At 40.4% G+C, this 124327-nt stretch overlaps 3 protein-coding genes across 7 annotated transcripts; 1 reads left to right on the top strand and 2 right to left on the bottom strand.

Annotated features, from left to right (window-relative positions):
• Positions 1-3314: 3314 nt before the first annotated feature.
• Positions 3315-31401, bottom strand: agps (alkylglycerone phosphate synthase). The gene is made up of 20 exons (XM_080902118.1): positions 31154-31401; positions 25927-26016; positions 24686-24776; positions 24478-24598; positions 24281-24355; positions 23155-23226; positions 22515-22594; positions 21258-21338; positions 20005-20130; positions 19771-19879; positions 16145-16272; positions 15741-15792; positions 14242-14318; positions 14044-14156; positions 12238-12307; positions 11227-11288; positions 10396-10485; positions 8865-8964; positions 8629-8686; positions 3315-4965 (listed from the first exon to the last, which is right to left on the bottom strand). Exons 1-20 carry the CDS (start codon positions 31339-31341, stop codon positions 4844-4846), a joined length of 1905 nt encoding a protein of 634 aa, XP_080758244.1. The 5' UTR covers positions 31342-31401; the 3' UTR covers positions 3315-4843.
• A 4420-nt stretch (positions 31402-35821) lies between these two features.
• nfe2l2a (nfe2 like bZIP transcription factor 2a) lies at positions 35822-42886 on the top strand. Its single transcript, XM_080902119.1, has 5 exons — positions 35822-36117; positions 39099-39344; positions 39625-39714; positions 39813-40004; positions 40988-42886. Exons 1-5 carry the CDS (start codon positions 36082-36084, stop codon positions 42206-42208), a joined length of 1785 nt encoding a protein of 594 aa, XP_080758245.1. The 5' UTR covers positions 35822-36081; the 3' UTR covers positions 42209-42886.
• On the bottom strand, positions 39918-50195 carry hnrnpa3 (heterogeneous nuclear ribonucleoprotein A3). Of its 5 annotated transcripts, none has more exons than XR_013974009.1 (12): positions 50004-50194; positions 48481-48603; positions 48221-48367; positions 47912-48122; positions 47729-47818; positions 47550-47621; positions 46858-46905; positions 46482-46619; positions 46248-46364; positions 46101-46168; positions 44571-44640; positions 39918-39998 (listed from the first exon to the last, which is right to left on the bottom strand). XR_013974009.1 is itself a non-coding variant. In XM_080902121.1 (11 exons), exons 1-10 carry the CDS (start codon positions 50007-50009, stop codon positions 46116-46118), a joined length of 1005 nt encoding a protein of 334 aa, XP_080758247.1. In that variant the 5' UTR covers positions 50010-50194; the 3' UTR covers positions 43236-44640; positions 46101-46115. The 5 variants fall into 5 exon arrangements, 3 of the variants coding, with proteins under 3 accessions (XP_080758247.1, XP_080758248.1, XP_080758246.1); XR_013974010.1 differs by lacking the exon at positions 39918-39998 and adding an exon at positions 43244-43426; XM_080902121.1 differs by lacking the exon at positions 39918-39998 and having other exon boundaries at positions 43236-44640.
• Positions 50196-124327: the final 74132 nt, after the last annotated feature.

The raw sequence follows: 124327 nt of genomic DNA, 5'->3' as shown, positions 1-124327 counted from the left end.
GAGCAACACGGACTTTCAACTCCCGCCACAGATTTTCTATGGGGTTGAGGTCTGGAGACTGGCTAGGCCACTCCAGGACTTTCAAATGCTTCTTACGGAGCCACTCCTTTGTTGCCCGGGCGGTGTGTTTTGGATCATTGTCATGTTGGAAGACCCAGCCTCGTTTCATCTTCAGAGTTCTCACTGATGGAAGGAGGTTTTGGCTCAAAATCTCACGATACATGGCCCCATTCATTCTGTCCTTAACAAGGATCAGTCGTCCTGTCCCCTTGGCAGAAAAACAGCCCCATAGCATGATGTTTCCACCCCCATGCTTCACAGTAGGTATGGTGTTCTTGGGATGCAACTCAGTATTCTTCTTCCTCCAAACACGACGAGTTGAGTTTATACCAAAAAGTTCTACTTTGGTTTCATCTGACCACATGACATTCTTCCAATCCTCTGCTGTATCATCCATGTGCTCTCTGGCAAACTTCAGACGGGCCTGGACATGCACTGGCTTCAGCAGCGGAACACGTCTGGCACTGCGGGATTTGATTCCCTGGTGTTGTAGTGTGTTACTGATGGTGACCTTTGTTACTTTGGTCCCAGCTCTCTGCAGGTCATTCACCAGGTCCCCCCGTGTGGTTCTGGGATCTTTGCTCACCGTTCTCATGATCATTTTGACCCCACGGGATGAGATCTTGCGTGGAGCCCCAGATCGAGGGAGATTATCAGTGGTCTTGTATGTCTTCCATTTTCTGATGATTGCTCCCACAGTTGATTTTTTCACACCAAGCTGCTTGCCTATTGTAGATTCACTCTTCCCAGTCTGGTGCAGGTCTACAATACTTTTCCTGGTGTCCTTCGAAAGCTCTTTGGTCTTGGCCATGGCGGAGTTTGGAGTCTGACTGTTTGAGGCTGTGGACAGGTGTCTTTTATACAGATGATGAGTTCAAACAGGTGCCATTCATACAGGTAACGAGTGGGGGACAGAAAAGCTTCTTACAGAAGACGTTACAGGTCTGTGAGAGCCAGAGATTTTCCATGTTTGAGGTGACCAAATACTTATTTTCCACCCTGATTTACGAATAAATTCTTTACAAATCCTACCATGTGGATTCATGGATTTTTTTTTCACATTCTGTCTCTCACAGTTGAAGTGTACCTCTGGTGCAAATTACTGACCTCTGTCATCATTTTAAGTGGGGGAACTTGCACAATCGGTGGCTGACTAAATACTTTTTTGCCCCACTGTAAATCTGACCTATGAATCATCTAAGTGTAAAAGAAGCACCTAACTCGAGGGATGAACAAGTGTTGTGTCTACAGATAGCAGACAACTTAGCAAAGAACTCATTTTAAATTGTATCTTTAGGCACAAAAACACATAATTTGCTCCCACTTCTTTAGTAAATCTAAAAAAAATGTCAACGATAACAGTCTGACAGACACAACACTGTATTTTTGCCTCAACAAGGTGATTCTCAAAGAGCTATTAGCTGAAAAGTTTGCATATCTCAGCATGGTGTGGAGTGTGCCCTTAAAAAAAAAACAAGTGGAGGACAAAAGAGGAAATGACAGGCCTTAAAAAACATCTACAGAAAATGAACAGTGTCTGAAAGTCATATCCTTAAGAAATACAAAGAAATCATGACCTGAAACATGATCTGTATCTGGCCCATTAGTTGAGCTTTAATGTTGATTAAAGCATCAACAGAAATGGTGTAAATGGAAAGGTGGGAGTCTCTGTCATGGTTTGTGGCTTTATTTCAGCCAGTGACCTTGGCGTCTTTTGATGAAATTATGAACACACACAAAAAAAGGTTTTGATCCATTATGCAATAACATCAGAAAAGCATCTGATTGGCCTGTATTGATAGATGCTCACTCGTACAGATACTGTTGATACTGTTTATCTGGATGCTGCATTTTCAGATGAAAACGCAGAGACTTGGATGGTTGATCAAAAGTTTCTCCCACTGAAAACGCAATGTCCAGATAAACAGAATCAACTTTCTGGAGCTTCTGATGGGCAGTGGCGTCATTTTTCAGTTTGACAACAATCCCAAAGACTCTTCCAATACCTAGATAGAAAAACACTATCAGTGGTAGTCTAAGAAGCTTGGAAAGAAAAAAGCGTCTGGACTTCTTTATGTTGCTTGAAGACGTTACTGAATATTGACTTTCAAAAGAATTCAAGAAAACAAGAGGCAGCCCAAGACTTTTGCACAGTACCAAATAGTCCATCAGAGATGCTTATTAAAATTTTCCTCACCATGGACACTGTCTCCCGTTTTACATCTGATTTCTTCAGTGCAGTACTGACCTCATGTGGACAAATGCATCCTTGCACACAAACTGTATCTCTCAATGAAATTCAGTAGATAGGGCGTTTCATTGAGAAATCTTTGAATTTGTAAAGAGTGGAAATTGCACAACAAACATTAGACTGGTCAGGTTACAAAGATGTAAAGATATTAGTGAAAAGATAGTAATTACCTGCAAAATATATCAATCTAATCATATCGGGAAATATGACCGTCAGTCCTAAATTTAATTATGGATCCCTTGTGTCTTTTATCTGATATATCTATTCACACATAATTCTGAGCATTAGACTGTTAGACTGTGAAAGCTGCAGCGCATTTCACAGTTCAAGTCTGAGCTCGATTGCTGTTGATCTTGGTGGTGCTGACGTCAGCCAGCAGTGTGTGTGGGTGGCTGTGTGGGTGAAGATGACTCCCAAATGAGCCTGTGCGTAGAAAAAAAAATAATAAAAAAATAAAAGCCTGCCAGGAAGCAAAAGACAGGCTCTGTTAAGCTCTGCTGTTTTACCTTGAGCTCCGCATGGTGCAGGTAAAGGCTGAGCAAACAAAAAAAAGCTGCTCTCAGGCTCTCGTTGACCTTCCTAACAGCCTGACAGTATAAATAAAGACAAGAACTGAAGGGCTAAATTTAAGATGATGTATGAGGAAAAAGTTTTCTGCTCTCGCAACAATGTGGAGTGCATACAAAAAGCCAAAGAAAATAATAAAGAATTCACAACTGGGAAGTTTTACTTTAATTTATTGCACAAACAGCATTGACAAAACATACTTAGAAGTTACTATGTTGTTAAGAGAAGTGGAAAAATTGACCAAAAAGGGTACAGCCATAACATTCAAAAACAAGCTCTCGCATATTTTTGACACAAGAGGGTAGAAGGTCAGATAAGAGTTTGGGGGCGGGGTCCTGAACAAATCTTTTTACTTTTGGGGGATTTCTTTTGACCTTAAAGCACACAGGGATCCTGGAAAACATGACACATAGTTAACAATGGAAAGGTAGACCTTCAACATGAGAGCAAAAAGTCCAGTATCAAAATGTAGTACATTACAGGGTCCGATCCAAAAAACCTTTCATACAATACACTATTCAACTGTTTGACGAGCTGAAGAATTTTGGGGTGAACACAAATGATCCAACTACATGGCAGGAAGAAAAAAAAAAAGTGAAACATGGACTTGTGTTTTAATACAAAGTTTTAGCAGGTGTAACAGTCACACATATTTACATTTTAGAGCTCTTCAGATGGTTATCTTTGCATATGCTAATTAAAAAATACAGTTTAACTTTGCAGTAAGTTGCCATAACATTAAACACATGTACAGTATGCTCGCATGATCTGATGAGTTGAGTCTTTGGTACAACGTGAGCACCAGAATCCAGAGGCCCTACACTGCAAACGTGGTCATAATGGAAATGGCTTTTTCCCCTCCCCCCACTCTCTCAACAAACCATGCAAGGTTGATGCCTTCAGTGCAAACGCTAAACACACTGGGAATCATCAGTCTTTATCCTCATACTGTTCATCTAAGGGTGGGGAAATTTTGGTTGTGCAGAACAAAGACTCGAAGGGACCCATTATGTTTTTTCATCATTTTCTATTATGGTTTTATTATTGTAGTTAATGTTGCCATAACATCAACCCCACCCACCTGCTGCTGAACACTACTGTTTGTGACTGGCAGCCAATTAGAAGAGAGCTAGCTGAGATGAGATACGCAAAGGTCCAGCAGAAGATAAATAACGATTATTGTGACCTGTGAATCGTGCCAAGCTACTCGAGCAGAGTCCAAGAATAGAAAGGTGGGGCTAGATATGAACATAATAGGTCCCATTTAACTCGAAAAAGTTCATCACCAGTGGTACACACACACACGCATACACAAGAAACAAGTCTCTTGGCAATTGGTCAGTACAACAGAAGGCAGGAGGGCATGAAAAGATGAACAGAAGACACTGATGACCTTCACAAAGGGACTTCAATGTACACACGTGTAGTAGAAGGGTAGGCAGACAAAAGCTTTAGAAAGGCACAGAGCTTCAGAAAGCGCATTGAGCTGAAAGTTACCACTAAAGAAATGCCAATCACTCAATTGCATACACTCATACACTCACACACACACACACACACACACACACACACACACACACACACACACACAGGATCATGTAGACAAATTGTTTCTGCTAATGTTGGCAAGGATTTTTAGCAGTTTAACAAAAGAAAATGTGATGAAAAATGAAGGTTTTTGTTGCATCACAGTTGTGGCTTAGGAGGATGAGACCGTGACACGAGTAAAAATGAGCTTCAACATGGACGACAATGATTGTTACAGCAGATTAAGTGCAATACAAAGTCAAAGCAAGAAAAAGCCTGGGTGAATCGTTAAATGGCACCGGATGACACTTTTGATGTAGATGACAAAGATCTGTGTCCGTTTTGAATTCACATTTAGTATCTATTAATCAAAAATGCACAAGATGCTTTCAGAAAACAAAACAAAAAGGTTAGCTAAAGATGGACAGAATTATTTAATTAGAGGAGGTTTCTGTTGCCGAAGATGTTATTTGGGTCCACGTAGTCCTTGACAGACCTGAGCATCCCCATGCCGACGCTGGAGATGGTCTCTCTCATCCACTCCTTCCGAAGTTTCCCCACTGAATGACAGAGGAGAGAAATAAATAAAAAAACCAAGGAAGACGACTGAGGGGGAGAAATAGAGGAATCGGCACGGCTGATTGCTCAGCAGGCTGCTGGGAGCCAATCAATCTTGTGAGAGTGAGTGAATAAACAGAGGGTGATAAATGCTTTTATTCAGAGAGGAGAAATGTTTTGCATGGCATGATTTATGGAGCTCAGCAGACTATCAAACTCATTAGGCTCTGTGTGTTCCCAGAGGAGGGGCCGGCTGGCGGCTGGAGCGGGCCGTCCCCGGCTCCCTCACTTTTTGAGCCACCGCTCCCCTCCAATCCCCCCCCTGTCCACAGTCACAGGAGCGTTTTCTGTCTCATTGTGCCAACGGCCGCACTCCTCCAGCTGACCCGCGAGGGTTTTGTGCTCCGTTGTCCCGAACGTCACTCTATGCCCCAACACTGGCCCGATCATCATTAGGGTGCCACAGCCAGCCGTGGAGCACCAACACAATGGCACTCTGTCAGCGGGAGTTTGGCTTTCAGCCGCTCCTCGCGGCCTCTCATCATCGTCGTCCAAACCCCCCAACCTGAGGAGTGAGACTGCCTTCGGCATGAAGCCCAGTGAGAGCGCCCATTACTTTACCAGCTGTCCAGTTCGACATTCTCCAAAGCATTTGGACCTGACAGGGTCCCGCAGAGTGGAGCCGGCAACTTTTCAAACAGAAGAATTTAACAGCAAATGTAACCAAATTAAAGCACTAATTTATATTTTTGTATTTGGCAATAAGAGGAGGAAAAGAGTGGTGCTACTGGGGACTAACAACACTGACTTACTCAACTGGTCAGTAGACCCAAGAAACCCCAAATATGTAGATTTAGGTTCATGTCAAATGTTTTTCGGCACAGTCACGAAAATTGATCTAATTTCAAGTTTAACGTTGCCTTTTATGGCCTAACCAAGTACTTAAATAATAAATGATACATGAGAAGCTTTCACCTTCTCTCTGTTTTCTATCAGTGCAACTTTTTGGGGGGATAATGTGGGATTTGGGAAGCTGACAGGCAACTTTCACATTTTTCAGTGTAAAACACTGAAAAATGTGAGATAATAGCAGTGAGAATGATCATTTCGGTCACTGTTTTAGCTTTAATCCCTGCAAAATCAGTTCAAAAAGAGCAAGTAGTCATTATCAGAGTGTGATACTAATAACTAAAAATCCGGGAAAGGAAAGCTGCTTCATTCTTGGAAAAAGTCATCTTTTAATAACAGTCCAGCAAAGAGGAAGTAAGTAAATTTTAACTTTTGACGTCGTGTCACTTTAAAAGAAATACTCGATATCTACAACCCACCCACGCAAAAAAAAGATAGACTTGAGAACAGAGCAGCTCAGAACAGGTGCTGCTCTCTGTGTAAACATGTGAAACCAGCAGTGTAATCAGTTTAGATAAGATTATAAAGGCCAAAAGGAAAAAAAACGAAATGAAAAACCCAAAAAAAAAAACCCAAAAACGTGTCTTCACATGCCTTCCTTTCCCAATCCACACGATTCTCTCCAGCCTCTACCCCCCCCCGTGCTCCCAGGGCAAGATGAGAAAAAGGGGCCACCCTGACATGTTACAACGCTATGTTATCAGAGTTTGGCCAGGAAACCCAGATGGGGATAAGCCATGAGGCTAGTGAGGCCCGTCTCCTGACAAAACAGGGCAGAGAGCGGGGTCACTGGGGACTCTGATACCACACAAACCTCCAGATGGGGACAAGGGGACCAATCAGCTGCTACCCAATAACTAAGAAAGTACCAAGCTCTCTACCACCACCACCTCCTCCCCACTTCTTTCCCCTCGTTCCACCTCCATCCCACCCTCCTCTCAGGAATAGGAGAGAAAACAGAAGGTGCTGGGACTGCATCATTGCCTCCATCACTGTGATAATTTACACATCTATCTTGTCATATTCTCTCTTTTTTGCTTGCTATTGCAATCAATCTCACCAGGCTTGGTGTGTGCAGCTGAGACATGCAAAGAAGTGCAGGTAGCTATTTTAGAAAATCCCCCCCTCCTTCTCAAAAATCAAACAACTGACATTTCTCCCATGTGGAAAAGCCCGGGGAAGTTCAGGGCGAATGGCAAACGCGGAACTTCACCAAATCAGGTCATTCTTTTTACCTCCTGAGAGCAGTGACCTGAGTGGAAGTGCAGTGTGGGGAGCAGGTGAGAGAGAATCTCCGCAAAAAAAAGAAAAGAAAAAGAAAGCCGCAAGGTGAGGTGAAGACGCTGGGCACCCTCGAATGGCCTTCATTTGGAGAAGAAGAGAGAAGCTGGGTTGAGGCTCATCCGCTTCCACACCCCGCTCTCGCTCTCCTGGGGTTTCTCTAACAAATGGGGGTCAGGACATGACAGACAGGGTAAGGCAGTGGCCATGCATTCCTCTGATATGACCAAGCTGGAGTATTGGTTGAGGAGTTGCGGTGCAGGGTTGATAGATGGATGATTCTCCTGGTGATGGATGTTCCGACAACTCTTCACTGCTGCGACACTGGTGACCTAGTTAAAGAGGACATTTCTCCTGGTGTTCTGTCTTTAAGCACTGGCCAATATTTAAACATTTAACATGTTTGTTTTGGGGTTTTTTAAAGCCAGTTTGTTAAAACTGACTCCTTTTTCATGAAAAATGGTTTTCCCCTGGACAGCAGCTGACACACAGTGCTGTTAGGTGAGTATTACGTCCTGTAGTGAAAGGGGTCGAAGCGCTCTGCATGCAGAGATTCCCTTTCGTTTGCCCACGCAGCACCGTGCTGACCTGCTGTAAATACAGGGCCACAAAAATGTATATTTTCTCCACTGGCCTCCCACCTCACCATCCTTGACTACATCTGTTTTGTTTGATACACAAAACCCAGGGAAACTAGCTCCATTTGTCAAGCGCTGATTGTGGGCAGACAAACCGTCCTGTCTGCACCCAGATAGCGAGCCCCGCTGTTATTAATCACAATTACAGAATGGGCCTCGCACACGGTAGCTGCATCAATATCCCACCCCCCTCTCCCCAGCGTCACCTCCCCGTGCCGCTCGGGGTGGCCGGGCCACCGTTTGGAGGTCAGTGTACAGCCGGCGATAACGGCGGCATCATTTACCCCGGCCCGCTGCCTCCTTTTTATTAGCAATCTTTTAATTTTGAACCCGTCCCCGCCTTCAGGAAAAATTGTGATTTAATATCGCAGCTGATTCACTACATACTGTTTTTGACAGGTGTGATGAATAGCCTCAAGTGATGTATGAAAACAGTGAGGCGGATGGCAATATAGATAAGGCAGCCGTTTCGGTTAGCCCTGATGGGGCCAGGAGAGTTGTTTCGCCGCCCTCCCCTGCTCACGTTTCATTTGGTCACTGCTGAAATGAACAAATAGCCGAGTCAGAGTCATTCATCTGAGCTGTGGGAACAGATTTTGGAAATGTGAAGGAAGCGATGAAAGATCCACGACCAAATGCACATTTACAGCACGACTGGCTGCCAGCATGGAAGAGCACGCCAGGTAGGCTCGCCATGCTGTCATCGCAATTCAGTACAAAACTGAATCTCCAAATATAACATCACTGTGCTTTTTTGGTGATTTATATGCACTTGCTTTCTGCAGTTTGTGAAAACAGGCTCTACATTTTAAGCACAAAATTCTCAGCTCTGGGTACCTCCATGGTGATGTGACAAGCTCCCTCCATTGGCAAGGATCTCCTCTCTAGCTGCATGCTGTGAAGAGGGGAAAAAAACAAAACAACACTCAGTTTATACATTATATAATGTTATATTCTGACATCTGTTCTGATGGGTGTTGGCGTTTCAACATGTTATCACATCAGATGCAATTTGCTCTAATTTTATTTAACAGTTTTTGGCATAATGTGCAGAAAAATAAAACTGGATCTACCTCCACTTGTTCATACACATGCACTGGATCACTGAGTCCTCTGTAGTTGAAGGCAAAGTAAAAGTAGACACAGGCACCGGCATCATACGTCTGAGTCACCCTGCACGAAAAAGAAACACGTTCAAACGAGCGGAAAAAACCTTAATCTTTCTCTTTCCACCGTCTCTCAGAAAATCCAATTTACATGCATGTGAAGGAGGAGTTTTTTGACAAGTTGCTCCATTTTACATACAATAAATGATTCTTTTCTATTGGAATCGGAAGACAAAGTGCAGTGGGAGGTTTGGTTTTCCCCAGCGAACCTCTGACCTCAATTCCATTCATGGTTAGCAGAAAGCGGAGGCAGCGTGGAAGCACTATCGCCTTTAATAACACAACATTATCACATAATAAATGGCGATCAAATCCTTTTACTGAATCATCTGAGCCACATTTACTCCTCAGGTATGATGCAGGCAGGGTGATTCAACTGACATCATAATATTTGTGTTTTCCCCACACCACTAAATGCAGCTTACGCTCAGGTTTTCGAACATATTGTGTAACAACCTTTGTGTTGAGAATATAATGCTGCTTTTCCCGTTTACATGTTCTCTCTCTGGCCTTGCTCCCTCTGGAGGAGCAGGGTGCTGGGCCCTTGTTCATTTGACATGGCCCATCACCTGGCACACTCACTGTTCTGGAGGTTAAATGGACAAATCAATCATGTGACAGACTGCAGCCGGGAAATGAATGGCTGTAGCATAATCAGGCTGAGGCCTAATCTGTCCGCAATCTGTGAGCAGCAGCCTGGTGCTCCTCAACCAGCTCGCCGTCTGTCTGTCACAACGTCCGACCGCATTGTCTCCGTGGCTCTTGCAAACTCAACAGGGGTCACACTTGGTATGCACCTCAGTACTTCCAAGGTTATAACTGAAATGTATCTTTAGGATTGAATGCCATTTGCTGTCAAACAATAAAAGTTAGCAACTGATAGTCATTCTATTTTTTCTTTGCTTTTCATTTGTTTCTAATTTTGACCGACTTCTTCAAAATATTTCATTTGGGGAATGCTCTTGATTATTTGTGTATAGATGTCATTTAAAGGATTGATGTGATGATATTTTATCACAGCATGATGTTTATTATTTTTTTCAGAAGCATTTATATTTGTAAAATTTAAACAATTCAAAAACTGTTACAAACTGTGACAAACAACTACATCTTATTCCTCAGTTTAAAATAGCATCCAACAAGAAAACCATTTAATCCTTGAGTATCATTTGCTAAAAACTACACTGCCCTGCTTGTTTAATAAGTTACCTGAGCTCGTTACATATGTGTGACCTGATTGAGAGTGTCATATTTTTAATAGCCTTTGGACAAATTAGAACACACAGTGCATTGTTGTGTTCTTTTCATGGGAAGAACAATATGAAATCTATACTGTAGGTGTCGTTTCTGCACTAGTGTTAAACATTAAAATATGGTGAGGAGACTGGCAGAGCGCTTGTACAGGCTCAGTCTTTTGGAAACTGTTTTTAAATATTACCTGCATGTGGATAATGGTGGAAACTGAACTCCTTTGTCTTTACACTCTCGCACAATGCGCGCTTTTACATTTCTGCAAATGTCCAAAACCCTAAAAAAAAGAAAGAAAGAAAAGACAAGAAAATTAATAGGAGTTTAAGCTGATATTTGTGTGTTTAAAACATGACAACAATGTGTATTTAAAACCAAGCACTGCAAAAATATAAATAATAAAAGAAAGACAGACCAAAAACATTAAAGAAAGGCAAGAGACCAGGCAGGAGGTAGAGACCAGACTGACTAACATGAAGACCATTGTGGGAGAGATTCCCACTGGTGTGGAAATGGCCGCCAGTCCTAAGCATCTGCAGTCGTGCGTGGAGTGTGGAGGATGGGGAGGAGGCTGGGTAATGAGCCAGGCACATATGCTCGCCTCACTGCCTGATCTCTTGGTCTCTCCCCATCAGGCATGTTACACAACAAGGAGCCTGCATGTGCTCCTGTTTGTTGTGTGAGAAAGCAGGACAATGAAAACATGTAGAAAATGCAGATCACAGTACATGGGTGTGAGATGAGCCTGTGACTCATAGTACATGGTACACATACAGAGGACACTCACACACCTCTCCCCTCTATGTATGTGTGTGGGTGTGTGAGTATGTCAGTAGTGGTACGTTTGTATGCTGAGGAGGAAAAGCTCCACCAACGCAGGGTCATTTAATGAGGGGAGAAGGCAGGCATGAAGGTGAATGTGAAAGACAGAGGCAAGGAGAAATAAACGAAAGGAAGGGAAAAACAGGATTAGGACGCTCAGGGCAGACTCTGCAGGAGGCGAGTGAATCAATGTATTTACCTGTCCCAAGGCACAGAGGTTTCAAAGGACTCGCCAATCACATAGTAGTCCATTCCCAAGTCCTGGTTGGAATGAAATGCACATATATAAGCAGGCTTATATGTTAATGTGATTCAGCACATTTTATGAGAACTGTGGTAACCCTGTAAATCAAGCGTATGCAGAAATCCTCCAAGCTTGTGATCTTATTTTGAAACCACAGCTTCTTATTTTTATGAGCTGGGTGACATTCGATCGATTTTTTTTTTTTTTAAAGGCAATGCACAACTTTCTTTTTTAAAGGAAAAAAAGAGAAATGAAAGCAGCTTCTCTTCTCTGTACCGATAAAACAAAGACATTATCTTGGGCTTTTTTGTGATGTTTTACCACCGGCTTACATTCAACAGAACAAACCACTATCATAAAACTAGAATATAAAGAATGACTACATAAATAACTAGTAGTACTAGTAGACATCTCAACGAGACATTTTCAGACCTGTATTGCAAAAAGGCATTTTTGAATAGAAGCTGTTGCTTTATTGAAAAGGGCTTTAAATTCTGGATGCCCTTTCCGATGCAACCCCAAAAGGGTTTGTGGCTCCTCCTGGGATTGAAATCGGGATTATTGCTTGTTGGGCGAATGTGTAAACATCTACAATATGGAGCCACTGAGGAAGGACTTTTGACAACTGAGATAAAAAAAAACAAAAAACTAAAAAGCAGAAAGCTGTTGATGACCTGCTTAAGTATATTTAAACACCCTGCTTGTTGATGATTATCAGAAAGGTTTCTAACAGGGATGACCTGAGTCAACTTTCTATTGTCATTCTGTCTGCATTTACTGTGCTCTTCTACTGCTGTTCAATGCCTTGACAACAACTGCGACCAGATCAAATCAAAGCCCTCCCGAGGTCATATTCCGCTGCTTTCATTGCTGCTCGCTATCCTCTCCGCTGTCAAATTGCAATCTCCCTGCCTGCCCCACCTGCCCATCAGCTCAGGCAGGGAAAAAGCCAGAGAAGTGACCCACCCGGAGGTAAGCGATGACAAAGGTCAACATGTAGCCCCTCTGCCCATTGTCCTCTCCAGCTGCCAGGCCCCTGCGAGGAGACATCAGGGTTAATATTTAACAGATCTTTTCTTCAGCTTTGTTGCTCCGGCTGCTCCCTCTCACAACCGCTGTCTTGGAGGCTGTCAGTGCAACAATGTACAGATCAATGGCGCTATGCTCCTTGCATCGCCATAGGTCAGCCACACATCTATCACCTGCGGTGGGTAATCACATTTTCATCTACCATCCAAACTAATCAGGCCAAGCTCATTAGAAAATCACTATATTGATTTTCACCCTTCTTCCTGTTTCCCATCACTGCAGGAAACGTTCCTCACCACACCTAAGCAATCCATCACCGGCACTTGAGCTGATGGGTGATGGCCATTTAATGAAAATAATGCAATTATTAAGACTATGTTGCATCTGACAGGTTTTGGCTGGTATGGCTTAACCCCTTTCTATCACAAAACCATTGTTTGAACCTCAGCAAGATCCTAAAATAGAAGCAAACATGAAATGCTACAATGGTGTCAAATAAGACTTAATGAATATAATGTATGGCATGTATAATCAAATACTGATCAAACATTTGGCAAAACAGGGAATGCCTTGCACAAGATATTAATTACAATGAAACACTGGACTTTTTTATTGTTTCTCTTAACTAAAAAAAATATTAAAAATCCAGAGTCCGTTTTGGTAGCAACTGTATGAACACTTGAGATCTATAGATTTACAAACGCTTCACATAGATGTGAAATATCTGCAAACGTAAAGGTTACTGCCACAACCACTTTAATGAATGACTAACACATTTATGCATTGGCTATGTCATGACTCATGATGGTGCAAATCTTGTACAAATCCTTGCAGCCAGTTTTCAGACCAAACATATCACATTTGTGGTCTACCTGAGATGAAAGGTTGATATCTTTATCCATTCATATGTTTCTGCAGTTTTTTAAATGTCCAGTTTACCATAAAAATCCATCTTTGAACTTTAAAGCTTTCTTTCTTTCTTTTGTTGTGTGTGGAAGATTTTGGATCTGAGTAAATTAGGACCGAGGTTTTGTGTTCTTATGTGGCTGTGCAAAATAATGGGAACAGACAAAAATGTCTGAGGAAACTGTGCATCAGGATTATTTGGAGTTAGTTATAGATGAGAAATGTTTATATGAGATTTCTACACAGATATATTCATATTAGGTTTCCAAAAACCTTTTACTGTTTACCAATTACAATTCACCAATAAATAAAAGTAATTATTTTCATAACAATTACACAGATGGCAAATGAACTGAATATTCTTTTTTGAGGGCTTAAAAATGGTTCTGGATGAAGGAGGTTTCCTCTCTGGCTGGCTGGTAACAGATTTCCAAGAAAGTCCTTATTGATGTGTTTCATGATCAATCACAAGAGCCAAACACTCCCCAGCTGTGTTTTGTGGCCCTGTGCTGTCCTAAGGGGAGCTGTGCCCTACTATCTCTGCCCACCTCACACCTACTTTAACATTAAAGCTAGCCTGACAGGAGGACATCCAGAGGTGATCCATCAATCCACATCGAGACAAGCTACTGAGTCGAAGAACAAATCTTAAGTGTGTAACTGTGCTTCTCAATTCTTATCACTGCTACTCCAAGGCTGCTTGAAAGCAGCGCCACCACTGTGTATAAAGCCTCACCTTATGGCACATTTCTAACCTTTCTGATCTTTAAATGATCCAACAATATAGAGATATAGAAGAAAGATGTAAAAATACCAAACTCAGCAGCCACTACTCACCCAAATTTTGCAGCGATGTCATAAACCTGCTTTTCATGCTGCAGGACCTTCTCGCGGTCTCCCTCAAACAGCAGGGTGGCCACACACAGGCGGTTGGGGTCAAACCCTTTGAACTGAGAATTAAAGAGGTAGGCTCATTTTTCATGTAAAACACCTGCAGCAAGAACCTTACAGTGTTCACCCCTGGTTATTTTTTACCTTGGTGATGTAAAATTTCTTCAACCCGTCCAAAAAGGAAGTGAAAATTGAAGATACTTGAGGCTTCAGGGCATGACCTGTTAAATATCAGATTAAAATCAGTTCAGTTAATTCACCTAAAAGAAGCCCTAAAGTAAATAAAACAAAATTTCCCACAAATTAGGCAAACTCTGCTTCTGCTTGCATCCTCCAGTGTTCTGAGAGAGCAAAGCAACTCTGATATATTTGGAATTGCAAACAAAAGAAGAAGAAATAAATGGTAACATTTGAATAACTTCACAACTGGCCAGTGGCTGCGAGCGACAGCGACTATAAATCAGAGAGTTTCCGAAGGGAAGTGGGGTTGACACAGTGATATCCGTCTTCCTCAGCCACCCTTTTTGATTTATTCCTGATCGGACGCACAAAAGCGCCTGTGGACAAGGGAAAATGAGGGGCTGGGGCCAATGGGATGGTTATCAATCACAGCAGGGAAGTCATGGGTGATGTCGCCGAGACTTAACAGTTCATTTATTTCCCCCTATGCTCAAGTCTCTTCATCACTTAGTGTCCTAATTGTTTCCATTCCAAACTGTGATTGTGGGTCTTAAGGTCCCTCACAGCCATCATACTCGTTAATTAAATACTCAAAATCCAGAGAGAAAAAATTGCTAATACAATGAACAAAATCCTTATTTTTATATATTAATACAGGTAGAGCTAAATTGTTTGTGTAGTCTCAAACTAAAAAAAACCCCCCAACCCTTTTATACAGTACACAAACTTTCTCCACAGTAATCATTATTAAAAAGTAAGGACAAGTTACTAAATCCATGAATGCATCATAGTGCCATGAGTTTTAGTTTTTATCCCCCCTCCCAAAAGAAAAAGAAAAAGAAAAAGAAAAAAAGATCCTGGTCACTTTGTCTTCCCTGTGTAAGGCTAGGAAGTGCCTACTCTGTGAAAAGTGGAAATACAGGGAAGATAATGAGATCCCACGAGACTGGGGAACTTTGCAGCGATCTCTGGGAATGCCAGATGCATTCCACTGGACCCGAAGAAACAACATCATAAAACTTCAGTGCAATAATGACTTAATTCTGGTCGGGTTTATTTTTCATCGTGCTTCAAACTGTGTGTTTGTGTGTGTGTGCGCGCAGATATTCGGTTGCAAAAATAATAATCAATTTAACGATTCAGTGGCATGGACCGTTGTGACATCATTGACTGCTGCACAAGTGCCGTTCATGGTTAGGTGGAACACCAAACAAAATAAAATGGGAGAAACTAAAGAAATGATTAAACCACATCATGTGGCTCATGTTGCAAAGCTCTCTGATCAAAGCCAAAGGTTTTATTGGGGCCTGGAAAAACAAAAAATAAAAATCTAGCCAAATTAAGTCCTACTTGTAACGGGAAAAGCTAATGTTGAGAATTTGTAGATTAAATGAAAGTCATATAGACACATAAAGAGGTGATAACTGAGATGGGCTTAAATGTGAACTCCAAATAAAACTTACCAAATTTAAATTGTTCATTATCCATGAGTCGTATAGAAGCTGGGGCACACCTCTGCAGGGAAAAGAAGTTGGCCCGAATTAGTCGAATGAACAACAATAAAGAGCTTTGACTTTATAGCTTTTGGTTATTTGTCCTAAATGTACAGTATACAGACTCTCTGAGACAGCACTTCAGGCCAAATGAGGTCTGACGACGTCAGATGCCTTTGCAAGTTGGTCTATAAATCAGTTTTTCCCTGCTTTCTTCTGCCAGGTTAGCTTTAAAGGAGGTAAAACGAAGACCTGAAAGTGCTTATTTTGTGCATACCTCAAACACAGTAACTTTCTAGCCTCCATCTCATGTTGAGACATGGCTTTATGAAGCAACAGAGCACAACATGCTGAAGGGGAGATTAACCTGTTACCTGTCTGGCAACCTCTCGAAGACAGGCAACTCCCATCTCGAAATTAGGGAACACCACAGAGCCGTATTTTTGGTACTCCGGCATGGGACGAATCTTCATTGTAACCTCAGTAACCACGCCCAGGGTTCCTGTGGAAAATCACAGTGAGAGATTTTGAGCAGAACAAAAGTACGTACATCAGTTCCCAGAGTTTATATGACCTAACCCGCTTTAAGCGGAACTCAAGACTGTTTTACAGGGCTCTGGTACATGTCCCAGGGGTTGTTCTGGTGACCTTTGTCTCACATTTCACTTAGCAGATCTGGTTTTCTACCACACACTGGGGGATAACTGAGATTTATCAGCTTAAGAACACCAGGAAGTAAAGCAGGGGTATATCAAAGGCACCAAGACCAACAACAGCAACACGCACACAAGGTAGAAGGAAACCTGTGGCTGACCTCATGACCTGGAAGCTTTCAACAATTACCTGCTGCTGCTGCTGAAATCCTCACACCACTTGGTTCAAATATACCCAATGTTTATTTGAAAGTAAACTATGGGTAGCAAAGGATGTTTGCCATCTCTTCTCATAAAAAAAATTGAATTAAGCTCAATCTTTGAGCACTTGCTTTCAGATGACTTTTCTGAAAAAGATGTGGCTAATCAAAATGCTTTCTTTTGTTATCAGATGAAAAATGAAAACTACAATGAGTGAAAAAAAATTAAAACATTGCTTTTTCTACAAGAACACAAGCACAGTTTAAAAACATCTATTCTTAAAGTGAACTGTACAAACATTTTAAGGGTTTTGGACAACAAAAGAGAATATCTGATGGGTTTGCACAACACGTAATTGCCATTTTTACACTTTCTCCACACACTCAACAATGAACAACAGCTATTAGAGCTAGTTTGTGAATTTTATTGCTATGATCCAAATTGCTTTCTTGCACCCTGTGCACTCTGTATCATTATAGATCACGTTCATTTATAAATGTATCCCCCATGAACACAGTCCATCAGGAGGCTTCATCAGCCTGTTATGGTTGTTAATGAGGCCTCTAATGTGACACTGTATGCCACATGCTGCTCCCTAGTGGCACACTGGAAAACGTGACTGCATTGGGCCTCACCCCAAGAAGGGTTTTTTCTCCCCCCCCCCCCCTCCTGATAGCATGCAGGAGAAGCCACTTAATGAGAGAGGGGTGGGGATCTAGAGAAGGAGAGAAAGAAAGACTGTAGGAGGAGCCAGGGTGAGGGCTAAATGGAGGCAATAAGAACAGCAATGCTGGAAAAACTCTCTCGGGACAGATGCAATGAAATACTGAGTGCAGCTTAAGCTAACTTTACTGGAACTCTTGCTATTAGACTAACCTCATCTTAAAGGCTACGTATTTGCGGAAAGGGAATATTCACAATGAAGAGCGTTTTTAGCAGCAAATATTTTGACCAAAAAAGCCACTGACCATTGTGCAACCACTGCTTTAAATCAATCATTTAACTCTCAACATTAGGTTAGCGTTAGTTGGTTTCATATCGTATTTTCTGCATGGTTGAGGGGAGTTTAAAAGAGAAAAGGATTAGCATTGATCATTCCAATCATTGTTTACACTGGCTGTAGCAAGGGGGAAGAACTACTTTGCATTCAGGTTACTTCAAGGTCAGAGAGATACACAGACCCGTTGTTGTGCAGAGAATAAGAAGTCTGAGGTTTCACAGTAATTTCTAATGAAATGGATGCGTTCCACTTAACATGCAGAGCATAGTTGAGGGTTTTAGCGTGGCGCTTTGCTGTTGTTGTGGCCTACTGTCAGACACCAGGATGGGATTCTTTCGGTGAGGAGGTAGATAATTTTAATGAGACTGTGTGCTGGTGTGACCTCTTAGCAAAAGAGTTAGGCCTCCCAGAACAACATGCTCTACCACTGAGGTGTGGTCCTGTCCTATCTCTGCTCAGTGTAGCAACCACAGAAGCAAGAGCATCTTCAATTTCACTCACCTTAATTGCAAAAAAGCTCCTTCTCTAAGCTTGGGTTTTGAAGATATGAAGCATGTTAGAAAAAATGTGCTACTGTGATATTAGATTATTCAATATTTAAATTTCCAATATTTTACAAATCAGCTGAGGTTTTCTTTCAGATACATGAAATATAACTGATGTTATGGAAATCTGCTTATGTGTAGTTGTTCACTTAGTTGGATCAGCTCGATGTGTTTGTGATGTTCCAACACGTTGCAGGGAAGTTGCAGAATGCCCTTTAGTGGACAAAAGATGTAACACTCATTACATGGTTGAACTGTGTTCCTACCAACTCTTCTTTACTTTTTAAATTTAAATTTATTGGATGATGTAAATGCAGATATGGACAGATCAACAAATAGCTATTGTAAGCCAATAGTATTTGCAGATAAAACAGTCTGGCTCTAAGGGTTCATAGTGCATAAATAATAGGGAACCCATTGCAAGTATCTTTTAGAAATTCATCCTTTGGGAAAGGAATTCTTGGATTTGGTCATTGTGTACTTCTGTAGGTATTTGCCCACGGAGAGCTTATGAGGAGATGGGTTTTCAGCCTATGCAAAAATGCTCCCATGCATCCAACAACCCAACAGTGCAGAGCTCAGCTATGCGTAGGTCGAATGCTGATTGGCTGACAAGTGGGCTGGAACAGGGAAGGGAGCCACAGGCTTTTCACAGGAGTTCACCAGGAATGGGAGAAGCATAACCAAACATCCAAGATCTGCTCGGTTTCACTTCAGCTCTTTGTATGTTGTAACTTATGTGTATTAGTATGTTATAACTACTCTGCATCTGGCTGAAGGACCATCAACAACCTAACTGAGAGCCCACAGATCATTTGTACCAGATACTTTGGACACTGCAGTCATCTCACAACAAAAGTTTTTCTGCAGGGCTGTCCCGAGCACCCTACAGTCTACTAGTGCAGAATCATGTTCAAGCCATGAAGTGTAAAGTGCCAAACGTATTTAAGGCAGAGCAAAATTCTTTGGAGAAGATCTTTAATTCTGTGGTGGCTGAGTCATAAAGAGTAAAAATACATGTGGCTAGCTTAATTTGAAACTACCCATATATGGCAACTGTCAGTCAAAACATGACCTCTCACAGTTAATCTGCGCGGTCAGGACACAACTTCCAACCTTCAAACCCTGTTTCTTGGTATGATACTGTTGCTGAGATCAGTTTCGCTGAACGCAAATAGAGACTTCTGTAGCAGTCCCAGCCCAGTCGAGGAGCAGATTGCTGAGCTTTGTAGGGCAAATAAAAAGTTTGTATCCACAGCTGTTTAACATAACGATGCCAAGAGTCTCTGAACCTCTTCATTATGCAGGGGAAACCTGACATATGGCAGTATTCTCTGTGGGCATTCACAAGGACAGGACAGTGCAGATGGGGAGCAGAGGACACTTGCTGGTTCCTAACTAACACCTCTCCAGATCACATTTCCACCAATGCTAGTAAATGTGTAAGAAGCGGAGAGCATGAGAATCATCCTGATGTTACCGTTTTATCACAGAGGTTTCAAAGACACGCACACAAACCCACATTGACATGCATGTTTACACAACTGCACACACGCCCACATGCACTCCTGAACTGGAATAACGTGAGAAAGTCATCTAACCTTCCGAGCCCATGATGAAGTGGTGAACATCCGGCCCCGTGGACATGCGAGGTCCCTGACAGCTCTTTTCAATCACACCTTGTGGGGTAACCATCTTTATGTGGACAACCTATTCAGTGAGAACACAGCGATAAAGCAGCTTTAGAACCAAACAACACCTGCCCAAACTTAAAGACGTGAAGCCCACAAAACCTAATGTAATAATTTTCTTTCTACAGGTTTCTGCGCACTCACCAGGTCCTCAATGTTGCCATAGATGTTCTTCTTCATACCTGATGCTCTGGTTGCTACCCAGCCCCCCAGGGAGCTGAACTCCATGGAGTCAGGCTCGTGTCCTGTACAGTAGCCACTCTCATTAAGCTGCAATAAAATGGAAAAATATAAAAAAAACATGTTTGTTTTTAACTTAAAAGGGAGCCAGAAATGTGTGGTAAACAATGATGTCGTAAACCCACGAGAATGTTTTAATAACAAGCGAAGAGAATGCGCAAGCAAAGGGAAAATATAATTGCACCTCTGCTGCTGCATGTCACTGCTCTAGTTATACCGCAATGTAAAAACGGCGGTTTTATGGCATTGGTGGTTTTATAATGGCCCAAAATAAACCAAGTGGAAAGACTGAATAAATAATGCACTGATCTCTCTCTCTTTAGTCTGACAGCAGCTCTGCTGTCATGTGCAAAATAATGCCTGTAAACTTGATACATCCAGCACACACAAGCCTTTGTTAGTAAAACTAAAATAATAGTAAGTTTTACATATTTATTTAAGTGTATGAGTTATGCAGGCAAGACTGCTTACACATTCCTCTTCCACAAAGAAAAAAAGAACAGAAAACACACTGTATGGCTTTGTTCCTTGCCATGCAGTAATAACAATGTACTTCTGAGAAATCTATTCATCAGATTCACTATCCCCAAGGCTTTGAGGAGAATGTGTAGGTCATTGGGAGCCCACACATTCTCCTTAAGGCAGACGTAGCACTGAAAGATTGCATCTTTAGGCGGAACATTCAACAGTAATAATAATTAAGATCTTAAAGTACAACAACAATGCTCCCCAGAAGCACAAGGGTAAAGTCAAGCCTTGTTTTATCACAGCATTCCTCTGGAAGGCAGTTTATAATGCAGACCCATCTGCTCTATGAAATCGGCCCAGTCTAAATGCAGAGGTGGAGTCTGCTTTAAATGCAGCTCACGCATTCCTCTACATCAAACGCCTGCTCCTTCTCCATTTTTCTGAATTAGCTTGATGGTGCCATCTGCTCATGACCACCGTCTCAGACTCTAATCTCTCCCCTTCAGCGCTCTGCTCCTACCGCAAACTCCTTCCTGCACCCTGTTAGATCTACTGAGCAAAGAGTACCAAGGTGAATGAGCACAGACAGCCTCCTAGGGAACAGGCGCACAGCTTGATTGTTGGCACAACGCTTTATATTAACATAAGCTCTTTCGGTGAATTAAAATGGATGGGCGAGCAGTACTTACCAATCTCTCTAGATCCTGACCGACAATGCCAGCTTCCACATGGGCAGTTAAATTTTTCTCGTCAATCCACAGAATGCGGTTCTGTGACAAACAAACAACATGTCTGAGGACGTCATAAACATACATTTTATATTTCACAAAGTTTTTTGGGAGAAATGTTTTTTTAAAGCTGTTTCCTTTGTGTAAAACGGCTGCTTTCAAACACATATTGTATATCGCCATGTCTGTCATCTGAGCTCTGCCTACATCTGTTATGTTGACTTAAAATATCTCAGACTCAGACATAAACATTGCACTCAAGAGCAGGCTGTGGAGACAGTCTCTTCACAGTTTGCTTACAACACGGTATGTTTTTCATCAAAACGTCTGAGGACGAATGTGTGCAGACAAGGATGGGAGACAACTGTCAGTTTCCCAAAGGCTTAGCCCTACCTATAGGAGGTCATAAATTAGTCCCCAGAGCTAATAAACGTTACGTTCCTACTACATTGCTCCTTTCATGTGGTTCAGCTGGAGACACCTGACCTCTGATCCCTGACACAGAACGCTGGTCACTGATGTCAGTGGCAGCAAACTCAATGAGTGGTGAGCTAGGAGCTTGTAGACAGCTTGCATATCACCTCTGGGTGAGCATGGATCAAAGGGCTTTACTGTACAGTGACAGTTTTCACCACTTTATATTGTATCCGATAAAAGATTATCATGTTTATGGGGACTTGTTTGGGATTGTATTGAGATTAATGGCTGGTGCATCACTTGGGTTTTGTCCCTATCCACACAACTAATTTACCAATTCTAACTCTGGCTGCACTCATGTTACTGAAAAAAAAAGATGTATATGGGAAAAAAGAACACTGGAAACACTCAGTCTCATAATGCAATAGCTTGTAGCACACACTAACAGTTTCCACTATTACTTGGCTGTTATCAGCTGATAAAAAGAAGGAATTCCTGAGCCCAAATAATGTACATGTACTATTACTACAATCATGTTTTGCCAAAAACACAATTTTACTTGACACATTTTTTTAGTAATCCAAACCTGAAGAGATATCAACAATAGACACAGAAAACAACACGTTGAATATTAATCTTAATATCCATTTCAGCTTATGGCCTGGTGTCTATGAATAAGTATACTGATCCAGCCTGACTCTCTCTCAGTCTCTTTTCAGATTATTGTTCTAACTTTAAAGATCAGATAGATTGATTTTAGTTTAGTTGTCCTTAACGCTGATCGCGCAGGTGTTTACGTACCATCTGTGAGGTATCCAACGACACGATGGAACGAGTTTCCTCTGGGGGGCACTCGAGGGCACTAGAGACACTAGTCCCTCCTAAGAGATAATAAAAACCACTGTTACAATAAAACTCCTTTTCACAGCAGTCATTTTGACACGTTACAGGAGGAAAAGCACCATCTGAATAGCTCATCCTTGAGGTGCAATATATAATTTTTTCTTATGGCACGTCTGCACACTTCAGGATTTCACTGCAGTAATGAATGACTGACTTTTATTGATATGATTGTCACGAACCTGTTCGCAAACTGCAATAAAACTAACAATACGTAAGATTTATTTCTCCCATATTATTAGCATGACATTTTTTAGTAGTGACTGACAGAAGAAAACAAACAAAAAAGTTACAATCATTTCCTATGGTTGTAACCACCACAATTAGTGCAGTGTCCACTGCTCTACTTTTAACAGCAGCATCTATAATATAGATAATAAAGCTTTCACTAAGCCCTCACCCACCCACATAAAAAACAGATAACTGATGGATGAAATTACACTATATGTTACAAGTTGCGAAATGCAAATAAACTAGAGCCCCATAGTAATTTACATAAAAGCTAATTATGTAGATTAACGCCTTTGATTTCATAGCTCACCTCCATATGGCATCAAACAAACGTTGTGTTTGCATGCGAGCTCCACAATTTTCACTACATCATTGTGACAGTCTGCAAAAAACATAGAAGATTGTTTTGTCTTTTTGAAACATAACTCTTTTACCATCTGCTACAATGTTTATATATTAAATATTCATAAAATAATATTTTTAAAAAAGCATGCACACACTGGAAAGGGAAAAAATGATGGCACATAACACTATCTGCATACCACTGACAACGTAAAAATGTATATTTCGTGAACCTTTAGAGCGGGGGGGGGGGGGGGGGGGCAGCGGGGAGACAGGGCATCCTTTGATTTGCCTCGGGCTTTCTTCAGGCTGAGTCAAACTGCATGAAGCTACACTCTCTTGGGTGGGACATGCTAGATCAATACAGATGTATTTTAACCAATCAGAGCCCATATACATTCACACTGGGGCAGTGAGTGAGTGGGATGAACAGCAATACCAAAGTACATGGATGTGCTTGACTGGCCTCGAGAGCTTTTAAGAGGCAGTGAGAAATGCTTACATTCTACTGCATTTGGGCATCCAATTAAACACATAGCGTAGGCCAAAGGATTACAGCTCCACAAACTAAACATCCACTTAAAATTCACTTGTAGAGGCTACCGAGGAATGGCAATTATAGCTCAAAACATCTACTGCACATTTAGTAGATGAGAGTGCATTTGTACGGTTGGAAAAGTTAAAACTTGGGATTAGCCACTGTGGATGAGAATGTGCCTACAGTTGCCTGGTGATTCGCTTCCCATTTGGGAGGCTGCTAATCAAGTTTCAACCATCAGTCAACATTTATTTGCATGATAAAATAGTGCTAGCCATAACAAGAGAAAACCAATCTCAGAATCATAATTCATGAGTGTACTATGCAGGGCCAGACTGTGGAGTATTGGGTGTCAACCGTCCTCCCCCTGACGCTTCTTATTAAGCTTCTACTCATACATATTAATATCCCTGCCGCTGCAGAGATTAACCCTTTAAATCACCTAAGCCAGTAGGAGGGATCAGTTATGCTATGTAGGAGGAGAAAAGCAGACACACAGTGGAAAGAAATTATATATACACATGTTTAACAGTGACAGCATAGCTTCTGAACTCACTTGGCCATACAACCAAATCTGGAACACGGCCAATTTTCCCCTCTCTCAAAGCAAAGATCTCGTGTAAGCAATGGCCTGGAAAAAAATTTAAAAATGAAATTACGTCACCATTTTAAAAATATTTTCATAACAAATGAAAAAAATGTTGCAAATTAAATTACAATTCACAGACATTAAAAGACTTTTTTCTGCCTTACCATGAGAGCGAAAAACCCGGTCTTCAGCGTCATGAGAGAAGGGAATGCCTGTGGACTTTAGCTCCTTCAAGAAGGCCTCGTTTAGAGTGGGAGGCTGGACAGCACTGCTATTCAGAATTGGCTTAAACAAAACAAACCACAGCGGTTATGGCTTCTGCACAATGCCATTCATCGAAGTCGCAACAAATAAACAGGAGCTGTTACTCACTGCTGCTGGAGTTTTGTGCTGCAGATTGGCACCGAACGTGCTTTCCATCCACTCTCTGAGGCCGGGGATGATCATACCGCTCAGCCTATACCTGGATTGTGTAAAAGAGGAAAGAAAGTTTGAATTACCAATTAAAAATAATCAACCGAGTCTCATGTATTAGCTTCAATGCAGCAGAAGTGAAACTCTGAAACTGAAAATATCTCCATGCTTGACTGGGCAAATTCATTTGGAGAACCAGACCTGTGGCTAATAAGAATACAGTATGAGATCTGAGTCCAGTGAGGTTATTAGACAAGCAGAGCAGCAGTGACAGTGCTGTTATTGCTTTTCCTTTACCATCACTTTCATAATTGTGCTGGTGTCACAGATTGGGCCCATCCGGGGACTATGGTGTACCTTTGTAAAATATATGCAGTATTTAAGTGAGGAAAAAAAAAACCCTCCTGCAGCAAGCGAGCCAAGGAGGACGTCACCCTTGCTTCAGCTGATATACAACACCCAGATAGCTTTTTTTGTTGGTAGGGCACGGAAAGCCCTGAGGGCTTTATGGTAAGTGCTTACACAGGAGGAAACAATTTGCTTGATAATACGTGCTCGTACATACTGTGCCAGTTCTCTGTTTTGATTGTCTCACAAGCACAGCTACCTCTCCCAGAGCTGTCTGTGATGATTACGGAAACAAGACCCACCTACACCTTTGCTCTTGTCGTGGCAGGCATGGATAAAGGATATGCAGAGGAACTGAGTAACAGTTGTTTCTGGGAATCTGCAGCAATTAAAAGTACGTTTTTTCTTACACCTACATTTGCATTTACCATCAGACACATGACTGCCAGCATAATATTCATCTTATATTTTTAAGAAATTGGTGAGTTGTTTCTGCTAATGGGCACCTGAGTGCTGAAAATCACAACCAGTGACCTTCTCAGATGACAATAAACAGTTTAAATGCCAACCACTAGGTGGCAGTAGCACCACATTGTTGTGAGCACACAGCAAGCACAGAGACAGCGACTGATTTTCAAAGGCTGGGTTCAAGTAGTGGGCTGTAAAAAAAAAAAAAAAGATCAATGCAAAGCTGCAGCCTCAAGTTACACAAACAGAATGAATGCTAAAGCTCAACACAGTGGCTAACACTAGATTAGAGGGAGTGGATGAGACCAAGTAATGACTGATTTTTCACCAACAGATAAGAATAAGCTTTACCTAAGAGTGCTGGCTGCTTTCTCATACTTTACCTTTTTCCAGTAAATTCTGCTTGGCCTTTCTTGTTGTACAGGAATTTTGAATCGCTGTATCCCCAGCCATTCCATTTCATAATCTCCTGTCTGTGAAAAAAATGAATTTAGGTACAAGTTAGGACTTGGGCAGATTATCACTCAAAATTACAATAGAACATGTGGGGATTATTCCAGGGTGTGGTGCCCTGGTTAATTTGCCATCCCAGTCCCTCTGGGCTGGATACTGGCTCAGCATCCTTCCTGACAATCTCATGATGTTATCTGAAAAGCCAGACATATAGAATATCCCTTAATCTTATTAAGCCATTCCCAGCTTTTCCATTAACCTGAGGTGGCTATGAAGTGGCAAATTTACAAAATGGGAGGCTGCAGACAGGCACACCCAAATGCTTTGCCCACAGGTTAGCAAACACATGGCTCTTTTAGTATTGCAAAGGCAACACATTCAAACAACTTGTCCATCCACAGAAGAAGTGAGCATACAGTCCTTGAGCTCCATTTAATACATTAGATATTTTACATTTATGGCACCAATCAGACATTTTTCAACGGCTACTTTTAACACTCCTCAGCTTTTTAGGATTAGACTTAAATGTGTGTGCTGAACTTCCAGGCTACACTTAACAAAAATGGCACGTAGACACCAACTACGCTTTGTGTTTTCCACTGTACAAACAGGAACCAAGTTGGGAACTAGCCAACAGATACTACGTGGCTGTGCTTGCTTTGCAAAGATGTAAATTTCAACAACTGTCACTATTCTGTTACTGTTCTGAGATATCAAAATACAAATGCTGGCTTTACCGCCTTATGACTGTACTGTACAATGCTAGTGTGCTGTACTTCTTAAAGAAAGACAGCTGTACAACCATGTACAGATCAATAATCACGGGTCACTTGGGATGGCATGCTACTGTTGGCATAAAAGCCATTATTAAGATTAACACATGCCAAAATGGGGTTTTCTCTAAATTACGAGCAGGAGTGACACACTAAGTCATACTTTATTGAATCCTCACCACCACTGATGGAGTGTAATAGCTGCTGTACATGCGAAATAAAACTGTCTCCATAGCTGGGCATTGTGTTTGGCAGTAAGCCAGTAAGTACAGACTACTAACTTTCATAGGGGCGACCTTGGCTCATGGGATTGGGAAGCTCATCTGTAACCGGAAGGTTGCCGGTTCGATCCCCCTGCTCTCTCTGTCCTGGTCGTTGTGTCCTTGGGCAAGACACTCTACCCTACCGCCTACTGGTGTTGACCAGAGGGGCCGATGGCGCGATATGGCAGCCTCGCTTCTGTCAGTCTGCCCCAGGGCAGCTGTGGCTACAAAGTGTGTGAATGTGAGAGTGAATGAATAGTGGGTGCCTAGAAAAACGCTATATAAATGCAATCCATTCTTATTATCATTATTATTAAAGTACAGGTACCAAAAAACAGAAACTCTCTTTCCGGCTATTAAGGATTCCTAAATTGTGGGGCAGGGTTGCTTGGGTGGACATAGTCTGTGTGCACCCCAACTCTGTCTCCACACAACATCTGTTACATTCCTGTCCATCCTGGAAGCTGTACTTCTAAAAGTTTCTTCTTTTATCCTCCCTTAAAGATTTTTTCCAAGTGTTTCTTTCTAATCAAAACCTGGTCTAAAGATAGATGACGCCATTTGTTGTACAGATAGAGAAGCAAATCCGTGCAAACATTTCTGATCCATAAAAAGTAAAGTTGCCTTAAAATGATGCAATCTAGTTAATGTGATGGTCGTAGTGAATGAGGCATGCTTTGACTGAAAAATGCCTTCCACAAGTAAAAGCTGTTTGCTCAGCCCGTTTCCTGCATGACTTTTGCTCTTCGTACTACTTTCTAGTACCTAGCAAACAAAGCCCAAAGGCGTGACAGAAATCTACTTCACTCTCACGGAAAGATTACTACATGTGTGATGACACAACATCTTGTCAACTTCCACTTTAGGAGAACACACAACCTGTACATCAAGATTCTTGCTTAAACATGCTTTTTAAAACAGAAGCTAAAATGCTTCCCATCACACACAAAGCCCCGAATGAACAGGATATAATCACATCTTTCAATGAATCTTACATTTCGTTTTTAATAAAACTTACAATTATGATTGGATCAGGTGACCCTAACAACCCCACCAGTTATGCTGGTATGTGCTCAGGCTGCTGGATTCCTGCCGTGAGGCATTAGGTACCTTTCCCTACTCTCCTCTTTCGCTTTCATTTTCCATTCATTTATAGGTTACTATTAGATGCCATCAACATTACTGTGCAAAAAGTCTTGAGTTGCCAATTATTTCTTTATATTTAGCATCCAAAGAGCAAGACCTTTGTATTTTTAACTGATTTTAAGCAATAGTTCTTCAGACTTCTAAAAGTCTTTTAAAGTTTTCTTTGGGTATTGGCTGTTTTTCACTCATTTTCAGCCCAGTTCTTGAACCTGAGCATATTCAGAGGAATTTTTTTCTGTTTGTTAATCCACTTAACATTGGGGGAGGGAGGAAAAAAATGATACTGCAGGTAATTGCTTAACCCGATTCAAAGACTGACTCAATCTTGTGGCAACATTTAGAGCAGGTTTTACTGTTGGTATGCCTGACAATCTTATTTTGTAACAAAAGAAAGTGAGATAACGTTATCTTACACGATAAATCTGACCTATGAATCATTTAAGGATAAAAGGCTGCCTAATCAACTAAGTTAACAATCAATTTTGAAATTCTATTATTAAAAACTTTTAATAATAAAAAATAAGCATACTAATAATAACAACTTGTATTTATATAGGTCCTTAAAAAACTTACCAAAAAACTTAGTAGCAGCCTCTCACAGAAACACATAATTATTTAAAAATTTAAATTGTATTTTTTGCAGCAACACAGTGATTCCCAACCAGCTATTACACAAAAACTTGGCACCTAACCTTAAAAAGTAAACTGGAGGAAAAAGTCGAGGACAAAAAAAGATATCTTTACCAGATAAACAGTATAAAAAAGTGATGTCCTTGAGAAACTGGGGGAAAAAAATCCAGAAAGGACCTAGCAAAGGACCTGAGAGATGTACCTGGCCCTTCAGTTCATCCATCTATTGTTCACTGAAGCCTCATTTGAAAGGGTCTCAGTGGAAGTGTGGCTGTCAAGAAGCCATTCTTAAAGAAGGGAAAGTGTGAAAAAAAAGACTGAGGTATGCCAAAATACACCAGAACTGGGCTGAAAATCAAGGGCTACAGGTCTCAGTGAGTGATGGTTACAAATGTGAGGTTTTTGGTTTAAATTGTTATCAATAGTACAGAGAAGGTCGGGAGAGGTGTATAACAATATACAGCTATCTGTAAAGCATGGTTAAGATTCTGTCATGTTTGGAACTACATTTAAGCCAGTGGTGTTGTCAAAACTGTGATCTACCAAGAAATACCATCTGGAAAGCATCTGATTGACAACAACTTTATTTTTCAGCATGACAATCATTCTAAACACACTGCCAAAGCAGTAAAAGCACACCTTATATATCTGGATAGAACAAATACACAATGCAAAACTATCAGGCATGGATTGGGCCCCCCAGAGCACAACATTACTGAAGCGTTGTGGGAACAACTTGATAGAAAATAGATGATGGCTGAACAAAAGGTAGCCATCATCAAAAAAAACCAAACAAAAAGCTCTAAATTTCCTTCAAGAAGCCTGAAGAACTATTCCCAAAGACTACTAAAAGAAATTACAAGAAGTGCTAAATAAGAGAGGTTAAGGTCTGTTGAAGAATAAAGGTGGTCATACCAAATATTGATTTTCAAGCTGTTAGAAATGTACAAACTGTTTTTGACTTATATACTGTATTTGCATGTATGTTTGTACATGTCTCGATAAATTCCTTTACCAATTTCATATTTGCCTAGCAAAATATAGCAAAAAGGGGTGATGCAAAACATTTTCAAATACCATATCCGCCACAGTTTGTACTTCATCATCTTTAAGCACCTCTGGCTCTGGAACTGTATGTTTCCAGTCTATGGGGACTAACCAACCTTCCAAGTGTTTCTTGTATTACGTGTTTGGCATCTCGCTTTGGTTTCCTCTCACCACAAGGAAATTCTTTCCCTAGTCTTACCAAGTAATTGCTGATAAGAGAGTCCCTGCGGCTTCCATTTGTAATGCTGTAGTGTCTTTAAATTACAAGATAAGCTGCCTCACTCTAAATGAGACACTAACAGGACTGAATGAAAGAAGTGTAGTTATACCACTGAAACAGAAATTCTCTAACACCATATAACTAGTTTAGTCTCACATTGTCAATTGATTCTTTGAATTATAAGTTTGGCAGATAGCTAGTGGCTGTGTAACTGTTTTTGCTTTGCATTTCCTCAACTATCAAACTATCACAAGTATAGCAGACAGGGGTATAAGACATAATATTTAGCCGCATTATCACTGTGTCATACTGGCCTGAAAGGGGCACGCATTACAAGGCCAGATGCACATACTTTTGCCGATTGTGTTAGCTGTTGTTATCTGCCACAGACACTAGATGTCAGTGCTCTGGTGGGGGTTCCTCAAAAGGCACTAGGCTGCTAATAGGTTGAAAGTCAGACCACCACTTGTCCTGACCAATCAGAGAAACGGAAGAGACAGAAGTTTCTCTGTCTCCTCTGACTGTTGTTACACTTTAGCTACAGGCTGCTTTACTATTTTACCCAAGATGTCTTCTCACAAGAGACAAAATTTTGGTGAACCTGCTAACGGGTCAACTCCAAAAAAAGGAGAACCGCTTATCAACCCCACTAAATCGGACAGCTCAGTAACAGTTAATGAATATCAAATCGGATTAATCAAACACTAAGGACTTCACTGAAAGGAAACATAGTTACATAACAAATAAAAGAATGTACTTCGAGAGTGGATGAAAGTTACAACTGGCAAACTTTAAGAAAGTCGACTTCTTCCTCCTACACTTAGCCGCACCCACCCCTTAGCAAATGAATGGCTGCTCTGTAGCCTAGAAACGTTAGCTATGAAGCTAACCAAACTCCGCTTCAGCTACGTTTCTAACAGACATCTATGTCTAGTGGGGAGACAGCAACCAGCCTACCGCTGCACGCCACCCAAATGTCTCATGTTTAGCTGGTAATGCACTTAAGTTTGACTTAAGAAGTAGCCAAAACCACAGCGGATAAGCCCCCCTCGTCCACCGCTCCATCACAGCCTCGTACCTCCTCCTCGGCACAGTCCTCCGCTCGCTGGAGACATCTAGCTTGTCTCCCTGGGCTTTGCACTCCGCGGCTAGGATGCCCGAGTTACCCTCCACCGGTCTCTGTAAATGTCCGGCAATTACACTCAGTCTTTGCTGTGCAATGCGTTGCCTGTCAGAGCTATCGCTGCCGCTGCTGTTGGACGCCATGCTGCTTCCGTGTTTGTACAGGAGGGAGCAGATCCGCGAGCTCCTGTCAGAGGTCAGAGCAGGGAAAGTGTGGCACATTCAATGCCTGTAGGAAATAACAAACCCCACACGCGAGTGTTAAATGTAAAAATTAGGATTTTAAAGCATACAATACAAAATAAATGTTGTTATTTTGGGTAAATTAATTTGTTATTAGACACAGGGCTAGTTTATGCATGAAAACGGTAAGTCGATTAAGAAAAGCATAGGTCAGCGCATTCTTTAAGGTTATTTTGAAGTTATTTAAACATGGACTGGTTCTAGCTTCCCAAGTATAAGCATTTTGCGTTTTTATAGATTTTAATAACACGTTTAGCTTTTGGAACTTGGATTAAGGATTTTCCACATCTTAGGACCCAAGAAAAGAAAACTGTTCACGATTCTAGGCGATAAGCATTGCACTTGTGCCTAACAATCTCCATAAGGTTCATACTATAAATAAATGAATAAAACATTTGATTTATTTATTTTATCCATCAACCTTTAAACGAACCGTTGACATCAATGCAAAGCTCCCACCTCATTCTGAAAGGAGTTACCGAGAAGTGTTTGAATGCACCATTTAACTCGTTTCCCAGCATGCATTGCAACATTAGCGTAGACTGTAAAGGGCTGGTTCCATATGTTACACTTACTGCTGAGGCATCTTTTATATGGCTGAGTATACAGTTTGTGGCTGAGATAGTAAATGCAATTAGTTAATTATATAAAACAACTGTAACCCTTCTGTTTGGAATATTAAAGAGTTTATCGGGTTTATGAAGAAGCACTTATACCCTACATTAAACACCATTTTCAAACAAATGCATGAAAGTGAACAGTGGAAACATGCAATTCAGCAAACCTGTAAGTTAAGTATCAGAATTTTTTTAATTGTCTTAGTTTTAGCCAGGTATATGTAAGACGAATCCAAATCTAAAGATTTAAACTAATCCTAGAACATCTGTACATCTGTAATGATTTCCCTTTACTGTGGCTGCATCATCACCTGTCTCATGTGTGCACTTTTTTTTGATGTGGTTGTAAAAACAGAGTAACTTGAAACAGTCAACGCTGTTTACCTTTCTGCTTCACCTCCACTCGATCACCTGACCAGCGTGACTAGCGCTTCCATATGGTCCACATGGCTGCTTTTAAACTAATGATTTGACACGAAACGAATACACCACAAGCAACATTATTGTGAAGTACATATCAATTAGGATTAAAGTACTGAAGGAAAGAGACTGTAAAAAAAATCTTAAAATAGAAACTTTATTTTACACAACATTTGCCAACAGAAACAATAAGACGTTCTATAAACTAAAATGTCCAGATGTTTGAGGTTTTATTTCCAAAAGGTTAAAGTATTAGCTTCCAAAACAAAGTTCTGTAATGCACTGACTGCGGGCAGTTAGAGTCTAAGTGTATCACAGAACTTTATTTGGAAAGCCACAGTGCCACCTCATAGGTTTGTCCTTGTGTGGAACCTTATCCTCCTCATAACTGGGTGCTCCTTCAACCTGCAGCAAGGCACAAAAGCAAGGGAAAACAGGACAGCCATGTTGTATTATCTTTTTTATTTTCACTATACTGACTGCACTGAAAAATATATAACAGAAAACAGCTCAAAATAGCAGAGCTAAGATCTAAATGCGTTAAGGACGGGCCTAAAGAAAGGCGAGCTGTTTGGTGGTTCCTCCCTAGAGCCACACAGGTATATAGCAGGCCAGGTGGTGTCTTTTTACACGCTGTTAGCAATACAGAAATGATTAAAGACCTAAATAATATTTGGGTGTGTGCAAAAGTTGATCCTGCAGTGCAACCTCCTCAGAAATGGTTCTTGAGTGTATTTACTTACCTCTTTAGTCTTGCCCATCTGGTTGCTTGCAAAGGTTACATTTTGCATCTACGCTGGCTGGCATATTTTAAGTTTTACACTGTTGCTGATACCTTTTTGAAAGGATTACTCCACTTCAAGTACCACCGGGTATAAATGAGTCTACCTGTTGAGCTTTAACAACTTTCTGAATTAAACAGTCTCTTGAGAATAACCCATTTACTAAAGAGTGATATGATAGCAATGAGGGAAGTTCAGAAGGCCAGCTGAGCTCCAGGAGTATTGAGTTCTATCAGTTTGAATGTAGTTGGAAACTTGGCACTTCATCAGCAACCAAATGACAGCAACTTCAGAAGTGCAGAAATAACGTTCAAAATCAACACTGCAACGTGCCAACCGGAATCTTAACGATTATTTCTTTAAGAAGTACGATTTTAAAGGCAAAGTGAGCTTTGCAAGTCATACTGTACCTGATATAGGTAGACACAAGGGACCAGCTGCAATCCAACACGAGGGGAAAACAGTCTAGATCATAAAATGCAAAAGATGAAAGCGGGCTGAGGACTTTGCACGCCACGGATAGATTCACATTGCAAACGCCTGTTTTCACTGCAGTTGATGTCCATCGGCGAACTTGCAGCGCTCTAATCGTAAGGTGGCCGCCGCCGCTTTTACCTTTTCTTCCCCCAGTGCTGTGCAGTTCACTATATGCAGCTGGAAGAATGTCGACGTGGAGCTGCCAAACGTGAACGCGTATTCAGGAGCGCGCACGAGAGGCAAAAATAGGCTTTTTTAGTGTAATTTCACGTAGTGGCACAGCGAGCTGCACTTTAGTGCGAGACTCTTCACAGATGGGTGCTACAACCAGGAACAAGTCTGTCTTATTACGCGGGCATATCTGAAAAGCCACTTAATGGCACCTCGGTTTCGAATTCTTACTAACGCCGAGGTTTCAGAATGATTCAAATGTGATAATGAGGGTTTTTCTTTGGGTTATCTTCCTCTTAATGTTCTTAAATAGGCGAATCTTAGATCGACTGCTACAACGTTTATTGCATACCTGTGCTCTCCACCAGTGTGGATTGAAGATTTACATCCTTTAGCCTACTTAGTAAGTGGAAAAGTAATAATAAATTATAACCCACATTCCAATTTTTGGAAAGGTCCGAGGAATTACCAATAACATTTAGCTGAATGAAAAGTAGTGCTTATGGAGAATGTCCTCTTTCATACTCTTAACTTGTTAATGGATATGCTTTACTGTTAAAATAGCATTTTAATGTTCTAGTTTGTCAAGGTGGATCAATGTTTGATGTTGTTATTAATGTTAATTATTAATGTTAATAATCTACAGCACATGTGGTGAAAGAAATCATTAGACTGTACCTTAATAAAAAGCAGCTATAAAACACAGCTAGAGTGATCCAATATCCTTATGCTTTAGAATATTATATTATTACTACTATTGATTAACTAGTTTCTATCTATCTATCTATCTATCTATCTATCTATCTATCTATCTATCTATCTATCTATCTATCTATCTATCTATCTATCTATCTATCTATCTATCTATCTATCTATCTATCTATTGAATAAGTATTAAATAGCATAAAATGCATTAAAATTATTGCACTATATTCTATACATTTACTAACCATATGATAAGTGCCCCATAAATGGAGTAAAAAACTGCATATTTACTTACAAAATGTACTGAAATGTGCAGTATTTCGGTAAGCTTAGCAAATTTTGCCTAAACAATAAAACTATTAACATAACCTAAACAATTTTTCTACACCCTACACACTACAGTACCTTCATATATGTACCAGTTTCGAAGAATAGCCTTTTGTGCATTATAATGGTTAAAACTTTAATATATTTTTTCTACACTACGTAATACAAACATATATGTTGATAATGGAAAGGAATTACAGATCTGCAAATCTTTGAGATTCCTCACTTACACGTTTTAGATCATTACTTCAGTTTTGTTTAATTTTATGAGAAATAGTGTAACAGGGAATAATTTAGCTTGTAGCACATTTAGTTAACCCACTGTAATGATTCATTACTTGACAGATGAAGATTTTCCAATTAGAGCACCCAGTGAATTATGGCAGAGTCTGACTCCCACACCCCAACCTCCTCCCAAAAGATGTTAGTAACAGTTCCACCCATTTGAACTAGTATCTCTTATGCACCTACCTCCCCTCCAAAAACAAACAAGCCAATAAACAAACAAAAACATATAAACTAACAGGAATCATTCTGCATTGGGACTTTTACCACATATAGGTGGGTGTTCTGTTTCTCTCTTTATGATTTTGTGATGGTCTACCCAGCTGCACAAGGAACATCAGGGCCCCAGGGTCTCCAGCTCCACGCTGGTCACGGTCACCAGCAGGGGGAGTTATGCACCAAACAAAGTCTGGTCACATCAGTGACGAAGTTAAAATACAAGGTACACATTTCTTTTATGAGCTGGCATACATAAAGCTGTCTATAAACGAACGATATAACATGTTGCAAATTACGTAATGGTTAATGTATTATAAAATGTTTAACTTACACATAAATATGTTGTGTAATTTTTTTGCGTGGCAACTATTGTGTTCTCCATGCGCACGCACACACAGTCCTTATCTCCAGCCCTCATAGGCCGCTGCGAGGGGGACGATCCCGGTGGGGAGGGCCATCATTTCCGTAATGCTCATTAGGTTTGGAGGAAGCAGCACTTCTCGCCGCTCAGCTCCCGTGACGGACTATATCGCCTCCAGACCGCTCGCCATTTTTATATCCAATATAAGGAATAACTCACAAATTTTTCAATCATACGGAGTTTTTTTTCCCTCAAAACCTCACGACAGAGCTCCATAATGATGGAAATGGAGGTGATGCATTCCGGTCAACAGGTAAATAGAGTATTTCTCTCTAGAAAAGATTAGACAAACTATCTGACATTGACTGTCAACTTCCTTTTTAATGCGGGCTATTAGAGAGATAGACTTTATGTAAACTTTTATTTATCAGTTAAATTACAGCTAAATTACAGTACTAGTGTATTTACGCCGGTGTTACAGACGTTATAGCTTTAAAAGTGTGAGGTAGACTACGCCGACAGGCTGTCTTAGAGTTAGACATGTTAACTGTCTTTCAGTTCTGCAAGTCATCCACTTGTGACGCTTTTCCTGGACAGGAAAAAATCCCCATTAACAGAACAGGTTCAGATATTAGTGTTGTGATCGATTGCCCGAATAAAATAACAGGTTATTTTATCCTGGCAAGTTAGACAAACAGAACCTGGACTGTGTTGAAGCATTTGTCGTAACTGTGTCATCATCTCCCCCTGCCCACCCCGCCCTCCTCCTGCTCAAAGCATGTGATCCCATATCTGATAGCTTTTATAACCACCATGAATGATTTCTTTTACTGCTGCTTATGTCTTTGCTGTGTGTTTTACAGAGTTAATAAAAAAGGACCAAATATTACTAGACCTGTTCTTATACACTGAATGAAAATATTGAACTTGGTTGAAGTTTATTTTTTCCTGTGACATGGCCTCGCATCTTTAGTGTTTCGCTAAGCTTGTCATAGGTGAGGGTCAGTGGAAGTACAGTTGACTGATGAGGGCCCAAAGGGCTGTGCAGCTGTGTTTCATCATCCACAGTTGAGATTGGATGTCCACTGAATGGTGTTGAAAAAAGGTATGTTACAACAGCAGGTTCGGGTGCCTCTTTCGGGGCCTTGTGTTTAACTGTAGATAAGTAAATGAACAACCAACACTAAAGGCTTGTTAAGTTTAATATGTATCTCTGGTAACTGTCATTCTGAAGGCTCTGTGTGTAAAAGCTTTTTTGACTGGTTTTTGTGTGGCATCAAGGTGCAGGAAGTAGTTTTCTCAGCCTTTCCCCCCCCTTGTTCTGGTGCCGGTCCATGTCTTGTGGCAGTTGATTGTGACACCATTACTTAAGCACACCCATATTCACAGAGCCCAGTTGCCATTAATACAGAATGTGCTGTTTATAAAGCTGCATTATAACAACAGGCTAATTTAACAACCACACTGAAATCACTGACTGACAACAGTCAGTTTTTTGGCCTTGCGGTGGTTGTTTTTTCTAAAGGACTGGCGTGACTTGTCTGATGAGCTTATTAGGTGTGACCAACAGACAAGAGTGTTTTTTCTTTCTTTCTTTCTTTCTTTTCTTCTTTTTATTGTTGTTTGTTAGAAAACATCAGCAACCTCAAGAAGTGAGTTTAGACATCCCACACAGACATTTTAAGGGACTTCCTCATTCCTGTACAAACCATAATGTCTAGTTGTGTGCTCACCTTCCAACCAGCGAGCAGCCTTAGTAATGTGTAATCCTTCAGTGGTCATAGCTCTGATGCAACACAGAGGCAAAGAGGGTTAGTGGATTCTTTTTTTTTTTTCTTCAGCACCACAACTGTAGTCAGGAAAATGGTGTCAACAATGGCTTAAAGTATTTATAGGTGCTCATATGCCATTATTATTAGTTTGCGGAGGCTTGTGACTCATCCTGTTTTTATTAAAAAAGAAAATTGAAGAAAACATTATCTGACAGGGTTTTTCTAAACAGTCCCACATCCTCCTTATTGTACATTGTTCTGCTTTGTTCTTTATTCTCCCTGAGTTCCCTTTTGGTGTCCTCTAGGCTCTCTCTCTTTTTTTGTATTATAAACCCAAGCTCATAAGTAATGTTTACACCCAAATCTGAGGCACAAACAAGTCACATGCTCATTTTTTATTTTTTTTTGTGTAAACCAGTATTGCGGGTTTATGTAACATCCTTGGGCCTTGTGAAACACTTTCCTTCTGTAAATAAATTCTGCTAAAAGCCCAGAGAAGGGGCCAGCATAATTTATCTTTAGACATCCTTGTTTAAAAAGGCAAATAACAATCGGCAAGTTAGGGGAAATCTACAGGAAATGGTACTAAAATGTCATCGCATGCTCTGCCTAATGTGTAAATATATGTAGGACAAGACTATTATTGTGCTAAGATAATTTAGTAGTACTTGTAATAGTTGACTTAAATACCTAGTGAGGGTGAAATTGAGGAAATAAGCATTTTAATTTCACTCAGTATGACATTATGACCTCATAGTGTGATTAGGTACAAAGGTACATTGTAACACAAACCCTTCTGAGACCTTACGCTGTAGCGTAAGGTCTCAGAAGGGTTTGCCGTAACCTGCCGTAACGCCTTTGCCGTAACCTGAGCACCTTCAAAGAACTGTAGCTATAGGTTGGCATCAATGTAGCTGTTGCCAAATAGGCAAATGTAAATGCAACACTATTATACATTTACCGCATAATCATAATTGACGAATTACAGTGCCAATTCTACTTTGTTTATATGTTTATATGTTCTTCGCTCATATGTTCTTCACCAACCATAATACTGTATACTATGGCCACATTTTCTAAATGGTGTAATATGATTTAACTTCTAAACTAGTTTGGAACCATCCTTTAAATCTGAACTTTAAGTACTCGCTAAAAAACGATCCCTGGCTGTGTGGGAGTCTGAATACGCCAAACAAATTCACACTTCTGCGTAACTGGATAAGCAGTGACTACTTCCCTTCACTGGAAAAAGTATCAAATGAGGATATGTGTCTTTTGCTGGTGTGTGGTGACAACAGAGGAAGGAGAGAAATGCGTTCATTATTCATGCAGTTTCTGTCCCTTGACATTAGTGCCTGTGTTGTTGTCGGTGATCAGATACTGAGGGACAGGGTGTGGCAGGTGCAACAGTCACGCTTCGCAGCAGGGACGTTCTGTTTGGCTGCGATGCTCAGAACACTCCTATGCAGGACAGCATGGCTGCTTGCAAACTCTGTTAACCGATCTGCGGCTGTCTTTCTAGGACATGGACCTGATTGACATACTGTGGAAGCAAGACATTGATCTTGGTGCCAGGCGTGAAGTGTTTGACTACAACCACCGTCAGAAAGAGCATGAGCTCCAGAGGCAGCGGGAGCTGGAGGAGGAGAAGAAGCTGCATTTGCTCCGGGAGCAGGAGAAGGCCCTGCTGGCACAGCTACAGCTAGATGAGGAGACGGGAGAATACATACCTCGAGCCCCGCTGCAGCCTGCCGTCACACCTCTAGAGGTAGGTACACAGGTACATACACGCTCCATCATTACTCATGTCAAAGGTACACCCCTCCCACCTCATTTTATAGGCTCTGGCTGTGTTGTAGCTAGGTTACCACCTCATCCTGTGTAAATGCAGCAGCGCAGGTTGGACTTCAGTTTTGCATCAGTGCTCTGCAGGGACCTGAGCGCTATAAATACACAATCATGTGCTGCTGTTAAAACATGGTGTGCCAAAAAGCTGGTAGATGCTAGATGGTAAAAAGTAACACAAGGTATTTTAACTTCTGTTGCAGAATGCCAGTTTCACAGAAACAAGTGACGCCATGTCATTCGATGAATATTTGCAGCTACTGGCAGAGACGTTTCCTGTAGAAGAAACTGAGGTAAGAACATTGATCAGAAATTAACAGAAATGAACCGCGTGATTGTTGGGCATCGTTTTTAGCTGTATAAAAACTGTCATATCTCTTTTGTCTCCTAGAACACTTCAGTTTGTCTGGACACACCTGCTGTCTCAGCAGCCATCAGCAGCAACATGATGATGTCCCCCGAACAACCAGCTCCATCACCTGCCACCCTCTCCCCAGGACAGCTGCCACCACCAGCACCACAGGGAATGCCCCCAGATTTGGAGGAGGCCTGGATGGAGATTCTGTCCCTCCCCGAGCTGCAGGTATGACACAGAGATTCTACGAACTCAGCGACATGGCATTTCGTGTGGTGGAACAAATACAAAAAGAAAAAAAATGGATAAATGGCAGGAGCTTGACATTAGAAGACAAACAGTTGTTGTTTGCTTTAGGAATCCAGTGCACACTGCTAATTCCACTCCGACTAAATTTCATCATCTAGACATTTTACAGCATCAGAAGCATGGTTGCTCAGGGGTTATATAATTCATGTGATTAATAGCCACTAACATTTTTGCGCAGAGCCAAAAGATAGCTTGCTCAGATCAGGTGTGTCTTCAAATCTTTGCTTAGTAGCAGAAAGGTGAAGTCATTTTCATTAGCTGCTTTATCAGCTCTGTTTCAAGGCACCTCATATTTGCATTAGCTGGTGGGTGGAGCATTGCACCATTAGTTGCCTTGACCTTTGACTGAGTGGACTGGGCTGCGGTTGTAACCACAAAATAGAATTGGCAGGACTAATCTAGTTAGTTGGTGATGATACTAAAAGTGTAGACATGAAAGCTGAGTGGAATTGTGCTCAAACTTGTAAAAGCTGCTTCATGAAGATAAGATATTCTGTTTACAGCAGTAGGAAGTTCTGACATTTCAACAACTGGATAGTTTTGTTAATCACAGTAGGCAATCTTGTGCTAAAACCAGCTCTACCGGCATTCAGTGGAGCACAGGGAGCTGCAACAACTGAACAGCTCAATGGTTCAGACTTTGTTAGCTGAAACCCTGTTTAGTGATGATAACAGATTAAGAAGGAGAATTTAATAGAGTAAAATTATACTTATAAAACATACTAATCTTAGGTTTCAATATTTCAACAATGAAACCACTTAATAACAGTCATTCAGTTTTGAATGTGTGATAAGTCTTTTTTTGTAGGCTTTTTAATATCCTACCACATAAATGTTGAGATTTTTTTAAGCCGTACTTAAAATGAGTGCATTTATTTTAAAATTGTAATTTTTTTTTGTAGGAATGCCTCAACATGCAAATGGAGGACACACTGGAGACCACAACCTATCCCCTTCAAGACAGCCCTGAAATACAGAATCCAAACTACTCTTTTTACCCCATGACAGATGAGAAAGCAAACAGTTTAAATGTCGATCCCACAGAGTTTATGAACACATTTGACAGCTCCGTTCCCAGCATGGCTCCAGCTGATGGCCTCAGCCCGATAAAAGTAAAAACCTCTCAATTAAATGGCAATTTAGGCGCAGAAAGTTTCTGTAACATATTTTATCAGAACACTATATTGGAAGAGAGCAGTGGTCAGCATGAGCTCGAAGGAAACGAAAGTGCTGCCATGTCCGATGTCCCGAACGAGGCCCCCTTCACTCCCATGGATTTGTACAGCCTCTCACCCGGAGATGCCTTTGACAGAAGCAAGAAAAATCTAATAACAGAACAGCCAGACTCAGATTCGGGGATCTCTACAAATGCAAGTCCTGCAAAATCTGCATATGGAAGCGAGTCCTTTAGATGCAGCGACTCGGACATGGAGGAGATGGACCAGAACCCTGGCAGCGCAGAATCTGACTACTCTGAGATGTTTTCATTAAATTTCCAACCAGATGACGCACACGCAGCAATTTCCGTATCTATACCATCTCAGCAACCAAACGAGCACGAGAAGAATCCCAAACATAAGGTGGACCCAGGAGAAGAGAGCAGCCACAAGAACGCCCCCTTCACCAAAGATAAAGCGAAGAAACGCTCTAATGTGCGTCTCTCCAGAGACGAACAGAGAGCCAAGGCGCTAAAAATCCCCTTTACCGTTGACATGATTATCAACCTCCCCGTTGATGATTTTAATGAGATGATGTCAAAACACCAACTGAACGAGGCCCAGCTGGCCCTGGTCCGCGACATACGCCGCCGCGGAAAGAACAAGGTGGCAGCCCAGAACTGCCGTAAACGCAAGATGCAGAACATAGTGGGTTTGGAGAGTGAGCTGGACTCGCTGAAGGAAGAAAAAGAGCGCCTGCTGAGTGAGAAGAGCAAGAACATGACAGACCTGAAGGAAATGAAGTGGCAGCTCAACAACTTGTACCTGGAGGTCTTTGGCATGTTGAGAGATGAGAAGGGAAATTCCTACTCCCCATCAGAGTACTCCCTTCAGCAGTCAACGGATGGCAGCGTCTTTCTCGTTCCCCGCATTAAAAAGACTTTTAAAAGTGACAACAGACACTGATCTCCTTTGTAATATGGTACTTCATTATTATAGTATACTATACTATGCAATAACTTTGTAGTTGCTCAGCTTTAAGCGTTAATAGCTCAGCAGAACTATTGTATAGTTTTTGCTTTCTTGAATGTTCTACTATTTTTTTATATTTTACTTCTTTTGTACTCCGACACCTTCACAGATTCTTTAACCAATAGTTTGTAAATATAAGCACTGAGATTGATTAAAAAAAAAGTTACTGTGTTTGTACATATATATTGTATATATATTATATTTCTGTATGCTAATGACTATTTCAATCAGTTACTTATTTTATAACTTTATCCTTATGATTTGCTCCCCTTTTTTATTCTGATTTTTGTGCTTTGAAATAAACTATTCATATAGCTACTTAGCCTCCCGCTGACTGAAAACAATATTGCGTGCTATGCTGCAGCCACAGCCCACAACAGATTGGTGCCAGATGGATATGTAGTTTTAAGATACTATTGCATAACCTACTTCATGTTCAAGACCGTTCCTGACATGAATGCTTTGCTAAAGTGCTTACAGCGCAGCAAATGAATAGAATTTTGTAAAGACACAAAGACGTCACTGGATTGAAATGCTTTCACAATCTGCTCAACTTGTATAGGAGCGAGCTTGTTTGTACAGTAACCCAAATCTTTTTATTCTATTAAAACTCCTGGTAAAATAACTCACACCCACGGCATTCTTTATGACGCGGTACAAAGGGCACAATTGTCAAGGTACAGTCGAGTATGCTCAGCGCTAAACATGAATGACAAGTCCACAATACTCCAACGGGAAAGTGCATTCAAAGGCAAAGCCTGTTGCAATCAATGTGCCCCCACGCCATGCACTTTCACACACAGACTCTCCCCTTTGGTTGTCAAGCCTGTTTTCTGCACGTGGCAAACAAAACTGGAGGGTAGAGTTTAAAAAAAAAATTCCAAGGACACACGTTAATCAAATAATAAAATGCTCTGATAACATTTACTCTGAGGAATAAAGAAACAGTTTAAGAAATAAAACACTCATATCATGAAAAATCCCTTTATTCAAACACATAAGTCAAACGTTACATATTCTGCTTAGCAGACAAAATGGTTCACTGGTGTGCCCTTAACAAATAAGTTTTTCTTTTCTTTCCTTCGTTGACTCGCTCTTTGTCTCTCCTGACATGAGGCTGGTTATTTTACATGCCTTTGCAAAGATAATATCCTGGGAGAGACAGGATAACAGTGGGCACCGTTTTTGTTTTTTATACTGAGCAGTCTAGACATAAAGTATGTGGAATCAAAACATTTGACACCTAAACTTTGTCCACCTAGTCGCAACACGACCAAAGTATCACAAACATGAATACATATAAATCAGAAATAAGTTAAAAAAATAATTAAATGTCAAGTTTATTTTTATGCATTTGATGAAAGATCATTCATCACTTCTAAAAACTACACGGTATATGTGCCGTAGGAGGACTTGTCATGATTATGGAAACTTTACAAAAAGTCCCTCAATTTGCTGGCTTACTTGGCTACTCTGAGAACTGAAACAAATGGAAGCACTTTGTAAATGGCCTGTAATGGAAAAATACTATGCTTTCATCTATTACACCAATATTTGAGTATACTCACATTTAATGCTATACGTGCCTGTGACCCCTGCTGATAGTTTTTTTTTAAACAATTCTTTTAAAAAATTGGTTACATTTCTTTTTAAAAATGTTAGCTTTCTAGAGAGCCTCAGCCTCCAGTTTAAAGTGCTTATTTAATAAGTCACAGTTTATACTGTGTGAATTGATACTGTAATATTATAACTGTTGATTTTTCTGACTTTGCACCTTTTGGGATTAGGATTGTTTGATACATGATAAAACTAAAAATGGGAGCTCCTTGTGTAGTGGTTTACACATTTACTCAGTTTGATCCTGGAAGGAGATACAAATCCCTTGGAGGGTTGTGCCAAGAAGGGCATTGGGTGTAGGATTTGGTCAAATGAAATATGCAGACCTACCCTTTGAAGTAGGGGAGCAACTGAAAGTAGTTACTTATAAAACTTTCTTAACTTCCTTTCTTGGAATGGATGATAATCTTTCTGTTTCAAGTGTTCAATCACCACCACCTTTATTTGAGCTTTAAAATATACTGATGATAAGCATAAAGAGTATTTGGCTTCAAAGCGTACCGAGCAGTGGGGTGAAGGGCACATGCTGATTCTGCTCAAAGTAGACAAATACTGAAGGTCAACCTGCTTTGTTTATCTTAAAACACCCTGTGTTTTGCACCTTGTGTAATCAGCATTAGATTGAAATAGGAGCAGGCTTGGACAATATTTAAAAAAAAAAAAAAAAAAAAAGTCTTACCCATCCAGAACCTTCCATGTTATCAGGTCTTTACAGATTTTCAGCAAGAAGAGAATTCCTCTTTCCACATCTGTAAATCAAGCAAAATGGTTACTCTTACCTGTTCCATCTTCTCAAGTCAGCTTTGTGAAATACTCATTCCCTTTTCTTCTTAATGTCTGAGTTCTAGTATTTGCGGGTAAAACTGCGGTATCTCTGACTCAACAGGACCTCCAGTGTGTCCTAGTCTTTCTTCACTAGCACGGGCTGCTGGAGAGTTTAGCTAGTCTTGAAAAAAAGATAGATGCTCACTATCAGGCACGACACTGCAAGCTTCCTCCATGGGCGTTGTGCTCGATGCTGCCTTCTCCCTTCTCTCTCAAACTGCTGACTGGTCCACTGTGCTGGGGCTGAAGACGTCCTGTCTGACAGTCATCTGCAAATCTTCCACACTAGTGACGCTGAAGCCCAAAATGCTGGTGCTTGTAGCTGTTATCCTACTTGCGTAAGTGGTGTCTGGGCCCTTCACTAGGACTACCCAAAACTCCCTTTATATTGACCCTGGTACAAGTACATGAATGCAACACGCATACACTATTTTCACGTCACAGAGCTCCTAAATAATACTCCAGCAGATGGGAAAGTTGTGGACCAGCTGATTTGCTACACTTCAGTCACAATAAGCAAGCAACAGATATATTAATAACTCATTTCATCTTTTTCTGAACCAAAGATGCACTGAACCTCATGTTACTTTACTACACAATTTTATTCGGTCTTTTTCAACTAATCAAAATATTTGAACAATCTATAATTCGGTTTGCTGGGAACAAGAAGAGTGAGGGATTCCCTTAATTCTACTCCAGACTGCTTGTAATTGTTGACACTGGTACTACGAGGGATTTACACACTGAGCTTTACATACAAAATCAAAAAATACACTTGACACTTGCAATTGTGAAATCATAATAACTTTAGAATGAATGTATAAAGCTATCTTATCTAAGGACCTAAAATTATTATTCTATGTGACAAAAACCAGGTTAAAAGACAAAGGTTAATTGGCCAGCAGAAAACTTACCCATATAAAAAAGAAAAATAAAGATATTTAGAACTGACTTCAGATTAAAAAAAACAAAAAAAACATAGCAACCCCAAAACACTTTACTCTTTATCCCTGATACCACAGGCACAATACACACACACACTTCAGACGCACAGAAGGAAAAATTGCTCAGTAGGGAAACATCTATCACAATTAGGGTAGAGTATCATCTGCACTCATGTCTTGTATACAGTCCTTCTTCCATAAACTTCTCCGATTTAGCTGCAGTAATTTCTGACTTGTGTGTTCCTCTAATGCTTTCAGATGACTGCCTCAAAGTAACCTGCAGCTTTCCTGACAATTCCTTTGCTCACCTCCTCGCCTCTGCTGCTAAGAACTGAAGCCTGTTGAATGGATACAGGATAGAACAAATAGTTATTCTGCACTTTTTATGGGCTCACTCTGTACTGTGCTACGAGGGCGGTGTGAAGCTGAATGCAACTTACCACAACATTAAATAATTAATATCGCCGAGAGCCGTAGCCGCCGCTGCCACCACCGGAGCCGTATCCACCTGCAGTCGCAAAATTACGATGCTGTTACTCAGACTTGAAGTCTGAAGGTACTACGAGAAACTGCAGGGTGAAACTTACCGCCATAGGGTCCACCTGAGTTCCTGCCTCCAAAGCTGTTTCCCTTCATGGGCCCATAGTTTGACTGCTGACCACCATAGTTTCCAAAGTCATTGTAATTTCCACCACCTCCATATCCTGAAGATGCAGGTCAATTTTAAGGAAAGCTTTGGTTTCAACTATCTCGCACACACCTTCGCTATTCACATCCCGCGGGCAATTCAATCAAAATTCTGTAGGAAATAAAACTTTTACCTCCACCATTACCTCCATAGCCTCCGTCACAGTTGCCACCAAATCCTCCACCCTGGTTGCCATACCCAGGACCTCCACCTCCGTAGCCCCCTCGGCCACCTCCATAACCTGGTCCGCCATCATAATTTCCTCCTGGACCTATTATTTAATTAAGAAACAAAATAAAAATTAAAAATAAATGATTTTTTTTCTATAACACAGACAAACTGTTATAACATGGCACTACTGCAAAGAGTATTCTACAGACACACCAGTTGTGTAAGCATGACTTTTAAACCCATTAAAATAACCACCTTAGTGACTTTTGACCCCTAAATCAGTGCACCTGCTATAGTTTAAACTCATTAAAAGGCAAAACCTTTGAAAAACGGCTCACCATTGTCAAAATCATCCCCATATCCACCCCGTCCTCCACCATAGCCACCTAAAAAACAAGATAAAGAGATTACCAAGAAGAATCACATATTATAATGATCCCAATCAACATCACAGACCCCTCACACCCTGGACACCGACCCTGACCTGCTGCCAAATGTATAGAAGCCTGCAGACCAGGACCACCCGACACAGAAACTGTTTTTTCCCCTTGCCATCTCCCTCCCAAACAGTTGAACTGTCACAATGCTAGACACAATGCATATACTTGGCCAATAAACGCGATTCTGATTCTAAACATAGTTTTAGACTCCTATTATCTAAAACCGAATGCCTTAATTAAAAGAAATTATATTACTTCTGCTCACATAGCAAACCTTAATTTGAAACTGTCTTTTTACATGCAGTATGGTAATCTACTGAAGACTACTGATGGTAGGTTTATATTAGCATAGGCACCAGAATTTGAGAGCAAATGGTCTTTTATATTGATCAATTCATAAATACACAGTACACTTTGATATAGACATCCACACAAAGACACTCGTACTGACACATAGAACACACGTATATGCAATATTTGCAAGTACTGTGAAGTTTTGATGTTATTTCTGTGCTTCCATCCCAAATTTAAACTTCAAATTAATGTGCTTAAGGCCAGAAGTGCTTTGACTTGACATGCAAACTACCCACCTCTGCCAAAGTTGCCGCCGCCTCCAAAATTACCACCTCTGCCCATGAAATTTCCCGATCCCCCGCTCCTGCCTATTTAAAGAAAGGTATAATTTTAAAGATTTTTATGACATGAACTGCATACTGTACATGCCAAATCAGTAAGTCTAATTTTAATCTTTCTTTGATTGCATGCTTACCCCTGTTATTGGACATAGCACTCATTTCCTGTTTTGACAGAGCTTTCCTGACTTCACAATTGTGGAAGTTGATTGTGTGGAATTTCTGGGCTTCAAGGAAAATAGGAAAAACATTACATGTTTATTCACTGCTTTCTGTTTACTAACAGTTTGGCTAACTCTGAAATCTGAATGAGCCCATACCAACAATTTTGTCTACAGTATCATGGTCATCAAAAGTGACAAAGCAGAATCCTCTCTTCTTCCCTGTGGAGCGTTCCTCCATGATGTCAATGCATTCGATCTTTCCATATTTCTCAAAATACTCGCGAATGTGGTACTCCTCAGTATCTTCCTTGATGCCACCAACAAAGATCTTCTTCACTGTCAGATGGGCGCCTGGTTTATTGGAGTCCTAAAGTGGAGTGCATTAGTAAGTACACACCAAACAATAACATATCTATAGTAACTGTGCTCTGGTCTGGGATTTATTAATTTCTTCCTTTATTTTACCTCTCGGGACACAGCCCTCTTGGGCTCTACAACTCGGCCATCTACTTTATGAGGTCTTGCTTTCATGGCATCATCGACTTCCCTTACAGACGAGTATGTTACAAAGCCAAACCCTCTTGATCGTTTGCTGTTAGGATCTCTCATTACCTAGGGACAAAACAGGTTTAACAGGTACAGTTCAAGTGGTGTGCTATTACATTTACACGTTGTCACCTGTATTTGAAATCATTTTAAAACTAGCCCATGAGAAAAATACAAACCACACAATCTGTAAGGGTACCCCATTGTTCAAAATGGGCCCGTAAACTCTCCTCCGTAGTTTCAAAGCTCAGACCTCCAATGAACAGCTTTCTGAGCTGCTCAGGCTCTTTAGCGCCACGGTCCTATAAAAAAAAAAAAAAAAGCAAACACACCACCTGGTTAAAGATGCATCACAAAACTAACTGTGAAATGACCCTACACGTAAGAAGTTGCTACTACGCTGTACTAATAACCCTAAAGTAAGACATTACACACAAGAATTGTGTTTCAGACACTTTCTCTTTCTTTCTTTTTTAAATCAGCAAAATGTCCGTCTTTGTTTAAACAACGTTGTGTCTTGGAAAAAACATACAAATTTATTAAAAAAGACATCAAATATAACAATTCAGTAAAACAGAGATACATAAAAAACTATATTGATGTATGTAACGGATTAAGGAAATTTCCTATGGTTATTTTTATTATCTTAACTCATTCACTGCCAGCCATTGGCAGTGAATGAGTTAAACCCATTGACTCATTCACTGCCATTGACGGCTATAGACGTCAATGGCAGTGAATGAGTTAAGCATAAATGGCCAGATGAAATGTATGGGATTCTGCAATCAATATTTTTATATGGCAGCTTTTCACAACAGGTGGTTTCTTCGTACTCTGAGCCTGAAATTTCAACTTCAGCATTAATTAAAGTGTTTTACTGAAGGTTTCTTCAGACATCAATTATTGTTCTTGTTAATAAAATGTAATTCGTGTTTTAAACCAACACCTACAGACTAACAAATCGGTTGTGGTGGAAAATATACACAAATATATACAAATTTACCTCCACAGTGAGACTAAAAATATCATTTATAGAAAAGATAAAAACAAAAACAAAGAGAAAACAATATTTGAATATTTATCAGTTATGAAATTAGGCTGTTCAGCTGTAGTGTCAGCCCTTAATACCAGACTGTGACCTTAACTCTTAGGCGACACACTCAGTTAAAAAAACAACAACCCCACAACACTTAAAAAACCAAAACACACGGAATTATATTACGTGACATGCTGCATATACCATCTAACGTGTCCGTGTCCATAGTACAGTCTGGGTTAGCCTGAGCTGCATTAGCTTTAGCAGCTAGCATTAGCTCGCTTCAAGACAGACGCAGGTACTCTAGCAACACTAACAATATACACATAAACAAGCAAAACGCACTTGCTCTAATAACTACCTTTGGTTTATAAACTCCAGCGAGATTGTTTATTTATTTATTTGGGAAAGCGCCAACCCCAACACAATATACTGCTCTCCAGCTCCATAGCCGGAGAGCTGAATGTTTAGTCTTGTTGGACCACCATTAGCTTAGCTACAGTCTTAGCTAAAACGACCAGCTTTACAGTAACAGAGCAGCCACATGTTATGATGCAACACAATACGCCCTCTGAGCACTGTCGCGTAAGTGTTACAGAATAGCCACTGTCTCCATGCATGTCTCACACAACCGTAATTAATTTGCAACATTTGCCAGAACCTCACCTCCATTTTGCAGATGTCCACGGACGCAGATCTGAGCGGATCACGTGACCCAATCGGCGTGGCTGCTGATGCTAGTCGTAAGACAATCGTGAACTACAGTGGTCAAAATTTAAAACACAGCACTCTATAGCCTCCATGACTCATGAGCACAGACTGCCATATAAAGCTTCTTGTATAATATTAATTCTGATTAAAGTTATCTTAGTACACTCTGTCTTTTACTGCTCGCCTCGTTTCCTGCAACAAATCAATGTTACTTTGCGCCATCTGCTGGTTGACTTGGAGTACCAACCATCAACCCTTCCATCCATCAAGCCCTCCATAGTCAATGCTTCATGTTTGTGCTGCTGATGTTAGTCTGCAGCACAAGCAGCATTTATAACCGACATATCTCTGACCAGTGTCTACTGGACTCCCAGGTACATTTCTTTTCACACAAACCTGCCTTTGATTCATTTCAGTGAAATAACTGCTGATGCAATCTAGGCTGTAAATCGTTGCTTCAATGTCAGTAAAAAAAAAAAGAAATAACTCCAATGCAAGCCAAACCCTAAAAACAGGCATCTTCCAAATTTTGTGTTGCATTTGCAGCAAAATAAATAAATACATAAAAACAAAAAAGGATTAGAATTCAGATTATTATCACATACAGTAAAACAAGCAAAGTAATTTCAGTAAGAGGACCAAAGTGTGATTGGGCTACTTCTTATATAGCGCTTTTTACTCTAGCTTAGCACTCAGCCCCTCCTCCCCCCACCCCGACCAGTAAACACAACAAACTTAAAACCCTACAAAGTTGTTTTTATCAGATATTTTAGTATTTTAATGGCAGAATGTTTACAACTTTCTATTTTCTGTTTTTTTAAAGTACACCTTTAAAGAAGTTTTAGAAATGTCTGCATGAAAATAATTAATAACAATTATGTTCAGTTGAAAGTGTGGAAATGAGACATAAAGCCATCTTTTCAGTTCAAGTTTCCTCTGTGTTACGAGAACACTTGATTGGACAGGCATGATCTATGAGCCAGATGCTACTAAGCCTTGGTGAAGCTGACCAGCATCTCCAAATATATGACGGTTTTATGGTTTAGACAATGTCTGTCATTAACTTTACTGTAGTATGTGAGGAAAATACAGCCCCAATAAAAAAGGGTAATGTTTTACTGACACTATTAATGATGAGTTTTTATGAGCGGTCCATAGTTCAAATTCAAGAGCCAGTCCATGTTTGGCTTCTTCTGTCCTGCTGCAGCCTATGTATGCTTTCAGACACTTGATCAGTTATTTTGTGCATTACAACACAGATCTTTTTCTATGGTGGAAAATCAGTCTACAATAAATTATGGAAAAAAAAAATCAGACGTTAGTGAGAGTGGTCCTGCTTTTTTTGGAACTACATAAATAAAGGTTGTCTATGCTGGAACCTCTATTGCAAAGGTCTTGCTGTGTGTGAACATATAACAATCATCTTCTGCTTTGGTAACTGGGCCCCGTTGGACTATTTCAGCGTGGTAATGGTGCTGCTCACAATAAAGGTCAATACATTTTCTGGTTGCAGCAGATGCCTGTTTAGCAAGATGAGTGTGAATCCTGCCCCGTCCACCACCGTTGAAGTAGAGCAGATGGTCTTTAACACTGTCCAAATGCCATGCTTTTATTTTTTAAATAAATTTTTCCTGTTTGTATTGGAACAAACAAGAAGCACGATGCAACACACATGAGAAGAAATCATTCTGCACTACAGGAAAAACAACAACAGCATACCGGAATCTGTCTTTACTTATCTGTACTTGTTGCATTCATAGACTGATAGTCCTTAAATCAAATTTCTATTTTATTAAATCTATCACTGTATAGTATATTTCCACAGTATGGTTAGGGATTGGTATAAATAGCAGAGAATTTGTTAAACTCATGTTAGTCCCTTAAATATACCTACTGTGAAAAGTAATACATACTGAGTTTATATGCAAGAGTACATTTTTGCCATATTTGTACTTTAACCTACTACCATATTACACTTCTACTGTAATCAGTGCTTAATAATACAGAATATGATGAGCTTATTCAGTAGATAAAATTCGCTTGACCTATGCAACAATAAAATGGCAACATTCTCTTATCACTGAGACATAAATGTTTCAGTCTCAGTGATAAGAGATCCATTTTACAACAGCCTTTTTGCAAGCTAGTGTTAGTAACTGATATCAGTGAAAGGTTCAACTCTATTTAGGTATACAGTGTTTACCCCTTTCAAATAAAAAACGGCTTTTGAGTAATCCATGTCAAGTGTGCCATTGCTTCTTAATTGCAAGCTACTGATCTGGCTCCTGCTCACAAGAGCATTTAAAGTCTCAGCAGGAGCAAGGATTTACAGAATGAGAAGAATCATGACGTGTTTACGTGTCATTTTTAAGAGTTACTGACTGGGGAAGAAATGCATGGTTGTAAATGAGAAGTTCAGTAGTTCTTATGTTATTTAGAACATCTTAATAGCATGCACGCAGTTGATATGTGGCTTTCACCACTTAAAGTATTTAGAATGTAACTTGGTACTTAGAGAAACTGTTGCTTTTTGTGTTACTTGTTCAGCTTAATTATGTCTTTGCTGGAGATGCTGTACAAGCAACTATTGCTGCAAGGCTGATAAATTATGCCATAATTTTATAACTACATGTGAGACCTGCAAGGGCAGCGGGGCATGATCTGAGTGTAGTGGGTTAGTGAGACTAAACAGAACAGTATCGGCCGCTCACAGATGTGGTGTGATGGATGCTCTGTGTACACTTCCTCGCCCTCGCTTCAGGACAGTGTGTTTGTTTGGTTGTTGATCACACCCCTCAGTCTTTGTACCTAACTGCCCCGCGACACAAAGATATATCACAAGTCCCACACACTGCTATCCGTCATGGGCACTTCCAGTCTCTGTGCTTACTGTGGCTGCTTTTTGTTTTCATGCCATTTCAAGAAACAAGCCAGCGAAAACCTGCAGCTTTTGTTTTATCACTGTAGTTTGGGGTCTTTAATGCAGCAATAGGCCAGGCTGTCAGTCCACTGCTAGAAAAAAGAGATTTAAATGCAATTATCAGCTAATTTACATCAAATAAAGTAAAAAATGAATAAAAGTATTAGTTCATGACACCAATAAAAAAGTCTTGGTTTTCCCTGATTTACCATACAACAGTACAGCACTGGCCTTGACTGTAATTTAGCCTCTGACAAATGAGTGATATAATGATCTGCTGAAATAGAGGGGGATGACATCCTCGTCTGGGCTAAAAGACAGCACTTACTGTAGAACCACAATGAAATAATTAATACAGGTTTTATACCCATTTTTACACCTCCAAATTATGGTTTGCCATATATCTAAGGAGCGGCCGAGCAGAACAACGTCAGCAGAAATTTAATGTACAATAAATCTTGAGTGAGGGAGGGGCCAGCGGTTGCAAATCATATGTGAGGTGAGGGATGACATGACTGTAACCTTTTGCCCTTTGTTCTCATCTGGTGGCACAGAATATGGGAGCACACATCGTACACAAAACCTCTCTTGCGGCGTGTAATATTACACTGTACAGCTGACCTTTGTCTCACTTTAATTTGATCTTATCAACAGGATATACGCACGGATTGTGCTTTTATTTCAATCATATGGCAAGGGATCTAACAGTAGGTGGCACCATATCATAATGCTTCACACAATGCATCACACACGCGCACATGCACACAAACACCCAAAGCCTGAGAAAAATGAGTTACTTTTTACTAGGCTATAATGACACCACATTTGCTCAACTGAATTTTCTCAGCGCAAATAGTCCCACCAACTAGAATATAACCTCTCAAATGATGGCCATGTTGAGTCTGGTTAGTTTTTTTTTCAGTGTCCTCTAGATGGCGCCATGGTCCATGAAAAGAAGAGCCTTTTATTTTTCAAATCATATCACCTTGTAAATGTCAAACAATATTCCTCGATACTAAATTACTATTTTCCCCTTGTGTCACATGTCTGGGTGCTTGATCATCCGCAATAATCTTAACGCCTTAATTATTGCTGTGTGTTTCTATTTGTTTGCATAATTAATGTAATTATGGAGAACACATTTTTATTATTCACCTATTAGCTGTTGCACAGCGAAAGCATACTTTAGGGAGACTGTGGCAAAATGATTCATTTAGAGCACCGCTCACTATCTTTTAGCAGATTTACAGGGGATAATATATTGCAATTGGATTTGCTTCATTTTTTCTTAGCCACGGAAGTCATATGGGTTTGCCTCGCCTTATCATTTATCACTGAAATTTTGTTATGAACTCTAATATTCTCCACAAATGCTACCTCCCACTGCTGTTGGTGCCTGAGGCGTTACGGTTGACCTTGTCCTGAGAAATCGTAGACTTGGCTCCATGACTCCATTAGGGAAGCCCGCCTGCCATAACCTGGGTTTGGGCAGACGGACATACGCAAGTGGAAACTGTGAGGAAATGGACATTCAGAGCAGGGAAACCAGGGAGTCAATTTAGTCACCGTCTACTACCTTTTCGCATGCAAGTACAAAGCAAATCTCACACGTTGGTGTTGACTAGAATCTCTCTCTAAGGAATTCAGGGACAGAACAATTCCTAGCATCTGTTTCCTGTTCACTTGCATGGAGGAAACTGGGTGTAAATCAAACCAAATATAAATAGAATCAGCATTCAATTTACAGGAGGTAAAGTTGGTGACTAGTGGCCTTGGATTTTAGTTCTTTCTGTCACTGATATGTATCTGCCCCTGCTGTCGAAGATGAAAGAAGACACTTTGCTCACTTCGATCCAACACAAGGCATAAATCTGCCTTCTGAACAAATAATATGGAGATAGACCCACAGCCAATATTCTATGAGCATTAAGATATGATTTAATATTCAGAGAGTATTTATTGATCCGTTTTTAACTCTTCAGTTCTTCTCTGCAGTTCATAAAAACAAAATCTGTTAATAGATCATTTATTACAGTAATTGACGTGGGAATTAGAGAATACTGTTTATGGAAAAACATGAGTAGCCAGTGGAGTATTTTGCTAGATATGAATTCTGCAACACTTGTCAAGAGTGAAAATGATAAATGGTTAAAATTGATAGGCTTGTTATTTAGAGTCGTACACATTAATTCTTTGGCTTCTATACTCTGTGAGATATGTACATGCAAAAACAGGAATGAAAACATACGCAGTGATGTCTTGGTATAAAAAATAGCATGAGTCATGAAGTCATGTGATTTCTCTACTGTTTTGTGTTACACACATCATCTTGATTTTTTGGGGTTTAGGGTTTTTACAACTATCACTAAAAAGCATTTTCTGCAAGTATCAAGGCTGAATCTCACCCTAGTTAAGTTTTGCTTGAACCATTTAAGGGTTAAAATGCATTTTCATGTTGCTATGAGCATGAGCAGTACACTAACTTTGCTATTTCATATTTACTGACTTCTCTAGTTTGATACCTTGGGACCATTACAGTCTGCATTGATACTGTCAGACAGGCCTAACAAAGGCTTTTTAAATTGTGGGTTTTCTCCAAATGCTCTGTGGGAGCAATAAATTGTGCAAGACTGTTGCCTTTGCCAATCCTGTTTAAATGAAGAATGGACTGATAGGATTCAAGGTATTTCTGTGAAGGTCAGGACAGAAAATATAGATTGATCCAAGAATGTGAGAGTTTTTGAGTTGTTCAACCCTATTCCTTTTAGTGAAAAAACAAGTCACAAAGTGATTATACTAGGAAACAGTCCATTGCATTGGCCTATTGATGTCCAGAGGAGAGGCGCAGATAGTGCGGTGCAATAAAAACCTTTATTTACAGCTCCTTAGCAGAGAGCAACAGAGGAGTGCTGTGTTTCCCTCTGGCACTAATTGACTGCCTGCAGCAGGAGAAACATAGACTCTCACCCCTCGCTGGCGCACTTCTCTCAGATGTAATAATAACCACTATGCTTTCTCTTAATGCACTTCCAAATTCATTGTCCTTTATAGCTACTGAAAAAGAGTATTCATTTTGATAACTCAGGGACTGTATAATAAAATGAAGATGTGGGCAGTGTGTCGTTCGGCGCTACCCTGCGTGACTTCTCACAGTTTAAATGGTATAAGCTTGCTGTGATCTGTGCAGCTCCAAGGCAGTTGTGTGCGGTCCATTTAGTGCATGCCCCTTTTCCCTGGGTGAGAAATAAAGGAGGGGACAGGTGCAGGAGGCGAGGGAAAAGCATATCTCTCTTCCCCTAATTCTTGTGTACGGGCAACAAACGACCACAAAAGTGCTGCTTTCACAGTTTTCTGTGGCCCGACGTTGAGCTCCCTGCAGAACGAGACAAAGGAATGGCGGGATGATGAAGTCCCGAGCAGTGCAGGGCAGGTGTTTCCTCAGTCTCCTGGGAGCTGGGGAGTACACCTGCCCACTACTAACCCACTGTGATGGATCGATGAAGCAGTAACTGACTCAGCAACTTTAAGAGCTCTACCTGGGATTAGAGCTCAGAGGACCTGATTGAAACACACTGTCATCCCACAAACAATAACACACATCCATCTTGGAGGGCCAGCTCCTCTTCTCTCCCCTGTGCTTTGCTATCACTGAGAATGATTGTACTGTTGATGATGGGAGTTGCAGCGTGCTGGATGAGAGGGGGCAGCTAAATTTCAACAGACATGATGTCTAACGGCACCACTTGGATACAGTAAACAGTATTTGCAACGCTATGAAGTTGCTGAATTATGACCTTTACACATAGTGATTGAATATTGGTTTAGAGTACAGTGTGGCACACATGGATCCGCCCCCACAATATAGAAACCCAAATCAGCGCACACTTTCACATATACACTTATATACATATAAACTTCACAAGCGGTGCACAGATATGCAAACATAATGTATGTGCACTGCCGGCCAGATACACACATTTATGTAATGTTTTGAATTAGATGATACTCCACTTAAAGAAGAATAACCATAAGGTCTCCATGGTCCCAGGAGTCGATGACTAATGTAGTATAATAGCGAGTGCTGGCACGGGTCATTTTGCAAGTCGACCCAAGCAAATCCTCCACGGTCTTTTATGCAGTTAGAGAAATGATTACTATCAATGTGTTTCAACACATTTTTAGGCTTTAAAGAAATCCATTTTGATCATATAATATCCACAATAACATGAGGTGGACCATAATATACAAACTCAACTAAGAGTGCATTTTATTAAAATATGTTACAAAAAAATATTGAAATGATAAACAATACGATTTTCATATCCTTGTTTGTTTGGGGAAAATGTGATACATTTTGTACTTATTTGATCAAATATCATGGGAATAATTATATTAGCAAGAATTGCCTTTATATTTGACCTATTTTAAGTACATTTTTAAAATGCAAGTGTTATTAAATGCAAAATTAAATTGCACAATTCTTGAAATAAATCATGCTTGAAGATAAAATTTAAAGTGATTAAAAAAACATTGCATGCAATGCTTAGACACAACTTTGGAGGGAGCCTTAAGCATGAAGTTGATACTCATCTGATCTAAAGACCCTTCATAAACTTTGCAATGTTCCTTTGTAATGTCGACATCATATTCAAAATACTTAATTTTGTACACTTACATGAAAATTTCCTGTTTTTCTTCATGCTTTTATTACAGTAAAATATTCAGAGCAAAGCCTGCTGATTCAGCAACTTTCTAGTTGCTTACCCTGCAAGGATTAAAATGCAGCAGCACTATTAAAATAATACTTTCCCTGGTGAACAACAGAGTAAATGCTTAGCGTAAGAGTGGATGTTTCATCTGCCGGTGCCATCAGAATATCTGGCTGCACTTTGCTGTAGCCAGCTACGCGTCCTTATCTTGTCCTGTTCTGCTTATCTGGCCTGTGTACAGAGTTGGGTCTGTAATGAGCGTCACGCCTCTACCTCACCCCGTGTGGATGGACCGGCCACTGTCCCACACATCTGTCCACACATGCAATGGGTGGGTGGGTGCGTGTAAGGCTTAATCATGCACACAAACACCTGCGTATCTCTCTCCACATGTATGTACAAAGCTGCGGCAGGGTGGTGTGGTCAAATGCCCAGGTGGCAATGACAGATTTAGAGGATGTTGTGGATGGAAGTGGACAGAGGCTGCCCTGTGGAGGATGTGTGTGACATCTAACATGCAGCGGTGGCGTGGAGTGATGACATCCTCTGTTTAATGACCAGAGTTAACACAGCTCATGTTAAAGTGAGCTGCCTGCCACAGAGAGCTGTAAATCTGCCTGCTATCACGGCTGCCCCACTAATACAGGAAGTATTATCTAATAAGTGCAACAAGGAGGACTAATTTCACTGGAGCTCATACCCCCCACGAGCAGTTTTCAAGTTTCTCGCTGTAGAGCGGCTAACCCAGTTAGAAACTTTCATCACTGGGAAGCAAGTTTGTGTACCGGGACAGGCACTGGCCAGACGTGTTTCTTCCTTTGAGTTGTCTTATGGTTAGGACAATAAAATCAGACATGGTGCCAGACAAATCCCAGATGTCTGGTTGTCCTGCCGGCAGCTGCCTTTGCTCTACCACATTCCTGGGGCATGCTGGAACTCTAAAGGACCTCTGTGTCAGTGCCCCCACTCTGGCCTGCCCTTCAGCCCTGATTTGTGGAGTGCTGGTGTCAAAGGGGACTACTTTGTAGATGGTGTGCTCTGCTTACCTGTTTCCCCACAGCAGAAGCAATAAATGCCACTCTATGACACTCTCTGGACTGTCTCACCCTGACCACTGTGATTCTGTATTGTAGAGACACAAATGCAGAGAATCAAAAGTGAAATAACTCGTCAGTACTTTTCTAACTAAAAAAGCTTATTTGTGCCCGGATTGTAAAAAGGTGGAGATAGCCACTTTCTTTGTGGATGTGGTGTCTGGCATTTATCTACAGCTGTAATGCAATTGTGTTTCAGAGTTTTCCTCCACTGAGCAGGGGGTAATTGCTGACTAGTCTTTTAACCTTATTAAATCATCCAGAGGCAGTGTTGGAGCGAAGATGGAGTTGATGATACTGCACCTCTCGTGCTTTTAGGAAAAGGAAAGATGCTGACTGCACTTCATCCAGGGGATTATACACTGAATTCAAGCAAAGCATACAGCTAATTAGAGGGAAAGGGAGGCACTGTGACAATCACCATGGGATGAACCTCGGGCTGTGATTTTTTTTTTTACACCACTTTTCAATTTTTTTGTGCAAGTTAACTTGCTGGAGTCATTATTGTTACTGTTTCGGTTGTTATTTTTACTACACTGCATTGCATTTGTTGTCATTAAAATTTATACGATCCCTCATGCATAACAATTGTCAGCTTTTATTGCTATATATCCATCGACAGCTATTATTATATCGCTGCATATGTGTGTTCATAAAAACACACATACACAGGTTTGATTGCTCGTGGCCATTTCTCAAAGCCTGACATTCACAATATGACTGCTGAAACTCCAAAGAGGTTTCGGTCTGAGCTTAATTAGATCCTGTGGAGCTAAATCAAATCAGTCTAAACGAGAGCAGAGAGACAAACCTTCCCTATCCAAGCGTGTGTCTGTTGTATACTCTGTGTGATTGCTATCTCAACAGGACTTTGTTTGGAGGATGAGGCAGGGTTCCTTCAAAGCAAAACCACCTCTCTGTCTTTTCTTGTTCACTTCTTCGCCCTCTTCTCCCACCTCTCATGCATCTTTTTCAGTAGTCAAGGAAAGAGCAAGTGCGAAGGAGGGAGAGTTTTCGCCTCTCACTCCTCCCCCTGCTCACACTGCTTAACCTTGACAAGTCAATATGATACAGACGCAATTTGCTTATCTCCTCCTGACATTACCACTGTTCTCCCTGCTGCAGGGGCATAGGGTCTGCTCCATTAGCATAGCTTACAAACACATCACTCTCTCTCCCTGAGGCACCCAGTGCTCATTTACCTATAGCCATACTGTATATGATATCTGAAAAGGCTTAGAAATATCTTCTTGTACCCTGTGTGTTTTCTAATTATGGCTCTAATTGAAATACATTATATTTTTGACAGTTAAACAAACTCTGTGACCAACTAAGGTGACAGTCTTTTTGGCACATCAGTTTCTGTCTCACTTACGATCGCCTTGCCACTGGTCTCCAGAGTGCAAATGTGATGTGCAGATATATACGTATGTGTCAGGCTGGTGAACTGAGGCTCTCAGCATCTGGCGGCTGCTCCCTGGCTAGAGAAACAGTCAGCTTCCTGGTCTCCAGCTGCAGGGTGGCTCTAACCCAGGTCCATTAGTCACCAGACCCTGGACACCTCTCGCTTATCCCACCACATAAGGTGGCGTAATTGATACCCATCAGCCGCAGCTATAATCTCCTTGGTGGGAGGCAGGATGCACACCTCATGTTTGGTTAAGAAGGTGCTGAGCGGGGTCCAGGACTCTGGGTCTGTCTCTTTGCCATCACTCCACTTGAAGGTGAGATGATTTAGGGGCCTGGGAGAAAGTTAATTTCTCTTGATCATTGTGTGCAACCTGGAGCCTTAATGGCGGGCGTAATTAATTCTGCTGATGTTAATCACCAGGGCTGGTCCCCACAATTATCAGCCCTGTGCAGATGGGGCGCGGCGCAGACATGAAAAATTAGGAAAATGAATCTGTAATGGGGTGGCAGATCTAATCTGCGTGAGAGAAAACAAAGTTAGGAAGAGCAAAGAGCCCCAGCATTCCAGGTGAAAGCTACCAATACCGACAAACCTGTGTGGCAGAGCTGAAAAATGTTGCGTGTCCGAAGTGTTTTGTAATTACTGGGGCATTGAATTGTTCTATTGTTAATTCATCACTGCTGCAGAGGTTAAGTTCAACATCTCTTTCCTGGGCTGTGGGTTGGAAAGGAGGGGAAACAGTGGCGGTCACATGCTTCTGGAGTCACTGTAAGGTTAATCAGGTTCCACACTCAGTTGTGTGGGCTTTGCAATCAGCCTCCTTACTCAACACTGTATGTAAGCTAAAGAACAGGCATACATGGAGGGACATGCTCACAAATACTGCCCTCAGTGAAAGTGCATACACACACACACACACACACAGACACACACACACACACACACACAGACACACACACACACACACACACACACACACACTGCTTGTATAAATTAGAATATATGAAGTTTCATAACTTACAAATTCTCCAAAACTAACATATTCTTTGATTAACTCATGACAAATTGATAGGAGTGAAATTTATTTTGAACACACACACACACACACACACACACACACACACACACACACACACACACACACACACACACACACACACACACACACACACACACACACACACACTTGATTGTTTCAATCATGGGCTCTACTGATGGAAGAATTACTAAAGCATTAGTGGTCAAAGGACAGATACTCCCAGAGGACGTTTCCTCTGCCAACGTCAAACAAAATTAAGCAAAATACAACTGATTAATTGAAATTGCAGCGAAGCCATTTTTCAAGCCCTTACTTGGCTCTGGCAGTTGGGCATGCCGTCATTCCTTTTTGGTCAGCTTAATTAGTCTTCTACCTATTTTGTCTTTAATAAGGCATGCCATAGGTTCTCAGAAAATCTAGGATGCTAGAATGAATCATTATTCATCATCACTGTTGTTAGAATCGCGAAAACCGAGTAATAGACTGAACTGCTGGCTATAATTTAGTTAAAGTGTATTATTAATGAGTTGAATAAGCAGATCTGTTACATTGTTGGTCCTCACACAATCACTGCTCTCGTGAAATATCAAACCAATTTAAATATCACACGTAATGGTAAGCTGGAAGAAGTCTATTGGACTACATTAGATTAGAATATTATTCTGATATTACACAAAATATTAAACACTTTTGTATTACACTTCATTCAACATCTTTTAAATGGTAAAACTGGTATGGTAAATATGTTTGCAGTACTGTGGCAAAGTCTTGAATCACCCCTCATTTCTTTATTATTTGCTATGTAAATTGGACACAGGTGCAGTCATTTATTGAAACGTGCAAACATACATGGGAATAGAGAATAAAAGTCAACAACAGAGCTCTAATAATTCTAAAAGACTTAAAAGTCAATATTTACTTTGACCCCTTTTATTGTTCAATACAGTGTGAAGCCTCTTAGAAAAGCTTCTAGTAATCTCTTGATGTAGTTGTCAGGAATAGCTCACCAGGCTTCCTGAGGGACATTCAAAGGCCTTCTTTGGATGTTGGCTGTATTTTGTTCAATTCTCTGTTAAGATGATTGCACACTGCTCTTGGGGGGGGGGGGGGGGGGGGGGGCAATCCATGACTGATAGAGATCTTCTGTGTGCTTTTTCATCCAGGTATGCTTTTGATACATTTGCACTCTGTTTGTGATTATTGTCATACTGAAAAATGAAGCTGTTTCTAGTCAGATGCTTTCCAGATGATAGTTAGCTGTAGACATTTGGATTCGTCACTCCATTAGACCTGTTGCCACTGTCTTTCAGTACAGTTCTTGTGCAATTTGCCATACCGAGGAATTTTCTCACTCTTTCCCTTCCTTAAGAGTGGCTTCTCAAACTGAAGGGGCAGATGCATCTCAGGTCCAGATTTTCATTGGACTTTTTCCTAATTCTCAAGGGCGTGACTTTCAAAAGACTGTTCCTCTGTAACTTTTTAGGCCTGTCACTTTTTTTGCCCTCCACTTGTAATAAATATTTGTGAATAATCTTGTTGCTGCAGAAATACTATTTTTGCCTGTCAGAGCCTGTGTTATCAGTGTTGGCATTTTTCGTTCAAGTAAAAAATGGAAATAAATGATGTATGTTTGCAACAGGCTGCTAGTAACAAAGTGCCTAAAGATACCATTTAAACTTGTTTTTTTGTTAAGTTGTCTGTTATATGTAGACACAACACAGATTAGTACCTTGTGTTAGGTGACTTTTTATGCTTTAATGATTCATAGGTCAGTGGTAAGTGGCTTTACAAACAAAAAAACGTTCCTTTGAAAATGGTAAGGTAAGATGACTGTACAGAAAATGAGTGAAAAAGCAGCCAATGTCCAAAGCTGTGAAAGACCTGAAACTACTGCTCAAGACTACTACTTTAAAAATTACAAGAAATTCTGCCTCCTTGGAAACAAAACTTAAAAAATGGGAGGTGGCTCAAGACTTTTGAAAATTATTGCAGTTATAATTACAGCTGTGATCAATACAAACACATTGACGATACTGTATTACCCTTAAAGTTTTTCCCCCCCCCAATGTGCATCAAAAGTCAAAGACTCATTTTCTTGTAATTACTCACAGGGGGGGGGGGAAATGCAATTCTTGAGGTGAACCTACACAAACAATAATAGATGGACCAGCTGGCTGTTCATTGTTCTGTGGTCAGACATTTCACAGCGGTGGTGACCAGGTGTTTTCACAGGGCACAGCCACACAGCATCACAGCAAGGGGAAGGACATGAAGAGCATTTAAAGGAGCCATGCAAAGGTCTCAGATCAAAGAGACGACACATAATGTATTGTGCCGCACTACCCAGACTGAAAACAATAACATGTTTTTGCGCAATCACTGGATAGCTTTTGCAAACTGGAAAACTTCCTGTCCTTGAAGCGCGGAGATAATTCCCTCACACGCATAGTTTTTCTGAAAGTGCATGCAGAATTCCTCTGTGAGGGCGCAGTGATGGAGATGAGTATAGTCATAATTCCAGAGGATTATATGCTAATGTAGTATTACCTGTTTGTGTGGGAAAATTGCATCGTGCTTATTAATGTGATGCCAGAGCTCAGAGAAGCTACTTGGCAGATGTCCTCATCGGCGCTCAGATGCCCTCCAAGGATTTACATTTTTATTACAACATGAGAGGAAAACCAAAATAATAAAACACCACAAATGCACACACCAAACACACGACTTGAAGGATTTAATTGAATGTATTCAAATGTGATTCATTGAACAATTACACTCTCATTCAGCAAGCACATAGTGCAATTGTTTTGCCTATACTGGGCTCTCCTCCCCTATTCTCACCCTCCTGCTAACACTCCCACTCCCTTTAAATTAGAAATCGGACTGGCCTTTGCAAGAGACACTGAGGGGGAATCAATACGTGCATTAATTACAGCAATTCATTACCCAAATAAACATGGGACTCAACCTTTGCTGGATACAAATTCGGGGGACGTTAAGTGTTTGGCTGGAGACAAAGGCCTGGAATCCCTATTGCATTAATCTGAGGGATCAAAGTCCGCTGAGTGCCAGGGCTTCTCCTGGGAGTGTCCAGCCTGGGATCAATCCCTGTGCACAAGCAGTGAGTTATGGCTACTGAATACAAAGGTGGTCATGTGACATGGCACGGACACTGCTCTGCTGCTGCCGTGGTGTGTTCTCTCTGTCTTTCTCTCTCGCTCTCTCTCTGGCACTTAATGGAAAGTCCTGCTGGCCCACAATGCAATAGGCAAGCAGGGCAGGCTCCTGTTCCCCAGATCACGAGCCTTCCTGCTTATTCTAAGGTTGGGTCTCTTGCATATAGGCCCTCAGAGACTCCTGAAGGCTCGTGGCAGAGGACGAAGGTAAAGGACATCCCTCTCCCTCACTGTCATCTCTACAGAGTGTGCCTATTTGTGAATTATATCTCCAATGGTGGCCATAATAAAACATGATAATGATGGATCACACCAATAAATTACTGTTGAGTGGATTGTTAGGTCAGATGTGGAAGTGTGTGTGTGAGCTGCTGCAAATGTTTGATAGCCCTGAGCACCCAGGAAACTATGAATACCCCTCCAGCAAGGTAAACGCACACAGGCAAAAAAAAAAGCAAACAATAGCAAGTACAAGCTGTGTGTCTTTAAATATTGAGGAACATGCAGTGTTTTTAAACAGCTGTTGCACAAGTCCTTAATCCTAAATTTACTATATGTAGCATGCAATATGTTTTTTTTTTAAAACAAATTGCATACTGCAGTACTGCAGTTTTCACCTTTTATGCAAAGGGCACTCTTCAAAATTTCATCCCTGTTTGCGCACCTCTGCTAATTTTTAACCATAATCTTTTATAACTTCCAAAAAGTTTAGAACTTTTGAAAACAGAAAAGTTCCTGAAACCTTAGCCATGCTAATAAAGCATCCGAGTCTCAAAACATTCAGCAAAAAAAAAAAAATTGCATACCAATACTCCTGGAATACCTAGTAGATGATAACGAACTGCGAAAGACGCTTTTCTGGGTCAAGTCAAGCTACAACAAATAACAATCCTCCAAAAAACAAAATACACCTAGAAACACAGGAATGGATCCTGTATGACGAGTGGAAAATATAATAATAATGCCAAGCAATTAAATAAGAGATAATGCAGCTCCTACAGGATTTTGAAGGATGAGTATTCCTCTGTAGCAGACTTCATGGGCTTGACCCTGCAACTGCACTGTGCACATCTGGGACTAAAATGTTACAGATGTAGTCTGTGTCTCTTTTTGCCATCATAAATATTGGCCCAGTTTATAAAAGCTTGGTGAGCTTTAATAATGAGCTCATGCCAGATGAACTCACAGGGCACAGAGTTTCGGGCTCATCTGACCTGCTTGTTTAATGTGGACTGACATTTTGTTGGCTTGAAAGTTTTCAGGAACCCTAAGAAGATATCTGACCTGACCTACTTTTCATCTACTCCACGTCTGCCCTCTCAACACACAACTTTAAGAACTCTGAGGTCATCTCTGTACTCTGTGTAGAGATTTTTCTTTGAGAAAGGCTGCTCCCGCTATAATTCATACAAATGCAAGGTTGTGAATAATTAGTAGCCTTTATTTATAGTGAATATGTGAACACCGGTAAAGCTTTAAACCATTCACTTACAGCTTTCAACGCTTAAAAGCTAAAAGGTGATTAGTTTTTCATAAAAGTCCATTTGAGTTGGCCAACATCCAAAAGTGTTACTAATTAAAAATCAATCTGCGGGCCATTAGCGCGAAGGTGTGTCCCAAGGTTGTGTGTATCAGAGGATCATTTGTAATGAGGATAGCTTTGGATCTGGAGAAGGGAGAGAAGGAGGGATGGGAGCGAGGCGAGGCACAGATCTGAGATAATCTGGGGACCTGCTGTTGCCCAACTTAACAATTGATACTATGTGTAAAGATGCTGAACTTGTAGTCTTCACTAATTGATCCACTTACCCTCATCGGGAGAAAGCAGAGAAATAAATGTGGGTGTTCATTGCATGCGAGAGACTCCATAGATAACTATTAAAGCTGGATTTGTTGCCCTGATTCTGATGGCTATGGAAGGGATTGCAGAGCAGGAAGGCATTTGTCTGCTTTAGCAGGAGTGCTGTTGGATGTTTATGTGATAAATGTTAGCTAACTCAGACCAGCACCTTGGGAGCAGCAACCTGGAGCCTAGGACTCTGGAACTTATTAAAGTTGCAGGGGTGTATTTCATAGCGGCTTTCTAAATTCTGCCCAATTACAGAGGTGTAGCTGCTACGGATGCCTAACATCTTGGCCCTTACTCTAAAACATAAAACACCATCGCCTTTGTCAAAGCTGACATGATAACAGTGGAGTTTACAGTGATTATCTTAAAAGAAATATCCTAACAGAACCAATAATGCAAGGTTGTTGAGTTCTGCTTTTTTTTTTTTAATGTAATTTTATGTCAAATAAAAAGTGTCCTCTTTTGTATGTTGGTGGCCAATTTCTATAACTCCTACTATTCTTTATGGTAGAGCAGCAGCTAATGTGGCATAAAACTCTGCCCTCTAGATCATCTAGAGCAGTAAAAAGAAGCATTGACTGTATTACAGGAATAATTGTTGGAAGAACACTGAAGGTGTTGGTTAAACTGCTCTCACATTCATTCACTTGGTGCCTTGGTTTTTTTTTTAAGAGATGGCAATTACCAAGTATTGTTTATGGTTCAGTTCATATAAGTGACTAATAAACATTGTTACACCGTAAAGGTTTAAACATGTTTGATTAAATGAGAGGTTTACAAAGCTTCAGGGTTATAACAGATAATGTATTTTTAGGCTATTTAACTTATGGTATATGGAGAAATACTGTACTAATGCAGGCAGCTTTAACTAATCTGACTAATACTAATACTAACCTCTGTTTTACAGCATTGCTTCACTTCATTGGGGCTTGATGGCATTCATTTATGCACAGCTCTCTTAAGATCTCACCACCACGTTTCAGTCAGGTTGAAGTCTGAACTATGATTGGTCCATTGCAGCACATTGATTCTTTTCTTTTTTTGTTGTAGATTTGCTTCTGTGCTTGAGATAATTGTCAAAAAGCTGACCTGCAAACACAATTTCTATTATAGAGGTAGTCATACTTTCTAATGATCAATTACTCCAGTGCATTTGATTAGCACCAGTGGGCCGCTACTTAGTTTTAACATTTTTAATTTCATTTTAATTATTTACATTTTTGCATTTTTCCTATGCTGTAAGTGCAAGGCTTTATGAAATTCTATAAAAAAAAATAAAAAAATCAGATTGTGGTAATTGTTTAGCTTGTTGTTAGAGGTACACTGATTTGTGGTATGTTAGGCTTTTAAAGTACTTTTACAGTCATTTTCCATCGTTATTTAACATATTTTTGAACACTTGTCAGGATAAAAACATATGACAAACTCAATATTTTTCAGTCTAAGCTGGTCTTATATTTTAATATTACATTAGCTTTGTCAGTGAGACACATCGCAGTTAGAATGAAGCAATCTTTAACAGCTGTATATTAACTTGATCCAATATATAAATGTTTACACTTACACTTATATCTGAGATATATCGAATTGCAATCTGTGCAACCATTTCCTAACTTCTATTATTTGGGGAATTTGACAAAAAAGAAGATTTGTTTAACTAACGTTTGATGGGACATTTGCATCTACTTGCCAGGCATAGATAGAAAGACAGTGAGCAGGGAGAGGGGGAGATAAATTGTGAGTGTGTCAGAGGGAAACTGAGAGAAAGGTGTTGCATCGTTTTGATAATACATGAGCCCTGAGAGCGATCTGTGGCTGCTGTGACAGAGGAAACTCAAGGAGAGCTCAATAACAGAGCTGTCAATGTATTCCCTATTTGAGTGTATTTTTAGTGCAGGCATCATGGGTCTCATGCATATTTCAATAGATCTTTTGTATATTAGGTGCGAGAGCACACACAAACTAGAGTGAGGACTAGCACAACATGACTTCAAGAAATATGGGCTTGATTCTAAGATTTGACAGAACAGCTCAGAGCGGCTCAGGATAGGTTGGGTTTGACTTTCAGTAGATGGGGTAGGAAGACCTTCATTGATTGCATTTTGAGACAACAAAGAGATGACATTGAATCAACTATAAGGAATGAGACAAAAAAGATGTACAACATATTAAATTGGCAGGGCCAGCTAATGTATAATAATACTATGCAAAGGGAAGAAAATTAATAGCTGCTTTGGCATTCCGACACACATGTTGTCAAACAAATATGCACAAACTAAAGTGTTCTTATTGCATTATAAAGGCTTGTTTTTTCAGGCTGTTTTCTAGATTAGAGTCTCAGTTCTCTGCATGTCAATGTGAGAATTCCAATCAAGCACCATTCATCTCATATAAAATTTCAGATATCATCCCAGCATTGTAGTTTTTGTCTTGCAATGTGTTCAATTTCTTCTGTCTGTCTTTTCTGGTGATGGCGCCATAATTTTGTTGCCATCAGGGAGGGAATGTAAGCGCGCTCTCTTCCCCTGGATGGTTGACTACCCATAACACTCCTGTGACTGCAGACCAGGCTCACACTCCAACAACTGCAGCCAGCAGCTTCTCAGATTCCTGACAAAAGCTTTGGGAAGATCAGACAGGAATTTTTTCCATTACATCGAGGTCTTGGAATTTACTCTTGATGATAGCTGGATTCTATTAAAGAGCCCATCTTTGTTGCTTTTGAGAGTTTACTTTAATATGCATATATCACATTATAGCAAATATATTCTATAATCAGTTCCTGTGATTAGACAAGTTGTTGACATGTCCTAGGTCTGTGTAATGTAAAAGAGACAGCTCTCTCTTTTACACCACAGTAGTCTCCAGTGGAGGATAGAGGAAATTTGGCCACAATGTGCCCTGTAGGGTTAAGCATCCTCAGATGTCACAGGGTGTTACTTCACACCGTGGCATGCACTGCAGAGCACTGCCAGGAGAGGGAGTTTTTCTTTCCAAGAAAGCAATTGGGTCTATAGACATAGTGGTGCACTACCATTCAGTTATTCCATGTCTACCCAGTGGTGTGGATGGACTGAGCTACTTTTTGACAGAAATTCTCTGTAGGAAAATCAGGCCTTAGCAGTCAGGTTTCCACAGCTGCTCCTAGGTGCTTCATGCAAAACACATTTTGTCAAACCACAGTGTGGTGTGTGCGATGTAGCCTGTCTCGATTTCTCTACTTACAAACATCTGCCGCTCATGTTAAGGACGTTTACAGTTTGTCTGGTAGATACAAGTTCAAGTTTGACGCATCATTTGTTAAAAGAAAACTAGGTCCATGCAGTGCTTTGTTTTAAGGCCAGTTCCTTTTATGCTGATAGTTAACTCCATATTTATTGTAAAGACAAACTGAACAGATAACCCACATGAGCACGAGAAGAACAGACTCCACAAATATGGTAAAACAGATTGTTTTTAATTCATCTCTAACCACAGTGTCATCACGTGTCCATTTTCAGCACTAAAACAGATTTAGATATGCAATGTCTTTTTTTCTCTCCCTCTGACGATTTCTTCCACTGTTTCAGAAAATATGAAATAGCTGTGATACAAACAAATCAAAAGCACATTTTAGGAATGGTTTTACAGAGCTAATCATTCACAAGATTATTCTTTCAAAATGCTCTTGACTGCACAAAATAAAAGTCATGTGACCATAGTAAGATACTTTAAAATTGATTAGGTGAAGATGCATTTCTGAATCACGTGTATATCAGCAGGAGCCTCACAATAAACACTAGCTGCTGATTATTAGATGAGTGGAAAGAGTAAATAGAGATATAATAAAAAGGAGGATGAATTTGATCTAATAGTGATTAAATTAAATAAGGATTAAGATGAAGAGGACAACAAAGGAGAGAGCGTGTTTACGGCTGCAGCCTTATTTAGAGGTGTAATTAGACAGAATACCAAAGTCAAAATAGTCCTGCTCCACTGGAAAGATCTACCATGCCTATGGATTGGCCTAGAACTTTCAAGGTGCTCTAATGAGAGGGAGAGGAGCGGTCACATTGATGGCAGAGGGGGCATCAGATTTCCATTATTGACTGCTGCAGATATTGCACTGTAGCGGTGTGTAAATTGGTTCCTGAGGGGTTTTCAGCTCTCTGAGCTGGGGCGAAGTGTGCAGGTTCACCCCCACCCCCATCCTCTGTAAATCGTAGCGGCGGATCGCTTCCAGTCCCTCACTGGCGCCGGGCCCCCCCTTCTGATCAATACCTAATTCCAGCCTGTGCAATCAGCTGCTGTTGCCCTGGCAACACCGATGTCACAGAAGTTGAGTGCTCTCTCTTACAACAAATCATTTCCTTTAAGCAGATGTAATTGAGTATTTGTACAGTAGGCTGTCAACTGAGACTATTTACATCAAGCCTGAACCTGCAGGACATTAGTTATGCCTGTTCTCTGAGGGGAGAGCTCACCAGAGCTGGTGACCTTACAGAGTAGCCGGGAAAAGGTAACTATAGCAACACAGGTTACTGTGGAGCATAGGAACTCTAGAGAGGATCAGGGTCACAGTGGTGCAGAAGATGGGATGGGCCTGCTTTCTCTTTAGGAGCGGTGAACTCGAACACCCGTAAGGAAAATTAGTCACTCGCCCTTGTTCGCAGCCAGAAGACACGGGTACAGAAACATCACTGATGTACAGTCACTATTAACTGTAATATCACAAATGAGAGTACTTCTTTTAAATCGCTTATTTCTTCTGAGACAAAGACACTTTAATTAACAAATTAGCATATGAGGGAACAGTTTAATAACCTCATATTCTCAGAGAGAAGCACTATGGCACAGCACAGGTAGTGTCCACTTGGCCAATAAAATAAATCAGATTTTCAAAAGTAATTTAAGTGGATTCGGGGACTACATAATATAAAACAAAGAACATTTCTGTGTCATATTATTTATTACATCAACATCTCATTTCTCAGAGAACTTCTCCATAAATTACAATTCAGTCTTGCTGGTGACAGCTAGGTTGTTTATCTCATTCTCGCGAATGCCTCGAGGGAGTTTTTTCACATTTAGCTTGACTCAAGGATGAACTTATTAAGATCTGGTGGTCAAAAGTCAAAGGCCACTGTGATCCTACAAAATATATTATTAGAATATAATATAGGAGTTCATCAGCTAATTAGAACTAATGTTCCGAACATCACTAAAATAAAAGGGTAAAACAATGACCTTAAAAAAACCTTAAAAGACATTCATGATCACATATAAATAGGATAAACTCATGCAACCGCATCTGAAAATGTTAACTGCAGCATCAAAGGCCCACCCCTCTACCCACTGAGAGGACTTTGGCAAGCACCAAACTGTATGATTGTGTGAGAACATTTAAATGAAAAACACACTGTAAATAGCTTTGTAGAATCAGATGTATAAAAAACGACCAATAAGTAAACATAAAAGTTTTTTGTATGCCTGCTGTAATCTATACAAACACTTATTTATTTTATGAATAACTTCGTAGCCTGCTGTTATGATAGTTTGTTACCCGATTGCAGTATAGTAGTACACAACATTTCCTTTGTTTGTTTGTTTTTACTGCTATTTATCATATTGTTTGGGTCAAAAAGGGGCAAACGTGATTTGAAATGTTGAACTGAAACATCAGCTTGCATTCAAATCTCTGCAGCCGTATTAACTCTCACCATAAAAGTAAAAATACATGACATGAATCATTCATTGGTACTCATTTTACCTTCTATTGGGAAAAAATCCCCCACAAGATCATTGTACATCCACTGCGCGTACCCTTCACAGTTAGCGGCAGCCAAGATTTCAAACAATTTTATTACTCCCTGAGCAGCTAAATCTAAAACCAAATATCTTTGTCAGTCTTACAATCGCACTCTTTTATGAGATATTATTGTAACATTCTTGTTAAAAATGCTGAACTGCATAACATAACCTGTCAAACATGGAACTCTGATTCCTATTAGCTCTCTTTAAGGCGGTTTTACTGTCATTTGTCAACGTTATTGGTCATTTATCCTTGGAGAATGATAATATGTCTCAGTACAGTGAAACGCATAATACTTGGTGACTCATAAAGACATAAAGACTGGAGCATAGGGTGACAGTCGTAAATACTGAATTGTTTATACCCACAGAAAATAAATCCTAAGCGCAATTTTTGTAAATCAAATTGCTTTAAAACCACTACGACGAACAGTAATATTTGAATCTTCAGGGTGAGTCTGTGCTTATCAAAATAACTTTTAAGTGCTTCGTTTAAATTATGCACACATTTAATGGTGCATTGTGGGTTAGGGTATTTAGTAAAAGGAGAATACAGTGTAACGCAGTTAGTTCTGTGGCTTTACTGTGAATTCTCGGCTGCTTTAGTGTGGTTTGAATTCCACTTGAAGACAGTAAAAACGCTCTACATTGCATTTACTCTTTTCTGTGCTTAGTCAGGAGGAAGTTGAATGAGTGACCACTAAGTCCTTAAACATTGTTACAGCAGATACAGTTAAAGGGGTTCTTGTGTGTTTGCTTCTGGTTTGGTATAGATGAACTCTCCCCAGGGCCACTGATTCAATCAGCGTGTCTCCACGTCCACTGTTTCCTGGCACTGATATATTGCAGAGAGCAAGCTGTGGTGTGTGCCGTCGTTGCGTGGATCAAGTTATGTCACAGCCGTTTCACAGCAGCAGCAATTTTATTCAGCGGCCGTTCAGAGATGCTGAGGGGGGAAGACATTAGTTTGATCTGCCCGGTGTGATCCCTTTATCTGAATGTGGATTGAACGAGGCAGGATGAAGGTCGACTGGATTTTTAGTGTACAGGTGGACAAAGATGATAGAGTGACTGTGGCTAGAGAGAGAGAGTGAATGAACTGAGACGAAGACAAAACGGTGTACATCACCACATCATCAGGCAGAAAAAATTGGTTTGATGTTGTTATATATGTTTGTCATTGTCAACAAATTGCATGAAAAAGACCAAAACTATGCGTCACTCTGTCCTTTCATTAAAAGGACAGAGTGAACAGAGTAAATGTGGCTCTTATATATGTTTTCACATATATTTGGAAAACAGTGGAGCTTTAATAAGGATGAAGCCAGAGTTTGGCTACATATGCAGGACTTTGATTTGTTGTACTTGACTCCTACAAGAAGACTTAAATGCAGAGATCTCCCAGTGGATCTTCTTCATGTCCAAATGTTTAAAAAGCATGCATTCATACACCAACAAGCTGAATAACATTAGAATGCACTTTTTGGTTAACCATCTCACAGGTGACACACATGTCAAAGTGATTAAACATTCAGTTAATACACAAAAAGTTCTTTATCCGAAGAACATAAGCCCCAAACAAAGGGGATAACTCACGTAATTAAATGCAATTAAAGCATGTTTTAACTAGAATGGAAGTGTTTTTAGTCTATGCTGACTTGTAGCAGTTTTGCACCTACATGTGTGCATAACTATGCTCCATCCTGGCCAATAAGAGTCCTCGCTGCTTGATAGAGTATGGAGATATTCAAAAGTTAATCTGATTCAGACCTTAGTGTAAATTTCCATATTACCCAAATGTATTCCTCTGGTGCATATTTTATTCAAGGTGACATTGAGATCTATACATTATGGCATGAAAATATGCAGAATGTGATTATATGGCACTTATTCAACTTGTCATTTCTCACAAGGGTTAAACAAACACAAACTGAATTAAATGTAACAATTCTTCCCTCTCCAAAGGAAAACAAAAGCCGGGCCGCTGCTTTGCATATTCTCTGACATCTCTCGACTAACAGATGAGAAGTGATTTAAATAAGACCTCGCTTTCCTCACCTGTCGACCTCCTGTAAATATTATTAATGGTCCAAAAGAACATCTTTTAATTCCAGATATGCTTTTTTTGTGATAGCCAAGTGTCAGTTCTCCAAGTCAAAATATTGGCTTGTGCCCATTTTTCAAGACCTTGATGAATATTCAAAGGATGTGCCTTAGAAAGGGTGAAAAAAAAGAAAAGGGGAGAGTTAACATAAATTAATATTCGTAGCAGTAAAAATGAAAGCTAGACCAGCGCTAATTTCAATAGACAATTAATCATGAGGCTCGGTAATTACACCGGGGAGTTTACAGATGATTTTTTTTAAGGGGCCAGAGTAAAGGAAACAGATAATCCCCTTCCCATCACAATCACTGGCTTCCCACCAATCCCTGCAGAAAGAGCAATTAGAGCAAACAGCAGCAGAGCAGTAATTGTGTACCAGGAGAAGATGAAGACAGAATCTTAATTGCAGTGAATGAAGATCACTTGCTCTCACACCTGATTGTGCTGAGGGAAAAGAATGTGCAGGTCGGAGCAGGTCTGTAGCACCTCCAGGTGCTGGGGTAAAAATAACCTTAACAGGAGCTCCTGCTGTAAGAGGGTGTGTAGCACATGACATCTCGGCATCCACGGCGCCCCATTCCAGTTCTGTCACACTCAGGCTGCCACACATTCACAACCAAATCTCACAGGGCATGTTACCATTATATCACATGTTTTATTTGGTTCAAATTATACCTGTTGGCTTGTTAGCTGAGATTGGAGAATGTGAAAACAGCTTCCAGTGACTGTTGTGATGTGCAGTTTATAGCAATATAAATACTGCAAATTCATGGGTGACCTGTGCTCTGTGGAATGAATGTGATTTCACGCTGCCATGTGAGAAAGTTCACATTATTTTTAAAAAAAAGCATGTGAGCCTCGAAAGCAAATGGACTGTAATAGTTTAAGTTGCCAAAGAAGTGATGAGACCAGTTAATTGCATAAAAAACACAATTAGTGGATATCTTAGTGATAATTTTCAACTAAACATGCAATACTTTTTTTCAGAAATTAACATTTGCAGCATTACATGTTCAAGAATGAGAATATCAGTCAGCGTAACATGGTAGTCTAATGTTTCAGACACATATGATGCCCACAATTTACAATAGATTAGCTTTATCTTTATACATACTCTGAAATAAACAAAGTTTGACATGTCCTAGATGTACCTCACCTCCTGCTCTCAGACGCTCCAGATCCTCTGCAAAAGTCAGTTGGATAAGTGGAGGAAAATGGATGGATGGATGGGTAAAGCTTAAGACAGAAAATGTGTTTTTGCATTGCCTTTGGGCTAATCTATACATTTTGCTAGCATGTTTGCACACTATGTGGCCTAAATATAACCCATTACACAACCCTACATCATGTGTAAACCTAAATGTAAAAGTTTTTATGTCCGTATGTATTTGTAGATCATCATGCAGTCTTATTCAGCAGGTATGTGTTATTTTTTCATTGTGACTTTAATTTGACTTCTCATACCTCTGTATTCTTACCTCTGACAACTTCCTCTTACATCCAGTCAAGACTAAAGATCGTATATGATCTTATATCTTGTTAGGTATTTGGTTCTTTTTTTTCAGGTTCACAGTCAAAGTTCAAACTGAACTGGGACTGAACATTTTCCATCACTGAGCCCACTGGATGCATTCCTACCCCTTACTCGTGACTGTCTGGTCTTCCTCAGTTGAGACCCCTGTTTTATAACTCCATTTGAAAAACACCCTTGAGACACCAAAATTATTTACATTTTTCCACACTATACCTGCCCCCCCACCCCCCCACCCCCATAGACCCCTGATGTGCCGGGCTGTTTGACTTGACTATTTGTTGTTCCTCTGTGAAGACTGGAAACTGGTCTCTGAGCCCAAGCGACCACTAAAACTGAGCAGAAATAAAGAAATCAGTCCAAGCCCAGGTTGCAGTGAGTTTGAACATGTTTATTGTCAAATGGATTGGCTCATAAGGAAGAATATTAAGTCAAGCCACTCTAAAATGGTGTTGAAATTTCATGCTGTCAGCACATTACCCCATCACCTCTTGACATACAGTGAGGGCACACAGCACAAGGGCCAGCTCTTTACCACATTGTTGTTACTGGCGGCCTCCTGAAAAAAACACAACCAGCATTCACAGAAGACGTCCAATCTTTCTAAATATTGCAATTATTTTAATTGCACCCCTGCAAAATGGTACCGTTCCTTGTTATTGTTAGAAATTATCATCAGCCTATTTATCACAACAGTTACCCTGGGATACAGCCAGCAGGTTAAATGTGGGAATCTTGGCATGACTTGACTTTGCTCAAATTCTCCAACTTCACATCTACTAAACCTGGTGAGAAATATGTCATTTCTTTTTATTTTTTCTTGCAAGTCTTTTACTTACCAGTTTTACACAACTCTGTAACCAATTTGACATTTGAAAACTTCATAAGCCCATTTATGCTCACAAGGTATGATTGAAACCTGTAAAATATTTGATTTTAGATTTCCAGCAAATTCAAATAACTTATAAAAGACCCCTACTTTTGCAGAGTATCATAGGCTTTTTATGTGAGGGATTCTAAAACTCCTTTAATTTAAATAGTAGTTGAATGATTGTTGAGATACTGGTTGCAAAAATTCCTTTCCCAATGCAGAAAACAGGCTAGACATGTACAGATTTGTTCACAGTGATCTGAACCAAATGACCTCTCTGTTGTTTCACTGCAGTTTTATGACTCTGTGAAATCTTTCAGGTGTTCATTTTGCATATTCAAACAACAAACTTGACCAAGTCTTTTTTTCCTTTGTTCTTTGTATATCAATTAAATTATTTGAATCAGTCCAGCTCAGTGCTTTGTCTCACAAATATGACAGGGCTACTGGGAAATGTAGGGTTTCAGTGATCTATTCAGAGAAGTGTGTCCACTCCAGAGCCGGATAATCGTTAAGAAATAAATTAAATCCGCAGTGAATGATCAGTGCCGCCTGTGATCTCAGTTTATTGTGTAAGAAGATACAAGGGCAGGCGTGCCGGAGCTTTGTGCTTAAACCCCAGCTTCCTGTCTAACAGTATAGCATTTCTGTTTAACTTTATAATCAGGGCTTTATTAATGCAATGCTTTTCTTCCGCCTAATAATGAAACAACACAAATAAAATAAATTGTGATCAATGGAGGCAAGCAGAGACAGATGAGGAGTGTGTCACACTGGGGATGATACCAATTTATCTCTTTAATGCATCTCCATGGGGTTCTCTCACTAAAGGATACAGATTACTGAACCCCCTTGTCTCTGAGGGAATTGCGTGAGAAGAATCCATATAACACACAGAGACGGAAAGCTGTTCTTTCATCTTGTATCATTCATGCTTCTTGGTCACTCTCTACATCACATTGAAGAATCCAGCTGACACGTGTACAGATATTCGGAAGAAAGATGTTCTCTTGCAGTGAAAAGTGAGCTAGTCTTTTTAATAAAATCTGCATGTAACAATCTGTGATGTAACAAAGGCCAACACAATGTTTCAAGTCCAAGCGAAACAGATCAAGCCAGAAAGTCTATCTAAAGTTTTTTGACCTTTGATTTTATGCATATGCAGGGTTTTGTTTTCTTTCACAGTATACGCTGTGTGTCTGTGCATTTCCAATATATATCAGATTGAATCTGCTTTTTCTTCTTTTAAAATATCTTTTTAAACATGGGTGTTTCTTGCGGGATTTGTTTTTTACATGATGACCGCTGGGACGCTGGCAAAGAGAAGCCAAATTTCAAATTCTGCTTTCTAGAACGTATGCACCATTAACAACTAGAGCTACAAAAAACAAAACTTTTCGGCAAAAGAAGGGGAAAAAAGAAATCTGACATGAACTGGCCGATGAAAACAAGGCACGCCCCTCCAGTAAAGACAGAATTCAGTCAAACTACCCAAACAAACCAGACGCTATCAGCCAGATCAGTGCTGCATCAGGAACTCAAAAAAAGAAGAAACAACTCATGCCAGAGAAATATCTGAGGTCAGACAACAAAATAAATACTTAAAAAAACCCATGCATGTTGAACAGGATCCATCCTGTGCAGCAACTTGGAGCAAAACAACCATATTTTCTGGGCAAAATATTCCAGTGTTATCCAAAATAAAGAAATCAGTTCATGTCTTCATAAATATAAACATGCTTCCATTCATGAGGTTTCTACATTTTTTTGAGCAATGGCATTTCAGGAGGCCCAAGGTCAAAACCAGGCTGGGTCATAAATTGTTCTGTTTGATAGCCTGCGTTTGCCTCAATAGCAGAGGGAAGGCCAAGCCCATAAAAACGTAAAGCGGACTGTGGGCTTGGCTGCCAGCATTGTTGTCCTGGGGACCATGAGATGCTCCCAGTGGAGGTTTCATGGTGAATAAAGACTGTTATGGTCCACCACTGGCATGCACGGGGGGCTCATGGAGATCATTACTGCCAGCTCTCATTCAGTGAAGAAGACACAATGGCAAACTCAAAGCTGAAGCCATTCCATTGTCAGCAGAGTATAGAGGCTTGGCACCAACAGAGGGCTGCATTTCTCTTTACTGAAACAGTCCAGGGAGGCGTTAATGTTGGGATAAACGGTCATATCACCGATTTATGAAAATGTATTTTTAGATAGGAAAAGCTTATTGATAGTTTCAGAATTTTGTTAGATATTGACTTTGCTGTTTCAATAGTGTGGTAATATTGACTCTTCTTTGCCCTATATTGTTTAGTTGCTTGTCATGATAAATATAATCAAATTAAAAGCATCAAGTCTAGTCGTTTCTGTAGGATCACAAATTCACAAATATACACTTTTTTTTTTTTAAATGCCCAGTTTCTACCTGAAACAGCTGAGGCTGTACTTTTACTAATAGGTTACTCAGTCAAGAGTAAATAGTGTATTTATTTTGGACTATTTTAAGCTAATAACTACATATTTGGAGCTCCACTGAGCATTTTTGCAACACCGGAATGAATGTACTTAAGACCAACAATTAACTACACCACCTATGTTTATTTTTATAATGGATCATATTACTTAGCACAGTAGCATGGTTTGTTTTCCTTATTTGTAATTCTGGTGTCCAACTTACTTTGAAAACTATGTTTGTATACCACTTACACTGATACATATTTTAAGTTTGAAAAAATTCAAACAAAAGTAGTGTGACACCTTTGTGGCTTGAGAATATTAATGACTATTTCCTGTTTAAAACTGTGAAACAAAAGATAGTTTGTTGCTCTTTCCTCCATGATTAAGAATTGATGAATGGATGCATTTTCATTTTTTACAAAACATTCTTGAAACAGCTGAGCACAGTAGTTTTTAGCTTTTTAACTTACTGTACCAGGAGCAAACAATGCATTAGGCTGGAAATCCTTTCCGCTCAGTCTCTTCTTGCTTCCATTTGCAGTCAATTTCCATTTCCATTTGGCCAATAGCATTTGAGGAGGCTTTAACTGCCTGCAAGGAAATAGCCAGTGTGGCGATCTATGGAGGGCTGACATTTGTTTCCACAACAACGTTTAGACAACATTTTATTTGCATTTTTGCATTTATCTGTACACTTAAATAGTGACAGGTAGACAGAGATCTATATATTGGGCCTCAAAAATGGTCATTGATCCCAGGCGCTAAGTTAGCATAGCTGATAGCTTCCCAGACTGGCTATCGACTGACTCATATTCGTTATTCAGTGAGTACTTAGTGACCAAAAAACTGTGTACGTTATAATCCTTTCTTCTGCGCTGCGATATGCATCATTAGAGCTGTTGTATTTTCATAATAACACAGGCCTATAGTATGCAAAGGTTTCTGATATCAATCTATTTATGGCTATTTTTAATTATGGTTAATTAGAAGTAAAATCCAGGGCATAAAATAGAGCTGGATTTGAACTCAAAAGCCCTAATAGCATTACATAGATGAAACAAGAGGGGTTTTCAAAGGTCTGAATCATTTACGACTACAGTAACAACCTTTCAGCATAGCCAAGGTTTAGATGGATGTGCTAAATCACTGCGGTAGGCAGTTCTCAGTGTTTGCTAATAGCACTTGCTGAGTAGATATTAACACATGAAGAGAGGCTGTTTTTGTTGCACTGAGAGGGGGATTTGGGGATCTCTGGACAGACCTCCATGTAGGTTTACCCTGGACAAGCAGCACCTTGCTCCTTTAGCCCCTCCCCTCCTTTTTCTTCACTCAGCTGCATCTGCTCCTCATTAACACCATTATAATGAGCCATAGCACCTGAGGTAAATAAAACTTTGGTCTAGCTCTCAGTCCTCTCCCTTACCCTCACATCTACATTGGCACTCTGTGTGTAGTAGAACTTGCTGCTGTTATCAGAGGAGCTTGGATGCACCCCCTTGACCCTGCCTACCCCCCTCCTTTTCTTTGTTTCAGAGAGGACATTAAATGTGGTCAGTGGAGGAGCTACTGGCTTCACATAAAACCCAAACAGGTCCTCCATTCAAAGCCATGGCCACAAAGCGGATAATGAGTTCCATAAAACTGTCAGGAAGGAAGAATAAATGTGCATCGGATGCACCAACCGTAACTCAGATGTTGTCTACGTAGCTGGAAGAATGATAAAAAATGGCTTTCACTGGCATTGATCAGACCCTGTAGAAATATTAATGCGTTAAAACCCTGATAAGAGGCAGCGGTAAGTCTCTAGCATGGGAACTGCTTCTGGTGGTCTGGATTCTGGGCAAGTCCAGCTCTCATTAACGTGAAAAGGTTAAATGTTCTTCTAAAATTAAGGTAACTTGGCTTTTGAACGCAATTATTTTTATTTTGTCTTCAACCTGAACAAGACTACAACTGTTTCTTTTTTTTGGCAGGAGACTCATACTCAGCAAAGGCTGCTGTGTGCAGCAGCTGGTTCTGCAGGATTACTGCATGATGGCTTATTAAATGCGTTCCCTCTGAAAAATTCATCTGTTTATTCTCACTTTATGTTCCCACCATTAGTCCCAATATTTGCGTAAATACGTTAAGACGTAGATAAATTGCATTTAAAATTGTGTGCAATTCCATTATTGTATCATTACCATAAATATGACATCCAAATAAAAATCCACCCCCCTAAAAAAATCTGATTTAGTTGGACGTGAAGCAGTAGGCAACTTTGAACAGCGCTGTTTTGACAAATGAACATGACATGCGGGGGGAAAATAATTTGACAGGTGACAAATGTTGAGCAGTGATACAATCTGAAAAGCAGGCCACCTGAAATATGACTCACTCTATTAAAATCATTCATGGAGGATATTGAATAGTTCTTTAAAGACTTCGAATATCTGATAAGACTTATGTTCATTTGATTAAACATTTTTACGATGAGCACGTTCAAGACAAAATCTGCAGCAGCGTTTAGTTGCTAGCATGCGATGTTTCGATTTGTTGGGAAACAATCGCTTTTAAGAATTCTTGTATTTGTGCAGATGTTTACACCATTCTTTAGACTAAATGAAATACTATCATCATCACACAGTTGGAGGTTTTGAAGCAAACAGTATGTTCGCATGTTGAAAGTTGGCTTTAGCTATGAATACTTTTAGTTGCACCTCGGATTAGATTGTTTGGGTCATTTCATCTGAATTACTAGGAGATGTTCAAGGTTCCTGCAGCTGCTTCTCAGAGGAATCCAAAAAGACCTGCAGACTGGCAAACAGGCAACCTCTGGGAGAAGAAAAGCTTAACTGTACAGACAAAACACACTGTCTGTGCAGGGAGATGAGCACTTAGCAAACTACCCAGTGGTATTCATCCATCTGTGCTGGATCATGGCAGCTGTTTACCGTACTGTCTTTTCCCCTTCTTTTGCTGCAAACCTCAATTCAGTGTTATATTCAATATGTCACTGTGTCACCGGTAGTTAAGTCACTGGAACAACAGAGCTATTACCGAGTTACTTTTCTTACCTAAATACGACTACGTTTTCTTTTCAGTACCTTTGACTCCCTGCTGTCAAGGAAAAAATACAGACCTTACCCCGCAGAGCTTCAGAACAGAAATAAGGCAGAGGTTTTGTGATTTTACAGTTTTTAGGTTTAATTATGTGGCCTTTAGCATTTCATCTTGGATTTTGCTTGTTCCAAGAAATATTGCCGATGATTTATGACCACATCCAAGTTGAGTTCAACAGACTTTTTTTAATTTAATTCTCAGGCTCTCTTCAATTCCAACACAAACACAAGAGTCATGTAGAGTGAAGGTCAGATGTTTTCTTTCTCTGCATGTTAAAAAGCTGCTGCAAATACTCCCACAGTTGCTTAAAATAGGCACACTATAAACTCCTATCTTATAGACGAAGAGTGAATGAATAACCTAAAGTGGAACAGACTGATTTGTGCCTGTGAAAGCATAGATTTATTAGATTTATACTGGTGCTGCATCAGAAAACTTGTCACAAAACAACATGTGTACATGCAGATCTGAATATTGTTTGTGCTCTCCCTCGAATTGCCCTGAGTGTGAAAGGAGGAGGACCGTTGATGAATAAACCAGTAATAAAGTTTCATGAGCAAAACTGGGATGCGTTCAGGAAAAAAAAGGTCATTGTCACCGTTCAGCAACTTAAGCCTGAGTCTTCCAGTGCCAAATTTATGACACCCATGCAGCGTTGTGTTGTACTAATCCAGTCTTCCTGACACAAATTTAACTTATAATGCTTAAAGCTAACAAATTGTTGAACTTTAAATAAGATGGCAAAATAAAAGGCTCTAACCACTTGGCATCAATTTTAGGGTGTGTGAGACACAAGATACTTTAAGAAACCAAATCACTAAAAACAAGAGCACCATAAACATGATGGATTGTAATATCCTCCACTGATGACACCGCAAATATGATCTTGTTGTTCTTCTAACCCCTCTTCCATATTATGGTTCCTGATAATTTAGCACAAAACTAACTGTATTTGTTCACTGATAATTATGTGCTTCTATGCAGTCAGGCATCAATACAAATATTGACTTTTTCAAAGGAGTTTGTAAGTTATGATTTTTCTTTCTTGGTGTTATTCTAAGTTTCTCTCTCTCTCACTGCATTTTCATCTAAAAATAACTAAACTCAAACAAATATTTTGATTGGTTACATATGCTCCCTGACTAATTATCTTTTATGCATTTGTTTCTTTGCCCCTATTTTGTTTTTTTTTTCAGAAGCCAGTGATTTACTGTTCATGAATATATGCAAGAAGGGAAAGCAGCCAGTTCTGGAGGCCATAACTCATAGGCCAAAAGTTGGCCTTATTTACATTGTATACAACACAAACCTGATTCCTCATTTTGTTTTAAACCCGGTGAGTAAATCTTCATGGGAATACATGTAGCCGATAATAGTGCAGAACTTTACTGTGCACTAACCAGAAAGTAAGGTCTATAGTATGCGTAGCTTGCAAGCTACATTCTTTAAGACATTTGTAATTAAACAACACATTTTTACAGCGAAAATCAAGTGTTCTCATAAAAATATTCCTTTAAATAGTTTGAAAAGTCGAGATTGAGACTGAATCGCTCAAGTTTTTATTACTGTTGTCTTGTGTATATTTCAGTGGTGTTGTCACTGCAGAGCGTACCGTGTGGGAGTAACAGTACAGACACTTTTCGGAGGTTAATGGATAAGCTTAAGGTCTCTCTTACCCAAATGTTATTTTTATGGCCGACTTTGGCAGGGAGCCTTTTGTTTCATTAGACTGCGTCTTTATCATTTATGCACTGATGGGAACACAAGGTTTTGGGGTTAGAGACACTTATTCTCTAAATGGTATTTCACTATTTCAGCCACAGGGCAAGGCTAATGGAATCTGCTGATCCCTACCGCTCCAAATGGCTTCAGAAAAGTAAGACGGCGGCCCAAATCCTGCTTGAGATTCTGCGCACAAATATCGCCAGAAGTAATGCATTAAATATTTTATATTCAAAATATTTGATGGCTATCAATAAACTTCATAACAGCTTTCATAGATCTATAAAAGTATCTTTCATTTTGTTTGCATTTTCATCTGCAATGAATTCTCACTTTCCACAGGCTATGAAAGTGAACTGTGAATGTTTTACGCTTTTTATATTGATTGGGAGGGCTTATTTAATTCAATTGCTGCATATCCTTACTTCGAGGTGCAGTGAAAATCGTTTGAGAATCAATGGGCGGAAGCAAGCAAGACAAAAATAATTGACTGTTTTCAAACTCCTGCAGGCAGCAGAATAACTAACCAAAACAGCTCCCAGGGATGTCTGAAATTGGTTTTGCAAATCCTTCAACCACATATCCAAACCAAGAAAAATGATAATTTAGAAATCCATTTCAGACTCAGCACACATGAAGTTTATTTATTTATTTGATATTCTGACACTTCTTCTGATATACAGTTGCATGCTAATAGCCAGTATGGTCTGGTCAGTGATAGGAAAGAAAAGGTGTGTGTTGTTTTGTTTTGTTTGTTTCTCTCGACTGTTTCGCCTGTACAGACCAGATGCAGTGAGGTGGAGCTCTCCCCCACAGAGCTGTCTCCCCGGGTGCCTGGAGGTCCACTTCCAATCTATTTGCTGTAATTGCCGTCAGAGTGTACACCTTGGAGTCTTCTAATTCCCTCTTTTATTTCAGCCACCATGAGGGAGACCATCTGTCCTCCTGCCTGCACTTCCCCCACCCTTTGGCGTCAGGTCTCTCCCGGTCTACACAAAAATACGCAAAATACACACACACACACACACACACACACACACACACACACACACACACACACACACACACACACACACACACACACACACACACAGAAAGACAGCATGCCAAGATTTTTGTCTGGGGCTTTGATACATCACACCTTCGTCCAGCCGGCATCACATGTCTGCAGCCGAGGACCCGAGTGTGGTTTTATGAGGTGCCAGTGAGGATGACCACAGTGCTGTAAAAGGCAAGAATTGTCAGGATAATGAAAGTAAAGCGACACAGAGCCCCATCTGCTGACTTTTATTTTAATTCATTCAGTTTTGCTCAAGTCTTAAAGGCTTTACCCACAGAAGCACCCACACACTTCACTGCTGGCCTTCTTTGCCTTTAAGATTAAGGTTATATTATTGCTACCGCCTACATTTCCTGTGTCTCGTCCCCTGAGAGCAGACTCAAGCTGTTGTTTGCAGTTACCACAGCCTCTCTCCTGAGGTGGTCACAGTTTGTTTTAGGGACCACAGCTTTGTTCCATATCACTGGCGACAGGCAGGGGCTCAGCCTCGGCGCTCCAGTAGGACAGGTGCTGTGCAGGTGCACAGCTTTACCACGGTTTTATATATGCATTTTGTCCACAGGTTCTCTCAACTTGCATCGTCTGCCTGTGAACTTCAAACTATGCATGTTCTGGAAAAGCAAATTTATCTCACAATCAGTTTTCAGTATTCAATCAAAAGGGTGAGCTGAAGCCTGAGCTGCATATACTGTTCTGCTTAAATAAACAAAAAGCAATCATAATACAAGGAGATGCTAGTAGTAGGTCCCCGCATTGAATAATAAGTGACATTTTCTGTATCTATCTCACTGAATCCGTGCTCTCTCACTGCGTCTTTGTTTGTGGTTTTCCAGACTGCATCCACAGTGTCTGGGGTGCGACTGATTTAAATACCATCCTATCTCATTAACATGCACAGATAGAGCTGCGAGGGCCAATTACATTCATCTTGTCATGTGGCTGGGCTTCCAAGTCGTTAATATTTTATGGCAACACGCTCCCCCAGCCACAGCAGCAACACACCAGTGCTCTTACATTATTCCACAGTTCGGGACACGAGATCAGAAACATCCCCCTGAATACACACACACTTCTAGGTCATGACAATGTAAGTATGAAAAATGAGCGGAAGGGGAAAGAGGTGGAAATGCACACATAGACACTGTTTGCAGTTTTCATGACCAGTGACTTTTATTCGACAAACATTAAAAAATAAACACCCTGAACATGGATTTAATTGGGGTTTTTTTTGGTTTGTTTTTTATTAAACCGCCATCTGTAGTGCAAATGTTAAAATCTGAGTATTAGAAAGCTATGCCACAACTACTGAAGTTGTATTTGTGTTACTATGATAAGGGAACCTGGAACAATCAAGCTACTCTTATTTTACATATAAAATTTTCTTAGATAATTTTGTGTATATAACCTATAACAAAACTAGGCTCAACACAAAGTCTACAAGTTTTTAGGGGAAAGAAACATCTACATAGACGATTTCATCCAAATCACATGAAATTTCCTGAATACCTGGTGAAAGGACTTTGTAGTGAAATTATTTTGAAATTTAACAGGATATTCCACTGATCACATCACAGTTATTATATAAAAATAGTGAGTTAAAAAGTGAGTTAGTGTCCAGGGACAAGTTACTAACTGCATCTGATCTGAAGAGATTACTATAGCAAGAAACACAACATTCAAATCTTTTATACTTTTATATTTTCTGTAATACATTTAAAAGTAATAAAATAGTCACGTCACGTTTCTGACATGTAGGGTGTAATTGTTAGTTCCCAAAAAAATTACAGCCTTACTTACTAATTAGAGTATAACAAGAGTATAACATTTGGCAGTTTTAAAGGAAAGAAGAAAATGCTATACTATGCTTATGCTAAATATTTTTCCTGTAAGGCTTTCTTTAGGGTATTAAAATAAAATTGTATTAAAATAAAATTGTATATTGCAATTACAAAGTAGAGAATAGGTTGTATTATGGAGTATTTTTCCTTTCTCACACTGTATTACACATTATAACTAGGAGTGCAGGCTGTATTATAGAGTAGTCTAACATCCCCTTCTCATATTGTATAATACATTATTATTACTGGCGAGAGTGTAACATAGAGTATCCTAAACTCCTCTCTATAATTACACATTTGGGATACAGGCTTTTGTTGATTTCATTTATTCTGCTTCCAGATGGAAAGGCTCTCATTCAAAAGGGACAGCATGGATGGCACACGGTTCAGAGCTGGAAAAGTAAAGAAATAATTAAGAGAAATTGTTGTTTTTCTTTGTTCGTAATGTTTTAATGATGAGCTGAAAAACTACGAAAAATAATGAACAGAATACCCTGAAAAAACTATTGATTGGCTAAAAACACTGGTCAGACTTGGATACAGGGATGTGCCAGAGACAATAGTTTATCCTAATTAACTGGACAAAAAGACCCCCTTGGGATCAGGATAAGGGTGCATAGAAGGATTGACTGAATCAACAAGATCCACGAGAAAGGTTTTCATCACCTTGTTGAGTTTTTTATCTTTGAAAGCCAAGCACAATCACACGGCCACACACATCAGCAGAACTGTTTTCTCCCCCATTTCTCTCACACGCAAGGGGAAACTTTTTTTTTTGCAACGGCTGCACTGGTATTTTAGTCATGTGCTTGTGGAACTGAGCTAAATCCAAGCACAATAATCCAAAAAAAATCCATGGCTCAGCTCCTGTAATTCCTTTAATGACTTCTCTAATGAAAGTGACCACTCTTCAGAACACTGGCCACAGCTTGTGCCTATACTGTACAGAGTGGGAATGGCTAGAGGAGACAAGCTCAACACCTTTGTGACTGGTAACAGCAGACTACGCCGACTCGCCTCCTGGCTCTGTGGCGATATGCACCAAGATTGATGTGTGTTCCTGACAATGGCCATTTATATAGAGAGATGCAGCTTGGCAATGTGAGGGGAAGAGTCACTTAGCAGAACAATTTCCTCACGCAGCATGGTCCTTTCTCCTTATCAGGCCAGCACAAATTATATTCAGAGAAATTGTCCCGCTTTCAGACTATACAGAGTTGTACCTCATTGTATCACAGAACCAGCCTGACAACAAAAGCAGGGGGAAAAAGATGTATCTCTTTGAGATGATAAATACTGTGATAAGGCATAAATCACTAGGGGATATTGATGCTATAAACCGCAAATGGGCGAAATATAGCTCGAATGATGGAACAGGTTCATAGACCATGTCAACAAAGCCTGCAACATCCTAAAAGGAATACTAAACAACTCCCCCAAATCAATAAGGGGCAACGTGATCCTACAGATTCTTGGGGTAAATGACTGCAATGAGACTGCACTGCTGTTAAAGTGCAATGTCTTTAATCGGTTACCTATACAGTGGTGCCTATGGAGTGAGTGACAAGTTGAAGGCTAATATAAATAAATACACAAAGTTTAAGTGGACTTTTTACATTATTTTTATGTATTTAAAAAAAAAATTATTAACACTTTAACTGTTACACATCGATTCTATAATGCACTGTATGCTATGCAACTTAATATGTAAACTTAAAAAAAAAAAATCTTAAAATAGGCTCAGATCCCATCAACATCACACTGCCAAAGCCCGATGCTGTGACGATGCCATTAAATGAGAAAATGTAAAATAAAAATGTAAACGTCTCTGAACTGTAGAAGCGATTCATCTCATCGTGTGCATGAAGGCATAATATTAATTTGATTTCTGTGGGATGATATTGACATTTGAGCTGCAATTACACTGTGCAGTACAACGAATGAATGATGCAGATTTGTGATAACTGTTCATTAATATTTTGGCTGCATGTTGCAAATGAATTCCCGCTCCAGTAAGCAGTCCAGGAAAGACGGCCTATTGAAATTTAGCAAATGCATTTTTTCAACAATAACATTTCTATTACCATTAAAAAAAAACAAAAAAAAACCTTTCAAGTCTTACTCAATTAATTGTATAATTATAAATATAAAAATTCAACCTTCTTTGTATTGGATCCTTTAATTTAATAAATAGTATTTGCAGAGGCTGGCTTGTTTGCTCTGTAGTGACATCATTCTTTGAAAAGCTCTCAGGTACAAATAAAAATAATAAAAATAATAATAATAAAGAGTAATAACATCCAAATCTTCTGAACATTACTCATGTCTCTTATCTGCTGTGTCTTAGCAGGGCATTCCTCATATCTCATTTCTCTAACAGCCAGAATTACTAAAGTGAGAGCTGCTGCATGTTTTGCATATCAACCATCTTCCTGCTGACAAATGTTAGCTTTAATAAATCCACAGAATGGAGAAGGGAGTGGTAGGAAAACCCACCAGGACAGGCGTGGAGTCGAGACAATTTACCAGGAAATGAAAAAGTAGAATTGTCTGCAGGGAATATCAAAATCATCATAATCATTTGTCAAACTTTGATCTGTATCTTTACAGCTCAGATTGTGTATCTGCTGCAAGCAGAACTTTTGCGACTGTGCTCTTTGTCTGCATGTTTTCAGACAGAGCTCTGCGTTCATTAAGCAACCCTTCATGTCATCTCCCACCGAACAGTTTGAAAGGCAACGAATAACTTCTTATCAGCTCTCTTATCATTATTACGAGGACTGGTTATTATCAATCGCTAATTAATATGTTATGTCTCATAGAGAGATGCTAAAAGCGAAACGCATGCCACCATCTTAAGAGAGGCTTTGATCATGAAGTATACACAACCAAATGTTTACTATAGCACTCAGCATTGTTTATAATTTAATCAGGAACTGACTGCAACATTAGCAGACACAGAGCGCTTGGTGTGAGGCAAATGGCATATGTAAGAGCAGCCAAACTGCTTCAATATGTCTGGAAATGTTCAGATAGGTGGGGTATAGTTGCACATTCATATATAACAGTGATTTAGTAACATAATAATTTATATACCAAGCTTGATGGGAAAAGGAAAAAAACACAGCTACATTTTACAGATTTTGCATCTTCAAAAGTGTTTTGTGCTCTTCTTCTTCGTTAGTGGTTACTTTCGAAGACTTTTCATTGTGGGGAAATACATCATCTTTGTCATACATCGCCCTTATGTAAATATGTTGGTTTTGTGTATATAATATTACAATGTTATTATTTTATGTATTTGTTTTTTTGGTTTGTATTTTACTCCACAAAAACATGATGGCTTTGCTATTTAGTGAGTTTGAATGGTGCCTGACTGCTTCCAGTGTTTCTAATAATTGGACTAAGCTAAGCTAACTATCTAGATAAGTAGGAATTAATCCGCCTTGTAGCTGGTTTATGAAGACTGAAATAATAATACATCCTACAACATAACATTGGTACATGATACCATACTGATCACACAAAGGAGAGACGTTCATCTATTACAAAACTGTAATAGTGGGTTAAACCACTGAAACAGTTGATTTTTTTTACTTAACTCTAGACAATATCCTGAATATTAGAAATGTAACACAATGCACTAGTTTTGCATTTGTGGAAAGAGGTACCCGAAATCTTTTAGGGAAATTAATAAATACCTTGGACTGGATGGAGCAGGTTTTGCTAAACCAGTGGGGTTTATTATAGATCAAACGACAGTGTTGGAAATTAGTGCTGGAGACTTGTCTGGGTGGATAACGTCCAAACCAAATAAAATCTGGCAACATTAAAGGACCAACATGTTAGAAAGAAAACAGCGTACTGATAAAAATCAGTAATACGAGAAAAAAAAATACCACTATGGTGTCAGGATTACTGTATTATGTCAAACTCCTCAAAAAAATCACATCCCTAAAGTTTCTCGCTATTCTTTTAAGTCTAAAATGCCAACATTTTATCTTTCCAGGGACACAGTAAACATCAATCAGATGTCAAAATTCAGCATTTTCACTTTTTCTCTACATTTCGAGTAAGGAATATCATGTGAACAAATTATTTTATCAATGTGTTGGATGCTGTAGAAACAAATGGAGTTAGTCCCAGTACTAGGGAGCGTGTACAGATCTTAATAGTCTGGCGTCCTTGATAAAAACAAAACGGTTACTTTCAGTTTCTGCACACCAGGTCTCCTTCTTTTAATTGGCATAATGGAATCATGTGCCGAGTGTTTGGTGTGTGAGCCATCTGTGTGCCAGCTGCAACAACACAGTTCGAGCACAAAACATCTGAAGGAGAACTCATACTCTTATAAAAAGGTAGCAATAGAGGCTGAGAGCATGTATAATTTTTTTTTATAAAAAGATCAGTGTGAGAGTAACATTTAGAAGAAAATCTGATTCATAAAATTTCTAGAAAACACTGTCCTGCAAAAAAAGAAAAAGCCAAAACTTGAATGTATCCATTTTCAGTGGGAGATGCACAGACAATAACCCATTTAAAATACTTTATATGAAGAAGATGGCGGTATATGATGTCAATCAATACAGAGATAATCAGATCAGAGAGGATACAAAGTGGGCAGAATTTGATTTCTGTATTAAATATGGCGAGTCTGCTTTTGGTGTCCTGACACCTCCAGAGCACAGCAAGCAGAGGGGAAGACCCCACGATGAGCGAGAAAATACAATTCACAACATCACCCCCTCGTATCCCGCTGAGCTGATGTGACGTCCAATTAGGGCAATATGCCGGGGCATCCAGGTTTGCTCTTCACACTGGACTGGGCTCTGACAGAGCCAACAAACATGTCTTTCACCGTGACTATGTCCTACCATTACAGAAAAACCATTGTAAACCAGAAAGATTTTTTTAAACTCTGCAATTATACAATAATCATATCTCATATGACGTTAAACAAAACTCATAGTGTCTACTTAAAAACACAGTTGTAGTTTTCTAAACGGCTAAATACAGAACTTGGCTGTTTCAGTTGCAGGCTCAGCGTGCCACTCTCCTGTGGCTAGTTATGTTGTTTTCTGTGAACTTCACTTAAATATTCTAAACTGGATTCATCGTTCCTGTTCATTCTCCAATATATCTGGCACAGAAAAGTTGATCGTTGTGGCTCGCATTTAACGGCTCCATCTGTACCAAACCCGTCGGGACGTTGCCGCCTCGAATACTTTCCCACTTACAGTACAGGCCGAGCAGATAACTGCCACACAGACCCAAAGCAGAACTGCAACGGCAGCAGTGCACTTCATTAAAGAGAAGAATGCACTACAGAGGAACCCTGTACCTCAGCTGGCACTGACTGCTTGCGTAATCAGACATCCTGAGCAGATGAAGCATGGTGTGGTATGCTGGAGCCGACTGCTACATTTACTTAAAGGATGTTTCCATCACTGGAGTGTCATCTGGAATCCGTTCGCTGATACCTTTGCTCCATTCCAAACCAATTAGCACTTGATGGTCTGCGTGAAGGTGGTTTCCACTCCACTGAAAGCTAATCTAAATAATCAATACTTTCCCAAGCAGCAGATCTTTGAGTTTAAGTGCCAGGAAGTTCAAAGCTAAACTCTGACAGGAGCAGAAGAATGTGTTAAACATGTTGTATTATAAGCTGTTTAGTCTATAAGCTGTACAAACAACCTAATAATTGAACATTTTGAAAGCAGGTGCATTTATAAAAGTACGTCTAATTTATTGTGCTATATTATAGTTATTGTGTAGCTGTGTTTGGAAACACGTTTGCAGCTAAAATAGAGACAAAAATATAAATAAGCTACATAAGATACAATTAATGGAGATGAACATCGAATGAGTTTAGGAGTATAATTCCAGCTTTGGAAGACCTTTTATAATTTAAGAAGTAGTTGTTTCGATTCAAATAAAATGACTGGAATTAATGTCAGCTGTATCTGCAGATGAAAATTGTGTGAAGAAGTGAAGTTATCAGATTTTCATAGCTAGTTTCTCATTGTTCTGTAAATCAGCCTGTAAAAATAAAAAGCCTTACCTGAAATCAGTCAGAGCGCAAGGCCAACATCCTCTTTTAAAGCATGTCCAGATGGCTTCCACTGCAGCTGTTATTTTCAGATCGCTCCCCGGATGTCTGGTTTTGACCGCCTGCACTGCACGGACAGCAATTTCACCAAAAATCTCAAACTTGCAGACACCAACAGATTAGTCTTTTTCAAAACTAATCTGAATCTTGTGTGAAGAATGGCCACTTGTGACGAGAGCTGGGTCCGGTTCTGTGCCTGAGCAGTTTTTTTAAGCACGTTTGACTTAAAGAATCCAGAGTTTTGTTAGAGAAGAGCCATCCCGAGGTGTCTGGAGGACAACAAAAGCCAAAGCAACCCGAACTCTGGTGCCTGCCAGTGGTGCAGTTGTTGGCCACACCAACACAATCTTCTCTCACCAACTGTAATGTTAAAAATCAAGCTGAATGATCACTGCTTTGTCGTACTGGAAGAAATCGAAAGCAGAATGCAGAGGCACGAGGATAAGGGGACAACATGAGACTTCCAGGGAGTGACCTTAAATAAGAGCCATACTGGGGCAGGGATAGCTCAGTAGGTAAAGTGGTCGCCCCACGATCGGAAGGTCGGCGGTTCGAATCCACTTAACGGCTACCCTGAGGTACCCCTGAGCAAGGTACCGTCCCTACACACTGCTCCCCGGGCGCCTGCTTAGTGGGCTGCCCACTGCTTCACTGAGTGAATGGGTCAAATGCAGAGGAAAAACAAGTAATTTCCCCATGGGGATCAATAAAGTATCCATTATTTATTATTATTATTATTTAAAACAGTCCAGAAGTCTGCAAGAAGATGAATTTGATTTAAAAATTTGCCAATTTTAGATCAGGTACGGTTTTTAATTTTTATAGACTCATTCCTGTGACTTTTTGATCACACCTCATCAGTGTTGGTCAAGTTACTTGAAAAAAGTAATCAGTAACTAATTACTGATTACTTCCCCCAAAAAGTAATCCATTACTTTATTGATTACTTATTTTCAAAAGTAATTAATTACTTAGTTACTTAGTTAGTTTTTAAAAACACGATTTACAACCTGAAAAGGTGATAAAGCGATAGATCTGTCAGCCCAATTCTACTTTTTCTGCATAATCCATCATACAAAATGTAATCAAATGGAAATGTCTCTTTTTTTTTTAAACTTGTTTTATCCGTTTTAATCTTTTAACTTTATGCATCAAGAAAAAAAAAAAAAATTATATGCACCATTCTCTGACTCTGAAATTAGTTTAACATTTAAACCTATTTTCTGCACATTCCAGCACATAAAATAAAATATTTTTTGTGTTTACACTCAGTCTTTCAAATAGATGCAAGTAAAACACAGCAGAAAGTAAATAAAATCAAAGACTAGCGGTCCTGTTGCTCTATTTTCACCTGTAAAGCAGGAGTGGGGTAGGTGGAGGTGTGCTCTGGTGCAGGTGTGGCGCAGCGGTCAGTGGAAGAATCCGCGAGTTTCTCTGTGAATTTCCCATTACGTCGTTGCGCATTCGGAGCTTGTTTAGGGGTTTTTTTCGGTGTAAAAAGAAGTTTTCTTCCCACGCACAACTGATGCTAATTTTTTTGTCACTTTTTATGGAATCAAACTCAAAGCAAGGTCAGTACTTCCACGCTTTAAACGCTGCACGCTCATACTCTCTCCCGCACTCGATATATGATCCATTGTTGATCTGCAGACAGCTGTTGTCAGGAACATCGCACTCGCTTACGTCATTGTCATGAGACATTCTCGCAAAAAAATCACGGTTTTAGTAACGCAGTAACGCAGCGTTCCTACGGGAAAGTAATGGTAATCTAATTACCGTTTTTGCAAAGGTAATCCCTTACTTTACTTGTTACTTGAAAAAAGTAATCAGATTACAGTAACGCGTTGCCCGTCTCTGCACCTCATACATGTCATAAAAAACAACAGCAAACTGTTCAGGATATACTATTTATGCTTTAAATTGCAAGTTTGGAGGTAGTACACTTTGTAAATGATGAACTTACAAATGGCAGATGACTGCGTGCGTGTGCATTACGTTTATTGAACTTATCGACAAACATAACGCACAAAAAACCTGAGATGAACTTTGCCTTACTGTATTTTTTTTAACACTGATTTAGTGCAGGCATCAATGGCTGCTCTGGAAACAACTTGATTATCGCATCATTTTGACAGGATGAATGTATTATCAAAAGCAATTAAGGTGTCACCCGTGTTTGCACAGAGATGGATGACACTTTGATGATTATGATGAAAAGCTATATGCTGACCCGGAATGAGCCGACATCCCGGTTGTGTGACGGTTATTCGGATGGCTGTTTGCTGTACTTTTCTATCACAGGCAGTATGATCGCAGATGGTGCTTTACATTACATTTTCTAAACACCCTGTGTTATCTTTAGGAAGATGACTACAGTGTTTTCATAACATGTGAATTATTGTCCTACATTACTTACATGTAAGAGTACAAACACAGCTATGACGCCTTGGTAAGGACTCCTAGAGGGAATAAATGGCATTTGCAGCTTGAATCCTGATTGGCTGCAGGCATACACACCCATGCGGGGGGGGGGGGGGGGGCTATTTCCTCAAGGTTTTCTCCATGTAAATACAGGATGTCTCCCAAGACTTTATTTACAGTCAAAAACTCTTAAGCGTGCACATTAGTGCGGAAGATTTATCACTCAAGCCTGCTTCATTTGAGAGGCACTGTAACTCTTCTTCTGTGTGCTCTGTAATGAGAGTGCAGAAAAATGTACACTAATGCAGTCGTCAGAGGAGTTTCGGTGAAATCCGCTCTAATCTGGACGCCTAGTGATGGCTGCTGAGGACAGGAAGTGTAGAGTAATGGCATTAGTAATTGGGAAAATAGGTCACCTGGGATATGAGGTGTTTGCAGGTGGAGTTAATGGAGGGACTGCTTTGGTTAAGGGCTAATATGAATCACCGATAATGTGCTCTAAATACAGATGGCCATGCTGTCACGTCAGTTCAAGCAGAACTAGACTGATAGGTTTACACAACTGACAGATTGAGGTCATGGCTTTAAACTAATACTTCTTATATCCTAATGGAAGTTTGCTTCACATCTAAATCTCATGTAGGAAATGAGATGAATCCAGGTACTTGGCTGCTTGTAAAAGACAATATTCGGGGAGAGGGCCGAGTGTTTATCGCTGGCTCTGTGCGCATGTTGCGGTTAATTATTATTTCCACAGGAAATCCCTGTATCGAGCGACGACCCCCACCTAAAACACACAGAAACGCACACACGGGCACACATACATGATATTGAATGCAGCTGCATCTCCCAGAGGGGAAAGGGTAATTTGTCCACCTCAGAAATAAGGGTCTCTCCATTTCTCTCAGCAGGATGATGAAAAACATGAAACCGTGCTGCTAATGAAAAGAACACTCAGGATGTGTATTATTATTCCATCAGTCTCACCTAGTGAGCCCTGGCCCGGGTCCATAGCAGAGGAAGGGCCACAGCTTTTCCACCCTCTCCTTTCAGAGCGATCTCGTGGTAGGCTGCCACTCGCAGATTTCCTCTTCATTCATTCCGCAGGAATTTGGCTGCCATTTCCTGAGCAGAGAAGGTTTGACTGGCTTCGTGCAGGGCCAAGCTGGTATTTATCTAACCACACACTGGGCTTGATTCATGTGAAACAAGCACGCCCTGTAAACAGTCTCATTACTGAACTCCAACACTTCATTACTCAACAGGCCAAGTCACTGGCTTTAGAGGGAACCAAAGATGGTGTAAAGCATGGTTTGAACACATTCGCTTTGGATATACCCACAAGGAAACTGATGGATTTATCTCTGGGGCAATATGATCCTAACATCTGACTGATGTGGTTTACCCTGGCTGAGTAATCTTGGGGAGAACAAAGTTAAATACCACAATGCTGACAAGTTTTTTACTGTACAGCATTTAGCTTAGCTTATTACACCCTGGGACCCTTGTTGGCAAAAGACTATACTGACTGAAAACTGAGGATTTAATCCTTACCACAGGTTCCAGGCTGTCTAATGAGGATGTTGCTCAGTCCACACCTGAAGCACTTAGAGCAGCATGGCGTTACCTGAAAGAAATCCACCCCTGCAGCAATGCTAACCTCATATCCTCATTAGCCCTCTGCTAGCACATGACAATTTGCAATACAACAAATCACCCTAATGCAATCTAATACTTAATGTGATTTATTTGTGATGAAAACAGACATATTCATTGCCTCCTAACAGCATTACGTTTATCACAGTGGGAATCACAAATTATTTCCTAATATCCTCTGTCATTTAATCTTTTGCATTCGCACAACAGGAATCTGGAAGGAAATCATTGCTCCTCTAAATCTATTTGTCGCACCTATCAAATTCACAGCTCTCCTCACCGTGGGTCACCTGTAATTTGTAATGTTAAATAAAGGGCAATTCATTTCCTGCAGGGCCGAGCAGTAAGCCAGACTAATACTGAATCAGGCACACATTCAAATTCATTACATGCAAGGTGCGGGGCTGTTTCAGTTCATACCTGTATGCAGCCGTGAATATTACAGCCAGTCTGAGAAGTTGGGACAGTCGCACAAGAGTTACAGCAAAACTCTTTATACGAAGGCGCGTGACCCGGTCAATAAAGAACAGAGCTAGAGCCACATAACGTCATCGCCACAAAATTGGGCTTCAGTGTTATTTATCACCAATTATATTTATTATCACAGCCATTCTGACTTCTGAAATTCAAAGATTTATACTGTGTGGGGTCCTTTGTGAGTCGGTCCTTGTGTATTGAGGGAAATGAATAACTCATTTGTTAACAGAGACAGTAAGGACTTTCGAAACATTAAGACAGAGTTTTAATGCTGAATTGTGTTAATTAAAAACTGTGTTTCTCTCATGGCATGTCTGCATAAATCAGTGGGTGGTGCTGGGTTCACAGACTGTATAAAAGAGCATTACATAGTTTCCAGGTCTGGAGAGTGAAACAAATGTGTAAATGCATTAAACCTGCAATATTTCTAACATCCAGCAGGGGATGCAAAAAAAAGAAATCAGATTGTACAAGAAAACTGACACCTTATTTCCCGTGATATGACCTCGGAAAACACTTTCCTGATGAGTTTATGGTCTCACTTACTAATTTCAAGTCTCACTGAATAGAACATGGTGATGATTTTGTAAAATATGATTCCCTTGACAGTGAAACAGACAATAAAGCAGGATATGGTTTAATGTGTGGCTACCTTGACAAGTTTGTTTTATTCAGAGCCACCCCTTGCTCATTGGGGCCAGTTTAAAAAGAAAACAAGATTGTGATTGCCAGAGTTCTCATCCTGAGACTTCCAAACCAATCTCTTTGTGTGTGTGTGTGTGTGTGTGTGTGTGTGTGTGTGTGTGTGTGTGTGTGTGTGTGTGTGTGTGTGTGTGTGTGCGTGTGTGTGTGTGTGTGTGTTTCCACTTCAGTGTCTTCACACACTGTATTTATGTCCAACTACACCACATTTATTTCGCTTTAGCAAGGCTGTAGAAATACAAACAAAAGTATAAAAAATGTTTTGTTAGTTAATAAACTCCATCTTCCAGGTAGCCCACTTTGCTACTAATAGATACTTTAGTGTGGTGTCTTCCATCATTTCTGACACCTGCTGCACTTTGAAGAACCACAATTTTAATGTAAAATATCACTCGCCAAGAATTATTGCTTGATTCTTGCTTTGATTCTTGTGTTTGTACTCTGCCCTGCATTTTAAGCAACACTCTTGAATATCAGGGCGCAGACTACATAAAAGAGACCATTGTTGTCTTTTTATAAACAGCACAGTAGTGGTGTCTCAGAGTACAGCTTCAGAGTGTTTTTGAGGAATGAGTGTCCAGTAGGATCTGGCCATAGTGCAAGCCCTGCTGCGGAGAAGGGACTGTGTTGCTGTCTGGCTGTATTCACCTGAGCCAAACAAATGGTTGTGTCAAGCTATCTCTGTTCATATACCCCTCCAGTCCAGAAGGCTCCATTTTTCAGCTGGAAGCGGCTGGCAAACGACTGTGGAGGAAGGTGCATGACCCTGATGACTTCAGTGGCACTGCAACCAACTGTGAGACAGAAATTGATTTTGAAAATACAAACCGTGTGCCTGGAAACTGTTAGGTGTTTCCTGTAAGCGCTCCCATCTGATAAAGGACTACAAAATGTAGCTGTCCCAGGTAACAAGATCTTTGATACTAAGTATTATCCTCCATAAATATTTTGGGGGGCTGATAGGCTTTTAAGCCTTTGCGATTTTTTTGCACGAAGTCTGAATTTGATTATGAAAAACACAACTGTGGTCATGTTACTATAATCACAGCAGATGTATTTGGTTTTGCTATGGAACAAAAATAATCTGAGAGCTTTTAAAAGGCAATACTAAGTGCTTCTGATGTGAAACTTTTTAAACTCAGGCAGACGTTTACCCTTCACTTCAGCAGGAGTGGAGGTTGGAGTTTATGAATGCTCGAGGCCGCTGAGCAACACTCGCTCATGCCAAGGCTAACTACAGTGTTGCTTCTGTTAATGTAGCATAGAAATGATTATGACAGGCTTCATCAGTCCTTCTGATCTCAGAGAAAGGCTACATTTAGTGTGGAGTGTACAGCGGTTTCAAGAAAAATGTTCCCGTGTCTCCAGCTTTCTATTTGCAGCTGGGATCATAGAGGCGTTTTCTGCCCTCTGTTTACAGTTCTGATCCTGCCAAGAAGAGAGAGAGAGAGAGAGAGAGAGAGCGAGAGAGAGAGAGACAAGAGGAGGGATTGATGGGAGAGCCACTGGCCATGTGGTTATCAGATGAACTCTGACTGTGTTAGTGGGAAAGTTGGGAAATATTATGTAAAGACTTTAAGTGATGTATCACTGTTCTGCTTACAACTTATTTGAGTAAAGTTGACAGATGACTAAATTCATGCCTCTCACAGTGTTTTCCCTCAGAGCCCTCTGAACCCCACCAGCAGGGGGAGCCGTTTGTGCAGGACTCCAGCTTCATTGTCATGTCCAGCCTCCAGTCTTGGCCCTCCTTGGTTTCCCTGTCAGCCTTAAATCACATGAATAGACTAAAGAGGGGAGCATCTGCATTCCACAGAAGTTGAACGCTCCTGCTGGGGTCATGTTGAATGTTTCATTGCACACACGAGAACAGGCAAATCATTTACGATAGAAAGTTAAGTGAAACATTTTTGCACTAAAGTTTGAGGCTATATATCACTTTTGCATTGATTGTGAATATGCAGGTAAACCTGCCAAAACAAGACTGTTTATTACATGATCTCATTTCCTTTTATTTTTGTTTTAAAGCTACATTATAAAATAACAGTTTAGGAGTATGGGACAAAAATGTGCTACAATGTGTCAGATATTGCAAGTAAAAAGACAAAAGTAAACTGCACACATGCACACATTAAGTCGCTGTGGCCTTTTGCTGTTATATGACGCTGCAGCATGTTTTTTTTTTATAAAAAAAAAGACAGTTCAGTCTCGCCACAAGGTGGTGCCGTAAGAGGAGATTTGGGTGTGTTAAGATGAAGCAGAAAGGCTGTAGTATGTATTTATTGTACTCTTACCACTGTGTAATGCATGCTGCTTGCAACCAGATATACGTCTAATTGGAATCAGATGACGTCTGTGTCAAAATTCATAACCATAACATATTTATTTGCTCTTTCAGCACAACATTTTCCCTGCTTTCATGGGCGTTCGTTGCAGGAACAAAGGCAGCCGAGAAGCCTGCTCAGGATTCATGTTAGTCAACAACATTTACTGCCTCTAAAAGGACAGGATATGCAGGACACAGAGAGAAAATGGTAAAACAGGGCTGGAATGGTGGCGTTGAACAATGCAGGAGGGCGGCTGCCAGGTTTTATGGTCTGGGATCCTGCTCCCAACCCCCACCACCACCAGGTCCCTCTTCCTTCCTGCGATGCACTGTAGTTTACACTTGAGCCACTACGAACCACGTTTGGTGAAAGAAGCGAGGCAGAACAATGAAACAATGAGGCTGTGCAGAGAGGCAGTGCAAGCCAGTAACACTTGAAATGTGGTTTGCAACACCTACGCGATCCTTCAGTATTAATCTCACTCACCATCAGCACTCTTATTCAACCCTGACATCCTTGTGTGCGAGGGATTCAAGTTCAATTTGTGCCATTTTGAATGCAAAAGAAGATGCATTATTAAATGTCCTTTTCTGAATATGTCTTCTGGTACCTGCTCTAAGAAATTTTCTGCTCTACATTTAGGACAGAAACATGTATATGGATTTTGCTAAATTAAACTGTAGTTTAGTTAGATGCATCATCTCTTGCAGGCATGTAAATCTGCATGTATCCTTGCCTGCTCAAACTCTCACTGAGTTGTCATTTTTCAAAATGCTTTTCACTGTTTCTGAGTATATGTAACACAGGGAAATTGGCAAGAGTGCCACTTTCAAAGCCAGAGAAAGCTGCTTTGTTACAGAGTTGGCCCTCTGAGCTAATGATGACAGCATCAGCTCTGGATTTCACCAGGCTCCAAGGCTGACCATGGCTTTTTACATCCTACTTACAGCACACACTCGCTCACAAATACACACACATACACAGGTTGACAGGCTACGAAGGAACCTGTTTGTGACAGTGCTTTAACAGCTGGAACGGTGGTCATCCATCAGCACTGGGTTTGATATTAGGGCCGGCTCCCTGGTGGGTCATTGACACAGATGACAAACCTGTCTGAGGGAGTTATAGAGCTGCCAATCCCTCCACTGTGTGCCACTTACTCAACTCACATTCACCCAATCACAGGCCAAAGGCTAAACTGAACAACCCACTTCCACTATAGTCTAAATACTGTCGCCGCTAATGGCATTTTCTAATAAAGCTATAATTCAAAAATGACACAGACTGTTATTTTGGCTTTAAAACGCTTTTCCACAGCAAAATCCCACACATAAAAGCTTTAAGGCAACTTGTTGAGAGATTTGCATGGGATCTGCCACTGTGAATTGGGCACATTAACACTCTGTGTTGCTGGTGAGAATACTGCACACTCCCCACAACACAAAACAATACACAGCCACACAGGCATTTACAACTCCAGCTATATGACTGCAATAAAAAGCACAGCAAATGAGGCATTCTGGGAGCCCCAAGCCAGATGCTGAGTGAGTGTTGTGCGTAATAAGGCTTAATGAAAGGTTGGAGTTACCAAAGTGTCCAGGGAATGAGAGGGAATAAACACAACATAAACAAGTCCTAAAAATTAAACTTGTCAGTCTAAAACACACTGCTTGCAAATGCCACTGGATAGATATGGATTCACGTACACTTTCTGGGATCACTTTCTTCCATTGTTACTCGAATGCATGCTATTTTCTGAGTATATAAATAGAGAAAAGGTGTTCTGGGAGGTACACATTGTTCCCTACCTTAGTGTGAGTTCTGTGTAGGGTCTACTGAGGACCACCATGTTTTCAAGGTGACATTACCCACAATGCGAAGAGGCTTCCTGCACTGGGAGCCTCTCTGGTTTACAACTTCCTTCTTGTGGTGACAATCCTACCAAAATACGTGTCAGGTTGTTGAACAAGAGTGATGATGTCCTATACAAGTACAAAAGCTCCATTCCCTAAACTTTTTTATAGTGAAAAGAAACCATGTATTCTAGCTCTGCTCTCAGCACTAGCTGTATTAAAACCCTACATGTGCGTATCTTTTAGTTCATGTGCTGCAGCGTCAGTAAATGAGCTATTAATTGTTATACTTGGCTCCCAGAGGATGGTGATATTGGACAATGCTGAAAGTATTCTCCTGCTACCTCTTACAAGCCAGAGGGGAGGTCACTGCCTCCTTCACACTGAGATAACATTTCCTTATCAGCTCCCCGTTGAAATGAAGTGTTTGATGTTTGCATGCTGTGGAAAGGTGGCGGCAGTAAATCAAGAGTGCAGTGAAAGTTGCAGTAACTTGTTCTTTATTAGCCGCTCATTTGAATAATGGTTATCTAATAACAGGAAAGAGTGGACAGGTCAGAGCACCTGGTTCGTAATGTCACATGGTTTTTCTGAGCTTCTTCAAAGACCAAATGAGGAAACAGCTGCATCAACTATAGGAAGGGACTGATACAACTAAATCTGACTTCAGCAAAGTCTTTGACTAACATCCTTTCGCGCTGGGCCTGATGTGGACCGGCTTTGCGCGGGCTGAGCACTTAAAAACTTGATAGCGAAAGGACGTTGTTGTTGTTCCTGAGAGCTCATAACAAGACAAGACAAATTAGGGAAAGGTTAAGAGATGCTGGTTGCTGCACAGAGGTCCACTCACTTAAAGTGATGCATTGCAAAATTGCTTTCCTATTGCGCGGGACATTTATTTTGTGTGATGGCTGTAGGCTTACTGTGTCAGCAAACAGGGTTGCACTTTGTGTGTTGGTGTTACCTGTATTTCAAACAGTACTTTTCTTTCTCAAGGTTTTAATGATTTTTTTTGTAGACTGTGAAGTGGCTCAAGAGTGCACGCGTGTACTATTATAATTAACTCTTGAATGCGAGGATACCTCATCATACTCCATCTGATTTTATTTAATTTATTAAAGATTTTATTAAGCAAACTGACTGCTAACGCATTTTCTTGTTTAGAGCCATATTGTGTCAGTCGTTTTTGTTTATCTTTGAGGTAAAAACGCAGTGAGCAAGAACTGCTTGTTTTTAATTCAGTGGGTATGAAGTTAAGAAAGTGACCTACCACAAAATAAACTGCTGATCATATTTTTGACTCTCACAGCTCAAAGTTCATGAGTGTGGCTTACAAGTTGTGGGCTCCTGCACACCCGTATAAGATGCTGCAAGGCCACATGACAGTAACTGCACTTTGCCATTACTCTGTTGCCATATTAGGTTAGGAGTGGGTTACAGTAGCATCTGGGTGTAACTGGAGACAAATAATGACTAGAAAGGCTGAAACTAAAATGAAAACCATCCACACTAATAGGAAAAACATGGTGAGTTTATTTAAGAGGGAGGATAATGAACTTCAAAATTATTACAGGTAATTAGTTATAATCTTCTGAAAAACACATACATATTTAATGCTTAATGTAAAAGTGTATTAGGTATAAATAGCTAAAGTTAATAGTTCAGTTCCTGAAAAAAGACAAGCATGTGTTGTGTTTCCCTACTAGATGGCTCTATATAATTTTTTGTTTGTTCATATTAAATTGAAATCCCAAGGCAATCCTGGCAGGTGACAATTAAAACGCATGTACAGCGAGAGAGAACTGTCTTAAATAAGTGCACAGTATTTTAGACACAGTAAAATGCAGCAACAGCAATGTTTTAGTGAGCATTTTAATTTTAATTTAAAGCTACCAGTAGTAAATGTAGCTCACCGTCGGTCTATATTCCACATCCACATCATTACAAAACACTCTAGACTAGCCTCTGATCCCATGCAAATGTGGTTGATCAAGTGGCATGGTGTGAAGTGACCAATGCTGTGCCAGAGAGATAAGCCAGAGCTGAAAGTCAGGCCTGTCCAGTTGGCCAGGTCACAATATCTGAGTCAGGCACACAGCAAATGGCACGCCGTTTGTCTCACGTTACCCACTGACAGCGAGGGGGCCGAGAAGCTTTTCACCAACACCAATTTCTGCTGGGCTTTGCACACACACACACACACACACACACACACACACACACACACACACACACACACACACACACACACACACACACACACACACACACACACACACACACACACACAGAACAGTGTGCAGGAAGAACCTAACCACTACACAGTTTCTATTTCCCAAAACTGGAGCCAAAAGCTAAAATGACCACAACTTCTTTCCTCCTGAATGAACTTATAGATGATAGTGAATAAAATCTCTCTCTTAGCGTGTAGGTGTCTCTCTCCTTGGCACACAAAAACATACCCATGGACAAAAAAAGTAAATAAATAAAATTTCAAAAATAAAAATAGCCACACGGTGTATAAAGAGTATTACATTCGGTTATTTGAGCATGACACCTAATAAAGGAAAGATTTTCTTTCTCGCTTCCAAATATAAATTAAAGTTTAAACTGTACAGTCAGTTTCTTTGAGCCACCTAGTTCCTCAGCATAAACCCTGGTTTGTCTCTAAGGCGTAAGTCAGAGCCGAAAAGCCTGCCAGGGTTTTTAGTGGCCTTGTAAAATATTAAAGTCTCCTTGTAAAGTTTCATAAAGTGCTGAAACCTGTAACAGCTAATTTCTTTTACTGACAGACTGCAGAAAATGACAAAGCTGTTAATGTGAAAGTCTGTGTAGATTGACAAGTCATCCTGTTACATGTTCAAAGAGTTTGGCTGTAGGCTGTGCTTCATGTGCTGTGGCTGCTGGGTACTGTGCTGGAGCAGGCAGGCATTCATGTCTCTCTTGACTTTGACACTGTCAGTCACCACTAGAGGGCAAAGCAGCTCCAAAAATCTCTCCTGACTCAGAGCACCTTCATTTGTTTCCTACTGCTGAGATACAGGAGATGAAAAAAAAAGCAGTTTGGCAGATTATTTATTCACCAGGGTGCAAATTACTAATTAAAACATGTAATAATACATAAATCCTGAATAAAATGAATGTTTGTTACAGGGGTAAGTACATGCATTTTGTCAATGAGACTAGCCTGAGGATGACTCACTTTAAATCAAACATGTTCCAAAAGATCCTGCTTTGGAATAGAACACGGGACAGTTTTTTGTTTCTGGGTTCTTATTCTTTCTCTCAGTTGCTGCACAGTTGAAGCTGAAATCAAATAGAATTGTGTGCCTTTACCAAAAAAAAAAAAAAAAAAAAGACAAGACGTTCTTTGTAGACAAAGAAGGTGCTGAGATTTATTGTTTTAAGTACTTCCTGTCAAGAAAGGATGTGGCATGGTTGTGATATGGAGCTGGATTCACTGGTCTGCAGCTGCTCCTCTGTGTTATGCGCCTCTTCTCCATTGCTGTGCAGTGCTCCACAGAGAGCCTTGCTCTGCTTGTGTGTGTCTGGGCCTCGGGCCCCACAGCCACCTGGGCCACAGGGAGAAGGAATGGTTGACTTAATGATGTACCGTAAATCAGAGGACCCACATGGCGATCCCGGCGCTGCCATTGGACAACACTGTGCCCTGGAAGCCCAGCCCACTGTGAACTCGAGCCCTGTGCAAAAAGCTTGTGGAAACACAGTATGTGGACCCACTCAGAATTCGTTTGCACAGAGACATGTTCTGTGCTGCTACACTCTTGGTTGTTCTACTTCTCCAGTCACCTCTGCAGAGGTCAGGGAGGTCTCAGCGAGACAAGACAGAGAGCAGAAGGGTTGAAACTAAGTGCAAGGAGCTTTATCCCCTCAAGGCTGATGGGAAACTAGTTGGGGGCATGGAGGGGCTGAGCACTGAGGCAGACTGCCATAAGTGATTGCAGCTGCTGCTCAGGCCTTGAAGTTGGCTACAATAACATCCAGCCAAGTCAGGCAGATGACAAGGTGTGAGGGAGACTGTTTGTTTTAATCCTGCTGTAGGTGCAGATTCATAACTGAAACGCTGTAGGTAAATACAACAATAGAGGTGAAATCCAGCATTTGAATAATTGGCAGAGTGGCACATTAAAGCCATTTTGTTGTTTTCTAATCTTCACTCATGTAATAGCGCATGAGCTCAAATTGAGAGAAAAGACATTGCATTCATTAAGAGGAAATTTGGGCGAAATTAGGATGTTTTTTGTTTTGCATAGCTGCACACATCTGCAAATGTAATGATACAGAAATTAGCTCTATTGTTTTCAGCTCTCGTCCATGCATCAAATTTTTTCAACACTCACTCAGTGTCTAATTTCTATAGTTCTGTATTAATTTATGTTTTTAACCTATTCCAAACCATAGATTTGGCTCTGAGGCAGCATGCACTGCACTAATAATGCAGCTCACAAGGTTTCATTTCAGTACGCCGTGCAGAGCTCGTCTCTCCCTTCTTCTCGGGACGCCTTTTCTCCAGTCTTACTGAATGAAGGTGTTTACAGCGCGGGAGCTGCAGCACTGGCAGAGAGGTTTGTGTCGAACGATGCTTCATTTTTCTCCCCAGGACTAACTTCTCCATGCAGTGTGGGACAGGACTAATGACAGTCATGTTAATGATGTTGACACTCCCACCAGCGCCAGCCAGCGTACAGTAATGAGGGGAAGTAAATAGCAGGTAGCTGACAACACGCCTGCTTCCGCTGCCACACAACTAATGATCCCTTTCACACCCTCTGAACATGCTTTGTAAAGATGACAGCACACAGTTTAGGAGGGTAAATCCTGCCTTTCTTTTACCTTCACTCCACCTGTCAGCGCAGAACACCTCTGTTAAAACATGATATCACATTTACCAAAGGGTAAAAAAGATCTAAGAAGATGTCCTGCAGCCATGCAGTAGCCTGGTCTTTGATTGTGGATTAGCTGTACTTTTCCTCTAAAGCCAGGGTTACATATAGAATAGAAAATGTAGTAACCACGCTCTCATGCAAACATGAGTGATACTGTATACAGTATGTTTTAAACTGTACTAATTCTCGAGCTGGTTTGCAATTTTTAGACTTAAAACATGCAACATGTGTCAGCATCATGCATGTGAATCTTAACCAGAAACAACTGGAATAATTAAACAAAACCCAAGTAATTTGATACTGTGGAAGAATAAAAAGAAAGAAAGAAAACTGAGTGCTGTACGTCCTTTGGTTTACCTGCTGCGCTCTATATGTAAAGGTATGCATCTGTGTGACCCTGCACTGAACTCTAAAGTGAAAAATTCATTCACCTCAAGAGTATCTGTAGAGCGTTTGAAGATTGATGCGTGTGGCAGAACAGATGAGTAACGATGTCATCTCTAGCATGGAATGATGTGGGGTCTAATCTGATCCTAAACAAACTATCACAGCAAATCCAGGGTATTCTGCCATGCTCTGGGCTCATATGAAATCATTTACATACTGAAATCAGTGGAACTGTAAGGCCCTCGGTATTAATGGCATCCCCGAACGAAAATGATCTCCATGTTACAGCAGCATATCTTGCAAACAGGACATGCTAGATGTTCTGCCTAGCAGCATGTGATATCTCATGTGATGAGCATCAACCCCATTTGCCATTGGCCGTGCCTGAAGCCACAGATCATAGAGAAATGCATGTATCAAACCCCAGCAGCTAGGGTACTGAAAGCATCCCTGTGAAACCAGCAGACATAATCCATCACTATGAAAAAACAAATTATTTTTGTTTATTTAGAGAAGCGCTGTTTTTTTTTTATAGTGTGACAATGTGTAATATGAACCATGCAATCTGTGATTTGTTTAAATTTATAGAAACTGATGAGCACATTTTTTAAAATGCACGTTCCAAACTGCATAAAGCTAACGAGCAAACATCGTCAGTCATAAAAATTTTCCGTGACCCTCGTGCTCACATCATGACCAGGTTTTGTTTGTTTGGTTTGAGTGTGTATTTGTGTCTGTCTGAGACAGACTGACCAGCAGAGGAGGGGTGGAGTTTCCATCAACACTATGTCTGTGGAGGCATAAAGACTCTCTGACCCTCCACTGAACTTTCAGGGGGGTTGCAAAGGCCACGGCACAGGTCAGAGGTCAGGATTCATGCTCATCACATACAATGTGCTGCTTTGCCAACAGCACAGAGCGAGGACAGTAACGAAAGGCTGTTCATATGAGCCAGAGTGTAGTTACACAATACGGGCTTTCATGATATTTCTTTCAAGCACTTCTCTCTCGTTTTTTCTTTTGCGGTGAAATTAATTGACAGTATGTTTAATACGCTTCAGACCGGAGCACATATTGGTGTTTATTGTGCACTGTCTGCAGCATGCATTGCATAAATATTATAATCACGAATTATAGTAACCACATTTAAATTCTGTATATGAATACAGTATGCGCTTGACTTACAATATTGCCTCCATACTGTCTGCAGCATTGCATCACTAGCCTGTTTCTGTAGATTTATATATTATTTGTACAGCTTTTGCACAAAGTTGTGTGCATAATAAATGCTATTAAACTTTATTGGACACAATATAGGCTAGTACAATGAAATGCAGTTTAGGCTTGCTACCCACATATAGCAAACAACAACAGCAAAGTATGTGCGCAGATATTAAAAAGAAATAAATAAATGCACAGAATAAACACTAAAATGATGGGGTTGTTATAGTGTTGGAGCATAAAACTGTGATATACAATATAAAACAAACAAACAAAGCAATAAACAAATATACAGTACAAATAAAGATAACTAATAATTCAGATCATGACCTGCTGTAAGGTGTTGTAAGTCCTGACTTCATTTTATTGCATTTATATCATTCTAAAGACTTCTTTATTCTTTTATAATTGCTTATTCTTTTATAACGTGGCACTCCCTAATGTGAATATTTTTTATTTTATCTTCAGTATGACACATTCATTTAACCGGGGTGGAGTCCAGAATCAGGATCAGATTTGCTAATAATTTGTTTACACCATCATTTCTATAAATTTCCTGTTATTAGCTGCCAGAAATCTCACACGCCAGCATCATCATTCTCCATCTCTTGTACACGGACGAGCTCACATTGCATCTTTGAACAAAGAATTACACAGCACAGATAAATCACCGTATGGTCATGTAAATGTTAAAGAGGGATCCAGACACAGTATGTGCTGGTGGGTGGTAAACTGTTATGTCAGCACAGAGCTTTGCTGAGAAAGGAGTGCAGAAACGACCATTTTGCCCTTGTGGCTACATGTGCACCTGCTCTGCAATTGCCAGCTCTGAGATGTTAAGGATCTGACGCCGCTAACTAACATGCTGAGGAACATCAGGCTTGTTGCCATGTCTACTGCAGTACTGGGGAGTGCGCTTACAATGAAGACACAGAAGGACGCCAAAGAGATGCGTCTGTTGCGGAACGATAGGAGTGACTAGCTCAGCTTTGCATGGCCCAGTCATATGTCCCCTCTGTGTCCCCCCGAGGCCCTGCGAAATGCTGAGCAGCAGGAAAGCAGCACACCAGAACAGACAGGCCCAGTGGTGCACCCACTCCACAACAACCTAACCCACCATCACAGCCATACTGACATATTCATTTATAAACATCTGCACAGACAGAGGAAAACTTCCCAGCTGCTGTTGCACAAACTCCACAATTCTTATAAATGAACACAGCACAGAAATAAAGTGAGCTCAAGTCATTCTCACTCTAGTGCGCACATCAGCATTTAAACTGATTTTCCCTAATGTTTATTAAAAGCAACTCTGGCTTGTATTGCTCCCGTGAACCACTAGGGGGTAAAGCTGCCCACACTAGAGGGCTGCTGATGTATGCAGCAGGTCTAACAGCAACTAACCCCGATCCCCTGGACCAGACCTCCCCTCTGCTCTGTTATCCACTGGTCTAAATGAACCAGTCCACCTCCGCTTGATTATCATGATGTAAGGCTGTCCTAATTGGATTCTCTGCAGAGTAAGGACTTGTTATTGTAATGCGTTATCTATTCTCTAGATTTCTACTGCAGCATCTGGGAGATGTTGTCATGCCAATGATAAACACCATTTTCACTTGAGCCTTTATTACTAGACACCGTGTGCACGAAATGGAGATAAATGAGCGTGAATCCCCAAGCTCTGATACGCGACTATAAGCTTTCACCTCCCGTATACCCCAACACTCTGCCAGCGGCCTCGCCTCCACATGGGAGATGCACCAGCTAACAAATGACCAGCAGGATTACACACTTTGAGCAAAAAGGGGAGGGAGCAAGGAGGGGGTGGTAATCACATGTTGAGGGAACTCTCTTCAAGGAAAACGCATTTGCTGTTTGACTGTTTGGCCTACCTAATCCTTATCTAAAGAGCGGAGAGATTGCTCGGAGAAACTGCCTCTGTCCACGAGCAGGATATTTCTTTACTCATATTTTCTATGGTTGTACACTCACTGGCTTGGCTCCCTGACACATATATGAAAGGGGATATTCATCTTGAAGTGCAGTAACATGATAAACTGATGCTCTCCCAGCTTTTTAAGAGCTACATTTCTGAGCGGACATTGATGCAGTATGAGAAAACAGTGGAACACAGGGACCCCGCGACAAGCTCGGTGTAAATGACTGCATTTGAATAGACTTCACATCTGTTTTCTTCAGCTTGAATGTCAGAATAACATTCGCAAACATCCTAGTGTGACTCCTGACCCAGTGCCCTCCCGACTCAAAAGTATCTCGCGGAGGTTTAACAGTTTATCAGCATACTGTAGGAAACCACCTCACTGCATGCAAAATGACTGCCCACTGCCACAGTGAAAATAATCTTTTTACATCGCAAGTCATATCAGAATCTAATAAGAGCAGCAATTTTTGGCCCACCTTAACCTGCTGGTGAACTCTATAGTTAATACGCAGCGGTTATTATTTTATCATCAATCAACAGTGAGGCAGGCAGGGTGCTCTCTCACCTCACAGTGCTGCCTTGCAATCTAATTGTGCCCGAGCTTCATCAGTTTCCAGAACAATCAATTCCTCCTCTTGCTGGATGCACGCAGCCGTGCCTTTGACCACCACACAACCTTTAATATGAGATCCATCGTCCAGGCCTCCTAACCAGAGAGCCAGGAGGCAGCTTTGTTGGCCTGAGCGGCCCTGGCTCCAAACCTGTGTTCCATCATCATTTTTTTGCGGTATCTCTCCTGACAGGTCGAGTCTCTTCATGAAGCTTTGAAAATCAAGATGTGGCGAGAATGTGATGAGACCCTTGAGGAAGTGGCTGAACTTTTGAACTGACGTGTGGGGACAGCCGGGGTAACACGGACAATATTAAGTGGCCTACTGCCTCGGAGCTGTCACTAATGGGGTAAACATTGACAGACGAGCTGAGTCTCAAGCAACCATTCATCTGAGCAACTTTGCAAACCTTGAGAGGAGGCAACATCCTCCTGTCTGTGACAATTCAAAACAAATAGAGAATAGATTATTCCTATAAACACATTTCCGAGAGGAATCATGCTTGACTAAGACGCATGAGCCCCGAAACTACATACTGTGTTCCTCCTACAAAACTGAACTGTAAATGTTATAAGTGTATTACGATACTATACAGTACAATAAGTGCACACCTGCCTAATAAGAAACTCATTTGTATTTCAATAGCAAACTCTTCCCTCCTGTTTTTATGGATGTGCTTGTCAACAAAAAGGTTTATATTCATTTATTTTGATAATTCATGCAAGAATCTCACTATAATGACACAACATGTAATGAAGTAACCCTGTGATGTGTATCAGAACCCTAAAATGTTGCCTTTGGGTTTTCGGTTCGCGCAGTGTGGTACACTTATTTGTTATACGTGTGTCATTGCTGAAGATGAAGACATATGGCTCTTTTAAATCTCCTAACAACACCAATCAATAATCATGAATGTCTCAGTATTGTCATATTTCATATCTTAGCTCCATTGTTTCGAGATGACAGTGATCGTTCTCTACAGAGTTGTGATATGAACGCATGCAAATAATCCTATCCTGATCACTGTCATGTGAACTTTCCTCACTGGCATCCATTATTTTATGTGGTCTGTAATCTTGCATTGAGACTGTAGATGATAACCTTGTCTGCATGAGAAGAGACGCACACTGATATTAAGATATATTTGAGATAAACATGTGCGTTAAAGCAACTTAGTACCTTAAGGCTGGCCTAAAACCAATCCAGCATCCCATAAGTGTTATACTTTTTTCAATTCAGGTCACTTAGATCAGCGTGTCTGCATTTCTAGCAGTTACTATTTAGCAGTAGATTTATGTCGAAGAGCACAGCAGGATAACCTGCTTGGCGCTTGGCAAACTGTTCTGGTTCCAAGCCAAACATATCTGTAACACACTCTTTGAATCAGAGCAGACTGAGCAGGAAAACAAGCCAGTGAAGCCAGTGATATTGTCACAAACCACATATCTTTTTTCCTCCTAAATGAAGGAAATGCTCAGTCGGACAAAAACTGGCCGCTGCGCTGCATGAAAGCCAGGGCTTCCTCTTGAATACAGTAAGCGATGACTGACAAAAGTAAAATGAATAGGCCTGTCTTGCACACACACAACACCTCACGGACACATTCATACACCAAAAATAACAGAAAGGCTCTTCCTTGCGCTGTTTCACAAAGCACAATTGAGAGTGATGTGTGCTACAGTCAGGCAAAGGTTGAAGTACGTGGGAAAATGTGCAGGCATATAACTACTGAGAAGCGCGCAGCAGGAGGACGATCTGTCACTGGACTTTTTGCAGGGCTGCGAGAGAGGAGCTCAAAATGACAATCTAATAGCTGGGATGACATTTTGTTTAAAAACGTGATGACAGAATGATCCCATGTCTCTGTAACCGTAGCTGCTGCCGGGCCAGGAGTCAGCTATTATTCTCTCCTTAGCCACTGTCTGTCTTGGTGGTCACTTTGAGCGCTGCTTGTAATGGGCTATGATGAGTTTGTATGACTTATAATAGGATCTCCCATGTCAGCCCATGTCATGCAAATATTTATGTCAAGTAGGAGCACTTAAGTTTGCAAGCCCCCGCTCTGATAGATGTGAATTCCCCGCTGGCGCTTGTGTGATTGAACGTTTCTGAGGCAGCGGCCTACTTCCTCGTCCGCTCCCCAGGCCTGGCCACCAGCGCTGTGCCAGGGCACTGCCCCCTCTTCCTCTGAGAGATCCTGTGATTGAGAGATCTGAACACGGTATTTACTTTGGCCGCACCTCAGAGGGAAGCAGATGAAGGGAGACAGACACAAGGACAGAAAAAGAGGTGGCTCCAGATTCAGTGTTTCGCTTTTTTTTTTTTTTTTTTAAATCAACAGGCGAAAATCACTGCCTTCTCTGTGCTTATTAGGGCCTTAATGTGGCTGCAGATCAACGTTCACACAGCAGGCGTGTGGCCAAAAACATTTACTGTCCTAATATGATAAAATCAAACACACTGGTGGTTTGTGGGATTGTATTGTATTGGATTTATTTGTTCACTGTTCTGAGCAGCGTTTGAGGCAGTAATTTGAAGTGTGAGAGCTGATAAATACTAGTTGTGTCCCCCCATTGTGAGGGAACAGTCTAAGTGGTGAACTCTCTCTTTCATCCTCTCCCATTGCCTGTGGCTTTCTGAAGCGTCAACATTCTTCCACTTATCTTTATAGCCATTAGTGCTGTCAGCCTCCCCGCGTCTCTGCTCAGGCTCACTGTGAAGCCCTTGTTGAAATTCCATGAATATCAGTTGACAAGCGGGATGCCTTAAAACGTAAGTCGCCAACAAATTGAGTTATTTGTGCTTCTTGAGGAGTAAACAGGGATGAACATGATCTGGAGAGAGGAGTGCGTAGGCCTTTGGGTTCCCCTTTGGCCTTGTAGCAAAAGCGCATTTACACACCCAGACAAACACAAAAACCAGCAGTACAGCACGAGTGTAGAGTAAAGTGGCCTCTCTGTGTCTCTTCGGGGGTGAGCAGAGGGAGCTGTCGTTGAGAGGTTCTGTGTGATAACTGACTGGTTCTGCTGGATAATCGAAGCATGTACTCACACGCAAGACTTTAGGTGTGTAAAAAAAAAAAATCAATGAAGTCTATTATAAACCTCTGAGACTGAGGGTTATCCACTGCTTTACTTGATAATTTAATGTCCTGATTTTCATTGATTTGCAGATGCTGTCTTTTCTGTCATAGCTGGTTGAAGGAGATTTTTGGAGATCCATCCATCCTTCCATTCGCCTCCGCTTATCCTTTTCAGGGGGTGCTGGAGCCTATCCCAGCTGTCATAGGGCAGGGCGGGGTACACCCTGGACAGGTCACCAGTCTGTTGCAGGGCTAAGATTTTTCAGAGATTGATTTTTTTTATCTATTTATGTTTATTTTTTTGCATGAATTAACAAATCGTTAAACTAAAAGCAAATACGACTGCAGCAGAACAACAATAATTCTGCTATTTTATAGAAGAGTTGCTACAAATTAGTAAGACACTGCCTGTATCACAAATAAAATCAGCTTTTTTGAAATGCAATTCATTGCAGTAGACCGTTCTCACTGGAATCCTGAAGTACTCCTGGCATCCTATAGGGGGAGTCTGGCATCATTGCTGCGTGTCATGAGGAAACACACACAGTGGACCACACAATGATGGAATGTGCAATCCTGTCATCAGCTTGTAATTACAGACTTTTCCATTTTTCTGCCAACCTTCAGAGTTGTTAAAAAAAGAAGGAAAAAGTGTCTTTTGCACCCAGTCTCTCAGTGTACGCTGACTCAGGTGGAAAGAGGCCCACAGCTCTTGCGTTTTAAACAAATCATTTATGTCATATTGGAACAAAGGGAGCAGCACGTCTTAAGTACCACACTCCAGGATGACCAAACTGCCTTCAGCTATTGTTGGTAGTCTAATCCTTTTCAGTAATAGAATTTGAGAAAAGCAATATGAGGATTAAACTAATCCCCTTTTAAGCGCCTGTATAATCCTCTTGAAAACCATTGTATACACACCAAGATAACTACTGTAGTAACAGCAAAGGTCAGAGGGATTAGCTTCATTGAAACAGATCTTGCGGCTTCCTTCTAAAAAAAAGAGCAACTTCAAAGGCAGCTCTCAGCTCCATTGCATGTGACACTGCCCCTCACAAAGGAGCTCTGGCTCTCATAATATTGCATGTATTTTATGTATAGGCTCAGTTAGGGAAGAGAAAATGTCTTTGTTCCATAGTTTGATTTTCAATTTAAGATAAAAATGAAAAAAAAAAAAAAATTTCAATTAAACATGATGCAAACAATGATACAGTTTGTTAAGAAATAATTTGCATAATTACATTTTTGTGTGTGTTTTTTTATTTGGTTAATGAGCAACAGTTCCTGCATGATCTACAATCAATGAGTAATCACATTATTCTGACTATTATTAGTGCTCAATTCCAGTAACATAATCCTCATACAATGGTGAAGTCCCTGAGAATTCCTCTGTGGATGGAAAATGTATATGCTGCATATGCTCTCTGGCTACTGATGTCAAGGCAGAGTGATTAGGTGGAAGTGGAGTTAATGTAAGCAATGGCGAGCGTAAATCGGCCCCAGATCTCCCCGCAAGATGCTCACACTCACTGAGCTAGCAGCACTTTTACAAAGAGCATTGAGATATGTGATATTAAGTAGGTGGCCATAAAACGAAACAAAAAAGAAGGACTACAAGTAATAGGGAACAGTCAAATATATATTCAAGTTTTCAATGAAAGCTTGTTGAAAGTGTAATGATGTTAAAGTGCTGTCAGGGGAGTCCCAGCCTGATGTTTTATTGGCTGTTTATTTTATTGGAGCACTAGCCATGAATCTAGGTATCCTTCAATGATATTGCCACAGTGTGGTTGAGCCCCTCAGTCTGCATGAGAGAATTTATTAGGCAAACATTTGTTTCTCCATAATAACAGCAGCCAGGACTATGTCTTTCCAGTTCAATGGTGAAAATAGTAAACAGATGTGTGTTAAGCCTACAGCCTCCACTGCATGTCATTGGCACTGTCTTTTACTTTGCTGTTTGTTCTTAAAATGCAAACTTTTACTTTTACCATAAGAAACACTGGCTGTGGCAAAGCTGTTTATGATAGAATCAAATAAAATTCAGTTTTGCACAGCAAACAGTTACTATATTACCAAGTGCAATTAATTCGTATAGAATAACTGCACTGAAGCCCATAGAACCTGAGTTAATATTATAGCTAACATGAATGTCTGCTTGCATGGAAAGCTGCGTGATTGTTTACGAGTGTTTTAAAACCCTGGGGATAAAATAATACTTTTTTTTTCCCACAATGCTCTGTTCCATAAATGTGGATGTGATGCTGGGCAATTTCTGTTTCATTTTCTCAGCTCACTAACTGTTGGCTACACTGCAATATGTGATAACTACACCAGTAATATTTGGTCTATGGCACTAAATCCATAACAATAAGCATTTGCATAATATAGTAGTGTCATTGAACAAATGAGGAATATGTAATGATCCAATCTGTGTGGGACAAAATGAACACTGCAAGTAAATATGTAATGATTTCCACATGACTGCACACCTGACGAGATGAACAAAAGCCCTCTCTGTGCCTTAGGAATGACCCTGATCATGCAGTTGTCCGCCTGGTCAGCTCTGAACGTATCAATGACCTCACATAATCAGTATAATAAATATTTACAAGCTGCTTGAGCCAGCTGACAAGCTGCTGAATGATGTGGTTGGAAGAAAGTGGACTGAATGGATGGCACAGATCGGCTCGTCTGAGATCAGAAACCAAAGCTCTCGCTTCGTTTGGCCCAACTGATCTCCAATTAAACAGGGCACTGACATCACACAGAAGAGCAGAAGTAAGCCATCTCTGGATCTCCAGCCAAGACATGTCACACTCACCCTCTTAGCTTTCAGAGTTAAAGTTAGAGTAAAAAAAAAAAATACACAAGAGGAAATTGTGGCACCTAATTTTGTCTTTGCATTCAAACAGAGCCTGCAGAAGCACTGTGGAGGTTCATCCCAGGAGTCATCTGCTCTGATGTTGGGTACATGATCTAGTTTCTGCAGGTCTGTACTTCTTTAGCAGCTCCTGTGGGGAAGGAGGAGTACAACCCTTTAAAGGCTTACTTGGCTATCACATGTCGTGCCTCAAAATACAGAGACCCCAGTCAATACATCTACCACTATTATTTATCAATTAATACATCTGTCTCCATTGTAGAGGTCCGATGCCCTGCTAGTGGCCTGACCAGGCAGTGAACTCTTGCATTCCTAAAAAACACGGTCATCCAGCCTCTGCAATTTGTCATGTTGGAAGCTGACAGTAAAAGGTCATCCACTCCCATCGCTGGAGGCAAGAAAAAGCACCAGGATGAAAGTGCACGTTCAGATGATGGCTATTACTGGGCTCTTCCTATTTGTATAAGACTGGAAAGACACGCACACATACATGCAGCGTTATCTAATCTAGGTCACCTATCTGTCTTATACTTCCCAGACAGATCAAAAAGCAGAAGCACTAGCTCATCCATTAAAAGGTACCACGGTAACAAGTAATCCCCCTATTACGTGATTGTTGTTATAACTTCATGATTGATACAGCACATTTTAATGAAGACTACAATCCCCATTTTTTTCTCTTAAACATATTTACCCCTGTTTGTTTTCATATTTACATTTCTTATATGCATACAGTCATTCGAGTACATGAAATAAAGTACGCCCCTTCTGAGAGTAGAAAGCACTCTGTCAAACAGCTCATAATAATCATGTACTGTAGATACCATATCAGTAAGCTAACACCACCTTTCCAGCAAATGTATATTTTGTGTTGCAGCAGTTGCGCGTTTAGTTTCAAAGCCGACAAGCTATCCATTAAATCGGGCCACCCCTGACTCTACTCCAAAGAGAGGGCAGGTCTACCAACAGCTCATCCATCATGCACAATATCTATTGATTCTCAAACACAAACAGAGCATCTATGATATAAAGGACAGCTGGATCAGAAGGGGCATGGTGGAGGAAATGCACTTATAGACATCATGGCCGAATAGTCCAGCTCCTGTCTGCTGCCCTCTCCCCGCCATACTGGTATGATTTAGTCAGGTCCCTCGCTTCCTGCAATTATTTTACTTCCGAGGCACAACACTCCTAGAGTCACAGCACCATGACACTGAGAGGTTTACTCAAATGACTCCTCCTCTCCATCGCGACATGGGGACCTTTAACTTAAGTAATGGCAAGCAACAAAAGGTGCAGTTGCTGAAATGTTTTTATCTGTTCATTTTTACTTCTGCACCACAAAACTTTATAGAAAATATTAATATATTAATGATGTTTACATTTCTATCTCAAGGTTGCAGTTACATGTTACTTTTAAGATTAAAATTAAAATTGTAAATGAGAAGATAGCGTTGCTAAATATTAACATTTTGTGAGTTTTTTTTTTAATTTGTAAGGCAATATCTCCAGGAGCTTTTTTTTCTCAACCAAAAGACAACAAATGCCAGATATCGAACATGAGCAATAGGAATTTGACATGATGGAGAAACTGACACCACTATTAAGTCAGCCATCTTAAATTTAAAAAAACTCAAATGAGTAATTCAACTCACCAAATGTTTTCATATTTAATACTAAAATTATATTTTTTGGTAATAGTTCTGTAGACGGTTTATTACATAATAAAGTGTTTTTAGGGTTATGTTACTACATATGCATATATGATTACATATGCAGGAGCTGCTCACCAATGGTAAGCCAAGCCATGAAGTTTCTGGTGCACAGTTTTTGTGCTGGAGTTAACCCCAGAGGAGGTTTGGACCTCTGCAAGTACTGAAACAGTAGTGTTGGTAACGTTTATGCATGATGCGCCTCAGCACTCAGCAGCCCCGCTTTTGTCACTTCATGGCCAAGTCACTGTGGTTCCCTCCAGTTTGCAATAATACCACTTTAAGTTGATTGCTGAATATGCAGCACTGAACAAATTTCCCAAATGGTCTGGTGGTATCCTCAGATTCTTTAGAACGACCAATTCTTCCACAAACGTTTGTCAAGCAAGACAGCATGACTAGGTGCTTGATTTTATTTGTATGAATGAAAACACCCAAATTTCAAGATTAAGAGGTGTGGCCTAGTAGTATTGTCCATATAGTGCATACAAGCCCTCAATACTGCTCACACAAAAGTCTTCTTCTTCTTCTATTGTGATAAAAAAAAAAAGTCAGGAAGATGTGGAGAAATTATTACAATTTTTTAAATTTATGAGCTCCCCCTGACTTCATATTTTGTTCACAACCTTCACTTCACACAAAGAAATATTAGAGATAGTCTCGCATAGGGAAAAGAACAGCTGCCTGTTAATAAGGTGAAATGCCAATGAATGAGTAAACAGCAGTAATATGTATACACACACACACAGGACCAAATTTTGCCATTATGACACAAACACAACTCACAAGTTAAAAACACTACCACCTACTCTATAGAGCTAATAAACAAACCTCATCTTTAATTGCTAGATAATAACCTGGGAGTACTGCCTGCACATAAAACCGCTAAGAATTCGAGTATTGCGCATTTGTTTGATTGTGCATGTTTGCCAATGCTTCCACACTCGGTAGATCAAAATCCAGCGCTCACATCTGCTCCATCTCAATTATGAAATATGCCTATGTTCTATTAATTATTCATTGATAATCTTCTTGAACATAATATGGAGCAATTCTGTTAAGCTACATTGAAATATAATCAATTATCACATTTTAATTTTTACCCAAGTGGCTCCCCTATCTCCACTTACATTACCCTCCTCTGCTCTACCATGCAGCATTAGAGAGGCGTCATTAGTGAGGACCAGTGGGAAGGCTGCCCGCAATGGAGCAAATGGAAGTCATAAAGCAGCACTACTCATCGCACGGACATTACACATTGACCCTCCCAATCCCTCAGCCGCTGCAATTGGCTGACAGTCTGCACCAATGACACGGTAAACCACAGGCTTTTCAAACCCAATTTAGTCTTGCATTAATTATTCCTCTAAGTATCCTATGCCCCCGTTAATATTGAAATTCATAAATGTATAAGGTTAGGGGCGAGCATGTTGTGGTACACTTACCAATGTGATGATACAATTCCCATTTGATGGTAGCTACCTAATTAAGACTAGCGAGCTGTGTACTGCAAGACTCATATATCTTTGTTATACCAGACAAATGCTCCCCTTGGTTCATGACCAGAGCAAGTTCGAGTTTCTTGATGACTGAAACTTCTGTTAACTTTCATTTAAAATTCAATCGCTATTGTATGAGGAACTACCATACCTCCATATCCATCTATATCTCGATATACCAGGCAAAAATGAATTACCCGTTGCTAAATTGAATTTGTTGCAGCACAGCCTCAAATCCTCAGAATGTTTGGTGCCATAAGTAGATTAAAATTTCCCTGTGATGTAAAAATATTCAATACAACTAGAGGGTTGCACAGTTTCAGGGAGATACTGGACTGCTGATGCACTTTGTCCTGTCATCAAGGTGAGAAGGGTTTGTTTTCTGCCCGAGGGCCCCGTTGTCCATTTGAACCCTTGGCCTTTGGTCCAGAGGTTCAGAGGTGCAGACTGTGCTACATCTCAGACATCCAGAGCATGGCTCCATATGCAAACAAGCCTATCAAAAGTATTATTTAAGTAAATGTTCTACTGGAATGATAAAAAGGCAACAGATTTGCAGTCCAGCTGCACAATACATCCAAAATTATTATATGTTTAAACCACTGAGTTAAGCCTGCTTTTTAGGAAAATGCTGAGTCAGCATGAAGTTGTAGCAAGCCAAAACCAACCTCTAATCAATCATTGTAAAACAGCAGTTTTTTTTAATAGCATAAAACATCTGGTTCCTTTTACATGACCTGTAGGAGATTATGGAACAGTAGCTACCGCAGCCTGTGACAACTACAGATTATGTTTGTTCAGATGAATGAGCAGATTAGAGAGCGCATATCTTGATATTTTCTCACAGATAACATATCAGGCCCACACGCTAGACTGAACAAATCAGGTCTCTGGAGGGACGGAGCACCAAGAGTACTCGCTTATTTGGTGTTGCGATGATTGTGATGGAGACTGTTGTCTAACGCATTGGTCCCAGAATCTCTGATAGATGTTTGGTTGATTTTAAGTTCAACAAATGTCCAGACTATATGGGAAAGTAATAATAAAAGGGGCATAGGGAGGGAGGATTAGGAACAAAGCAAAGGGTTTTTTATTAGCAAAGACAGAGCTAGGACACTAGCGCTTTAAATAATACATCCTTTAGCACAGGATACACAGGAACATCCCTTATCAAAGTGCAACAGTCAACATGACTGGCAGTATTTTGTGACTCAGTATTCAGTATTTTTGTGATAATTGATTATATTTCACTATCACTTCAATTGCGATTGCTTGAAGACAAGTCTGTGTGTTCCATGCAATCTACACTAATCACAGCACATCTCTAGCAACCAAAGCAATTCCAAGGAGATTTCAGTGCAGCACCGTACATGCAACCAGTGTCACACTGATGCTGCCAACAACCACTGACCAAATGGTCACTGAATTCACACTTTTGCCTGGTGACCAGTGATTACCAGTCTCTGTGTCTGAGGATAAAAGTGGGTGCTTGAGGATTGCTTTAAAAGATAAGCCAATTTACACTGGCTGCCATGTGCAACTGCTAAACTTTTCATCATATGTCTACAGCCTGTTACAAAAAACTGGGTGTGATCTCTATGGCTAATTTCCGCTTCTTAAGATATTTTCTTAAATAAGTCAGTTGTTTAAGCCTGAACCCTAATATAATCAACAGAGGATTATTTTTTTTGGGAGAAAAATGGAACATTTATTGAAGTGTTGAGTTTTAATTTGTATTACATTTGCTACATCTGACATTTTATGTGCAATTTATTGCTTAAAAATGGAAAAAGTCACAATGATGATGTAAAGGTTTCAAAAACTCACAAAAACTGTATATATCAAATATGATGCACTAGGCATTAAGGGGTCAACCTTTATTGGGCATTACAGTTATGCATTAATTAGGAGCATGGCAGCTTTGAGAATGTGGAGGGTGTTGATTTGGCTGCTAGCTGTCTGTTAGCTTCCACCTCAACTTAGCATCTCTTCATTGTGTTTGTGGTTTTGCCTTCTTTCAGAGCATTTAATGCTTAATATGTCAACAAATATGATAATTGCTGACTCCCAAAATAGAAAAGAAACTAAATAGCATTAGCCAAAATGCCAAATGTGAAGTTCTATTTTTAAAATAAGACTTCACATAGTAGTGGGTGACACCACAGTGTCTGCATCATTTTTTTCCAAACAGCCTATGATCTAGAGACTCTACTCCTAGACTGAATCTTTTTCATTTCAGCATATTAAGCAAGAAACCATACAGTCACAGTACATAACAGATCCTTTTCTTTCATACACTCAGTAGGGATCCTTTTTTGCAATAATGGCATAGGGCTTGTGACATTCAGTGCTGATAGAGGACATCATTTCACAGGAGAACTCTCAGAGCAGCTAGACCAGGAAGAATGCGGCCAGATGGAAGTAGACTGAATAGTCAACATTTCCCTGTTGACTAGCCAGCTAAACAAGTTCCACAATGCCAGCAGATTGTACATTCAGGAGGCAAGAGGCACCATACACACAGACACACACACACCTCCTAAAAAAGACACCAAAATCAAAACTAAAGTGAGTACACAGAGCCTCTCGAGTGCCTCGTCTGAGAGGGGGAGGACAAAGGTGAGGACTGGCTGTAATAAAGCCGTATGCCCGCTGTTAAGAAATGAAATGTAAAGCCATCACTGTGATCCATCTTCATTAAACAATTTCCCCTCTCCCTTGCTTTCGAGGGTACCAGTTTCAAGGGGTCAGGTGCTATTTCTCCTCCTCTTGGGTGTCGGCATGTGTTTAAATATACTGTAGAGCGCAGCGCCAGCGCAGTGAAGCAGAGGAATGGGAGGCCATTGGTCCCGTGCCGATTGGCTGCCATTCAAGGTTACTCTTGGAGGGGTTCCCATCACCCCCCTCTAAGTGATACATTGCAATCTGACAAATGCAAACTGTGACATTTAGGAAAGCACTGTGAGAATAACTACTGTTGTGCTGCTAATATGGGAGCATCACTGCCAAACTACACTGTTGAACAGGGAGCTTTACAAGCCTGATGTCCATTACACAGCTAGATCATTTCATAGTTACCCTGCACACACTTTTCCATTTTTTCCAATCCTCTCTCCTCAAATATTTTGATAATTGTACAACACAAATGTGTTGAAGAAATGTAGACAGTGCATTATAAATGCATTTGGACGCCAGATAAAAGAGAAAATAAAGATGCTGTCGATGCTGTGTAGATATTGTGCATCAGAATGTAAATCCACATCAGTATGCATAAAAAATGCAACAAATTATTTGTTTTGGATTACATTTATTTTCTGCTTTTGACTACGGGAGCATTGATTGTGAAAACTACATTAATTAAACAGAGCATAAAGATGAAAGTACATTTTTCTCTGTAAACAAAGCATATGACTGCAAAGATCAGATGCTTGCTTTGACAATGTAATTACATGATTTATGCTCTTTTTTTCCTAATCTACGTCAGGGATAGCCTTGCGATTTTTTGCTGATTCATGAGGAAAATACACCAGGGCAGATCAGATGAATTGCCTTTTTCGCAGAGTCGTGTTTGTCTAAATAAGAACTCTGTGATCAATCTTCAGTCTTTCAGTTAAGTTTATTGTCATGACTGGCTCCTTGTTGTCTGAGCAATCGCTAGGCATCTTCACATAGCTGATTACCTCATCACTCCAGGGCAAATCTGTTATAATTTGAGTGAGCAGGTGCACATCTTACTGCTATATGCAGCCAAAACAAACACGGGAGATAAGATCTGTAAATCCTCTGGAATCTCATAATTCTCTATACAAGAATGTGTCAAAACAG

This window comes from Rhamphochromis sp. 'chilingali' (genome assembly GCF_963969265.1).
Source record: "Rhamphochromis sp. 'chilingali' genome assembly, chromosome: 14".
NCBI lineage: Eukaryota > Metazoa > Chordata > Actinopteri > Cichliformes > Cichlidae > Rhamphochromis > Rhamphochromis sp. 'chilingali'.
This window is presented reverse-complemented; position numbering and strand designations above follow the sequence as displayed.

Bases quoted from the DNA above. Each gene is read 5' to 3' on its own strand.
- agps (XM_080902118.1), bottom strand. From the start codon at position 31,341: ATGGCGTCCAACAGCAGCGGCAGCGATAGCTCTGACAGGCAACGCATT. The intron at 24,777-25,926 runs GTAAAGTATGAG...TACACAATCCAG, and splicing joins GCAGAATTTACTGGAAAAAG to GTATAGGCTGAGCGGTATGA. The intron at 11,289-12,237 runs GTGGGTCACTTC...CATTCCAACCAG, and splicing joins TTGTCATCGCTTACCTCCGG to GACTTGGGAATGGACTACTA.
- nfe2l2a (XM_080902119.1), top strand. From the start codon at position 36,082: ATGATGGAAATGGAGGTGATGCATTCCGGTCAACAG. The intron at 36,118-39,098 runs GTAAATAGAGTA...CTGTCTTTCTAG, and splicing joins TGATGCATTCCGGTCAACAG to GACATGGACCTGATTGACAT. The intron at 39,345-39,624 runs GTAGGTACACAG...CTTCTGTTGCAG, and splicing joins CTGCCGTCACACCTCTAGAG to AATGCCAGTTTCACAGAAAC.
- hnrnpa3 (XM_080902121.1), bottom strand. The intron at 47,622-47,728 runs GTAAGCATGCAA...TTCTTTAAATAG, and splicing joins TGCTATGTCCAATAACAGGG to GCAGGAGCGGGGGATCGGGA. The intron at 46,906-47,549 runs GTGGGTAGTTTG...CTTGTTTTTTAG, and splicing joins CGGCGGCAACTTTGGCAGAG to GTGGCTATGGTGGAGGACGG.